The sequence below is a fragment of the Panicum virgatum genome, chromosome 3K (genome assembly GCF_016808335.1).
Source record: "Panicum virgatum strain AP13 chromosome 3K, P.virgatum_v5, whole genome shotgun sequence".
Taxonomy (NCBI): Eukaryota; Viridiplantae; Streptophyta; class Magnoliopsida; order Poales; family Poaceae; genus Panicum; species Panicum virgatum.
This window is the reverse complement of record NC_053138.1, coordinates 56,829,954-56,933,334: the sequence shown is the minus strand read 5'-3', so window position 1 is coordinate 56,933,334 and position 103,381 is coordinate 56,829,954. Positions and strand designations below refer to the sequence as shown.

The 103,381-nt window shown below is 45.1% G+C and overlaps 8 protein-coding genes, 1 long non-coding RNA gene and 1 pseudogene across 38 annotated transcripts; 3 read left to right on the top strand and 7 right to left on the bottom strand.

Moving 5' to 3' along the window:
* Positions 1-7,526: 7,526 nt before the first annotated feature.
* On the bottom strand, positions 7,527-15,929 carry LOC120699820. The gene is made up of 9 exons (XM_039983903.1): positions 15,637-15,929; positions 14,786-14,876; positions 13,534-14,654; positions 12,219-13,101; positions 11,228-11,728; positions 10,816-11,096; positions 10,318-10,413; positions 10,077-10,202; positions 7,527-9,690 (listed from the first exon to the last, which is right to left on the bottom strand). Exons 1-9 carry the CDS (start codon positions 15,793-15,795, stop codon positions 7,894-7,896), a joined length of 5,055 nt encoding a protein of 1,684 aa, XP_039839837.1. The 5' UTR covers positions 15,796-15,929; the 3' UTR covers positions 7,527-7,893.
* Positions 15,930-16,436: 507 nt separating this feature from the next.
* Positions 16,437-18,893, bottom strand: LOC120699819 (membrane magnesium transporter). Its single transcript, XM_039983902.1, has 4 exons — positions 18,686-18,893; positions 18,226-18,278; positions 17,603-17,703; positions 16,437-16,796 (listed from the first exon to the last, which is right to left on the bottom strand). The coding sequence occupies exons 1-4, from the start codon at positions 18,756-18,758 to the stop codon at positions 16,703-16,705; spliced, it is 321 nt and encodes a 106-aa protein (XP_039839836.1). The 5' UTR covers positions 18,759-18,893; the 3' UTR covers positions 16,437-16,702.
* A 10,562-nt stretch (positions 18,894-29,455) lies between these two features.
* On the bottom strand, positions 29,456-33,536 carry LOC120699818 (ATP-citrate synthase alpha chain protein 3). Its single transcript, XM_039983901.1, has 11 exons — positions 33,092-33,536; positions 31,698-31,874; positions 31,364-31,606; positions 31,165-31,216; positions 30,951-31,065; positions 30,732-30,813; positions 30,493-30,588; positions 30,216-30,317; positions 30,016-30,132; positions 29,785-29,901; positions 29,456-29,677 (listed from the first exon to the last, which is right to left on the bottom strand). The coding sequence occupies exons 1-11, from the start codon at positions 33,518-33,520 to the stop codon at positions 29,609-29,611; spliced, it is 1,599 nt and encodes a 532-aa protein (XP_039839835.1). The 5' UTR covers positions 33,521-33,536; the 3' UTR covers positions 29,456-29,608.
* A 3,205-nt stretch (positions 33,537-36,741) lies between these two features.
* On the bottom strand, positions 36,742-44,578 carry LOC120699817 (protein MODIFIER OF SNC1 1). The gene is made up of 9 exons (XM_039983900.1): positions 44,167-44,578; positions 42,855-42,929; positions 42,728-42,772; positions 42,142-42,505; positions 41,976-42,057; positions 41,644-41,724; positions 39,987-41,548; positions 37,111-39,511; positions 36,742-37,022 (listed from the first exon to the last, which is right to left on the bottom strand). The coding sequence occupies exons 1-8, from the start codon at positions 44,193-44,195 to the stop codon at positions 37,175-37,177; spliced, it is 4,575 nt and encodes a 1,524-aa protein (XP_039839834.1). The 5' UTR covers positions 44,196-44,578; the 3' UTR covers positions 36,742-37,022; positions 37,111-37,174.
* A 4,549-nt stretch (positions 44,579-49,127) lies between these two features.
* Positions 49,128-56,434, bottom strand: LOC120699815. 28 transcript variants are annotated; one of them, XR_005685622.1, is made up of 8 exons: positions 55,543-55,684; positions 53,763-53,859; positions 52,828-53,012; positions 52,644-52,748; positions 52,414-52,537; positions 50,428-50,996; positions 49,622-50,336; positions 49,128-49,496 (listed from the first exon to the last, which is right to left on the bottom strand). XR_005685622.1 is itself a non-coding variant. In XM_039983897.1 (3 exons), exons 1-3 carry the CDS (start codon positions 56,032-56,034, stop codon positions 49,475-49,477), a joined length of 615 nt encoding a protein of 204 aa, XP_039839831.1. In that variant the 5' UTR covers positions 56,035-56,434; the 3' UTR covers positions 49,204-49,474. The 28 variants fall into 28 exon arrangements, 2 of the variants coding, with proteins under 2 accessions (XP_039839831.1, XP_039839832.1); XR_005685623.1 differs by having other exon boundaries at positions 50,428-50,881; XR_005685620.1 differs by having other exon boundaries at positions 49,132-49,496; positions 51,072-52,573.
* LOC120699812 (ABC transporter G family member 31-like) lies at positions 49,653-55,324 on the top strand. The gene is made up of 9 exons (XM_039983893.1): positions 49,653-49,794; positions 50,177-50,660; positions 50,740-51,014; positions 51,116-51,348; positions 51,502-51,642; positions 51,737-51,991; positions 52,120-52,294; positions 52,420-53,068; positions 53,325-55,324. Exons 1-9 carry the CDS (start codon positions 49,773-49,775, stop codon positions 53,863-53,865), a joined length of 2,775 nt encoding a protein of 924 aa, XP_039839827.1. The 5' UTR covers positions 49,653-49,772; the 3' UTR covers positions 53,866-55,324.
* Positions 54,053-57,481, top strand: LOC120699814. 2 transcript variants are annotated; one of them, XM_039983896.1, is made up of 5 exons: positions 55,526-55,908; positions 56,397-56,476; positions 56,781-56,825; positions 56,924-57,021; positions 57,120-57,481. In XM_039983896.1, exons 2-5 carry the CDS (start codon positions 56,423-56,425, stop codon positions 57,190-57,192), a joined length of 270 nt encoding a protein of 89 aa, XP_039839830.1. In that variant the 5' UTR covers positions 55,526-55,908; positions 56,397-56,422; the 3' UTR covers positions 57,193-57,481. The 2 variants fall into 2 exon arrangements, 1 of the variants encoding a protein (XP_039839830.1); XR_005685598.1 differs by lacking the exons at positions 56,781-56,825; positions 56,924-57,021; positions 57,120-57,481 and having other exon boundaries at positions 54,053-55,908; positions 56,397-56,415.
* Positions 57,482-59,789: 2,308 nt separating this feature from the next.
* On the bottom strand, positions 59,790-64,156 carry LOC120699813 (probable boron transporter 2). The gene is made up of 12 exons (XM_039983895.1): positions 63,771-64,156; positions 63,489-63,571; positions 63,194-63,386; positions 62,965-63,103; positions 62,338-62,503; positions 62,051-62,217; positions 61,792-61,965; positions 61,607-61,702; positions 61,380-61,520; positions 60,961-61,280; positions 60,504-60,771; positions 59,790-60,386 (listed from the first exon to the last, which is right to left on the bottom strand). Exons 1-12 carry the CDS (start codon positions 63,872-63,874, stop codon positions 60,108-60,110), a joined length of 2,130 nt encoding a protein of 709 aa, XP_039839829.1. The 5' UTR covers positions 63,875-64,156; the 3' UTR covers positions 59,790-60,107.
* Positions 64,157-92,467: 28,311 nt separating this feature from the next.
* On the bottom strand, positions 92,468-93,495 carry LOC120701559. Of its 2 annotated transcripts, none has more exons than XR_005686156.1 (2): positions 93,006-93,495; positions 92,468-92,684 (listed from the first exon to the last, which is right to left on the bottom strand). It is a non-coding gene; the product is annotated as an uncharacterized LOC120701559 (long non-coding RNA). The 2 variants fall into 2 exon arrangements; XR_005686155.1 differs by having other exon boundaries at positions 92,468-92,678; positions 93,006-93,492.
* A 5,486-nt stretch (positions 93,496-98,981) lies between these two features.
* Positions 98,982-99,749, top strand: LOC120701558 (annotated as a pseudogene).
* Positions 99,750-103,381: the final 3,632 nt, after the last annotated feature.

The following is a 103,381-nucleotide window of genomic DNA, read 5'->3' as shown; positions in this document are numbered from 1 at the left end:
ATCAAACGGAGGTTCCTCGCCCCTTGCCATGCATTCTCTATATTCTTTTTCCAAATAACGGAGCGCTGCCCTATGAAAAGCACTAGGTTTTTTGGACCGACGACCTACTCGAGTTGTGCCCTTCTCTCCAGAAGGACAACGATCACCCCCACCGGCGCCACTCCCTCCAGCTGCTGAAGCCATATTTTACTGAAAAATACCTTTATTTTCCACAAAATTATAAATTCTTACCATTACAAAGCAAAAATTATTTACTATTACAATTACAATGATCAGATTAATAACTCTTGCAAATAACAATGAAATTATATAAAAAAAAGTCGAAATGTATCATTAATCCTCAAGAAATCTCTAATTAATTGAAAGAAATCTCTATAACTTCTAATTACTTTGACACCCTTCAGTTCCAGGAGTACACTCTTTTCAATATCCAGAAACCCTCTAGAAGAAAATTAAACCTTTATTTCTGAAAATGTATATGTCAGTAACCTCAACCCTGCGGTGATGACACTGCCTTTCGGGGGGACACGGTGCGGTACAAGGATGTCACCAATTCAGTTGGGTTGTGTAGCCCTCTGAATTAGCTTTCCATAGAGTCCAAGATCACCTAATTTCCGGAGAAAACCAAAAGACCTTTCTTGCTTCCCAAAGTTGATCAACATCAACTCCAACTCTTTCTCCTTTGCAAATGTGCCAACACCACCACGTGAACAACACCATGTGCATGTGTGTTAGCATTTCACAATCATTTTCAAAGGATTTTCACTTGATCTCACCACGCCACTCGATCCTAGCAACATCGCAATGTTAGATCGCTCAAGTGGCACTAGATGACCGATATGCAAACAAGTTTGCCCCTCTTGATAGTACGGCCATCTATCCTAAATCCGGTCATGCACTTCTCTACACAACCTTTGACCGGTGAAATGAAATGCCCTATAAGTCATACCTTTGCCTTGCGCATTCCATTTCATCTTCCCAAATGTTGATGCCACACAAGCACCAAACTCCATCAAGCCTTTTGATCATCATCATGAGTCAACACTTGGCTTGATCTTTCTTAAATGATATGATCCACTCCATATCATCACATGACCTCTTTGGTCCATCGATCTTGACCTTGCTCGCTCTTCACCGTTGCCTCGGTCCATCGGCGCCAAATCTTGCCCAAGCTTCACCGCCTCGCGGTCCCTCGCTTCAAAGCCTTGACTTGCCCTTCTCCATTGCAACCGGTCCATCAAGCCAAGCCTTGTCTTGATCTTCTCCACTTTGGTCACATAACTTCATGTCATGTCTCATATGCAATGAGCTCCTCGATCACACTATATGAGCATAGCATCAACCCTTAGTCATTTCTCCTCCATGGCATATGTCGCTCATACTAGTGTCTTTGTGTGGACTAATCTCCTGTGTATCTCAACATAAACACTTATTAGTCCACCTAAGTTGTCACTCAATTACCAAAACCAAACTAGGGCCTTTCAATCTCCCCCTTTTTGGTAATTGATGACAACTCTACAAAGATATGGAAATTAAGCAAATTCCAAGGTAGCACTTCACACATGTGTAAATAGCTAACTTGGTTTGGATTTTATGTTTCTTATCCACCAATAAGACCACTTGTGAAAGATTGGATAAGCACCATAAAAATCCGACTTGGTAGTGATAACTCCCCCTACATGTGTGCTCAAGAGATTTGGTTTTAAACTCACACACATGCATAAATATGAAATTTGTGGGATTGTTATCACTACTAAGTGATGCTAAGGTATATAGGATAAACCTTTGAAGCGTGATACCAATTTGAGTTGCTTCCTTGAAGTTCATTCCTTAGCATCAATGAGTAACTAGACATTCATCAAAAACTCAAGATACCTCATGAGATCAACAATATTAGCAAGGCTCTTGATTCACTTGTAAAAAAAATGTCTAGCTACAATCTATGCATGCTAGTTGTTAAATCATCAATCAAGTTCTATGACTAGCATATATCACACACAAGCAATGCATATATAAATTTTAAAACTTATGCAAATGCAAGCAAGCGCATGAATATGCACATATCAAATGCAAACAACCAAGTTCATGAGCTTGCTCCCCCTACTTGTGTGCTCCTCTTGTCCAAGAATATTGATCCTCCTCAATATTGCTCCTCTTGATCCTTGTCCATGATTGCACTCTCATCTCATCTCCCCCTTTGTCATCCAAGGATAATTTGGACATCGGAGCTAAGAGTTATGGCCGTTTTACCGAGGTACATTTCTGCTGGAAATAGACCTGCGGACGGTCCGCCCTAGACCTGCGGACGGTCCGCCGTTATCTCGGTTGAGCTCAAACAGAACCGTTTTTGGCTCTGTGGGTGGTCCAAAATGACCTGCGGACCGTCCGGTCCATGGGGGCGGACGGTCCGCCTTTAAAAGCTGAAACGGGCGCAGAAACTTGGTTGTTCTGTCTTGGGTGCCCAAAATGACCTGCGGACCGTCCGGTCCTTGGGGGCGGACGGTCCGCCTCCTACTGAAATTTCTGGGACAGAAACACTGCAGTTTCTGTGTGTGCTCACGTTTTGAACTGCGGACAGTCCGCCCCTGGGGAGCGGACAGTCCGCCGGTAACTTCCAGATTTAGTCAGAGACGTTTGCAAATCGGTTGGTTCGAAGTTTTGAACCGCGGACAGTCCGCCCCAGGGGCGCGGACAGTCCGCCCGGGGCTCTAACGGTCGACTCTGACACATAATCATTGCAGTTCTAGCCGTTGGTTTTAAATGGCGGACGGTCCGGTTTTTGTGAGGCGGACAGTCCGCGAAAACTCAGTTTTCACGGGATTTGAGTGTAACGGCTAGTTTGGGGCCTCCCTCTATAAATAGAGGGTGTGGCCGGCCATTTGAGTAGGATTAGCACCTTGGGGACTTAGTGTCCATGTGTGAGAGTGCTTGAGAGCCCTCTACTCACTCTAACTTGATAGTAATCATCCGATCGAGTGAGAGAGCGATTCTAGTGCGATTGCTTTGAGAGATTGCATCGAGTGGCACTAGGTGATCGTGTTGCAAGCCGGTGTGCTTGTTACTCTTGGAGGTTGCCACCTCCTAGACGGCTTGGTGGCAAGAGGCTCCGTTGAAGCCCGCAAGAAGATTGTGCGGTGCTCCGGAGAAGAGATTGTGAGGGGTATTGTGCTCACCCCGCGGGAGCCGCGAAGAGCAACTCTAGTTGAGCGAGACTTGAAGAGCAACAAGTGGTTCGGCCGGATCATGTGCTAGAGCTCGGTGTGAGCACTCCACGTGGGAGAGTGTGACTTGAGAGTCACCACTAGCAAGAGGATCGGCGGCAACCTTGGAGCTTGTCTCAACGGGGATTAGCTTGGTGGCAACCAAGTGAACCTCGGGATAAAAATCACCGTGTCAACTTTGTCTACTCTTCTCGGTGGTTTGCTTTCTCCAAATCACAAGCATTGTATTTACATTCTTCTATATCTTGTGCTTGTGTAGTTGCTCTCTAGTGATTAGTTAGCTTGTGTAGCTTGCTAATCAACTTCTTGCTTGTGTAGCTAGAAGTAGAGATCCTAGTGTAACTAGTTAGCTTGTGTAGCTTAATTAGTTGCTCTTGCTTAGATTGTGTAGCTAAGCAAGTTGAGCACTTGGATTTGGATTGTGTATCCTTGTCCTTGAGCATCTAGTGAGCTTAGGTTTGGCTTTGTGCTTTTGCTCATTAGATTTGTTTAGGAGCTCCCCCGGTTTGTGAAGTACTAGTGCTTAAGCTTGTGTGACTTGGCATTAGAATTGTTAGGAGAGCTCTTACTAGCTTGGCACTCCATTTGCTTTGTGTAGGATCCTTTTTGGAGGTGCCTTAGAGTCATAGTTAGAGGGGTGAAGTTTTGGCTAAGCGAATAGTTTCAATTCCGCATAAGTTTCGGTTAGCCGGCGTAATTAATTTTAGAAAGGACTATTCACCCCCCCTCTAGTCCGCCATCTCGACCCTACATGCGACCAACCGATTTGCGACGTCCTTATAGCGCATCGTGTATCCCTGAAAGGTAGTGCCATCACCGTTGGATGGAGATTAACGACGTATACTTGTTTCGAAATAAAGATTTTTTTAGCTTCTAGATGGTTTCAATGTGAGCCTGATTAAATACATCACTAGAGTGTCAAAATAATCCATTCATAATACAAAAAATTCTATAATATACTCATTTCATTAATTCATTCACGAATAAAAAAATCAACTATCCACAATATGGTCATATATACAAGTACATCACATGAAGTATCTACACTCATTCTAAAAATTTCTACTATCCATATACTCATCTAAATCTAAAAGAAAATTACACCTACATATGCAATCTAGCTAGCTAAATGTCCAAGAAATGAGCTAGCTACACATTTTCTCTATTTCTAAAGTATGAAATGAGCTATACAAGCCAAGGAAGAAGAGAAAAACAAGCCCCAAACCTTTAGAGCAGATGGATGGACGGGGAATCAAAGATCTTCACAAATGTGGTGAAGAAATGAGCAAGAACTCCTCTATCCCGAGCCAAGAACAGCAAGAAAACAAGTGAGCTGAATGGCTCGGGCGGGGGGAGAGGGAAGGGGATAAGGGGCGCAAGGCCTTTTGTCCCGGTTGGAGGCACGAACCGGGACAAAAGGGGGGACTTTTGTCCCGGTTGGTGGTTCCAACCGGGACAAAAGGCTACGCGCTAGCCTTTTGTCCCGGTTGGAACCACCAACCGGGACAAAAGGCTCCCATTTTGTCCCGGTTGGTGTCTCTAACCGGGACAAAAGGCCCCGTCCCCCCGCTGGCCCGGCTAGCCGTTGGACCCGGGACAAAAGCCACCTATTGTCCCGGGCCCAAAGGCTGCTGGGACAAATGGCCAGGAACAAAGGTCTGTTTTGTAGTAGTGATACGATGAAACCGGGCATGCGTGGCCGGATCAAACTTGATCGACCTAACATGCACGCACACAAGAACCGATCATATCACGATAAGGCTGTTAACGGGAGGCAATGAAGGGGACAAAAGAGATGACAGGTGGGACCGCGATGTTCTAGAGAGAAACGACAAGGGAGAGGAGCGATAGGCTGACTACTGTCCCATGGCAGGGAAGCGAGCCGCGCTTGGCTAGGCCGAGTAAGATTCGGGCCTATGGAAAGAATTCGAATCGTGGAGAAAAAGGTAAAAGGAGAGGTAAAAGGTTAGACAACTGAGAGAGATCGAGTTGCAACTAGTATTTCGGAGCGATGATAATGGTCGTCGGAACTCGATGGTGACGGTAAGGCAATATCGCCAAAAAACGCTGAAATCGAGAAGACTCATTTTCGAGCGTGATTCGATCGAGGCGAGAGATTAGAGAATCGGAAACTCGATGGGGCGAAACAAGTTGAATCCAATCCAGAAAGAAAAGGGAAAGGATTTTAATCACTAAGAATATATTTTCAGGATTAAAAATAAATCTAGAAAAAGTCTAGAAAAATCTTTTTAATCCACGACAAATATATTCCAAAAATACCAAGAAAAATCCTGGAGATAATTTGGGACACGAGGAGTCCAAATAAAATACTTAAATCTCGTGAAAAAAAATTTAGAACTTTCCATTAAATGGATTTAGCCCTAGGGAAAATAAGAATAATTTCTAAAAAATATAGAAAATTCTTAAATATTTAGAAAATGAATAATTATATTCGAAAAGATATTCACAACCCAAAATTGAAATTTTGGGGGTGTGACATGCAGCGTGAGGTTTTTGCTTGTTTGAGAGTGCCAAGCTTTGCTCTTCCATCATCTTAATGCGAGTGATCAAATATTTTTTTATATCAGAGAAAACATGCATTAGGTGGTACCGACTCCCATCTAGTGGGGGTGGTAAATGTCTTTAAATTTGGTCTAGATAATTTAAGAGCCGGATTCTAAAAGGAACGGGATCTAATCCTATATAATTTTGAGCTAAAAAATTTAAAGACCAAATTGAATTATAAAGAGATCATTAGGACTATAATCTATTACCAGTCCTGCTCCCATCAGAATCTTAAGGGATATTTGGGAGGACTCCACTCTATATTTTTAGCTCCACTCCAAAAACAAATATCCAAACAAATCTAATTGTCCCACTACACTCCACTAAAAACTAGCTCCACTACATCTTCTTTGTGGAGCTCCTCTTGCTCCACCAAAAACTGGAGTTGGTGGCTGGCATGCCACTGGTTATACATCTCCCGTACCCCTTCGCGAACGGGAAAAAAAAAGTCGTCGCTGTCTGCGGGCTGTCCTCTATGCTGCCGCGCAGCCGCACCTCCACGCTTGTCCGCCGGCCGCACCTCCGCTGTTGGTCCCGACCCCAGGAGCTCCCCGGTGCCGAGCAGATCCCGCCACCGCCGAGCTCCTCCGCAGCCGCCGCAGACCTCCGTCGCCTGCTCGCCGGGCTGCCGCCGCAGAGTGGTTACTGAGCATGGAGCCGCAGCAGGGAGGGCAGCAGCTCGCGTGGGGAGCGCTGGGGGCCGACGCGGCCTCCTGCCTTTGTCCCGCCGCCTGCTAAATGTTTGTTTTTTACCTTGTAGCAGGAGCCGCAGGCCTCGCCGTTCGTGAACAACGGCTGGTTGCCGCAGACGGATGTAAATGGTACGAATATTTTTCGATTGTATTCGAATTTGATCCGGTCTGAAAGAGTTTTATCTATTCGTATTCGATTTTGAGTATCCAATATCTATAACCGATCCGTATCCAAATGTTCAAAAGTTATATTTTTATGATGTCGATATCCATTACAATTTTATCCGACAAAAATTAATACTATTCATATCCGACTCTGTATTTGAAAACAAATATGAAAACAAATACGATATCAGTAATATCTGTTGTATCCGATCCGTTTTCATCCCTACGCAAACCCCATCCGCAGGAGAGCAAGTTTAGTAATAGACGTGGAACGGGCAAAATCTGACGTGTAGGAGAGGGAATAGAGGAGAGAGAGAGCGGGCGTCCGCCGACGCACCCGCTCTCCGCCGGCGTCACGCTCTCGTGCAGTAGCTATTGGCTGAGCACACTCTCACGCAACAACCATTGGGTAAAAGGCCAGCACAACATTCAATGCAGATGGGGTCCACTACGCTCTCACTGCATGCTGCGCCTGGTGGGGGTGAAATTGCTAGACTTGCTCTGAATGGGTATTGGTTGTTGTGCTTGAAGCCGCAAGCACCGCCTAGCAAGATTCGTGAGGGATTCGTGAGCCGCATTGCCCACATCGACGAACAAAGGCACAAAGGCACCAGGAGATCGCAGCCGCCTCCGCCGCGAGCTCGCGGCCACCTCGCGGCCGGCAGCCACCACCCTCCGGGGAGTTTAGATGGGCCGAGACATCTACTGGGCTGGCAGAGTGGAAGGAGTTGAACTGGCCTTCTAGAGTTGGAGTCACTAAATACATAAACAGAATGGACTTAGGTGGTAAAGTGAAGCGACTTTTTAGAGTGGAGTGCTCCCAAACAGGTATTAAGAAACTAACAGCACAATACTGGCGCAACTGTAAGAAACACTGCAAGTCTGCAAGGGCGAACAAAAAAAATTCCCATTTCATATCCATTGATCATGATGCCTAAAAATAGCAGTTATGCATCTAGTAATACATTGACACGGAAGTAAATACACTGAAAACAGATAAACATAACTGCCTCAACATCAATCTCCAGCCAGTCAAAAAGTCCACCACTGTACGGTATCCCCCCATATGCCAGTATCCTCCGCCCCTAGTTACTACTCACCAGCAACAACACATACTGTATGCTGGTCCAACCATCATCGCCACTGACTGACAGGTATATTATATCAAAACCATCTCCAGCTAGCACAACACTGACTACATCTCCACTCCACCTGTCGAACCACCACGCCTTTGGATCGAAGGGACAACACTACGTTGGTGCCAGATTCAGCTCGATGCCGCGTTGCCTCGCAGATTCCACGATGCCTTCTGCGTTGCCTCCATTGGCCTTGCAGGAGTTCAGGTGCGCATGCCACAACTTGAAGGAAAAGGGGTAGACCGATGTGGCCTGCTGGTAGAACCTCTTGACGATCTCTGTGGTATGCAGTTTCTCCAGGAGACTGGCACCTTCTAGCCATACTGATTCTGGTGCGACAGGTACTGCTCGGAAGATGGCATTGATCAGAACAGAGCTTGCCCAGAACCTGGTGCCCGTGGAGGTAGCGTCAGAACCCTTGTAGTGCTTAAGGGCGAACCAACCAACTGCCAGGGCTAGCCGATAGTTTGCGGGAAGAACCTCCATGACTGCTTCGACAAAATCTACCAAGTACTTCACATCACTAATTCTTCCGGGAAGAAGTGACGAGCCGAAGCACACTTCAAGGACAGAATTTACCAAGGTAGAATCTGCGGGAACAGGACCTAGAGTGTGATCTATTAACTGCCTAAGCCTATGCTTCTTAACATTCTGGCAAAACCTTCGTGACAGCAGCTCCCTTGTGGGCAAATTCCGATGATCTGCAAGATGGCCAATGATGAAACTGAATGTCGACCGAGTTTGAGCATCTAGAGAAGACGATGATTTCTCCAGTTCCAGCACGTGAATTGCAGCATGTTCTCTTAAACAATGCTCATAGCACTCCCCATTAGCCAATTTCAATGCTTTATCCACAGCAACTTGAGCATCCCCTAAGTTGTTCTCTAGTATCTTGTACAATGAGAGGTTTAATAACCAAAAGACATGATCTTCTGGTGCAGAAGGACCAGAACCAATTTCCTGGACTGAAACAAGCAATGGTGACCCAGGCTCTTCGTTGCTGAATTCTACTGCACCAGCAGCAGCATTACTTTGGATATCACAGCGTTTTCCATATTCTTCAAACCAGCAATTCAGTACCTTCTCAGATAATTTGGTATTAGTGGCTAGAGCATGCTCAAAATATTGATTCCATAGATATTGAACTCCTTGCACCTCCTTAGGCCAATTCAAGATCAGTTCATCAAACCCTTTCAGCCCAGGGCATGCACCATGCGATCTATCTAGCCGTGCTGAGATAAGGAGAATCTGTGGACACATTGGGTACTCCTCCATATACTTCACTAGCATATCAGCAGAAGATTTGAATCCTTCAACAGCTGCTAGACAACTAATGTGGTTAACAGCGAGGAATTGAGATAACATCAGGTAATTTGGATCCCCATTTTTAACACACTCACTAATATCTTCAGCCATCTTATTAGCAGCATAGTTCAGCAGCTCTATAATCTGGTTTCTGTTATCTGCGCTAGGATCAATAGGAGACCATACTAAGGCACAAGGCAAAGCTTTCTCGAACTCTAGCTGATCAATAATTTCATCCGGTAGCTTCCTGTAAATTGAGACATATAGGCACGAAATCCAAAAAACACATCTGTCGGGCATGGTCAAGCAAGAAATGACATCAGCAAGCAACTTGTCACCAGAATTGTCAGGAGTTGCAGTTGGAAGAATCCCGAAAATCCTAGATATCGCCTTCTCTACATTTCCAGACATGCACAGGAAGTAAATCATCTGTAAGAAGATGTCTAGTATGAAAGCACTTCTTTCTTTTAGATCCTTGTCGGTGTCAGCCGTCATTTGGCAGAGCATGCTCAAAGCATCATTATAAGCATCCAATCGGTCATCAAAGCGTAACCTACTATTAATATACATAAGCCATAATTCATAAGAATAAACGTTGTGTTGGACCTAGAAAGAAAACAAAGTATAAGGTTTATTGATAATTACATAATAGCATGTATCAAATGATAAAGCAAACATGCATAGATTGGATGCGCTATAAATATGAAATGCCCACAATCTCATCAAGCGGTTCCTCTTGTCCCAACAATAAAGTGATAAACTGGACAGACCAGACTGGGATTTAGGTACACTGGCATAAGAGGGTGCAATCTATGGTAATTGACTTGGGTTATATGGAGCACAGAAACTGTACCAATGAGTAAATGACACATAATTTAGAAGAAAGAAATGTAATAAAAAACAAAAAAGAAGCTGTAGCTCATGAATTTCAACAAAATAAATATTTTAGGGTCAGAACATAACATCAAGAGAATGTTCAGTAAACAGTGTACCGCATCAGAAAACATGTCATCTTTTCCAAGTCCTTCATCTTTTTGATAGTAAATGTGGAGATAAAACACCCAGAGGATAACTGTACTTGGATCAGCCTCAATAGACCGCGCCAGAAATAAAAGAGCCTACAGAACACATATTAATCAGAAATAAGGTCAGCAACAATATCTAACCTAAATTCAACTGTACCGCAGTAGCATATCATGAGAAATTTACACTATCCAAGACAGAAAAAATCACCTTGATCCTGTCAGGTTTGTTTACTCTTCCACAATATAAATCAAGTGCTCCTTCTAAGAAGAATTCAACATCTACAGATCCCTGTACAGTTTTATTCTACAGAACAAAAAGTTACACAGCAGTAATTAAAATATAAGGAGGTCAGAAATCAATTAACTAGATTATATGTTCATTCAAAGGAAGAATGTCAATTCATCATGTTTTAGCTACTATGACATGAATGAATGCCAATAAGTTTAAATTTAAACACCATATGTGGTGAAGTTGGTTCGCTGCAGAAGCAAATGTCAAATTCAATGCATTTTGCAAGGAAGCCACAAGAAAAGGGTGCAGACGTGCAGTATCATCTAATCAAAATATTGCATGTCATTGTGACATCATGAGCAGGGAGAACAGAAACAAAACAAAAAAAAAAAGGATAGGTGTGGAGAACCAGACTCCGATAGGCGATATGTATGCCACTTCCATCATGAGATGATAATTGTGATATCTACCCACCTTCCAGCTATCCAGAGTTCGAAAATTTAACAGCTGTCTGTTCCTATGAAAATCTGAAATTGAACCATCACCAGCCTGTAATAATGGTGCATCTGATGGAAGAACTCTCTGAACAGATAGAGGTAAAGGAAAGGAAGCACAAAACCCCCTTTGCCAGTATTGCCATAAACTGCTAGCCAACACTGACTGCGTCAAGTTCTGATCAGCTTTAATAAGATTCGAGCCAACACGATACACTGGTACAGGAAGCATATGCTGAGACAGACCATAAGGAATTTGGCCTGCATTGATTCATTTGTATGGATTAAATGTGGGACCTTCACCATGCACAATGCATATGAAAAGTCATATGAATACAAAAAGAAATCAAGTAATCAACAACGACAAGAGATTGATTGCATATGTAACAAACCTGAAACAGAGGTCATAGCATGTTTTGTATGCTTCGACTTTCTCCAAGCATGATGCTCAAAATGTTGCCATTGGCACTCTTCATCATTGCATTTTCCACGAAGCTCATACATGCAGAAGGGCCAGAAGGGATCAATCACACTGTGCGCCATATCATCATCCTTTCGGGTAGTTGGGAGAATCTTTATGTTCTCTCCAACAGAGTCCTGTATCATATCTTGTACACATTCTGTAACTTCAGATGCTGCCTCACTGGTCAGGCAGTCATTTCTGTAGTCTGAAGACTCCTTACAAAACCAAGGAAACACCTGCTTGATGTGCCTAGCGGCATTTTGTGGAGCTGAAGAAGGAAAAACCAAATTGTTTGTACCCAATTGCATGCATATTTCTTTGAGAGAGGAGATGTTGTCCTCAGGATCACAGTTGCCCATTGAAGGACCACTTGTAGAATTAGAGAGACCACCGGTCTTCTCAGCACCATCATTTCCCAGCTCCATTGTACCTGCACAGCACAATAAAGTATCATTACATACGTCCACATGCAGTGTAGAAAGTTCCATCATTTTTTTAAAAGGGGAATGCAGATAGACAATATTTTAATGACACTTGGATATAAAGAGTACTTGCCGAATAGTCAGTACCTTTCCGTTCCTATGCACATAAGAAACTGATGCCTCTAAATAGTAATGATTTCATCATACAGGACTTCAATTTTGAAAAGATTTCATGCAAGTTCAACATAATGATGGAACGAAGATAGCATTATTGCAATAAAATTATAGGACAAATTTAGTAATGTGGTAAATATTGTGTGTATAATTTGAAGAGCCTAGCCATAGCCATCACAGGAGATATTATATTAAGGATTATCTTATAGGATAAATGCTTGCACGGAAATCAGTATATCATCGCGACACCTCAACACATACGACATATGCACATCATTATGTAGAGAATTTAGAGATCTATAATAGAAATGAAAGTGATATGACCTTCAGGAGTTGTCATATCATTCTGCTCTGTTTCCTGTAGTTGAAGCACATGGTCAGACTGATTGCCATGTTCTGCATGTTCAGACTGATTGCCATGTTCCATGGCTACTTTTCTGACAGCAATTTCTTCTGTGCCTTCACCAGTGCTATTCAGACATGGTTTCTTCCCAAACCTTTCCACCAATTTAGACCTCAAGGAAGCTTCTAAAAGCTCATAATCTTGCACACTGTCACCAGAAGGTTGTCTGTTCTCTGCATATGCATGTATAGTTTCTTCCATTTGATTATCATCCAAAGCACATTCTGATCTTGCTTGCCTATCGGGCATGAGAAGGTCATCATCCATGTAATCTGAAGGCGTGTCATTATCATTGGCAGTACTCACAAAGTTTGGATCAGCTCTGCTGGCAGCAAGCCCATCATAGTGTGAACTGTGTGGCCGTGCCTCATGCTTATCAATGGGCTGCTGCGGAGGTTCTTCAGGGTGTAAACTGTGCCTACCACCTTGATTTTCAGGCATCTGACTGTTTGCATGAATCTGAGAATTGAGCAGGGATGTCATTGCAGGGCCATCTTCACTATTTCGAATACTCAAAGACTGCACCAAAGAAGAATTCTCTGCAATTAAACCATGAACTTGTGCAGAGCAAATCTCTCTTCTCCTACGAAGAATTGTACATCTTTCATTTGCCTCAAGTAAAGCTCTTTGTGCTTTGCGATAAGCTCTAAGAGCTTCCCTTTCTTCAAGTTCACATTTTCGTCTTAGTTCCTGAGCATCCTCCAATTCCTTCTCTTGAAGTTCCTCCATTTCAAGCAGAGATAACAATCTTGTGTTATGGCCTTCTGCGCCTATCTGACCGCTGCAGTTCATTTGATCGGCATTCTGCAAAAATAGAAAAGGATAATTGACCAACTCGACACACAGATTGGCATCATGATTCAGATTATGTTATTCAATTCAATATATATGTACTGTCAAAACTGAATACAACTAATACTCTACAATGCTGAAAAGATTCCTTACAGAAAAAGAAACTAAAACGTGTTTAACAATCAAATCAAAAGATGGAACTGCTGAAATACACACTCTCAGAAGAAACCCATCTCAGTTTGGTATTAAGCATAGTCAGCAGTAAACTTCAAAGTTCTAACCATTCCAAATTGCCAGTATTTGTGTCTCAATGAACTCAAATTCAAACAATGGACATTCAACCAGGTTCGCAAGAGAAATCACTGAGCATCAATGGCTAAACGTATTTCTAATGAACAAGAAAAACAAGTAGAGTGACACAAGAGTGAAGAGTGTTGAACTAACCTCCTCTCCAGGTTGCAATTGTGGCCTCCGGTCTAACACTGTTGAAGGACCAGCACATACTACCTGTGCTGAAGCAACAGGCAGCAAAGCACTAGTATCTTCGGAAATAATTTGCCTATTAGTGAATGGTGCTGCTGCAAGGCTGCCATGCAACTCAACCATAGCATGATTTCCAGCAACTTCTGTATCTTTGTGGTGAGGAATATTCTTAGTTGCACCACCATTGTGTATCTGACCTGAAAACTCTGTTGTTACTCTGTGCTCTGTTTCATCAACATTAGGGTTCATGGTAATTCCATTTTCAAAGTGATCCATCATTTCAGAAGATTGCACGGTGTTTTTCCTTGATGAACCACCACTAGGTGCAAGTGTTACCGAGTTACTATGACCTTGGTTGTAGGAATGCTGTTGATTGAGCTTCAACCTTTTAACTGGTCTTCCATCATGCTCAAACGGACTATTAGGGCGTGAACATTCACCATTGTTGGAAGGTTCAAACCCTACCTTTTCTGATGGCAGCCTCTCCTGGTTGGAAGACAAATCTGCACTCTTCATAGCAACGGTGTGCAAAGGTCTTTTTTGACCTTTTAGTTCATTTTCTTTGGCAGCAATTTTGTGGCGCAACCTTTCTAACCTATGGTCTGCAGAATGTACTCCAACACCATTTCCATCTTTCTGCTTATACTTTAGAGTATTAACTTGGCGCACAGGTGGCTCTTTCCTGAAAAAGGTAGTGCTTGATCCCCTACCAGCCCCTACATTTCTGAGTGTGAATGGAAAAGCGGGCAAGTGGGCAGGTCCTACCTTTGCACCAAGGATTTTCTGCTGAGATACTTCCTCTCTCATGATCCTAGTCTGCATACTATTCCCTGTTTTTTGTGTACCTTGAGAGGTGGCCTTCCTGCCTCTTACTGTATCTTGCTTTGCCTTCCCAGAGTCGATCCCACTATCATCATCAGAGAATGTTATGACAAGGTTGTCACTTGGCACAGGCTTCTGCCATGAAAGATTTCGGTTTGTGCCAGGTTTGAATTGCCCTTGATTCACCCTCATGATCTTCTTGTAACTTGGAGCAGCTGATTTGTGAGCCATAGCATTTGAGATACTCAAGGTATTACTGCCTGTTAAGTGAAAACATAAGAGGCAATGCAGCGGGTTCAGTGTGAGAAGCAGACATCCTTCCATGAAAGGGAAGCGAAATAAAGCATGAAACGCACATAAGTCGCAGTTTAACACCAATGTCGGAACTTACCTTTAGCAGGGAGAGTTACTGATGGCACTTGAGAAGCAGCCTCCGCAAAAATTCCAAGAATGGATGGAGCAGCTAACCGAGTTTGCAGAGCCTACTCAGGTCAATTTAATGAGCACAATAAGCGACAAACATTGCAAATATAAGAGCACGAATGGGCAATAAATGCATCAATACGTACATATACATAAACAACACGAGAGGGTGAAAATACGTGATGACGTACATCCTACACGAGTACTTAATAACAATACGAATGCAGTGTGTAAATACACCAATCGAAATTTCACAACACTTAAGGCACCATCCGTGTACTGTTTCCAAGCCTACAACACCGACCTGGCAACTAGCAACAGAAGGCGCACATCAACACACAGCTTGCTCCTACACCTTCAATTATAAGCAGCGCCACAACTCAAGCCAGCTCAGCCGTAACCGCAGAATCAGATTGCATTAAAAAACCGAGCATGTCCGAGTCCCTAGAACAAACCGAGCATGGCATGTCCGGGTCCCGAAACAAAGCGATGAGCTCATGAGCATGTTCCCCATCCCACAAACCATACCCCTTGCTAGATCTCAGCGCCACTACCAAAACAGTGCGTCCATCCCCTCCACAATCCGTCAAAGCTGCAAACAAAGCAGGCCGCGAAGCATCTAACCAGGCACCCAGCCGCGCCGATCCGAGCCTCCTGCACTAGCCGCGGGACGAGTCAAAGCGTCAACTGCAAGTAACTGCATCGCGGCAGCGGTAGCTTTCCCCCCACATTCAGGCAGCGCGGGAGCGGGAGGAGCGGGAGCAGCTAGATCCGAGACGAGCAGGAGAGCGTGCGGGCCGGGGTGGTGCGGGAGCTCACCTCGTCGTCGTCGGCGCCGGAGGAGAGCTCGCCCTCCTCGCGCGCCCTCGCCGCCGCCGCCGCTGGCGGCGGAGGCGGCGGAGGAGGAAGAGGGCGAGGCGGGGGCTGGGGCGCGCTAGGGTTCTGCGTGGCAGCGGGCGCGGGCCTCGGGCCCGACATGGGAGGAGGCGCGGCGAGGGTTTTTGCGTTTTGCGAGGCGGCCGGCCGCGTCGCTCTCGCGTGCCGTCGCGCTCGTCTCCGTCTCCTCTCCGAGGAGGGGAGGAGGGAATGGAAGGAAAGGCAAGCGAACGCGGCAGGAGCTCGGGGGGTGATTTTTTGGGGGGCGGGCCGCGGGCACCGCGCCGGGAGGCTGCCCGGTGGGGCCCGGCGGCGAGGGGCGAGGGGCGAGGGCGCCGTGCGCCAGTGCCGTGCCTCGGTGGCCTTGCTGGCCTAGTGGGGGGCTGGGAGAGCACGAGCGGAGATTCCAATTCCGACGTGGGGCGGGCGGGCGGCCCGCCGTTTCGCCGGAGGCTTTCCGCGTGCCCGCGGGGCATCCTCCCCAGCCATCGGATGCACGAAGAGGACACCCCGGACCGTCCAGCGGGAACCTTCTCCTCTTCAGATCAGATCACAGGCTGCCGATCCCAACCACAGAAAATTACCATCGGAATGGTGCAGCGGCACAGTGGGCGACTGAAGATATTTCTCATCCGTGGCAACACAAGGGCATCCGTTTAAGACGAGGCTTTCGATTGTAGGAAGACAAGTACAGTAGATGACCATAAGTAACAACACAAGGCTTTTGTTTAGGGTCAGGCACATTAACAAAGCAGCTGGCAACTGATTAGCTGATGAATGAAGTACAGAATCTGCTCGGGGCTGCAACAGAAGCTCGAATTACCACCATACAAGTTTGAGGAATCACAGTGCCACAAATTCTAGTGTTACATTCGTAAATAAGTTACTTATGGTCTTATGGTCTGGGAAGATTTTTTCCCCCCTAAACAAATAGAGACACAAAAACTGGAACCTCCTCCAGATCAAAATGGTTACAAGGCAACTAAAAACTAGGTCTGAAAAGATGTGTCTATTTCTTCAGCTTTAGGTCTGGGTCGGACGGCAGCGCTCTCCCCCGGTGGTTGAAGATCATGAAATCCAGGTTAGCCGGGAGGGAGACGATCCTGCAAGCATGGTCGCAAACGGATGAGTGGGCCACAACTGAACTTAATGTAAACATCAAATTAGATAGTCCAACAGAAAGCTTGGCGTAGGTTCAACACTTTGTGTAAAAAAAACTAGATATGAGTAAAACAGTGATACTTGTGTAAGCATATCTCACTCTGAAGACAAAGAATAGGAAGGATTATTATTCATGATACACCACCCACATAAGTCATAGTTCAGAACCACCTAGTGGCTTTCAGGTATCTAGCACTATGGGGCAATTTCAGCTATTTGTGGCCCAAAACAAACATCACAATGCCCAAAAGAAAAGGAGAGCAAGGGCCAGGGGGGAAACTAACAGGGGTTTTCGATAGTCATGGCTAAATAACACCACAAAAAATAGACATTCAAATATTTGGAATCTGTGCAAGCCAGAAGATTCATATAGCAAGGTAGTTAACAATGCAGGTTTACAAAATAGTAAGTTTAGCACTGTATAAGTTCTTATAGTGACAAAAATAACAAAGCTTCTCTACGCTTGTGCACTAAACTCATGTGTTAAGGACATGTACAGTGCACAGCTAGACAGGTTATTTTATCACAGTGACTAAAGCAATGGTATGAAGTCCCACTTTCTGTAAATGTGTTTTCTAGCTTCCTGTTCTAAGATTTCCTGATTACAATTTAGGAAAGAAACTAGTTTCAACTTTCTCATTCTGCAATATCTTCAAAGCCACTTCACAACTATCAGGCTATCAGCTACATTACCACCACATCACAAGCTCAGGACTCGAACACAGTACTGAGCACCAAATAGGCTCACCTATTCTCCTCAGAATGTGGGAGCACTGAGAGAAACTTCGCTGGAACAGCAAGACCTGCCCACATACACAAGGCCAACCCCAAGAGCAACTCCATCATCACCTGCACGGTCAGAGGCAAACTTTAAGCAAACATGCACTGATTTGGTTGGTAAAAATAAAATTAGGAGCTAGGGGGCAAAATGCTTGACATAACATTGGAGCCCAAGCACGTCTGAACACTTCTTCTCTCATAAGCCTGCTCAAATTTTCAGTACAGACAGACAACTTCTAGATGCCAAACTAATCTGAATCATATATACTGTGCATTTTCTTTGCTGGCATCTTTGCATAAAAGGTGAAAGCATTTTACGTATGTGCACTGAAGGTAGTGTGGCACTGTAAACGATCTAGTTGGTACAGACTATCACACTCACAGTAAAACACACGTGAGCCCCTCTGATTTGTACAATTCATTGACCATAGTCTACAGTTACATCACCAAACCCTACTGGGCAAACTTACCACCCGAAGTTAATCCAGGTAGCTAGAGAGCACAGGTCTAGCAACCAAATTCCACTGCCCGCGGAAACCAAAGGATGGGGAAAAAAGGAGGAAAGGATTCCCCAGTTCTGAGCGTACTTACATCCATGGGTGGCCGAGTGAACTCTTCCTCCGTGATCTTCAGCACCGCCCGATCTGCGACAACGGAGGAAACATCAATCCATGAAATCTAGTCAACAGGAGCATCCAATTCAAGCTAATTATTAATATACAGAAAAGCTCTTCGGGACTGGCACGCGGATAAAGCCAACAACTCGTCCTACTAGTCCCTACTATCATGGGAATCAACTGCGCAGCCTCCCAGCCGGATCACGAAAACTCATGAACCAATGAACTAGATCTAAACCCCGCCCAACCCCAACCCACCCAGACCTCGACGGCGGGCCCGATCCGAGCGCGCGGCGGGCGCCGGAGAACCGGGAACCCGCCACGGACCCGAAGCCCAGAACCAAACGCGAAATCAGAGGCAGCCGCCGGCGGAAACCGAAGATCCAGAGCAAATTCCGGTCGGAGCGCGGCCGAGGGGAGGGGGTGGAGCGTACACTGGATGGTGGCGTAGGCGGCGTGGGCGAGGATGGCGCCGCCGAGGACGCCCACCACGTAGCCGATCCCCATGGCGAGGCGCGGCTGGCTGTGTCTTCCCCTGCTCCTCCTGCTCGCCGCGCGGGGAACGGGGGAATCTCCTTCGGGTCCGCTGGCCGTGCCGGCTAACAGATGACCAGACTAGTAGAGTGTCAGGCCCGGGAGGCGCGTACGCCGTCGGATCTGCGGTCTCCTGGATTCAGCACCACACAAAATTGAATGCAGCCTTTTGTTTGAAAATGGAAAAGGTTAGATGTTATTTAAAAAAAAGGACAAATTGCAAAACTGCTCTTATTTTGAAACCAACTACACGTTTGCCCCTATTTTTTTAACTTTGCAACAGGGGCAAACATGCAAAGTTAAAAAAAATAAGAGCAAACGTCTGGTTAGACTTCAAAACAAGGACAATTTTGCAAATAGCCCTTAAGAAAAGATTATTGAGCATAAGACTATCTAATTTACATATCCTTAGCCCGTGTAATTATGGCCCTGTTTAGTTTTTTAAAAAAATCTATAGTACCCGTCACATTGAATGTTTGGACATATGTATGAAGCATTAAATGTAGTTGAAAAAATAACTAATTACACAGTCTAACTGATTAGCACGAGATGAATCTTTTAAGTCTAATTAGTCCATAATTAGACATTATTTGTCAAGTAATAACAAAATATGCTACAGTACCAAAACCAACAATTTTTCACCGGCTAAACAGGGCCTACGTTGCTCACGTTCTTGTCAGTTTCGATGTAAGCTTAGCGCTAGGTGTTGCAACTTCGGGCCTAACGGTGATGATGTAACCTTTTTTTATGGCGGCTGACCTAAGTCCATTGGAAACATTTTCCATGTAAAAAACATGGAGTGCCATGAATCTATTGTGAAGGAATAAAGATTTTTAAGAAGAAGAAAAAGGTGAGCAGATCATATGTATGGACCCCGGTTCTAAAATTATGAATGGTTCTATCTTCATCTTGCCTAGAAGGCGTCGTGGCAGATGGCAACACCCGAATTGGGAACGCCCGGCTCAGTTTAACGGGAACCTTTTCCGTCTCCAAAAAATACTTGTGGAGTACCATGAATTTAAGAAGAAAGAATCAACGGTCAGAATAGGAATAAATATATAAAGATTTAGGGCAAAATCGTAATAACTTGTGAAAAAAGGATAAAATTAAAAAAATAAAAAAATAAGAGCAAAGTTATAATTACAGTTGAAAGCAGAGACAAGAATACCAAAAAAAAAATATGTGCCCGGTTCAAAAAGCAAAAATTATCAATTGTTCCATCACCATCTTGGGCCACAGGCCCACAGCAGAATTGGGAACACAGACATGTACATTGTACTGGGAGGCTGGGGGAGACCGTGGCTTTTTTATTTTTATATTTTTTAAAAAACTTTTTTTTTACAAAAATATATTTTCGGTTTCACATTTTTACAGTTTTATACCCCTACCGCCCGGCAGGGGGCGGCAGGGACCTACATGTAAATAAACATAATTTTTTTGTGCGGAGGCCTCTGGCGGGAGCCTGCCGCCCCCCTGCCGCGCGGCAGTCACCTGCCGCCCGGTGGAGGGGCGGCAGGCAGCCCGCCCGCCCGACAGGGGGCGGCAGGCTCCCCCCCAAATATTTCTCAACTATTATAGACTTGTTTCTAAAATAATTATGAATTAGAATAGATTTAGTTTTTGGATAGTGAAATATAGAATAGTAAACTTAGAATGACAGTACCTTATTGCTATTGCAGTATAAGTCAATGGCTGCCTCCAATTCTGTTGAATTTTCATGGACCGAAAAAATCTAGTATAATTCTTGAGATCATGACACATCTTGTAATTAGTAAGAAATTGGATCCATTAGCGGATGGTACGATAGAGATGGTGTTGTCCAAATTAGTAGAGTTTAAAAATTTCACATTGTTTCGAGGTATTACAATGCAAGATGTAAAGGGACACCTGCTAGAACGTCGTAAGATGTATATGAGGGTATGTGAACTAGCTAATCATCCTAATGTTATTAGTTTCGTACAAAGTACTTCTACGATATGGATGCGGTCAGAGGTATATGAGATGCACAATAAGGTAACTATCATTCGGATCTAATATCTATAGTCATTTGTAATCCATATTCCGTAAATTTTAAAATTGTTGTGTGATTCTATGCAAGGATTACCCCGAGGACACAGAGGTGATTAACAAATCAATACCAAATTTTTGTAAATTGGTATGTATCTTCGGTGGACTCATGCCACAAACAAGACGAAGGAGGTGTGGAAGATCTTCGGGTGATAGTACTTGGCCTCCGCAATCACATAGAACCGGAGTTCGTCAAGTCAAACTGCACCACCTCCAGCACCAAGTTCTGTTAACTGGGATGGCGACCTAGATGACTTCATACCCCCCAAACAATGGCCTCCAAGACCTGATGTTCCTCTCCCTGTACATGAAAATAGAACCATAAAAGAGAGAAAGGGAAAGTCAAGAGGTTCATCAAGTCAAACTGCACCACCTCCAGCACCAAGTTCTGTTAATTGGGATGACGACCTAGATGACTTCATGCCCCCCCCGAATTATGACCTCCATGAAATGACATGATGTGTATCATATGGTGTTATGGTGTTGATCGGTCTAGATTGTGAAGTAAATTGTGACGGGACGGCATGCCTCCTCTACCTTTAATTGCAATACTTATATGTTTGTTGTGTTTGATTGCAATGATTATATTTTTTTGTAAGTGATGACATGGGAGCATGGTAAGTGATGCACCTTTGGCTTCTGGCATCGGCAGAACACCCTCCCGTCAATGGTTATCAAGACTTCTTGAATTACCCTTTGTCTGCAGACACCCTGTCCGGTCCTGTCCCTGCATAATACCTCAAATCTTTGCTCCTTTGTGCCCATCGATATGACTGAGTGAAATCGAGCCTTTTCAATTTTTTTCTCCATGTACTCATTGACCCTTCTGCAAAAACGTACTCCTGGATCATGAAGTAAGGAAGCGGCTGATGCGTACTGCTCCCTAAAATACCTTATACATCCATACATGATGAACTCAACAATTCCAACAAGAGGAAATCCACGAACACGACGCATTACCATATTGTAACACTCAGCATGGTTGGTCATCTCGATTCCATAACGCCTCCCATCTGTATCATACAGAAGTGACCACTTCTCTTTAGGCACACCATCAATCCACTGTGAAAATGGCTTAGCATGTCCAACTACTGAATCTGTAGAACGTCTCCTGCTGGATGATGAGGCATGGCTCTTAAGCAATTCGGCGCTCATATCATCAATTATACCCCCACAAAGCATCAAACTTTCTCTGCTGATTCTGAGCGCACAATCGCTTGAACAAATTCATCATATCCTTGTTCTTGAACCGCTCATAAAAATTAGCAGTCATATGCCTCACACACCACCTACTGACAACATCTAGTCATATAGGAGGTGAAAATGGACTACCTTCTTGTAACTGCCTTATAGCTGCAAGGAGACCTGCATGTCTATTACTGATAAGGCAAACATTAGGCCTTCCAACAACAACGTGATTCTTCATACGTTCAAGAAACCAGTACCAGCTTTCTGTATTCACATTCTCTACAAAGACAAAGGCGATGGGAACTATCTACTTGTTGCAATCAATTACGATTGCCGTCAATATTGTTCCCTTATATTTCCCTGTCAGGAAAGTGCCGTCAATACACAGAACAGGAAGGCAGTAAATGAATGCCCTCACACATGCTCCAATGCAGAAGAAAGCTCACAACAGAATGCTTGGCCCCCCTGACAAGCTCGGTACACTGTATGTATCAAAAGCACTTCCAGGATTTCTGTGCACAATTGCTTCAAGCAAACGAGGTAGGTTGTTATATGATGCTTCATAAGTGCCAAACCTCATCTCAAATACTTTTTGTTTAGCCCGCCAAGCCTTTGCATAGCTGATCACATACTGGAAATTCTGTCCAATGCCCCTAATTATCAATGCAGGCTCGTAATCCATTTTGTCAAGAATCACCCCATACATCTTCTTAGCCACGAAAGTTGATGTGATATTACAATGATGTCCCACAACACCTGTCAATCTATAAGTATGTAGTGTAACAATTGGACATTCACAGTGTGTCTTGAACTTTCTCTTGTAGGCATGCACTCGTCATGTACAGTCTCTATCTGCACACCTCACCTCGTATTCTTTGCTGTTAGACTTCAGTACTCTGAATTCCTTCCTCAGAGATACAGCCCAGAGCTTCACAGCTGTGAGGATCGATGGACCAAGAGGGGGTGAATTGGGCCTTTTTCAAATTTCTAAAACAAATTAAAGCAACATTAACCTATGCAATACTAGTAAGGCTCAAATCACCAACCGGCTAACTAAGCAAACTACACAAGCTAACAAAGATATGGAGCTAAGCAAGGTAGATCTAAGTTATGATCTCTAAGGTCAAGTACATAAATAATTGCATGAAAGTAAGTGCTTGAAAGTAAAGAGAGGGCAAGAGACAACCAGATTTTTTCCCGTGGTGTCGATGTGTTGGCACACACCCCTAATCCACGTTGTGACACTCACTAAGAGTCTTGTCACCTCCCATGTCACCGAGACGTGGGCGCTCACTAAGAGTCTCCGTTCACCATCCCGGCGTGGTGGAGGTCAAGCCACGTACAAACTTCTTCGGGCTCACACAATCCTTGGCAAGCTCTGGAAGAAACACCTTCAATCACCAAGATCGCCTAGGTACTGCCAATCACCAAGAGTAACAAGCTAGGGCCTTCAGTTGAGCAAGAACCGATCACCAAGAACGGATGCACACAAACTTCTCTCTACTCAAGTCCTTAGTCTTGCTTCTTGAATGATTGAATGAACAAATGTGTGGAAGATGAAGCTCAAGGTGGCTCTCAACAATAGTATGAGTGTATGAATGTTGTCTGGTGTCAAGAGAGAGCAAAATGACCCATTGGAGGGGTATATATAGGCAGCTCACACGAATAGAGCCGTTGGAGAAAAGCTGCCAGAAAAGTACGCAACGCCGGTTAATCCGACGATCCTCCAATTGTCAGCGTCAGTTTAACCGATGAATGCAAACTGCTCCTTTTGAAAACTAGCCGTTACAACTCGGGCAGATTAACCGACGTATCATCGGTTTAACCGGTGAGTGTAGTTGTCCACTAATCAACTGAAAAATCATCCCTCTGGACAACTACACCGACGTTAACTCAAATCCATCGTCGGTGTTGTAGCGAAAATGGCCTCTCATGCCATATTTCAATATAATGTTTTGGCGATTGATGACACACACAACACTTGGACTAATATGATTGTCAAGATAAACATTCACAGGCTTTTAGGTTCAAGTGATGACAAAGAGAAGATAGGCGCAGCTAGGCCCGAAGGGCTACCCCTACGGGGGTTCCGCTACGCGGGTCTCAGGGCAGCGCCCTGAAACCTCTTCGGTCCAAAGGACAAGAATCGAAGAGACTGTGAAGAAATTCAATACACCGGTTGAACCGATGTTAAGGAAAAGACACACGCCGGTGTAATTGTCCAGAAGCTGGAAACTGAAGATACACTCACCGGATTAACCAACGTTGAAGAAAATACATACGTCGGTGCATTGCCAAACGAAGACCGATGAAAATACATACACCGGTTGAACCGACGATGCATCGGTCAATTGCATCGGTTCAGTTGTCCAGAGAGGTGGTTTTTGGAGGAACGTGAAGAAGTTACAATCACCGGTTAAACCGACGCTAATTTTACATACACCGGTTGATTGCATCGGTTAAACCGGCGATACACCGGTTAATTGCTAACGGCTAGTTTTTCAAGTGGCAGTTTACATACACCGGTTGAACCGATGATGGCTTTTGGGGTACGTCGGATTAACCGGCGTTAAGCACATTTCTGGCAGCTTTTCTCCAACGGCTATATTTGCTTGTGCTGCCTATATATACCCCCAAGGCCGGGTCATTTGAGAGTGCTGGAGTTCAAGGAAGTATATAAGAGCTAAAGATCATCTCCAACCACCATAGAGCTTCATTGTACATCATATAGGCTTAAGCACATTTGTGAGAGTGCTTAGTGCTTGTTTAGGCTTAGTTCTTGAGAGAACTAGCTTGAGAGAAAGCCTTGCTGCGGCAAGCACCTTGTGTACTCGTCGTGTGACCCTCCGACTTGGTGTGGAGTGGCAACGACACTTTGTGCGGGGAAGGAGGCCCCTACTTGGTGTTAAAGCTCCAAGATAGTGAAGACGGTGCCGTGGTGACGCTTCGAGATAGACGGTGGCGGTGACCTCGTCTTTGTGACTTGGCGTCACTTAGCCTTTGCTTGTCGGGAGCCTTGGAGGCGTGGCAAGACGGTGATCAAGCGAAGAGACTCGGCATCATACTTGTTCTTTGTGAGCAAGTGGCCGTGGACGTAGGGAGGGACTTTGGTGTCCTAACCGAACCACGTTAAATCGTGTGTCTTGGTGTCTTCACGGGAGTTTGCATATCCTCTCTCTTATCGCATTACGTTTCCGCATTTACTCTTTCTTGCTTACCTTTACTTTTCTAGTTAGTTTGATTAGGATTGGCTATAGGTTGCAAGTCTTTTGGGGTAAGTAGAGAGTAGCATAGATAAACCTTAGTCATAACTAGCATGTGTAGGACGTGTTAGGTTTATCTTATGCAATTAGATTGAGCCCTAGATTAAAAAAGCGATTAGCGACCCTATTCACCCCCTCCCCCTCTAGGGTCGGACACCCCGGTGATCCTTACAGGTGTAACCGGTGAGTATAACTTCTGAAATCCCTGGAAAAACCAACTCACTGGACAAATGCACCGACGTTAATTTCAAATATCGTCGGTTTAACCGGTGTATATACTTGTCCAGACTCTGCTAACTTCGTTTAACCGACGTATAGAAAAATGGAGTCGTCGGTTAAACCGGTGTATAGACTTTTTCTGATTTTGTCTTTTCTGATTTGAGTCTTGAATGAAATCCAAATATTCTTGAGATATAAGTTGAAAACCACTTATTTGAACTTCTTAGAACCTGAGTGACCATAGTGTGCATCCATTTTTAATTGACCATGTCCATGCTCAAGTTACTTGGCCTTAACCCCTCTTAATAGTGCGATCACTACAAAACTATAAAACATATACCAACATAAGTGTCCTTCTCAATCTTACGACACTTAGGACTAGAAAGATGCTTAGTCTTGATATATAGAGTTGAAAACCGAGATCGCCTTTTTGAATAATAAAATTTAGGGGGCCTCTTTAACATATGACCAAATGAGCGATAATGTTTCATTAAGCTGCACAAACTCATTAGTCACAATAATGGTTGTCATTAATCACCGAAACATACCTAGAGGGCCTAGATGCTTACAACAGCATACTTCACATCCTCAATGGTACGATACTTTGCCCCTTGTACAACCTCATTCACTCTGTATTCAAACTCCAAACTCCTAATATCTTGTACCACTGTATTCTCAAAACCCTCTTCACGCCATTCACCTAGCACTGGGAAGCGCTCATCGTCCTCATCGTCCGATGAGTCCCCACATTGCTCCATTATTCGTGCATCCTGGTCTTCTTTCTCCATGTCCTCCACAATTCCAGGTATCCGCTCGCCTTCATCTGTTAAAACTTGTGGTTCTGGTTCTGGTTCTGGAGCTTGCACGTTCTCTTCTTCTTTATCCTCTTCCATCTCTTCATTCCAGTCAGATGTTATGTGTGTTGACCCTTCACCTAAATCACCGGCCTTCTGGTGAATCTGAATTACCATTGCGAGAGGCCACCCACTTTCAAGAGCTGCGTGCATGTAATGTTGCCATTCTTCCGTACTACTTATAGGCGTCAACTCCCAAAAATCCCCATTAGTTTCCCAGGAAGTCAAGGTATGAACCGTAAGCAAATGAGTCTTTGGATTCACATTGAACTTCCTGTGAAGACATTCCATATGGACTCAAAACTCCTCTCTAGGGGTTTATCTAGACTGCACTGTCTTCTTTCCAATGCTGATAGATTTACTCCATAGGAATCATGAGTAATTCTATAGAAGTCACCGTAATGAACTTGAAACGCCACCTTGCTCGACATATCTGGCCATCCAAAGACTTTATTTTAATTAATCCAATATCTAGAAACATGATATGTCTTCAATTATAACCACTAATCCGAACCCTAAGTGCTTGCAATAATAAAAAATAATAATCATAGAATTAAACATACAAAAAATTTCAATGAGAAAGTTGAGAAATATTGGTTACCTGCAGTTCGGATCCAAAATCCGGCAGGGCTTCGCCGGTGGAATTACCTCCCTCACCCCTCCTCTCTCTCCATCTCCCCTCTCTGGATCTCGTGGGTAGTAAAGAGTAAAATGCATTGGGGGTCCTTAAACTAGTTGACCTGTTCTGTTTAGGTCCATGAACTTCGAAAGTGCATTTTTAGGTCCATGATCTATTCAAGTGTGTCAATTGAGGTCCAAAACGCCTCTATCAGCGTTGACCGCCTAAGTGGACCGCCACGTCGGATCTAACGTGGACAACATATTTGCACATTGACCCTCCCGAGCCGAGCCTTCCTCAATTCTCCCTGTCCTTTCATCTCCTCCTCTGCTCCCGCACCGTGCGGCCGCCGTAGCCCTGTTGCTCGGCTCCTGCCTGGCCGCTGCTCGGCTCCCTTCCCGCGCCTTGGCCATGGGCGCTCCTGCTCCCTCCCTGCGTCGGCCATGGGCGCCCCCCTCCTCCCTCCCTCCTCCGGCCTCAGCTCCGCGCCGCCGCGGCCTCTCCCCTCCTCCCTCGCCGCGCCGCCCCGATCCTCCTCCTCCTCCCTCGCCGTGCCGCCCCGGTCCTCCTCCTCCTCCCTCGCCGCGGAGGCCCGTGGCGCGGAGGCGCACCGCCGCCGGCCGGATCCGCGCGTGGCGCGGCGTTGCCCCGCCCCCGGCAGCGCGGACCGAGCTCGGGCCGTCTATCTGGCCGCCGGCCATGGCGGGTCATGGCGCGGCCATGGCGACGGCGGCCCCTCCTCTCTCCCTCTCCCATCCTCCCTCCCTCTCCCTCCTGCTCGAGCTCACGAGGGGCAGAGCAGGGCACTGACGCGGCCCCTGCTTCGTGGCCAGCAGGGCCGGGCACGCGCGGCGGGCGAGCACCCTCCCTGCTCGCGCAGAGCAGTGAGCCGCGCCGCCCCTCCCCGGCTTGCTGCCCCTCCCCACCTCGAGCTGGCCCGCGCGCTGGCACCGGCGACGCGGAGGAGGTGCGGAGGGCGGCGGCGTCAAGGAGGCGGCGGCGGGCCTCCCTCTGCTCGCGGCGGCCACGGCCCCGCCCCTCCCCTGCACACGCGGCGCGGCGGAGTAGTGCGGACGGCCCGCGGGTGGCTGGCCCATGGCGCGGCGGAGGCAGGGCGGCCCGTGCCCCCTCTCCTATTCCATGGCAGGCCCGCTCGAGCTCGGCCGGAGCGGCGCGCAGGGCGTCCAGGCAGCGGTAGCACAGAGCAGCGGCTCCGGCTGCTCTTCCTCCCCTGCGCTCCCGCTCGCCCTCGCACGCGGTGAACCCCGCCATAGCCACGCTCGGCTCCGGCCGCCGCCGCCATGGCCCCGCGCGAGCTGCAGGGGGCGGCGACAGATGGAGCAGGGGATGGGACGGAGCCGGTGCAGGGGAGGAGATGAGGGAGGGGCCGCCGCAGCTCCATCTCCCCAGCACCGCAACTCCGTCCGCCCATGGAGCCACGGAGGGCTGCGCCAGGCTCCGTCCACCCATGGAGCTCCGCGGCGGGCCTCGCGGGGCTGCGCCGGGCCGGCGGGGGCCAGGCACGGCAGCCTCCTTCCCCCTCCCCTGCGCCGCCTCCCTCCAGAGCTCCGGCGGTGGCCCTCTGCTCCCCATCCTCCTCCGTGCGCGGGCGCGGGGCGGCGACCCTCCCCTGCTCCCTCGGCGGCGAGTGCGGACGGCGGAGCGCGGCGGGGAGGAGAGGGGGTGATTTGCATATATGCCCCGCTCTCGCAACAGGCCCAGTCAACGTTAGATCCGACGTGGCGGTCCACGTAGGCGGTCAACACTGGTCAAAGACGTTTTGGACCTCAATTGACACACTTAAATAGATTGTGGACCTAAAATACATTTTCGAAGTTCATGGACCTAAACAGAACAGGTCAACTAGTTTAAGGACCCTCAGTGCATTTTACTTGGTAGGAAATGAGGGTGCGAGGGAATGGGCTCAGCTTTTATATTTGGGGGGAGCCTGCCGCCCCCCTGCCGGGCAGGCGGGCTACCTGCCGCCCCTCCATCGGGCGGCAGGTGCCTGCCGCCCGCAGGGGGGCGGCAGGCTCCCGCTAAGGGCCTCCGCGCAAAAAAAATATATTTATTTACATGTAGATCCCTGCCGCCCCCTGCCGGGCGGTAGGGGTATAAAACTGTAAAATGTGAAACCGAAAATATATTTCGGTAAAAAACGTTTTTAAAAAATATAAAAATAAAAAAGCCGCCCGCGGGAGACCCAAACAAACAAACAGACACTGTGTAGCTTGGTTTATGCACTTCGCTCGCTCGCTTAACGGAACGCTGATGCACAGACGCAGATCTTCCCCTGGAATTCTGGAAACCACAGCGCCGCACCTGATTTCTGATGTAGCTGCAACCGTACAGTCTCAACTGTGAAATACAGCAGCACAGGTTCCAGAGTCCAGTCCACACAAAATGCGAAACACACGACAGAACCACAGACAGTATAGGATGCCAGCACGACCATACACATTCACATCCCAAGCCAAGATCTCGATTATTGAGCAATTGTGGTACAAAGGTAGAGTTTACACAACAATGATCATTCTCTGTTTCACTCGAACAATCGCTTGCATTCAAAGTACAAAACGGGTGCAACTGCAGAAGGTGCAACTATACGGTAGCCTACGCAGCCATGATGCATTCAATGGCTTGCTTGCAGATCCCAGTCATGGTCGCCTCTGGTCCGTACACCTGCAATGAGTTTGTTGAGCATCATCAGGTCACCTGCTATGGTGATGGAGGCATGGAGCTGGTCCTAGTGATTTCATTTTAGGAAATGGAATCATGAGCAATCATACCTCAATTGGAACACCAAGTTCTGCACCAAGAGTGCGCATTTTCGCGAGTCCGGTTTGGTAGTTTGGACCACCTCTCCGGACGTAAATGTTCATCCTTGCAGCCTTCAATTTGGATTCCTGGAACCAGATTTGGAAGGGGGAAAGGCAAATAGGATTCGAGAAGATTTTAAATGGAGAGGTGGAAAGTGGTTGGGGAATTGAACAGCAATTAAACTGTACGGTCCAGTTTACCTTCTCTCTTAAAGCCCGAATGATGCCACTAAATGTGGCAGCGACGTCGGTGAAGTTAGCGATGCCTCCTCCAATGAGAAGGGCTCTCTTGCGCCCGTCAGGATCAGCAGTAGCACACTACAAGGATTTCAACATTATTCATGACAGATAAAAGTGAACAGAATAGACAGACAACACAAAGGTTCTTCTACTGTTCTTACATCCAGAACCACTCTAGCATACTGCAGAACTTCCTCCTCGTTGGGAGCTCCACTGTACTCTGCATAATTTCCTAGCTCTGAAGCATATCCCAAATCTCCAACCTGGTATGCAAGAGGAACTATAAGGTCATTCCACCATGCACCACACAAATGGCATTATTCTTAAATATTACTTCAGTTTAGAAATCAATTTCACGACAAAAGCGAAATTAACAGGAGAAGGTATCAAAAGGTGCACAGTAACTTGAAGGAGGATCTGCAAGAAATTCAGGCATACCGTATCAGCATATATGACACTGGCACCACCACCTGCAACCATCGTCCAAATGCGTCCCTTTGGGTTCAATACTGTGAATTTCAGAGAAGCACTTGTCTGCAAGAAGTGGATCATTACTTAAATCTGATGAACCATACAGAACTTTCAACATAAAGTTAATCCATATACAACTGTAGATAGCACAGTTCAGGGGGAAGGGTTCAATGGAATATCAGGTGTCCAATTTTCCATGAATATACCTTCTCATCCAGTTCATGGATAAAGCTTTCAGAGGGACTGAGAACTCTCCCGAAAGGTAGAGGGAACTCAATGTTACCCCACCTGTACATGAAAACAATGGCATTATGATTGGAGATACAATAGAAAACCATCTACGTTTCACATTAAGAAAGGATGATATGGTTAGCATTAAGGACAAAATCAGAATCTGTGAGGTACATCAAAAGCCTGAATCTTACTTATTGAAGTTCTTGAAAGCGGCTGTGTCATCTAGTTCTCCTCTCATATCCAGAGGATACGGTTCACCATTTACCAAGGTGAATGGGTTCATCTCAAGAAATGAGAAATCCAAGTCTGCCAAAAGAATCAATGATCATCGGTAATTCACCGTTATTGACACCGAAAAAGCAACAATTACAAACTGTCTGCCTTTGGAAAGCAAGGGTTAGGTACCTTGGAAAACAGAAAATACACCTCTAATGAAATCACCTATTTTTGTGCGGACCTGAAATTCAAACACGAATCGTTAATGAGAATCAGAGCACTAATGGTTAATCAAGATAATGAGAATAACCAGCAGTAACAAGTTCAAATCTGTGGGGAATAAAATAAATGGTATAATAGATAAGGAAGTAACAGGGCAATAGCTGACCTCCAATGGCAGGGTAGCAATCAAAGGAGCACATGCATCAGGTGTCATTTGCTTCTCTGTGGGAAGAAAGATTGTCTTAACCTTGTCCCAGTTCTCCTCAATCTCAATACCTCCACACTCGGAGAAACTAATGGTGCAGCCAAGCCTGTCTGATACAATCGAAAGGTAGTACTCTTGATCATGGGGCACAAATGGCTCAACTATGAAGGCTGTAATTGGAGCTTTGCAGCCACCCATCTCAACCTAGATACATGAGCAAACTCATACGGATTAGAAATAGCTTTAGCAAACAAGCTTTCACTGGAAAATATGGGAAAATGTTGTTTTTCACTACCTCAACTCCCAACCGCTCCTTAACAAATTGGCGAACTTGGGCAAGGTCTAGGTTGAGGGCCACAAGTCCACTCTTCCCACGTTTACCAAACAGCATGTCTGGTTTCACAACCAACTTCATAGATGAGAGCCATGGCTCCTGGTTTGCAAGCTCAGTGAAATCCGTTGATTGTGTGACCTACAAATAAGCATGCTTGACAATCAATCAAATTGATCCTGAGGAATATATCAAAAACATGGATGCGCTTGAGAGAAAAGATAAACTACTATAGAGCACCAAATCTGAAACATTTGGTTCATGAAAAAAAATTGCACAATCAAACCCAAGCTGTGTTTCTACAACCAATAAACCCTTCCAAGAGAAAGTAAATAAACATCATGAATTCTCTGTTGCTATCTGGTGATTAAAACCCAATACGATGTTTTAGCGTTACCCAGATGAAGTACATTGTTTGACGCAGATCCACTTTATCAGAGCAAATTAGAGATACTATTACTTAAATTATCATAGATTCTAGTGAAGGTTGGCAAAGACTGCACCTTACAAATCCATACAGCAAAACAATTATTATGACTTCGACATTTCTTTTAAAAAAAGGAAGAGGAATTGAACATTCCCAAGCATTAGCCACTCCTAAGAATGAATTGATTATGGGTCAAACATACACATAATATAAAAAAGATGGATCTGAGTATTATAACACATCCAGTATTCATACATGATATATACTAACATCACAACGAATCAGGTCAGTGAGCACCATTCAACTTTTCCAAACCAAAACAGCATCAGGTCATCAAATCATTAAATGGAAACAGCAGTGGTGAAGTTACGCAGACAGGGCATTCTACCGAGTAGAACAGCAAACTAACAGGGCTATTGTTTGAAATCTAATTTCCGCATGATCCGTACAAAAAAGTACCATGTCAAAGACCCAAGCAAACAACAGAATTCCATTTCTCTATAAGTTTGAAACCAATTTTTGCACCAATTACCAACAATAACAATCACGACTCCAAAATCAAATGGCTGCGATCAGCTTCTCCCCAGCCGAGGTCTTCGTCCATTCCGGAATCTTAAAATACCAAAGACGACCGTAGCAGAGCAAATACTCCCAGCCTGGTAGAGTTGCAAGTCTGCAACAGCTTCGTACTACAATCATGAGGCGGAAATTAACCACCAGGAGCTGCTCGAGCTGAGCACTCCAGGAGCGTAAATCCACCCAACCCAACCCCACGCGCGCCCCACGAGAGCAGGATCCGCGACCGGCGCCGCTGAGATCCGGCGCCCCAGCCCTCCCAATCAAGCCCACCAGATCACGCGCCGATCCGACAAGCGGCGGGCAGCAGGCAGCAGCAGCGCGGCGGGAGAGGAAGCGGGAATGGAGAAATGACCTGCGCGGAGAGGATCTGGAGGTCGATGCCGGCGAGGCGCTTGAGGTGCTCCCGCAGGAGGCGCTTGGAGTCGTACTCCCGGATCTTCTTCCGCGCCATCGCCCGCCGCCGCGGTCGGACCTTCTGGGAGCGGGGCGGGCGGAGAGCCCGAGAGCTCTGCTCTGGCGGCGAGCGAGCGAGCGTGCGTGCGTGCGTGCGGACGCGGGCGAACGGCGACGACCCGTGCTCGTGGCTCGTGTGCGCGGCCGCGGCCGCGGCGGGCGGCTTATATAGCGAGGCCGGCCGGCGGGTACGAGACGGGAGGCGCCCGCCGGTGGGTTTCTCTCGGTCGCCGGGAGGTGGGGCCCCGCTGGGTTTGGTTTCGTTTCGTTTGGTTGTGGGTGGATGGGATCTGGTTGGGTTGGTGCGGTGAGGGGTGACGCCGGACATACTCACGGATTACACAGGGGTACCTGGTCTGGCACTATCAGGTGGCGTTTGGATCATTGGATGGGAAGGGGGAAGGAAAAGGGAGAATGACATGGGAAAAGAAAAGCAGGGTACACATAGGGTCCGTTTGGTTGTCTGCATAAGCTCTAGCCAGGCTCTAGTAATACAGGTATCTCATGTTTGGTTGTCTTACGGTTCTTAGCCAGGCTCTACTAATGCAAGGAGAGGTCCATAGCCATGCTTGCTGGAAACGCCTAGATCGAGCGTCTCCGCGGAGCCAGGCTTGGCTTAGCTGCGGCCTGATGTCTGCTTACCTCCTCGTTTGCCCACCAGTCTTTCTTGGCCGTTTGCTCACCGGAGATGCTCTTCCCCATAGCGGAGCTCCCCCGCCTGGACGGCAGTGAGGCCTCAATGCGAAGCTCCCCCACACGGCTGGTGGCGAGAAAGGAGAAGGAAGGGTCCTGCCGGCAGAGAAGGACGCTGGGGAGAATGATGGCAGCGACGAAGAAGGTGAGGAAGGAGAAGAAGAAGAAGGCTGACGGAGGGTGCTCACCGCACGCCGCGCTGTTTCGCCTCCGTGCGTTCCATCTCCATTGGAGCTCAAGGTCACGATGGTGATGGAAAGCGGCAGAGCTCGATTCGATTCGGTCGCCTGGGTTCTCGATCCGGCCATGCCGATCTTGATTCAGGCACCTAGGATCTTGATGCAGCCACGCCAATTAGGCAAGCACGATGGGCGGCGGCGGTAGCAGGTCCGCCGCGTGAGCCTGTGCCTGGTGGGCGGCTGAGCACAGGGCAGTTTGATCTTGGGTGGGGGAGTTCGATTCGGCTTGCTTTTGATCTTTGTTCTTCCGTTTCTTCTCCTTCAGAGAACACCAAAGTGCCCACCCGCATCAGGAATTTGGAATGGAATCAATCTTATTGTTCTTCTCCATTCTTTCTTTTTTGATTTTCTTCCGTGCAAACAATCTTCCATGTTCTTCTTTCTTTCTTTTTCTTTCCTTTTGCGCATCAGGAATTTGGTATGGAATCAATTTCCTGTTCTTCTCCTTTCTATTTTTTTCTTTTCTTTCATGCGAACAGTCTTTTTTTTTTCTTTCCTTTTGCCTCAACAGATAATTCCAACCCATATAACTGATGAGAAGGTGAGTGGTCATGTCTGCAAAGAAGCGGTGATGCTACCCAAGTAAACCAAGCAACTAAACATAGGCATACCTAAATCAGACTTATCTAGGTCAAGCAACCAAACATGATCTATTGTATCTGTGAAACCAGGCTTTGTCAAACCAGGTTTAGAATTCTAGCCAGGCTAGACTTGGTATGATAACCAAACAGACCCATAGGATATGCTTGATTTTTTTTAAAAAAAGAGAGAGATATGGATATGTGTTTCAGACCAATACCTATGTTTGTTATGATATAGGATAGGGAATGGAAATATAATTTTTAGAGATAGAATTTCTTGCACCTTCCTCCTTTGCACGAACCTCCTCCATTTCCATATATCCATACGCCACCCCAGTAGCAGTGCTTTTCTCTTATATCAAATCAGCACCAGCCACCCGCCAGCCTACAGTATTTTTCTCTCACAGCAAATCAGCACCAGCTATCAGACATAGCCAGCCGAACAGATCGAAGCTACTGTTAGGAAAAAAAATGGTCCAAATCACATCCGCAGCATGGCTGCACATCGAAGCGATGGAGGAAAATGGCCATCTAGTATATATACATTTTCTACAGGAGTTGTGTTGCACTCTCGCTACACCTTGTTCGAATGCTTCACATCCTTGATAATGTTATTTGTCACGCCTGTTGTTGCTGAAGAAAGGATAATGAACCGTTTATGTTACCGCTGAATAGTGGGTTATTATATTATTGCTGAAGAAATAAAAATAGATCATGGGCATGTTTGGATCCATGGGATTATTTCTAGTCCTCCTTTTTCTAACCCAAAATCTCTAAACATGAGGGCTAGTTTTTGACTGTTTGCAAATAGCTCATCTCAAAAAACTATCCCACCTAAGAGGTAATTATTTGGACTACTTCGGGTGGACCCCACTTATTCACTCACTCTCTCTTTCTTAAAAAAGTGGCACCCAAATAATTGGAAATGTACTTTATGAGCCAAATAGCTCTTGGATTCAAACATGTGAAGGGCTATTTTATTGGAGGGCTATTTGCTTGAACTAAATAGCTCTAGCCCAAATAGCTTTAGCGGTTGAATCCAAACACACCCCATATGTACCATATTATTGAACCGTTGATTGATACGTAATACGGATAGCTTACTCAAATTGAAACTGTGGGTTCTGTAAGCTCCTAGTTCATGACTAGTTTAGTTACGATTACGACCTGTCCATCGGTTTCGGGCTTTCGGCCATTGGAGCATGCAAACAAGTCAATGGTAAGCATGAGCTGCCTCGCCTTTTCTGGCTCTTGGCCAGCATTATTCATCGCCGGCCGCCTCACCTAGTCACCTGTTGGCGCGGTCTCGTACACGCGAGCGGATCGTCGCAGCATTTCTTTCGCGTGCACGGGTGGATGGACGATGGATGGATGGTCCGGTGATCGACGGGAGTTGGAACGATGCAAATGCGATGTCGATCGGGCGGAGGAATCATGGGAGGTTGGGTGGGTCCCCGTCGACCGCCGTTGCTTTTTCACCCGGTTCCGGCATGACCAAGCAAATACAGCTCCACTACTACCAAACTCTCGAGCCCTTTCTACCGCCCGGCCCGGTGCTCTCGTCGTCCTGACCGATTTGACATCTCGCTTTCCTCTGATTTGATCGCGGCATACTGTCACCTTCACGTGTAATTGTAGAGATGCAAGTTTTTGGCTGTTTTTGTGTTCCAAAAAGACAACTTTCTTGCAAAAAAAAAAGAAAGACAAGAACGGGTATTAGTCGGCAGTGGCATGGAACATGCCACACGTTAACAGTCCGCGACGTTCCCGTATTAAAATTGTGACCCCACTATATAGTCCTCGAACAGTTGAGCTAGCAAGTAAGCATGGAAGTGGACCAGTTTTTTTTTTTTTTTGAAGTTACGTAGACCAGATTATCACCATCCATTTCTCAAACAAAACGCAGCATCTGATAGATTCTATCAGAATTCCGTCGATCCAAACCAACTATTTGAGTTCTTGAATACCTTTGACACCACCACCAACCAACCAATAAAAGGGAGAAAAGAGCATGCTTCGGCCTTGCAGACAACAAATTAGCGAACACGCTTGGCCAACATGTTGAGCAAAAACGAGCACTTTCTGTTCCCATTAGCAGCACAAGCTAACAACAACATTTAAACCCAGTTCTCAAACACAACTCCGTTAGTACACATTCCAACATCTCATCTCACCAAAGGGGATGTCCTACTGAACAATTAACAATCACATGTGAAGGCCCAACGGCCCTGGGGAACAAAGACTATCATCACTACATGATCCTACTGCTCGCCACCGTAGATGACCGACATCTACCGCCAGCCCGAGCGCGTCCAACCTGCCAGCCCCAGAACATGTTAGCCATGACGGGATGGAGATCAGAGGACATGTTCCCTGTACAGAACACAGAATATATATTCACCTACCTGATTGTGAGATGTCAGACAAGACGACTTCCTGCAGCTCAGCTGCTGCGGGAGCGATGGAAGATTATTCGTCTTGGTATGAGTTAGCAGCTGGCGCTGGAGCTGGGTTTCGCCTGATGAAGTGGCCTGCTGGGCGTGGCCCCCTGTTGTGGCCCCGCTCCCTGAAAGCTGGTCCAGAATGGGGAGGCCCCTCAGTTCGATCTTCGACACTCTGGTTCTGCTGGAAGTCCGTGGCCTTATTGTGGGATCCGACTGGCTGGTATTCGAGATGACTGCCACCCCTCCGCCGTTCCGCGTTTGTGCCATGGCTTGGCCTCCCAGCATCATAACCACCCCTTCCCCTGTGTGCCCCACCACCTCTGTGGTACCTCGCATTGTGCTGGCCCTGACGACGCGGTGGATGATTGACCTGCTGCTGTTCAGACTCACTCTTATGGTTGCCATCTTCCAGTGTCAGGTTCTCCTGTCCGCTCTGTGCAACCTTCTCATCAATGCCATCACTCCTTTCCATAGGTTTTTTACAGATGCTGTCTTGATGGGTAGTACTATCAGATCCTTTGGAGCTGTTCATCTCAAGTCCACCTCCATGGGTATCTGCTTGCCCTTCAACAGCAATGTTGCCATCTGAACTGTTCTGAGGATGGGAGTTGGATTTAGGCTTCCAGTGTGTTCTAGAATGTGAAACTGCCCCGCTGCTTTTCACATCAGACCTTGACATGCTCTTGTGATCGGATGAGTTTGAATCCATGGCTGGGGTTGCTGATTGATAGACAAAGTCACTCCTGCCCTCTCTATCTTTGCTCTCATTTGAGTAGCTACTTGCTTCATTTCTTTGAGCCTTAACATGTTGTCGTCTTTGCCTGTTAGCTGCACCATGTTCTTTTGCAGAACTGATGGATAGTGGAACTGTTTGAGCTCGAGCTGAGCTGTTCTCAGCAGCAGCATCTGCCTTGGATTTTAACTGCTTATCTTCTTGCTTGCCAGGTTCAACTGGCTGATTCTGATTGTTGGACTTCTGGACTTCCTTGGATTCATGAGAGCTGTCTGCTTGCTCAATAGACTTTGGTACCACCAAAGATGATTCATCTGTATTCCTTCTGCGCCAAGAAGGATTAGACTTCGCATGTCCCTTGCTAGTTTTCCTGTCCTCCCATTTCTTGGGTTCGGGTGCCACATCTAATTTAGCAGCATTGGACGTATCCATTGCTTCCTTATCATGACTGGGATTCTGTTGTTGCAGCTCCTTGGACAGAGGCTTAGGAACATATCTCTCCATTTCCGCCCTCTTTGTTCTTGTAACATTTTCCCCATCATTGGAGGTCTTCCCAGCAGTGGGGTCAGCTACTACTACATTCCGCATGGCACCGTCAGACTGCTCATTCTGCACTGGTGGTTTAACTGGTGCCCACAAGACACCTTCATTCCCATGTGGCTTTTCAACAGCCCGAACAGCATGCTGATGTTTTCCAGATCTTTTTGCTTGCTGAGGTATTGGTCGGCTATTCTCCGTATTCTGTGTTCCATCTGGTGATCTGACACGCTCCTGATTCAAAGACGCAAGTGATATTCCACCCACAGTTATACTTCCCACAGTTACCATAGTACCTTCAGTGGGAACAATAGAGCTACTGATGATAACACCACCAGTATGTGTCTTTGGCTCAGTAGGAACTTTCACTGCATTCTGCTCACTACACACCACAGGTGGATGTTTAAAAGTAACTAGAGCATCTTCTACCTTCTTCTTACTTCTCAAGTGCCGGGCACCTTTCTTGTTCTGAGCTGGGGGATCATCATGTGGTGCAACAACAACCGTTGATGTGTCGATAGAAACCTCCGTATTTTTCTTAGCATTTCCAGTGCTTACTGAAACAATTGGTTTCTCACCAGAAATTTTCTCCTCTGAAACAACATGCCTTTTCCTGTAGCTCTGCTTGGGCTTTGGAACACTAATGTCACGCGACTGTGAGATACTCTTCTGCCCAACATGATCCACGTTGCTCTGTGTGTTCCTAACTGAGGATGAGGCAGCATGAGCAGCAGGGTCTTTGCCACCACCTGAAGCATGTGATAGTTCAGTAGTCTGGGGCTGTACATTTACCACAGCATGCTTGGGATCATTAGGAGGTGGAAGAACAGTCTCGTCAGCTGCAGTATCATCACAGGGCTCAGCAGTTGAAGTGGCAGGCTTAGCAGTCATATCAAGGAGAGCCTTTTGCTTATCATGCGCATCGTCAGCTTCTACTTTTGTATCGTTTGGTTTCTTCTGAAGTACTGAAGATCGTCTGTTCAGTTCTTCCAATTTCGCTTGAGCTTTTGCTTTTTGGTTCTTTATCCGTTCCTCCTCCTCAGCTTTCAACTTTTTTGCACGTTCTACAGCCAACTCCTTCATTTTGGCACGCTGGATTGGCAAAAACAACAAAAATACAAGACTGCTCAGCAATCATCATTCAAATTCTTATGCACCGTGTCAACCTCACTACTTGAAGTAATTCCACAGGAAATAAAAGCAGACAAATATGTCTTAAGTAATAGCTGGTCGTTATACTGATGATGATGGACCAACTGAACTGTGATATGAATTTGAACCGGAATCCAAGATTTTAAATAGACAAGGTAGGCGAATCTATTATAACTTCCAGGAAGGGCAATGCTGCAACAGAAAACACACTTTTCCAATTGAATGTTTTTATGGACTTGATAAGTGAGGTTTCATTGTATTAAAATTTTCAGACAGTGGTCAATTTTGCCCCCTAAAGATAATTGCGATAAGAAAACTTTCAGAACATTAGAATGGTAGCCATACAATTAATAAAAATACCACAAATCTAGAAATATATACCTGAGACTCATAACACAAATCTAGAAATATATACCTGAGACTCATAATCAAGTGAAGCTGCCAAATCATCTGGTACAGTCACAGGTTGCAGCTGTGAAGCACTCTCGGGGGGTTGGCCATGTTGAATGTTATTCCTCATATCAGCTGGTAATGAATCAGTTGAACTTTCTCCCTGTCCCTTTCCGAACTTATTAGCTGATCTGTCTTTAGGAGCATGGTGAGTGTTTCTTGAAGAATCACCTCTCCTATGCACATGATCATTAATTGAATCACCAAGCTTTCCAGCTTTGCTAAATTCAGTTAGCTGTGAGTGTGCAGGTCCAACAACTTTACCCTCACCAGGCATATTTGGTTGTCTCTTCGCCACAGGAGAGATATGAGAAACAGTTAAAGAATTCACCTGGTCAGAAGCACAACCCATACCAGTGATGACAGCAGTAGATGAAATATCAGAGCTTTTTTGCTGTTTCTTGAATTCCTTGGACAAAGCTGGTTCTGGAACATTACGTGCATCAACATTTCTGGCTTTGTTGTTCAAACTCTCAATTTTCTCTATTAAAGCTGGATTCTTCTTAATGACAGGTTGCTGATCAAGTGTAACTGAATTATCGTCCTTGAATTTCTTGCGCAGAATGCCATCACCAGTTTCCCTAGGATGGGAATGCACATTTTCAAAAACAGATGAATGGTCTGTTCCAGCTGGACCTCTCTGGTTAGGCACCAACTTTGTAAGTACCCTATTTCTTTCACTGATGGTATCCCTTGTATCTGTCCTCATGGTATCCCTTGTATCTGTCCTCATGTTCATATCAGTCCGGTTTCCATCAGGATGTGGAAGAAGTGGCGGTGCTGGCTGTGCATTCCTTTCAAATTCATGGGAACCTCCTAGGCGATCAGAGTTATCATGCAAACTCCCAGGTTGTCCTCGACGAAACACATGTACTTTATCAGGTTCCAGCTGCTCCCTCTCCCTCAGAACCGTTTCATGTTTTCCTGGTCTGATATGAGAATGTCCAGGGTGGAACTTGTCATTCTGATTTGGGAATTGATTTAATATTCCAGGTTGGCGAGGACCTCCAACAAAATGAGGATCCCTCGCATTGGCAGTATTGAAATTCGCTCGAGGGCCATAATATCCATCATAAGGCACTGGACCCTGATAAACTGGTCTGACTGGAATAACAGGCTGATTCATAATGTAGGAATTAGGAGGCATAGGATTATAGCCATCACCATTTTTAGGGTGATATCCACCATGTCCTGATCCCTGCCTTGCTGCTGCTTCCGAGTTGGGTGGGTACGGACCATAATAACCAAATGGTTCGCCAGGGAAACTACCAGGGGGGCCTACAGGTCTGTATGGCCCACCTGGTGCTGCTCCTCTATGCCACATTCCCTCAGGGGGGTGACCAGGAGGTACACGCCATGGATCGAACTGTGGAGGCATATGAAAATTTTGTGGGTGTGGCTGTGGTTGCAGGCCTTCATTTGGCAGATTTGTGGCCGGAACAGGGGCACCTCCAGCGTGTGCATGCTGCTCTGTCTTCAATATATCAACAGGATGATTATTGGATGATGAAATTACCTCGCCAGTTCCTAGCACATAAGACATTTCCCATTACAGGTTAAGGCAATTATATCCAACAGTGGATGTTATCAACCGATGATGTAATGGTGAAATTATTTTATACCAGCTGTTAGGGTCTTCACTTGTTCAGCTTGTGGTGCCTCTTTACCTGAACTAGATGTTGGGCGCCCTTTCGAGCTATGGCCTAGAATAAAAAAACGTGTAAGGAGGATTCTTTATAAACAAACAAAGTAGATGAAACTGGCAGTTATAGACAAGTCTGAACAAATGCAATTTTTGCCCAAATAGTTCACCAATGCCAGCATTTATCTCATATTTATATAAATGTTTAGAACAGCTAACAATTAGACATGCTAAATGCTAAATAACCTATAAAAATAATTTGGCAGGAGCAAGAAACTCAAAGTAAACACATCTTATGTTGCACATAGTTACCTCGTTGACTGTTTACTTCAGAGCCAAGGGTTGGGAAATCACCGGTACTTAGTGTGAACCCATGCCCATGTGATGAAAATCCCTACATAGTTAAAGAATTAAAAAAAATGGATTGAAGGATGTACTGAATCACAATATATATTGAGTTCAAGGTCTGCAGAATTACCGATCTATCAATAGTCCTTATAGATGCTTTCACATTATCTGAAGCATTATCTGCGAATCGAGAAAGCTGTGAACTTCCTGGCCTTGTCTCTGCACTTCGGGGACGATTTGTAGCCATTGATAGATGTGATGATGGAACTGTGCTTGATGCTGAAGATGGGCGAGAATTTGGACCCCAAGCATTGGGTGAACCAAGTGATTCGCTACCAGCTGTTGATGGCCTTGAGCCTCCCCCCGAGGAGGGCCGCCCATTGAAGTGGCTGGATGAACTGGAACTTCCATCATTCTTGGCAGACAGAATTGACGAGGAAGCCCAAGCATTTGGTTTTGTAGATGGTGCTTTGCCGCCCCATGTGAGGGTGCCCCTAACATTAAAATCAAAAATCTCATGGCAAAGTAATTATGCAAAAACATTGAGATCATCCTAAACATCAAAGCACTGAATTATATGAACTGCTGGCAAGCAAAGAAGAATATAAACAAAAATCTCATGACATAGTAATTATGGGAAACACTGAGATCATCCAGAACATAAAAAACACTCAATTATATGAACATTTGGAAAACAAAAAAGAATATATACTTACTTTGGAACAATTTCCAGGTTGGGATCAAGACCATTGTTTTCCAACCTTCACAAGCAATAACCAAATCAATCCACATGCAGAGAAGTTTACAGAATCAAGATTTTGCAACCAAATAAGAAACTGTTACCTCTGACTTGGTAAATTAATCGGTTTTGGAACTTTTCCAAGAACAGTCATACCAGATTTCCTTTGAGGTGCCCATCTGAACAAATCCATAAGGAATTAAATTAGCAGAGTTTGACTATGCTCCAAAAATAAAAATGGTTGCAATCAGCCAATCAGTACAATAGATAAGTATGCCCACACAAATTACAAATATGAAATATCCCACTATTATGTCACGAAACAAGGCAGTTCATAATATGGACAACATTTCTTTAATAGCACCTCAATGCATGATGCATTGTACATGCAAATAGCGCAACAAGCTTATTTCTGTTATTGTGAAATCATTAATTGGGAATTCTCAACCTTAATGCAGGTCTATTTAGGTTTGTCGTAATTCAACTTTCTTTAATTTTGATGATTAATATAAGCCCATTTAAGTTTATCCTAAGTCAATTTTCCTAACTTTGACTAGCAATAGCTATAACAATATATTATCTTAAATGAAAAAGAATTATATGCTATAAAAGTAGCTTCCATTCTATCAACGCCAATCTTTTGCTGCTAATCTATATAAAATTTTATATATTGATGGTCAAAGTTAAAAAAAAGTTTGACTTAGGACAAACCTAGATGGACTTATATTGTTGATAGGAGGAAGTACAAACTTGAGCACCTTAGCCTAATCGTTAATCCCTGTTCTTACCTTAAAACTTTAACAAGTCAACCCATACAATCACAAACCGGTAGTACAGAGAAGTTAAGCAAGGAAAAAAAGAGGCGATCCAAACATTGAAAGAGGTAATCAAGATACTGAGAGAGGCAGCTCAGCTGAACAAAATTGTATGCAGAACCCCATAATTTCCAAGACTGCAATTCTTTCTTCATTGACAAGACAGCACATATAATCACTGCATCATTTAACAGCCTGTGTTGTTTTCCACAGAAACTGGATTACCAGACCCGTCCAATGTCCATACCCGACAAAACCTCCATATAATTCTCACCAATAAAGCACTTGTAAGGTCTCACACGATGACACGAGTACCAGGTCCGCTCAACTTTGTGAGTCCATTGGCCCAATTGGACAACGGTGGCTCAATATCAAACTCGAGCATACAAAAGCTATCATCTCTCTGTACTCCCGAAATCAATTGGAATCAATTGCATATTGCCCCGACACCACAGCAAGCAGATGCTAGGCTATATTACTTTTTTAAAAAAACCGCAAGGAACAATGCACCACAGGCCCTACTCATGATACCAGAATTGCGAAAGGACAATTAGGGAAACAAAATTGCATCGCGCGGGAGCGTGGGGTGGAGATCGCGAACCTCCTGTCCGTGGTGAGCGTCGAGGCCATGGCCCCTCCTCCCCGCGAGCGAGCTCCCCCGGCGGGACACGCCTCTCTAATTCCCCGGGGCGAATCGAGCGGGAACCAGACCGGCGGGGCGTGACCGGGGCCCCGAGGCCGGGGAGATCGAGATCCCGGGGCCGCGAGGAGCGAGGGGGACCGCCGAAACCCTAGGAGGCGGTGGCGGAGGCGGATGGAGCGATCAGCGCGGGAAGTGGGCCGCGTCCCGGATCGGCTCCGCGCGGCCGCGGAGGCGGATGCCGGAGCTGGAGGGAGGTAACGGGGCCCTCGGCGCCCTGCCGTCCGGCGAGCGGCGGCGGCGGGGGAGGGGCGGGTGACAGGTGGGGCCCGCTCGTCAGGGGCGGAGGCGGGAGGGCGAGGCGGGGGGCCTGGGGGGAGGAGAGAAGGTTGTGGGAGCGTTCGTGAGAGCCATATAGGGCGGGGAGGAGGCACGCGTGGCGGTGCGGGACTGGACGCGGGAACAGGAGCCCGTCGCGCCCCGGGCCCAGATGTCAGGGAGGAGGGTGCCACGTGGAGGCGCGGGAGCGGAGGGGATCGGGGGGTCGGTGTGGCCGCGGGGCGCAGAGGATCCTGGGGCCGGCTTGAGGTGGTTTGGCGTAATTGCGTGCTTTGATTTGCCCTGCCACGTCGGAGGCCACGACTTGGACGTTTCGTGCGAGCCAAGGATAAACAATAGCCAAGCGGCGACGATTCTCACCTCGAGCTCCCTGCGAACGATGATGCCACAAATCATTTATCAACCGGTGTTGTTTCGAGCTTCCCTGCTTTTAGGGGGTGTTTAGTTGCGAACCGTAAATTTTTTTGAAAAGACATATTTCTATATTTGAAGTACTAAACATAGACTAATCACAAAAATAATTACAGAATTCGTCTGTAAATCGCGAGACGAATCTAATGAGCCTAATTAATCCGGCATTAGAGATTGTTTACTGTAGCAATACTGTAGCAATTTAGCGTCTGATTACAGTCTAATTAGGTTCATTAGATTCGTCTCGCCATTTACATACACCAGTCGCAATGCGTTTTTTATTTCGTATAGATTTAAGTCTCCATGCATGTGCCGGAATTTTTTTGGAATTTTGAATTTTGTAACTAAACACGAGCTTAGTAATATATATTATATAAACAAAATTGCATTCAAGAACAAGTGAAATAAAGAAACCCAAGTCTACAGCCAACCGAGGAAGAGAAACTAAAGCTAGTCCCAATATTTTCAGCGATAAGATACTTTGGAGATAAAACTGATGGTATATGGTGTAAGAATTATGATAAGAGTGTGACGAGTTTACTATTTTTTTATTTTGAACGAACAGCACTCGACGAGTGCGCTTCTATTGATATAGCAGAAAAATACAAGATTACGGGCCTAGGAGGCCATAGTCAGGAAACAAAAAGAAAAGAAAACAACAAACTCGCCCGGATGGATTGGGACGTCAACACGGGTTACCGCTCAACTATACTCACTGGCCGGTTGGGTTGGGACGTCAACACGGCCAAACTCTATTCACAACAATGACAGAGGAGAAAAGGCACAACCGTAGCTTCCACTCACAATCACACTCTTGCGGTTATCGAAACATCTGAAGATTCCAGCGTTGATAAAGGAGCAGAAGGGGCAGACACCACCACACCAGGAGGCCACTGCCGTGCAGAACCCAACGTCGCAGTGCTGCTACACCTAAACCGACCGCCCGACGGCATGAAAAACAAAGTCCGGAGCAACCCAACGCCGTGGCACGCTGCGAGGAGCCGCCCGCGGGGAGGCGACGCCGGGCCGAAAACTAGTGGCTTCACCTTATGGAAACTGGATATATCTAACAGTTGAAGTGTTTCCATGTCAGAATGGAGCAAATATAATGGCAGCGTGTATTGGACGTGCCGCGGTATTCATCAGTTTAGAAAAGGTACTTGTAGTTTTCAAAAGGAAAAAGAAAAGGTACTTGACTACTTGTAGATGATGGGGCACTCTTGACACAGCGAAAAAGAAAAGGAACTTCCCGTTATAATTGGCCCGTGCGAAACTCACATACTTCTTTTTTTTAAGAAACAAACTCACATAGAGCCCGTTTAGTTACCAAAAATTTTCGCCTAAAATTTTCAACTCCCCTTTAAACACATGTATGAAACACTAAATATAATTAAATAACAAAACTAATTATACAGTTTGGATGTACACGACGAGACGAATCTTTTGAGCCTAATTAGTGCATGATTAGCCATAAGTGCTACAGTAACCCACATGTGCTAATGATGCGGTCAAATGCCTCAAAAGATTCGTCTCGCGGTTTCCAAGTGAGTTCTGAAATTAGTTTTTTAATTAGTGTTCGAAAAACCCTCTCGACATCTGGTCAAACATTGACGTGACACCAAAAAAATTTTTGTTTGGGAACTAAACGCCCCCATACTAGCAAGGGTATTTGTGTTTTAAGTCGACGCGTCTGCGGTCTGCTTAAGAGAGGCGTGAGGTGACAGTGTAACGCTAGGGCTGCTCCATGATATCCATTTAGCTGCGCTTCTGCTCGTTATCATTACCTCGTGTCACGGCCTACGCTGCCACAAACCGTCGACCACTACGGCCTAGTGGGGGCAGAATGGTAAAGACGCATGTACGTACTTACTCCGTAGGAGCGCGTACGTGTCGTCGCTCCCGCAGGTCGCTCGCTTCCCTGTCACGTCTCCACTCACGAGGACCATCTGATTCTGGTCGTCGCTGCCAGCGGACCCGGGTCCCCACTGACGTTTTCTGATTTGTGGCTGGCACGTCCAAAAGGTCTGGCATGGAGTGGAGTCCTCTGGGCTGACGAAAGAAGCCCGACCTAGCCGAGCCATTTCGGCTAACAGAAGAAGCCCAGTGGCCCGTAGGCCCATCCACCAGCCCGGCCTCGTACCAGATGCTCTCCCCTCCAGTTTAAATGGCGCGCCCCCCAGCTCCCGGTTCCTCGTCCGCACCCGGCAAGCGAGGGAGCCAAGCCCCCAAGGGGAGATGTCGCGGTCGCAGCGAGCGCCGAGCTCGCCGTGCGACGCCACGTGGCGCGCCGCCACCGCCGGCCTCGCCCCCGCGCGGCACGCCCGGTCGCAGTCGCCGGTGCGCGGGCGGCCCGCCGCGCCCACCAGCAGCAGCAGCTGGCGGTGGCCGTCGTCGTCCTCGATGACGGACGCCGACTCGGTGGAGGCGATGGTGCCGGCGGGGGCCGCCGGGACGCCGGCCGCGCGCGCGCGGCTGTCGCGGTGCGCGTCCGCGGAGGCGCTTGCCAGGAGGATCGGCGCGGCGTCGCCGGGCACCGCGCGGCGCGTGGCGCTGCGGCTCTACGAGAGCCTCGGCCGCCACGGGCTCCGCCGGGAGGCCGATCGCGCGTTCCGGGACGCCGTCGCCGCCGGAGACGACGGCGAAGACGCGCCGGCGGACGGTGGGGGAGGAGGAGCAGCCGCCGTCGCAGGGGGGGAGCTGACGGGGATGGCGTGCCTGCTCAAGGACGGCTTCGTCGGCTACCTCAGGGAGCTCGCCAAGATCACGCCACCTGTTCCCAAGCAGGTGAGATACTGTAAATTTACCATCACATTTGGGTACCCGGGGATTCAAATTCAACAGTAAATTTATTTCCTAGCCCAGTGAATGAAAAGATTATATATCGCGCAACACGACATGCATGTTGACCTAAATTAAACTTCTCTTCGTTTTAGCCATCATTTTGTTCATAAAACATTATTTGTGGATCTGACAAGTTTATTTTCCTGTCACAACTCCCCATTTTTTCCACCAGTGTTTCGTAAAGTTGTTTGCCGGCGTGCTGGATAGTTTCTGCTTGTGAAAATTTTCCCACGCATTCAAGTAGAACACGGTCGAGTGGTTCTAAGTTCTAACCCAATTAAGACTGGGAGCTGCTCAAGCAGAATCATGCTTGCGTGCAGACTGCAGACCCTTGCAAACTCAAAAGAGTTCGGAAACAGAAACGTAGCTTCATTCCTTGTAAGTCGTAGCATCATATTTTCAACCATTATTGTTAAAAAGAATATCACTCACCCAAACTTAACTGGGAATTGCTCCAAACATCGAAACCTACTACAACTCGATTTTTTTCTTTTTTATGATAGGAAAGTCAAATAAATATATAATTTCTGTGCAGCCATATCTACCCATCATGCAATTAAATTTGATTTGTTTATGTCTGGGATGATAAGGAGACTTAAATAGGCAAGCTTGTACTAGGAACAAAATTAGTATCACTAGATACAGTGTTTAAAAGGTTCTTTCTTGTCTTCTTGTGTGTGACAGAGACCAAAAATACAAAAAAGACATCAGACTGCAAGTTGAGAAAAATTAGCCACAAAGCCTTAATTTTGACTCACCATATCTTACTATTATTAGAGCAAACATTAGGTCATTCGCTTCGAGGCCACAGGAATTATCACCACGTGGAACTAAAGGATTCAACGACTCTGTCAAATGTAGTTGAGAAAAACAATAATTTGCGCATTAAAGCAACAAGAAGTCTCCACATGACATGTGATCATCTGATTTGCTTAACTATGATGGCACATTCTAGAAAGTGGGTTAACAAATTGAACAGAATATATACATATATATGCCCTTCACGTCTGAGCTTATCAAACATGGGCATCTCATTCATGCTTTGATAATAGAAACATGGGCACACACACAACTACTACCTTATCACACAACTGTTTTGTAGGAGTAGACCGAAAGAGATCAATCACATTTATGACCTTGATTAAAGCTTGACTTAGCTTTTCTTTGACATCATCCTGATTAATAACTCCGGTGTTCTCGACTTGCTATTACTTTGGCAATTGCACTTACTACATCTTGATTCCAACAAGTCTCACAGCAATGGAAAGGATTTACAGCCAGACATGCATCAGTGAATACTACAGCATATATCGTATGATAACTAAAGCAACTTAGTTCGAGCATCTGAATGGCTGATTAGACAAGACATCGAAAACTGTAAAAGTTATTGAATACAACACCATCAGATGTAGTAAAACAGAAATTTATCATAAATTTAGCTATTAAGTTATACACAGTTATTCACATAATTTTAGTACTGCAGATCGTCAAATTCTGTGGGATAACATACTCTGCGAAGATTGAGACAGCTTCCTTCAGCTATGAGACCTTTGGTAACAAGCTGCTCGAATGCTTTATGCAACCAGTAAGAAGCCTGTCCCTAAGCAAACGATCAGCTGAGTTTCAAATCTTGAAAGGAATTGATGGCTATATCATGCCGGGTTCTATGACTCTAGTCCTAGGTCCACCTGGTAATCAACCTGGTTCAATTATTTAAATTTCAAATAAGTATTGTTATTTTGATCGCTAGAATTTGAAGATAAATGCAAAAATGTTCCTTATCATTGTAGAGGAGCAAAATATCCCCTAAATTAAAAAATTATACCCATCTCTGCCACATGCAGGCAGTGGAAAGAGCACCTTGCTGAAGATACTTGCTGGTCGAGCCGCGCCAGGTGAAGATTCTGGACTGTCAGGCATGGTCATCTACAATGAAAAGACAGCATCTGAAGTTCAAAATAGTCGCCTGATTGCCTATGTCTGTGGTCAGCTCAACAAGTAAGGCAACTAAGATTACATAGATTTCAAGGTTTAGCAAACCAGCCTTACCTAAATGATATTTAGCTCATGTTACAGCTAGAGCAAAGAATATGATTAATTGAAACCAAGCTGTCAAGTGACAAACTATTCTTTTCTTTGGGAAAAATGGAGAATGCATGAAAAAACAAAAACTTATAACAATATTTAATGATGAATGTACACAAAAAACTCTCTCTCCATATATCATATCACAGATTTGCTGGGAGAACAAAAAGGGACAAATGTTTAAGAGGTGTACAACTGCCACATATTCTTGCTTTCAGAATAACTTAATTATCCTTAACTCTCTGTCTATCTTTTTTTTTAAGAACAACACCATTAACTCTGATTTATCCCGTAGGCACATTCCCTTCCTCTCAGTCCGAGAAACTCGAGTTTGCAAGGGACTGCACGCAAGGTCTCCGGCCTGAGAATTTCACACCACAAATGCGAAAGTTCTTCGCCTATGCACTCGTGGAAGGACAGGATCCTTTCCTTGAATATGTCATGCAGATCCTTGACTTGAAGAAAATAGAGAATTTCCGTGTTAGTGGCATATCAGATACTGACAGGGACAAGCTGACGATAGCTGAGCTTGCAGTGGGGACGTACTCGGTCATGGTCTATGACCAGCCATTGACAGGCTCAGATCCAGCAATGACCTATGATTTGGTGAACACTATAAGGGCTGTCTGTAGAGTCCAACAATCATCTGCAGTCATGGCCCTGAATCACCTCTCTGAAGAAGCATTTGACCTCTTCGACAGGATAATCCTTCTCGGAGAAGGGCATCTGCTGTACCAAGGCCCAAGACAGGATGCAGTCACATACTTTGCTCAACTAGGGTAACTAACTGCATTTTTTTTTCCTTCAAATCTTCAGGTAAAACTATCGATGGTAAAAATTAGAAAATACTGATGTTAGGTATATGAAGCCTCCACATGTGGAGTCCTGGGAGTTTCTCCAAGATATCGCTGCAGAAAATGGCATGCAGTACCAATTGCCAAGGTCAAATATACAAGGCCTGGAGGAGCTTGTGGAATGCTACTACTCATCAGATCATTACCTGGATGTTATAAGAGTCATTGGCAAGAGCAAAGAGTTCATTACATATTGGGTTGAGAGCGAGCCAGGAATTGGCTTATCCTTGAAGGAATCAACCACATTCAACTCAAATAATGCTGAAAATCAAGAAATGGGTTAGTATATATTTTTTTTGAAGTTGACAGACAGTGAATTGAACTGTTTGTTCATACATTTAAGGCTAACACTGTGTTACTGCTCCCATGTTTCCATTCAGAAGTAGTTGTCACAAAACTTTTGAACAAATCAAGATATATTAGTGGGATCGAAAGTTCAGGAAACATCCAAGTTGGCGATGTTGTGACGGGAATTTCCATAAATGAAGAGCCGATGCAGTATCTGGCAACTGGGCCAATATTTGACCACAAGCAACGCCTAACTAAAGTTTTCTCAGCTCTACGTCACGCCCAAGGACATATCCGCCTTCAATTTGAACGATCTGACAATAAGGCAGGTTAATCTATTAACTGTTATTTTCAGACCTCAATTACCAGTAGCAAATCACAAGGTTTATGGTTTGCAAATTTATCATCATAAACTTGATGATCTATCCAAACAATTCAATACTGAAATTTTTTGCATTGGTAAATAAAAATACCATAGGGCAATGAGGATGAACCACGATGGGAGCAATTTCAGAGGCCATATGTGCAACCATGGTCGAAATCAACAAAAACCCTGATCCAGAGACAGCTTAGGATCTTGAAACAACTTCACGTGTTGAGCACACTTCGAGTCATACAGGTTTGCCAATAGTTAAAAACATGGTAGATGCAAAAGAATCGGCTACTTGGTCATGATATGGATAGGCCAGATTACTGAACTTTCTTTTTGCCAGGCATGCATTCTTGGTATATTTGCTGGGACACTGTTCTACAAGCTTGGAGGGCAGTATAATCTTCAACATATGAACTCTGTGAGAGCTCTTGGGTTTGTAAACACCATGAGCATTTTGCTCATAAACATGCCTCAGCTCCCTCTATACATGCTTCAGAGGCCCACATTCTATAAACATAGGGACCGAAGATTTTTCAGGACATCCTCTTATGTTGTTGCCCATTGTGTCACAAATCTGCCGCAGGCTTTTATTGAGGTAATGCCATCCTTTGATCTTTTCGGTCATCGATTATAACATATGCACATATATGCATTCCTTATGGTATTAGATCCTAAACATAAGCGCCATTGTTGTATAATGCAAACATGTCATGTGTAATGCAGGCACTCCTTTATTCAGTTTGTGTATACTTTCTAGCGGGGCTGGCAATGGGAAACAATGGACTAGTGTTCCTCGACTACTTATTTCAGATGTTTCTTGTGGCTTACTTTGGATCATCGATCTTCTTCTTTCTGAGTGCAGTGGCATCCATTCCTGAAATAGCAAATGCGTTGGCAGGTAACAATTTCTTCTATCTTCGTATTACAAAATTTGGTTAGCCTGATTTAATTCCAGTAAGTTATATCAAAACTAACACAAATAATCAATCTGACATACTGTACTGGACTGCCACCTACATGCAGGCCTTATAGTCTCCATTTTCCTTCTGTTCAGTGGGTTTGTGATCTACCCATCTAATATCCCTCAATACTGGAGGTGGCTAATGCAGATCAATCCAATTCGTTGGGCCAATATATCCTTCTGCGATCAACAGTTCTCATATGGTTACAAAGAATCCTGCATCAAATATCTGAACCAACTTACTTTCTGCAAGGCAAATCCGGAGATGGCTTCTGGCAAGGCTTACTTAATCTATGCTGAACTGGTAACAAGTGTTTCAGGAAAGCCTTATGTCCCTTATATGATTCTTATTGGATGGACGCTACTCGCTCTGCTAATGGCATTGATGTTCCTAAATAATATAGAGTTTTCACAAATCAGTCAATCTGTACCACAGATTAATGAAAGGAAATTTTCAAAGAACTACTTACACGATGTGGAAGTTTATTCAAGCTCACTTCATGGTTATATCGAAGATTCTATTGAATCAGGCAGATACAAATCTCTGGAGCCACCAAAGTTAGCATCTAGTTCCAAAATAGTACTTTCTGAGGGTGAGAATGGTAGTGTTGAGAGCTGGAGGGAAGAATTCAGAGTTGAAGTTGAATCAGAACACCTGACAATACCAGTCACACCAATCACTTTAACATTCTTGGATCTATCATTTGCTAGGTAATATTCCAATTCATTGCGCGAAAGTTCTGTGCTAGTGTATTATTTCATAACATGTGCACTTGAAAGTTAGCAAAATATCATTCAGAGTAGAACTTATTATCAAGCGATACACACAGAAACATTATGTTATGAAACAATACTTGAATTAATGCAACTTCATGAAGATAGATAGATATAGGTTCAATAAAGTTTTTAAAAATAAAATATACTTCAATTCCTTATCACATGAAGAATGACAGCTTTCCTGTGACAGGAGTGGAAAAGTAACAAAGGAAGAAGGTATAGATTTTGAGAATGTCAGTGGATATGCGAAACCAGGAACTATGCTAGCTCTTGTAGGTGGTGCTAATGGAAGTGCAGCTACACTTCTAAAGTGCCTTTCAGGCAGGATACCTCCAGGTGGCAGTTTTACTGGAGATATCCGAGTCAATAGCACCAAACCCTCCGCTGATTTCTCAAGAAGTGTGGGCTATGCTGAGCAGCTTGATGCTCATCAACCATACCTCACCATACGCGAGTCACTTCAATTCAGTGCTAGCCTTAGACTAACAAATGGCATTAGCAAAACAAGAAGGCACATACATGTTGAATTAGTTCTTGACCAGCTGGGCTTGCAGTACTATGCCAACCACTTGGTTGGTTCCTTGAGAGACGGCACTGGGAAAACATATGAAGTAGCAAAGAAACTGACAATTGCGGTTGAACTTGCAGCAAACCCAAGTATTCTGTTCCTTGAGGAGCCTATTTCAGGTCTTGATTCATCTGGAACCTCAGCAATCTTGAGCATCCTGTAACAGTTACCAGTTTCTGGTCAGTCAGTCATCGCAACAGTTAGTCATCCCAATACCCGCGCACTTTCATACTTCCATCAAGTCATCATCCTAACTCATGAAGGCTGTCAAGCTTACTTCGGTCCAGTAGGACTCAATTGCCATGAAATACTCGGATACTTTACTGCGATCCCAAGGGTGCCTTCTTACGTTCAGACACAAAATCCTATTAGTTTCGTTATGGGTGTAACTGGACATGGGATCCCAGGAAGAAGACTTGCCGTGACAGATTTTGCGGAAGAGTTTCAAAATAGTCATTTGCATGAGGTGGCCATGAAGGTCATTAACAACGCTACAGAGAACAACAAAATTGGGAAAGAAAAGGACAGTAACATGATATCCATTAGTTACAACTATCCAGCATCATTTATAAGGCAAATAGGGTTGGTTTTGTTGAGGACACAGAGGTTCTTATGGCGGAATGTGAACTACACTTACAGCAGGTTTACTGGTTGCGTAATGATTGGGTTACTGATGGGCTCACTCTATTTCAAGATTAAGTATGAAGACACATATGGGGTGACTTCTAGATCACTGTACATCTACATGCAAACTATACTCATCGGGGTTATATCTGCTAACAATGTGATTCCTCAAATTGGCACTGACAGGCTCGCCTACTTCAGAGAAATGAGGTCTAAGATGTACCTTCCGATATTCTACCCAGTGTCATGGGTGATCAGTGAAATCCCCTACTTCCTCATAGCAACGCTGGCATTCGTTGGCATTGGCAATGGCATGGCAAGGATAGCAACCGAGACAGCCACTGATTTCCTGGCCTATTGGTCAGTTCTGTTCATCTTCACTCTCTGCATGACCTACTTTGGCATGATGATCACATTCCTAGCTCCAAGCCCGATCTTCGCCGCGTTCCTTGTCTCCATAATCACGTCGCTGTGGGTCTCTGCCTCTGGCGTGGTGGTCCGCTTCTCAGACATCAGGTTCTACAAGTGGATGTACTGGACAAACCCGTTTCAATATGCGATGAGCACGCTCACGACAATAAGCTTCTACTGCGACACATCCTCGTGCCAGAGACAGTGCTCGTGCCCACGGCTCCCTGACGGCTCATACGTGTGGGACAGGATAGCAAGCATCAGGTCTTTGAGCCAAGAGAGGATCTACGCGGATGTGGTAACCCTAGCAGGGATGTGCACCACATTCGCGGTGCTTGCTCTCCTCTTCTTCATCATTCTGAAGCACAACTCACCGCACGCCCATTAAAAACGATTGATCCACACAAATCAGCATTGTGGTCCACTACTGCAAACGTGTTCTTGTTCGTCACATGGAGTTGGCTTTTGTGTTTTGCTGCTGCAAACATATTCCGTTTCACACATTGTGTAGAGTGCCCTAGTGTCGTCAAAATTCGAAATGTTCTGCTTTCCTTGTGTCACTATATGTATGATGAGATGTTACCACATCGTACAACTCACAAGAAATTACATGTAATGCAGAACATTACTCTCCCCTTCTTTCCAGCGCACTAGTCAGATTGCATTATCATGTAGATGTAGGAGGAGCTAGTGTCATGCGCCTCATGGTACTCTACACGTGCGCGTTCAAGAGGCTGAAACTGAAACCATGTATGCAGAGCGCTACGCAAGTAGTAACAAATCGGAAAGGCAGAGACGAACTTACAAGCTGCTCTTGTAGGCCGTGGCGTTCCCCGCCCTCGGCGACGCGGCGGGATGCCGCCGGCCGCCGGCGGTTGGCAATACAGCCGGTGGGCCGGCAGATTAGCGTGGCCGCGGCCAGCGGTGTCGGATCCGACGGCGGCCGCCGCCGGAGACGAGGAGGAGGACGGCGGCGGGGGCGAACGGCTCGTGGGCCGCCGGACACGTATCTGCTTGTTTTTTGGACACGGCCCAGCCCACATAGCACTACTGCCATCCCATGCCCGCCCTGCCCTAGCCCCCGCCCGCACGAGCGCCGCTGCTCGCCGTCGCCGTCGCCGGCGACGAGCCGCCGGCCGCCGGCGACGAGGAGCGCCGGCTGCAATCTCCGGTGAGTGCCCCGTCCTCGCCGTCCTCTGGATTGATCTCTTGCTCCCGTTTCTTTTCCCCTCTGATTTCCTCCTCCCCGATCCACGTTTCTGCCTTTCTCCCAACTCCCAACCATATCTCTCCCCATCGCCAAGCACCTGATAGACTGACCATCTTTGTTGTTTATTTCTACTGTATAAATATAAATTCCCAAAAACTAACCTGAGGACATTCTCCCAACAATACATCATGCCAGAATCTAATTCTCTTACCATTCCCCAGGACATACTTCACTTCATCCTCAAAGGCACTCATCTTGCATCCCCTGCAAACCATTCCAGAACTGACTGCCATTTCAATAAGTGCAGCTAACAGAACATCCTGCTTTTTGTAATTCTTGGAGGCCACAGACACCAGTGATAGTTTTTAGATTATTAAGAGGCACCTTTAATAATTTCTGAAAAATTGATGATTTCCCGGTGGTAATAGCAATTTCGTTTCCTTTTCCAGTGACTACCACAGCATAAAAGAAGAAGATGCCTTCACTTCAAAAAGCGTTGCCTCCAGAACTTGCTGATAATGTGCTCAGAGTAAGGCCCCTTTTGCACCTGTTGTTGTTTTCTCCTTGGTGCTGTGGCAGCAATCAATCTTCAAACCAACTTGTACTGTTGTAGTGGCAATGACTAGATGCTTGTGCGAGTTCATTCATTTGGAACAGCTAACCTATATTCTATCTTCAGCTTTTCTGAAAACACACGTCTCCTGTCCTGCTGCACAACTCTTTATTATTTTTATGAAATTTTGTCACAAATAAAGCAGGATCATAGCAGACACAAAAGAGAGACATGTCTTTTCCTGTTGACCATTATCTTTCTTTCTTTTTGTTATCTGTAGTTATATCGCGAATGCTTAAGGAGGGCAAAGTTTATTGGGCATCAGGTAGGCATATTTTATCTGAAATATTTACACATTCTCCCGTATTAAAGTATGAAAAGTGTATTTTTTGTAATACTGAATTGATGCCTTTCACATCCTAGAAACACAACACAGAGCTTTTAGTTACCATGGTGAGGCAACAGTTCAAGAAAAACATGCATGAAACTGATCCAGAGAAGATACAGAAAATGAAGGACGAGTAAGTTCTGTTTGGTGTAAACTTTCCTTTTAAATTTCCCATGTTATCTTTCAGTACTTTATTATGGTTATCTTCTGATAAAATTTCTTGCTTTGCAGTGCTGCAAGGGGCCTTATCAATCATATTCTGTATGAGTCCGAGAAGATAACTGGGCGCAAATTTTCAGGATAAGAAAGAAAGTTGAGACAAGACTTACGACATGCTCTACAGACAATAATAAACCAGTTGTTGTGTCTATTGAATTGTTACACCTCTCCAGTATAAGGACCTCCAAATGTTTCCCTTCAATTGTTATGTGCATGAGTTATTCCAGCAATGGGTTTTTATTAGCCATTGGTTTGACTATGTCTATTTGATTCTCTTTGCACCATAAATGCTGTGTTCAGGTTGTTTCAGATAAATCTACTGGCCAGGAGATGAAAATATTTGCTAATTGAGAATGCTCCAATCTTTTCTAAAACAGAGATATGACTGATCCTTTCATTCTGTGATATATTGGTATTAGACAGCTTGCATAGGATGATAGATAAAATTGTAAATACAGGGTATTTCATTACGCTTCTTGGTTCCATCTCTGTGACTGAATCACAGCCACGAATCTGCAGAAGTGCAAACTGCACGCATTTGTGGCTAGGGTATGTCTCCCTTTTCTTGTTAGAATGATAGAAAGCTAAGAACTTTCTGTCACCGAAAGGAATTTAGGTTTTGGGGATCCCACATGAAGGTCTGCAGTGACCAGTGAGGGAGCAGTTTTTGGAGCTATATTTTTGCAATTACGAAATACTGTCTCTTTGGCAGAAGAATGATTTGACATTATGATTGCTTGCATTGTGCTTCAGACTGAAGAGAGCAGCTGTCTTTATTCACACAATTGTCGCCAAGTTCTGCAGGCTTCAGAAGTGTTTCAGCCGTTCTTTTCCTCCGGAAAATCCGTTCAAGCTTCAGTGGAGTAACGCATTGCGTTCCATTTATTCATGGTCACATCTGCAGATGCTGGATGATGTATGTGACCCTTTAAGTTAACACCTAGTGTGCATGGATCTGATGTCACTACTTTTAACTGGTGCAATCTACATCCCTATGAAATTGTCGCATTGCTCTTTAGAATCCTGAAAAGCAAGGCCGAAACTAATGGCATCGCATCGAAGAGATGGTAGAGGGATCTATGAAAAAAAAAAAGGGAAAAAGTTCAAGAGGATGATGAACTCGGAGACCCTAGAGTAGAGTGGAGAGAATGAGATGTGGCCTGTGAACCGGGGCCATTTCAGGAATTGCGTGTCAGAGCTTGGCTCACTACTTGCTGTCTGCAGGTCAAATGATGTGGAAACAACCCCCCTCCTGGAGGCTGGAGGTGCACTCAATTCACTGAACTCTCTCATCCAGGCATCACCAATGGACCTGAAGATGATGGATCATCGCGCTTTTTCTCCGCGGCCGCGCCTTTTCTCTGCTGTGCCGATGAATTCCAGCCACCGCTTTCGCTTGAGCCCTCGCATCATACCGCGAATCCTTGTGGCTGAGATCCACCCCTTGTTCATCTTTCCAGCACAGTTTCGTCTCCTGTATCTGCCTCTCCATCACTAGTCCTAACCCACGGGCTGTCTAGGAAATCATCCATCGAGGAAAAGGATGATGAATCACCATGATTGCCGACAATGGATGTGTCGTCTAGTCTAGGAGCAGATGACAAAGGTAGCAGCTCCTATGAGGTGAGCCTGTGAACCTGCATTGCGTCCAGAGGAATTCTATGCTGGTTATGACATGTTGGTTTCATTCAGTAGGTCAATGCTTCAGGGCCAGTGGTTCGTTGGTGTTTTCTGAAGCCGAAATCATGGCTGCAGTTGAAAGGGGAATATGCCTGCGCTGTGCTGTGGTGCCACCCTTTTACACTTTCTACCTACTGCAGGCATGTGCTGCAGTTGTTCCAATTGTTCCTTCCATCAGATAAGAACTGCATTACAAAGAACCTTTCCCTCTATAGTAACATGAGCAAGTACAATTTAGAGGCTGTATTCGGTATCTGTACTTGAAACTATACCACTGAGAATATTGGGTCTGTAATCATACCATGTCATATAGCTTGTGATAGTGCCTAACAAATTGCTGCTGGAACCAGCATGGCATGCTCTACAAATAGAGCGGTAGGTTCAGGCTGTTGGTATCTCCCTATGCAATCATCTTTCTGTCCGAATCAGTCATTTCTGACCTTATCTTGTTTTTCGCATGCGTGTCTTTCGACCAAGTTCTCTATGATAAAAAGTTCTATGGACTTGGTGTACATTATATCATCTCTCGTGTAGTCCCCTTTCCTGAATCTCGTGTAGTCAGCTTGTGATAGTGCCTAACAAGATAAAAAGTTTTACTGAATTTCAAGCGATTCACATCAGCACAGGGACTACACGAGAACCTGGCATTCTGTATAAACCACTATGTTCAGTGTGTATTTTGAAAGCCAAAGTAATCTCAAAACCACATCATCATTGCATATTCAAGCCAAATTTGCTTCTACCAACTCGCTACAATGTAGCTTGAGCTATTGTAGCATAGTCTCGTATCATACTGTCAAATTTGGTGGTGGGGGTGGGTGGGTGGGTGAAGCAAGAAAACTTCTGCACAAAATATGTGCAAATTCAGAAGGGGTATAAAGTTCCATGCTCCAACTAATTATAAAACGCTCATGCTTCAGCGGCATCCTCTGTAAAGAGTATTATGAGTAGCGTTCCACATACATGGTTGAGTTCAATGAAAATGCAAGAAAAAAGGCATAATTTCACCAATTCCATATACATATTAATGAATATAAGCAATAAAGAATGATAATCTGCTAGTGGAACTCAGTATTTCCAAGTAGTTACTCTAATATTCCTCTAGTTCAGATATTACAGATATGGTACTCAAATCAGGAGAACATGAGAAAGAGAAGAGAGAAGCTAGAGATATTCATATCATACTTCATCAGAGGACATCTCATATAAGGATACTAACACTGAAAACACTCTTTCTTTTAACACCTAATACTGAAATCACTCATATAGCTGACTTCCAGTAGCTGCTTAGCTTATCTAAGCAATGCATCGTTGATTTATTCACTTCGGTGTTGAGCCTTCGCCCAACTTGGATGGCGTCCTAGGGCTGTTTCTCCCTCCCAGAGGGCTGCGCTCATGCCTGAGCTCAGTGAGCCGAGGGCTGTATGCCTTTTCAGAAATGGATGGGCTGCGGATGTTTTTCAGTTCTGCCACAGGTGTACCACCTGAGCTAGTGATCTTCGGGCTGTTCAGACGTTTGATCTCGCCCCGGCTTCTTGTGACCATGTCGTCTAGGATCTCTGCACTTTGGGCGCGTCCCAATGCAACATCGATATCTTGCTGTAATGCATGGCATTTGAGTATAAGGAAAATGCAACATAACTAAGTCCAAAAATACCATGTTGATGAGCAAGATTAAAGTATTCATAAGCACAGGTTAAATCTTTCTGAACTTACTGCAGCAAGGCTGAATGGTATAGCAGGTGATTCCTCATATTCTGCTGCATCCAGGTCAGTTAGATGTGCACCTTTGAAGAGCTTGGGGAGGATGTACTGCCTGACTGGAACCAGGAGCATGATCATGAGGGGGAAAAGAACACCGGCTATCGGGATCCATGTGATTCCAAAGCAGACCAGCAGGTATGTTGTCTGGAACAGTGTGAACATGGCTATCGTCTTGAATGGCACAGTCTCGACGAACGTGGTGTGGTACTCTTCTAGCACCCTGGTAAAGATTTATGGTATATGGTAAGATTTATCGTCTTCTACAGGAGCTACAATGCTACATTAAGACTATTTAGCATAATATATGCTTTATTGAGTCCATCAGATCATGTCTTACTTTACGTTTATGGACATGCATAAAGAAATTCAGATGTGCAAAACTGATACTTTCAGATGATCTAAAACTTACTTGTATCTTCTGCTGGGAGCAGTGAAGAGCAGCAAGATCCTCTCCCAGAACTGGTTACCAGGCAAGCTCTCAATGGCCATGAAGGCAAAATAGCCCCAGAGGACAGATGTTGGGATCTTCTTGAGTAGCGGCATTGCAGCGACACAAGCCCCCACCATGGCTGCCTGTAGCAAGTTGCTCAAGCGCTGCTCCTTGACTTCGATGGGCAACAAATCATCAATTTCTTTCTCTATGTCAAAAACTGTCTCATCAACTGGTGCGTCAATGTTACCCATGCTTGAAGCTAGCTGAACTGTTGAGTCCTTGAGCTCATTTAAGCCCTGTATTTATTGAAAAAAGTATAGAACAATGTTATATAAAAAATATACTGTCTAAATAAAGTGCAATGATGTACTAGTTCCATGTAATACAATGCGTACTCTTCTGACAGACGGTTGCTGATAAACAAGTGGTGTCTGCATCTGCTGATAAGCATCCTGCATGCTGCTATACAGTTGGCTCAAGCTAGCATTCTGACTCATGCTCTTCCGTGCAGTGGCTACTAGCCGGTTACGAAGCAGCTGCACAGTAATGTTTTGCCATGTGAGTGAGAAATCAGATATGCAGATAGTATTTTAAGGTACTATTCAACACTTCCATAGCTCACCTGATGCTTGAGAGTAGCCAAGCTCTTTGTATGCATGGGTGACTGTGGAATGACACCATTTGATGGAGGGATACCAATAAGGCCACACAGTAAGGTCTAGAATTTAAGAAATAACACTGATGTAAGTGAAACATATAGCAAAAACCAAACCTTAGTACTCAGAAATTATGCTCATCTGGGCATACCAGGAAGCCTAAGAGAAGCAAATCGTAGTGGAAGGATGGAGGCTTCCTCAAATTGAACTCTTTCTGCTGAGCGAGCTGAGATGCAACACTATGATCGAAGTAGTAGAGAACAGCAATCATTGTTGCTGGTATGAAGGCACCGATGATATAGAGGAGCGGAACATGTGCCATATCCTACTCATTTTATTGATATTGGAAAAAAATATTGATAAGCAACAAAGTTTCACATCACGAATCTTTTGGTAAAACGTTTGCTTACCTTGATAACAGTCCAATTGTCATAAGCACCAGGGGACCATGGATTAGGGCTGAAAAGGCGTCGTGGAATTCCTTTTGGCACACTTCCGTAAGGTATGTAAGAAACTCCAGTCCATACTAGCACCATCAGTGGAACACCATAGTCGGCAATGAAGCCACGCAGCCAACCTATGTGGAAGAAGTATAATCATCAGAATTTTGGACTTGGATTAAGAAACACAAAAAATGGAGATTAGAGACAAAGTTCTCATAGCATCTGCAGGACAAGAACGGTTCTTTCATGCATACCTGCTCCATAGCGCCATGATCGCGCCTTCCTGCTCCTCAGGGCAGTGAGCAAAAGGCCAAATGACAAGACGATTGCAAACATCCCATTTGCAAAGCGCCATGATGGAACAAACTCTAGTGCCTTTCGGTTTTCCCTTTCAGGAATGCGGAACTCATCTACAAGCCCCTGTGTTCCACACTTACATTTGTGAGCTTGCATGACTACTGTAAGTTCAATTTGGAAATTACTTCAGTACTCATGAATTTTTGGCAACACTGTTTTCTCAAAGGAAAAAACCCTCCTGATTTATCTACTGGTATTAAAATTTAGAACCAACAATTATTCAGTTCCAGTTATGACCAATCAGCACAACATAATCTGGAGACATTTCCATGTGCTTTTCACCTCCTGCACATGCCTTTGACCAACCTAGTAGATTCCTCCCACTAGTTGATCATTCGCTTATTCAACTTGACTCTAGTACTACACAACTTAAATGGGCAGTTGGTATTTGCCATAAAGTTCATTGGACATCCAAATGAAAGAAAGAGAACCCCATCACTAATAGCATGTCTTAAAAAAAATTGTATTAACTTCAAGCCTGGAAAGTAGTAATGGCACCAAAAAAAGGCTGCAGTTTGACGAACCTTGATAGCCTGCTGCATGAAGAGCATAGCAATCAGAAGCCCAAACAGCTCGCCTGCGATGCGGGTGAATCGGTTGATGATTGAGCATGCGCCTAGTATCGCCAGCAAGAACAGCAGAATGGCAGTCCATACGCAGACCCTACACAGATAACATCAAACAACTAAAACAATGCTCCAGTAGTACCAATCTGCAATAAAATTCTCTGTCAGCACAAAAAGGATGACCTACCAACCGGTCCAGGCAAGGAACAGATTTCGGCCGAGGTCAGGCCTGTCCTTGGCGAAGTTGAACATGAATGTGTACATGAGCACTGTCGGCTCGGCGACGCCAAGGATCAGCAGAGGTTGCCCTCCCACGATGGAGTGGATTATGCCACACAGGGCAGTGGATGCTAACGTCTGAACTGCTGTGAGAACTCCATCTGCACACAACAAATTTAGCCCCCAAATAAGCTTCTCTCCCCACCCACTGGTCAACTGTACTGAAACCAACAAAAATTACAAATTTTGACTGTCCCATTTACCAGTATTCCTCTCCAATTGCTCTCCAAACGATATCACCGGTATCGCGGACGCAAAGAATATGTAGGTGGTTGGCGCCAGGATCCTAAAGCACAGAAAAAATTACTCCTTTTCAAGATCTTAGACCCAAGAACAAAATTCAGAACAATTAAAAGAGTGTCACTAGAGTATCACTATCTCAATCACAGAACGTTTCAAGATTTAGACACTACGCCAAATTCGTAATCCTAAACAACACAATGCCAAGATTGAGAGCAAATATAAGGTTGTCTTTCAGTTCATACCTGATACCGGTGCGGAACCCTCCGGTCCAGTCCTGCTTGTAGCAGGCGAGCCTCCCATGGAGGTCGTTCTTGATGCCCCGCAGGGGCACGAAGCTCTCCTCCATTTCTCGGACCAAAAAGGGCGTTGCTTTTTCTCAAACAGAAGATCTGAATGGCCACTCGGTGTGTCAAGTGTGAGCCTGCTTACATCTTGCGGCAGATGGAACAGGAAGGAATGCTACAAGATTGCAGACTCGCAATGCATTTAGCGCGGATCCATGGAGGAAGACGAAGGGCCGAGGCTATGAAGGGAAGACGAGCATAGAGAGCATAGGAGGGAGCAGCGCTGAGTGAAATGGCAAGCCCGAGAGAGAGAGTTTCAGAGGTAGGAAAGGGAAGGGCGCCTCAGAGCAATGGAGCGGGATAGAGGGCAGATATATAGACAGTGGCAGAGCGGAACCGGTTCCCCAGGGACTCGGTGCCACTGACGTGCGGGCTCCATGATTCAGGGGCCATAGGTCAGTGGGAGTCTCCCTGCAGTACTGTAGAGGAGACTCATCCGTGGCAGAGTAGAGGGGTGTATCACTGTCAAATCCTAAAAGAAATATTGGTAGAAATAAGTTTAAAGCAAAAGAAATTCTAAAGTTTTAACTCAGTTTTAACGAGCCTAGCGATGTTTATGCTTTCTTTCTTTGAGGTCCCAAGGGGAGTCCTAGAGAAATTAGAGTATTACAGATTCCGTTTCTTTTGGCAAGTGATAACCACAAAAAGAAGTACAGACTAGCTAAATGGAGCATTCTGTGTCAACCAAAAGATCAAGGTGGCTAGGGCATAAAAAACTTAGACATTCAAAACTAGTGTTTACTAAGCAAGTGGTTGTTTAAACTGATCAATGAGGATGGCCTTTGGCAAAATCTACTAAAGAGAAAATACATAAAGGATAAACCAATTGCGCAGATCCAAAAAAGACCAGGTGACTCACAGTTTTGGTCGGGCTTAATGAAGGTTAAAGACAAGTTCCTGAACTTAGGTAGTTTCCAACTAAACAACGGTGAGAACATCAGGTTTTGGGAGGATAAATGGCTGGGCAATTTCACTCTTAGTCAACAGTATCCTTCCCTGCATAACATTGCAAGAAAGAAGCATATTCCCATTGCAACGGTTTTCAATTCCATTCCTTTAAATATCTCTTTCCGACGTGGTTTGGTAGGGAATAATTTGGTATTATGGTATAACCTAGTTGCAAGGATAGCTCAAGTGAGATTGAATGATAGGGAAGATGTCTTTAAATGGGGTTTACACCAAAGTGGAATTTTCTCTGTCCATTCAATGTATAGTGCTTTAATTTGCAATGGCCTTGTACGGCAGAATAGGACCTTGTGGAAGACAAGAATTCCCCTTACGATTAAGATTTTCATGTGGTACTTGCATAGAGGTGTTGTGCTAACTAAAGACAATCTAGCTAAGCGTAATTGGCATGGTAGCAAAAAATGTGTGTTTTGTTCACATGATGAAACTATCCAACACATTTTCTTTGATTGCCATTTTGCAAAATTCCTTTGGAGAGTGGTACAGTACACTTTTGGCTTGGTACCACCAACGAGTGTTGCTCAACTCTATAATGATTGGCTATTGCGCTTTGACTGTAAATCTAAAACACAATTAGTATGTGGAGTTTCTGCGCTTTGCTGGGCTCTATGGTTGAGCAGAAATGATATTGTTTTTGACAATTCTCCTATGAAAACTTATATGCAGGTATTGTTCAGGGCCACACATTGGTTTCGGATGTGGTCGCTGCTTCAAAAGTGTGATGATGACACCAACTTGTTGAAGGATGCATGCCGATCACTGGAGACAACGGCTATGCAAATTTTCGCCAACCATGGATGGAGATTTAGCAATAGGATTGCTGCTTAATAAATTCCCATGAGATCTTTGTTGGTGTCTCCTATTTACTTTTGTAAACTTTATGAGTGTGTTTGCAGACGGAGGAACTGCAGTTTGATGTAATAAGCGGGTTGTAGGCTGTAGCCTCTATGAGGTGGACGTTTTTCCCATCATCTAAAAAAAGAAATTCTAAAAAAATGAATAGCTCAAGAACTGACTAGGGAAGGCGGAAGGCTTTGCTGGGTTTCAGTGGGGATAACACACAGCAAGCAGGCCTGGTTTGACTAGTGGCCAAGAACCGCCAAAAAGGCAGCTGTGAGCCTGTAACTGCTGTAACAAGTGTCACAGAAAAATTTTATTTACAACTAATTGTTCAGTGATGATTGATGAACAATAGGAAAAATGCATTTTAAAAAAAAAATGGTTTGGCTGGCTGTGCTGCCTTGGGAGGGCATGCAATGCCAGTCCAGCTCGAGCTGTCTGCTGTCTGGGGAAAGGAAGGAGCCAACCAGCTCCCTCTAACCATTTTACGAGTCTCTTCATGTGCTTTCTCCTATGTGGCTACGTGTTTTGCTCTAAGAATTTAAAAGTATTCCTTCTAGGTTCATTGGAGGTGTTTCAGCCTTTCAGGTGGTGCTACCATTTTCTTTACATTGTAAAATTGCCTTTCTTTTTCCGATTTTAAGGTGGAAAGGCATCCACTTTTGAGTGAATGTTCATATTCCTTTTTCAAATCTTTGATCAACAAAATTGTTCTTAGATGGATGAGATGAACATGGGCATAACTGATTAACTGAACTTCTTGCTTAGTGGTGCGCGCGCACGTCTTTAATGTAACGTAGTTCTTTTTACCAAATTTTCCGGCGCCTTTCAGGAATTGGAAATGGCAACTGATGTGAACAAGGGCTTTTGATACCACTACACGATTCATCTTGTGTTTGAGTATCTCCAAAGAACCAACTCGCTCGGTTTGTTTCTGTTTCTGTTGCGTTGCATTTTGATGTTTAGTTCGCGAAAAAGTTTGGGTTTTGGTACTGTAGCACATTTCGTTGTTATTTGACAAATAATATCCAATCATGAATTAATTAGGCTTAAAAGATTCATCTCGTGCTAATCAGTTAGACTGTGTAATTAGTTATTTTTTCAACTGCATTTAATACTCCATGCATGTGTCCAAAAATTCGATGTGACGGGTACTGTAGGAAATTTTTTTGAGAACTAAACAGGGCGTCAAATCTGGCTGTTGACATTTCTAGGTTGACCATGTGGCTCATGTGTTCTCCTTCTCACAAACATTCTTTAGCATATCTACCAGCTATTATTGTAAACTGTGGTTGCAGATTTACAGTACTAACCCTTTGCTCTAGCATCTCTCTGCATCTAGGCTAGCAGCAGTTCTTAAACTGCAGTGCAGGCAACAGACAAGAAAAAAAGTTTTTTACCTGACACTATGAACACATGGTCCCAGTATCCAGATATCGACGAAATAAAAGTGGGAGCTAGTATACTAGCAAGATTCGAAACCTACCATCTGCTCTACATGATGGGTCACAAGTCACAGCCTCACAGGTTGCCATCAGTATGTGCACATGCATTCTTTTTTTTTCCTAATAGTTCAGTTACTTCAGTACATGTACAGCTCGTATAATAATGTGCACAAGGTGATCTAGTTCCTTGAGACCAGCATCCTGTCCATGTGTGCGTGGAATCTTCCAATAAGAAATCAGGGTTTTCAGGAACCCCAAAAACTGAAGTTTGCTTCAGGAGCACTGGGGGTCACAAAAGAGTTGACCTTACCTTTGTCCCAGCATGCATGATTGTCTTGGCAGAAGTGTTTAACTAGGATCTTACTGTTGCTTTGGTCTGGTGTCATCTCAAGAATGTTTGTTTAAGCATGTTACTTATGTCATCCCAAATTAAATGAAGCTTTGTTTTCCTTGTTGTCTTGATGATGACTTATTATCGTCAAGATAATATGGAAGCATGAGTACCTTCTCCTGCTTAAAAAAGTTCATCACAAGTTTGGTTTGATGTGGTCACATTTTTTCCCCCCGAAACATGGTACACATTGATGCTCATATACACACACAAGCTGACAAGCACACTCACCCTTTATAAATGAATACTCGTACACCCTACGCTAATCGGCACATCGAAGACACTGGCTTGGCATATCATGAGATTGGCAAACTCATCCTATGTGAAAATAGGTTGCAAGAATTTTTTGGGGGCATGACGAGTGTGGTACTGTGGTGACAGGTAGTGCCATAGTGAGGCTCTTGCACCTGCATTTTCAGTGTGAGCTAACTACTCCAGAAAACTGTCATGGTTGCGTTTATTTTTTCTGTTCACCTTCCTAACAGCTAGCAGTACGTGGCCGGTAACTAAAATATAACCAGGAACCAGGGGGCGCAGATCTTCGAAGTAATAAAAGTACAAAAGGTCCAAACCGTCCACACTTTTTTCTACAAGATCATCCAACTGCCTACACTACAATCTACCTATTTTATTTTTAGGTATCTACAATAGAAGTCTACCTATATGAGGGCAAGAGAAGAGAAAGAGATGGGATGATGCAAACTTTAAATTCTTTGTTACAAGTTTTTTTCTGGGGAATGTGACGGTGCATAGGTGTCGAAACCCTCTTGGATGGTTCATCTGCTGATGATTCAACAATTGGGCCCATTAGGGCACTAGGCACACATAAGCACTAACAGCAACTGGAAGTATATATAGATGATTCAAACTAGATATTTCAGAAAAGCCAAAGTAATAAAATTATATGCTACCTTTTCTCTATTTTTTTTCCTGTAATGGTTCTTTTTATGGGCTATGCCCCCGTGCACGTGCAATGTTCTTTTTATGGGCTATATTTTATTTCACAGTTCTTTTAGCTAAGCTATTAGTTTAATGGTCCTTTATGAAAGGCTGGGTGCAAAAGTAAGGGAACTGTTGTTTCCAATAAAATGAAATTAACTCCCATTGCTAATTAGTTCGAGAAGGCATGGCTAAATTGTATGTGATAAACCTTTTTTAATTTCTTTGCAAAAGCTAGTAGTGATGGCATAATGGCATCTTTTTGTAAAGCAATTGCTCCGATGGAGTCGGTTCAAAAAAATTACTCCGATGGAGATGTAGGCATTTAGTGAAGGGCTAAATACTAAGAAATAATGGCTCATAACCAGGAGATAGTACTCTAAAAAAATACACCACCCTAAGTTCTTATTTGAGAAATTTACAATGATTGAAAAAAATAGGAGCCGTCCATCTGATAAAATCCTACAGTTGCACCATTGTGAAAAAGAATTGTCTCATTTTTCAGGTTTGCATCAATGTCATTGCCTAACGCGCAATAAGGAAAAAGATATCATTGCCCTGGAAATGGGATGCTAAAAATGCCACAGCCTAGTGGATAAAAGCTTCCATTGTTGTGTCACATACTCTGTTTGGCAATGGTTATCACTATGAGCTGGCACTCACTTCCATGTTGAACATAAGCTTCTCATTATCACAGTGTTATCCTTATGGATCTTATCTGAAGAGCTAGGGTTCCAAATTCTTCTGACAGATCGAAACCTAGTTTCATGATTCATACGTATGTCCATTATATATCTTTCCATTTTCGGTTGCCTCATTAAGATACACATGTGTCGCAGTAGTCATGAAGATTTGCAGTGTGTAGAGCTTTCACATGGGCAGAAAGTGTCACACCCTAAAATTTTTGGATTTTAGGATGTGATTAAAATTAAAAGCAAACAATAATTTTCTCATAATTTTTAAAATTTCTCAACATTTATTTTTCTTCATAGGGAATTTAGTATAAAAGAAAATATATAATGGTTGCTTTTCAAAATTAAATAAGGTTGTTCTTTTGTGTTGCATTCATGCCGCATTGCATGGTTTTACTGTTTGTTGTTCAGCTTGAATTTGAATTCTTTAAATTTCAAATTTAAATTAAATGTGTTTGAATCATTTTAAAAAATAGAAAATCTTTTCTTTTCCCTCTCTTTTTTTCCAGCCCAGCCGGCCCATCTCCCTTCCTCCCTCTCCCTCTCCCTCTTTTACTCTATTTTGGCCCAAACCCTTCATCCCCCCCCCCCCCCGCGCTCGGCCCAATCTAGTCGGCCCACTTTCCTCTCCCGCGAAGCCCAGCCCGACGCCCCCTCCCTATCCCCTCTCCGCCGCCGACAGGCGGGCCCCACCTGTCGGGGTCGTCTCCTTCCCGTGGACGACCCGGACTCAAGGTGAGGCCGCCTGGCGCTCGCGTTCTCGCGTCGCGGCCTTTCTTGGCCCGCACACCGAGGCCGTCCACTTGTCCCTATTTAAGGCGCCGCGGACCCCGCCCTGAGTCCCCTTCGAGCCGCAGCCACCGCTCCTCCCGCAAACCCTAGCCGCCGCCATTGGAGCTCTCGCGGAGCTCGGAGCCGCTGCTGTTTCGCCGCTCCACCGATCCCTCTTCGAGTTCGAACCACCGCCGGAGCTTCTCGTGGTGGTGAGGATCCTCTCCAGCCCCTTTTCTCTCTCTCTCTCTCTCGCATCCTCTCACAGCCGCAGTCGCTCGCCGGAGCGAGATGGCCGCGCGCCGCCGCGGTACGCCTTGTCTCGCTCGCCAAGGCCCCACTCAGAGCCCGTGGTCGCGTTCGTCGTCGCCCCCGCATCCTTCCCAACCCAAACCCGAGCCAAATCCAAGCCCGGATGGCCGATTCGGCCAACGCCGGCGAGCTGCCGCCGCGCACGCCTCGCCGCCGGCCGCCGCAGTGCCACCGCTTCACCCCGATCCGTTCTGGGCCGCTCGATCACGTCGAACGGTCCGGTTTAGATCTGACCGGAGTCAACTAAACCTATACCGGTCAACCCTCTAGAATTTTTCAAAAGAGCCCGTCTGTTTTAGGGAAATCAACCCGCAGTCCATGCCAGCTCAAAAATATTTACAAACAAGTCCTGTTTCTTTTGTTTTAACCCCTGTGCTTTTCTAAAATAGAACCCGCTATCCTTAACCTGTAGTTTTTCAAGCTAGCCCCTAAAGTTTAGGTTTAATCTTGTTTTAGCCCTTGGTTTCTTCACTTAGAGCCCATGTTCTTTTCAAATCTCTTACAAATAAGCCCCTAGAACCCCGTTTTTAGCCATGACTTCTTCGTTTTAGCTCCGTTTTCATCAATTCTTGCGCTCACGTGATCCTCGCAACGTGTGTAGTAGCCTTACCACTTTGTTATCCTTTGTGACCACACTTTGTTGTGTTTTACAAATCTTTTATGTTAGTCCTTAACCCTTTGGTTAATCGTTATTAAATCCTTAACTCACTGTTTATCCCATGGTTTCCACGTCCTAGCTCCATTTTTCGCGTTTCTTGCGCTCTCGTAACCGTAGCAGCGAGCTCTATCCTTTAGTACTCTCTTTTTGTCGGGTACCCTAACTTTGGGTACCCTAACTCTGGACTAAAACTCCCCCAAAAAAGGCACAAAACACAGCCCAACATAAGGCCCAAATGCTCTTTGGGCACGAAAAACCCAAGTACGCACTCGACCCACAGCCCATCACCACGGCACGGCCCCGCCGAGGCCGCACCAATCGTGGTGCTGTCTCCGCCTCGCTCGAGCCCCCTTTAGCCGAGCCCCCCGGGGGCCTCGGCTCGAGGGGGAAACTCCGCCTCGCTCGAGACCACCCTCGGCAGACTGAGGCGGCGGCCCAACCACTCGACGGGACGGGACACATTAATTCGCCAACCACCCCGCGGCATGGGGCGGAAGTCAGATGGAGTCAGACGGCGTTAGCTGGCGTCGACCACCACGCCGCACAGCGGATGTGACCGGCGTCCCGTCAGCCTGCGCCCACCACTGTGCCGCTATTCCCGGCGCGGCGCGGTGCAGGTCCGCGGCGCCCTGTACGGATCGGTCCGACACCACCCCGCCACTATGCCGCCTACCCTTGTACTTTTCTCCTTTGTAGGACCCTCAGCGGGCATGGGCAACGACCCTCGGACACAGTACGACCCTTGACCGGGGCAAGACCGGAGTCTCCCGCACCCTCGACGCCCTACCTCATCCGACGCAAGGCTCTACGCGCTCCGCAGCCACCGCCACGCCGTCGACTGGCGCCACAGGACACGGACACGCCCCGGGAGCAGTCAAAGAACTCGCGAGGACGACGACTGAGCCCGACGTCATGCTCCGCAGCACTCGACAACAGGAACGACCACTGTTCTCCCCCGGATCGGGCGGGGCAAAGGTGGCCCCGTAGATATCTTACACGTGTAACTCTCCCCTCCTTGGTCTATAAAAGAAGGAGGCAGACACCTAGGAACACACGAACACCCGAACACTCACCACTCTTGATATTGGCACTCGCCTCAATCAAATCCTAGCACACCCAGGGACTTGGGAGTTTCCCTCCCTCTCTCGCTCAAGCTTGTACCCCCTACTACGAGCACCTCAGTGCAAGTAACACAGTACATCCTCCTCTGCTGGACGTACGGCCCCCTCGGCCAGAACCAGGATAACCCCGGTGTCATTGTGTTTCTCTTGCATCAACCATCTGGAGATAGGGGCACGCAGCACATTTACTAGTTGGCACCGGACGGCGAGGTTCGGACACCGACACTTTTAAAGTCTTTCTTTTGTTTTGGTGTACTGTTCTTAGATCTACTTTGTTTGTTTTGTATGGTTGCTTGTTGTTTGCTTCGAGTAGAAGGATCGTTGTTTGAAGTTTGAAGATCAAAGTTTACCAAGAGTGCAAGAACTGAAGAGCAGTAGGAGTAACTTTTCGTTGGTAAAAGGCAAATGACCCTAACCATCCTTCTATCTATGCTTATTTATGAGAATACTTGATTTAATTAAAACATGGAGAACCACCCAAGAAAACCGTACAACCACAATACCATATGGCTCTGGTCTTGGCTAAGTAATTAGATAATCTATATGTCGTGCTTGGGGCGTTTGATTGGTGGATTTTTGGGTTATCGAGCTTTGAGGAGCGGGTGAAGGAAGCTTCGTCTTCTGAGGTACCGCAGAAAGCAAGGGACCAATGCGTACATATAGTGATTCTTTGGAAAACCCTCGTAGCGTCCCTATGCAGTCATACCTAAGGAAGTGTGATATGGTGCTTGGCCTGCACTAGCATGGTTGGGTTTAAAGTTCTTTGAACTTTTACGCGAATTGTGGTGAAAGTGTACAACCTCTGCAGAGTGTAAAACTGATATATCAGCCGTGCTCACGGTCAAGAGCGACTTGGACCCTCACATGATTAATTTAATTGAAGATGGATTTAAATTATTTTCTGGTTATTTCTTGTGGCTTTGCTGAGTACCAACCATAAGTGTACCCACTCCTTGTTTACTGCTGCTCAGAAGGAAAAAAGTGTATCAAGTTTCCTAAAAATGTTGCTGAGTTCTAGGCGTACGCAACCCCCAGTCAATTGTCTGTAAAGTTTGAAGCCTTCGTTTCCAGGATAAGCTGTATATCTCTGATAGTCTTTTATTTGTTTTAATTTTTTTCGTGATACTGTTACTGATTATTCACTTATAATGTCTCTATATGTATGAAACTCGATCCAGGCATACATATAGTTATGCATTCGGTTTTGTCCTTAAAACCAGGTGTGACAGAAAGCTTGCCAGCGTAAGTTATTTTTTTGCTGAAAAACTCCAAAGTGATTTCCTTGACAATATTTTGATAAAAGAAACTAAGCTGCCCTACATGATTATGTGTTTGTCGGTTTGATGATGACAGCCTTTAATGAGACACTACATAATCATGTCATGATGTTGTGTTTGTTGATTAGATACTTAGGCAAATCTTAAATCCCAGCTTGGTTGGCAATAATTTAAAGTGTCCACCAAAATATTATGATGTTTGAAATTCGTCCGATAAACTAAGATGATGACACCGCAACATCAGGTACATATCATTTCAAATTTTTAGTAAAACAACGAAAAGGACATGAGAAAAAAAAATCGTCGAGGATCCTACTCATGATTCCACGAACTGAAAGATTGTTAGCATTTTGAGGCCACTTTTTTCTTTGTTTCGGTCAGATAAGGCCACGGCACTCGGCTGAGGTAATTGATGAGCTTTTAGCGAAACTAGAAGATGGCAGTGTGCAGAAATATCTCTGATCTTGACTCTTGAGCACTAATGGTAAACCGGGGTCTTCAAATAAGCTGAAGAACCGCACAGCTACTGTTCTTGCTGGCCACCAAAAGACAAAAAGATATCTTTTTCTCATTTGCTAGTTGCTACCTCTACAAGATGAAGACTTTTTTTTTCACTTGGATTGAGGCTACTTTGAATGATCTGTTTCCTGTGTGTGGCTAATGATCTTTTCGGAGTTCAGGCAGATAAAGCAAAACACTTCACAAGTATGCCATAACTAACGCCATCATGTGTCATGTAACCAAACGAAGTCTGCATAAATAATTAGCTTTCCTTGTTTTTCCTTACTTGGTGCTGCAAAACTTATGAATTTTTAAAAATTGTTTCCGGCATCTTACATGAAGAAAGAAAAGCGTCATAGCCTGCAGTACAAAAATGTCAGTTAACAAGTGTCAGTAATTGATCTAAGTTTGCAAGTGGTCTGTCTGTCAGCAGCCACCAACAGGTGTTCCTTTCATTCATCCTCATCACCTACTGAAAAAAAGAGAGAGAATATTCTACGCATAGTATGCGATCTTAATAAACCAATTTATTGTGGTTTGTATGTTATCTCACTTTGGAAAGATGGCCAAACTTAATATCTTTTTGTAGGATAACCCAACTTGATATCTAACATGCAATGTGTCCTGAAAAGGCGAGCAAACAAAAGATCAAGCAAGTAGCAGCCGAACCCGGATTGATCATTGATGTGACGCAAAGCATGCATATAGAGATTTATTTACCTAACTGTGGCGGTTTGATCGCAACCTATCTTGTTATATAATGCAAAAGAAGTTCAGTTACTGGTTGCATCCTATAGCCATTGCCCATTGAATCTACAGCATAGCGGTTTCGTTATCAGTATATGATGTGTTAAGTTCCTAAAAGTTGAATAATACAATGATAACTCAAATCAAAGAACTTAATGAGATCACCTGCGCCTCCGATCCGCTTCAATCCAATGAACAAGATAACATATATTAAACGTGGTAGAAAAATTTTAAGTACCATTTCACTATATTTCTTTATTTGCTGAGGTTTAACCAATAATGAAGCTCAAGTTGAGCACGGATTGTGACACACACATCACTGCTTCAGTTAGCCGACAAGCTATAACTATTGAATCATCTAAGTTTCTACAAGGATAGGTTATGATAGCTGCAGCCTGCAGGGTCAACTTTGAATGATATCTTCATATATAGGACGGTGAAGGAGAGAGAGAGAGAGAGAGAGAGAGAGAGAGAGAGAGAGAGAGAGATTAATCTAAAAAAAGGAGAGAGAGAAATTATACATATCTTGTGCCAGTGCTGCATTTTTTTCCTCATGGTCATTGTAATGTACGAGGTATTGAGATTGTTTTATTTTCAGTAGTAGGCATTGAGATTGTTCAGAGACGTGTAACACTACAATCTGCAGAAGTATGCCTGCAGTTTAGAAGTGCCGGGGAAAAAAAAGATGAATTATTGCCTTGCAAAAACTAGGAGCATTTTTGCAAAGTTATGCAATCCTTGGGTTCTATTATTGTTTAACCAAATCCAATGCCCATACTGCCAGACATTAGAGGTACAACTCTATTTATTAATTACACGATTGTAGAGTAAACAAACTCTTATCAGGAATCTGGCATATGAGTATATGACGTGAGACTTTGCACAATTCCTCCAAAGAACTTTGGTATCCATCATATCAAGCAGTATAGTACACAAGAAAAATGGATGCGACAACTTGCATAGTGCACTAGTAGAACCTGTGAGTAGGTTTCAACCAAAGTTGCGCAACTGTTTGTCAAACCATGGATGGGTACAATGTTCTTCATCTTCGCTGACATTTGATCAAATTATTGTACCGTTTGCGGCTACTCCAGTTGGTTGGTTGAAATGAGTAGTACAGTCTATCACTCTATCGGTACAACTTTTGGATTGTATGGGTTAGGGTTACCAATTGGGTTTCCCAGTATAGTAATGGATGATCTTGCCTGAAGTCTCATGAAATGCCTTTCACTTCATTTTTCTTCAGACATCAGTGACAATAATGCTGAACGGATAGACAATTCAGAAACAATCAATTTGACACTTCGGAAACAAGCTTTCCTGCGGATGTGCTCTCCACCCATTATTGAAGCTCCCCTCTCTCAGTTGTTGAGAAGTCAGGACTCTGAACAGGAGCGAATTAGTCAGTTAGCGATGACGTGATACTCTCACGCGAGAAACAACTTGATGGCCTTTTCATCTCAATCCTATAAAGCCTAAATTCCACAGTTCAAAAGAACAAAGCCTAATTTCTTGGTAGCTTTTAGCAGTTGTTGTGGACGACAGAAAATCAGAAATCTGAATGATACCAGTACTTGACATTGAAAGAAAGTTCAGACCTGAGCATTTCTTTTCTGAAAGCGAGTAAAGTAACACCCTCCTAGGATACTTATTATCCTTTAACTTTTGGACTCCTTTTCGCTTTTCCTGATCGTCAGATACTAAAGATCATAGCATTGTCATCTGAAGTAATTGCCGTTTGCCAGATATTCATTCTAGTTCCAAGACAAATGATCTGTTTCCTCTTATTCTGAGGTGATCAGGATTTTGATTTTGAACAATGCTGCTAGCTCCTACAAGAAAAAACGAACACTAATGAAACAGTCTGATGAGGGTTAACGAGCTCCAAGAAGCCAAACCTGAACATTCAAATCACCTAATCACCCATACATGAAGTTCCAAGACTACAGAGGAACAAAAATTCAGAGGAATCCCATCCTTACCTAACAGTGCCTGTCTCATACATGGATTATTTTGATAAGACTGATGCGGAGATGAAACGCAGATGGAACACAGCAGCTGGTGAGCAGTCAGGCACATGCACAACACAAGGCCAGGCACATCCTCATATCATCTGAGCCAATCTTGTCTAGTTCTTCTCTTTTTCTAAGGTGCAACTAGGCTTTTGGGTTCATCATGCACCTGAACTACGGAGCTACACATCTATGCAATGTGTCGCATTACACTTACTGAAAATGTTTATATCAAGGCATGCTAATGCCAATGGGGGAAAGGACTTTCATCAATCAGGTGCTTGACAAGAACTCTGAATTTCAGAGTGCTCATGATATACTTCGGATCTAACAGGCCTTCAGAAGGTTGTGGCAGGTTGTGCTACACTGACAGTAGCTTTAGTCTGCATTTTGATCGATTGCTAATATATTCAGATTAGCGAGATTTTCATGATGCAGAGAAGATTCAGCTGAACAAGGTAGATGCAAGGTAAACACGAGGTTGGCACCACTATTGAAGTTGCTTACCACTACATACATACAGGATAGCAGAACCAGCCACTCATGCTAAGTTACCCTGAAGAAACTTCAGTTGCATGGCCCAAATTCCAGGCACCACTATTGAAGTTGCTTACCACTACATACATACAGGATAGCAGAACCAGCCACTCATGCTAAGTTACCCTGAAGAAACTTCAGTTGCATGGCCCAAATTCCAGCTCTCTCTGATCGTTCAGAAATCTAAGCAGAGAGAAGCCCTTTAAAGTTCCCAAATCAACCAGGCTTATCAGGTCTAATTACAGAACAACATATGCAATTACGATTTGATTTAAGAAGACAAGAAATAGAATGCAAGCGATGCTCTAATATTTAAGGCGAAAGAAATATGTTTTGTTCAAGCTTTCAGAAAAAAAAATGTTTGGTTCAATCCACCCTCTCCAAGAATAGCAAATGATCAATGTTACATTCGGTTATGATTTGAGTTCAGAGGGTTAATTTTGTGGACAACGAATGCAAGCTTTGGGAAAAAAGATCGAATATACTATTTCAAGAAATCACATATAAAATGTTGAACACGTCTTTCCAAGTTTTTGATCCATGTTTCATAGACTGTCAAGTCCAAGAAGTCTTTCAAATTGATGAGTGCATTCAAAAGGCACAAATCAGTAAACATATGTAATTCAATTACAAGGATTGCAAGAGAAAACTGGGAAGGAGAAAAAGGTTGGAAAAAAAATTAATCCTATCTTTTTGAACTACACCAGCTGATAGATCCATTTCATTCAGCTGTATCATCAATTCTAGCGAATCAGATATCATAATAGTTACATGCTCTTTCACAAGAAACTGTCAGTGTCCCATCCGACTCCAAGTTGAATTACGTCAAGAAAAGATCAAAGGTGGACACGCGCTTGTTGTGATCAGGCCTGTCCAGCACAGATTGGTTCGCTCCAGTATTTCATCAGCACGAGTCCCATTGAATAAAGTGGCCATTTTCCTCCTCTTTTCTTTTTTTGACAGATGAATGAATGATCTTTCCGGTCAACATGTGCAATCCTGGTGGCAGCAAGTGCAGGATAAGATGCAGACATGTATAGTCTTCATGATCCAACTAACTGTAAACACTCCAAGCAGCTTCACAAGCAATGCATACATGGACGCATGCGTTGCCAATGAATGGTAGCATCACTTTTTTTTTTGATAAGTAGCATCACTAGGTTTGCTTGGCAGTTGGCAATGATGAGCGAATGAGATGATGATGATGATGATCGCGAAGGCGAAATGAAGATTGATTCTTCCAATTATTGTTTGTTCGGGTTTTATGAACGCACGTAAGGTCTTTTCTCCCCACGTGCATATTTTAAACAATGATAATTTTTTACAATGATTGAAAAAAAATAAAAGCCATCATAGAATCGTACGGTGGTCAATGTAGAAGTACCTAGAAGTATCTAGACTAAAGTATCTGGTAGTACAAAAATATGGGATCAAATACCAAAAAGAGTGTGATCAAATACTAATTTAACTAGGTGGGCTACCCGTGCATTTGCGCGGCTAGATATTATATAATACCAAAAAGTGTTGTGGAACTCTGACGGTGAGTCCTACAGATTGCTTTTATGAAGTCAACCTGTTCTCCTCGTATGGGTTCTGTTTAGATTTTTTTAAAAAGGTAAATTTGTCTCATTTATGAAAACGTGACGATGACGTCAACCTGTTTTCCTCGTATAGATTTTGTTTAGATTTGTGATTAACGTATTCATGTGCCGCACGTTACGTACATTGGTTGTGGTGAGCCTGGCTAATAAGATAAGGGATATTTTTTACTAACTTTATTATAATGACAGTGGTGGGTAATTTAAATTTCTCTTCTTTTCTTGATAAGGAGTATTTTTGACTAATTTTATTATAATGGCAGTGGTAGGTAATTTTTTTATTTTCTCCGCTTAACAGCCTGGCTAATAAAATAAGGGGTATTTTTGACTAATTTTATTATAATGGCAGTGGTGGGTAATTTAAACTTATCTTATTTTTCGATAAGGGGTATTTTTGACTAATTTTATTATAATAGCAGTGGTGGATAATTTAAATTTCTTTTATTTTTTCAATTAACGTGGGAATTTCTAGGCCTTGAGAGCGAATCCGATTAACGTGGGAATTTCTAGGCCTTGAGAGCGAACGTGGAGACTCCATTTGTTGGCTAAATAATAAGATAATAGATTTAATTTTCTATAGATCAATGGCCAGAAAAAATTCAAGGGAAAAATTACTTGAAAGTACCCTCTGATACTTAACAATCATTGTAACAGAGCTCTTAAAAAATATAAGATTAGAAATGAGAGTGGGTGCCCTTGGTTCTTGTCGTAAAGAAAATCAGAGAGATCCCAGCGCTAAGGTGCCAACTCCAGAAACACAACGCAAGTTTACCAGTTTCTTACAAACCAGCCCAGTACAACATAACTGTGGCCCAACTCATAGCCCAAATGGTCCTTCCAGTGGCCTATGTGTACAGAGTATATATTTTTACATTCTCCAATTTTGGTTCCTAAACTTCCATTGTGAATTATAATGGGTGTGTGGGTGTTGTAATTCTCTTCTGCTATTAAAGCAATGGTATGCAGCTTTCTTTCTCCTTGAAAAAAAATACTGGAAATAGGAAAAAGCGAAAAAAAAACATTGTCACATTCTGCAGCCAATGCCTGTAGTATCTTTTTTCTTTGGCGAAGGGGAGGATATATTAAATTGATGAACAGTACAACCCCAGTTTTACAAACAGGACCCTGAAGAAAAGAAAAATTACAAAGGAGTCCAACGAACTCCTGTTCATCTTCCCGAGCTCAGTCATCCCGTTCGATCGCCTAGGCCTCGATCTGCCGGAGCCAAAGCCCAAATCGAAGCCAGCACTTCCAAATCCTCCACCGGCAGCCTCCGCAACATGGAAAAGCCGCAAGATCCACCACCCCAGACCTCCGGTCGAGGTGGATTTGAGACACCGAAAGACCATCGGCGAGCACACCGATGGGGGAAGAGGAAGAACGAATCCGCAGCCCGCGACAAAGCCTCCGACTAGGAAGGAGAAGCCCACCAGGGAGCACAGAGGATCCATCCCCAACGCGAAGAGGAGGACCAAAGCAAACCTCATACCGATGTTCCTGGAGCTGACGCCGCAAGCAACACCGACGCCAGGAAATCGAAGTGGAGATCTTATTCTCCATGGGCCACCGCCAGCTTCATGTACACCGGCACCAGCACTGGCCCAGAGGAACAAAAGAGGCCGCCATGAAGTTACCCGCGTCGCCGTCGCCGACGAGCCGAACCGACCACAGAGCTCTTCACCGGCAAACCCTAGCCTACTAGCAGCCTACCTAAACTAAAAGCTACTCTACGCCGGACGCCGATCCAACCAATTCCCTCCTCGCTCCGCCGCCGGGGAGGCAGCCGGAGGAGGGAATCGGCGGGATCGACGCCGGAAATGGCGTCGCCTTTCTTTTCGCCTTGCTTTACTGTAGAAGGGGAAAGGAGAAGACTGTAGTATCTCAATCTGCATAGAGAAATGGTCAATAATTCATTAATAAGTACGTTTAAAAGCACTTGATCAATAGTTGTAACTTGTAACACGAGAGTGTACAAGTGAGTTGCATGTAATTATAATTCTAGGTGTAATTTCTGTTCCCGCTCAAAATAGACCTTGTATTCCCATTCAAATTCATGATACATGCTGCAAGCACCTCGGACCAAGGAAACATGCAAAACCTATTTGGATAGTGTCCACGACTGTACACATCACAAATTAGACACACTACAGTTTAGTGTTTGCTCCTCTGGAACAACTGTGCCGCCTTGCCTCACTTCTCTAGTTTTATGTCCCAAATGTATTAGACCCATACCTCTCTCCAAAGCTTTGTCAGAGGTCTAGTAAGCCGATTGTTGCCACATCTTGGGCATGGGCTATACCAAGTATTTGTGGCTATATATATGTACATAATCTGTTGGAGTAATGGGCTTGGCCCATTACTTCTAAAGCATTAAAAGAATTTAAAGCCCACTATTAATGCTAGGGAATCAATGCTTAATTCCGTACCGGGAATTGAGGAGGATCTCAACCGACTTAAAAGGTGGACTTCGTGTACACCACTTGTGAAGCCGGTAAGAGGAGGACGGTGAACCACGCGCGCGCTCGCTCGCCTCGCCGGGCCGGGCCGAGGCCGAGGCCGGCCGGCCGGTGCGCGTGCGCGGCCGGACGTGACGTGCAGGTGCCGGTGCGGTGCGGTGCGGTGCGGTGCGACGTGAAGGCTCTTTACGACGTCCAGGTTCGTTGAACCTGAGGCACATTAACTGCCGCTCATCAAAGCCATTCATGACGTCCAGGTTCGTTGAACCTGAGGCATATCGTGCCTATATAAACCAGCACCCTCTCCTCTCATCCTCACTCATCTCAAGCACTCATCCAGGTACTCCTCTTCAGGAGACCTCTCCCTTCTCCCTCAGCTGCTTTCTGCCTTCCCCACCGCTAGCACTGCGCGCACAGGTCTAGCGAGAGCAGGGCCTCCGGAACCTCTGCTCGCTGAAGGTCCTGCACGGGACGCGGGCACGAACGACTACTTCGTCTACTTCCCGGCATAACCGTTCGTGGGACTGCACTGCGAACATCTTCCTGCATCGACATAGTTCGGCTACTTCGAGCAAGACCAGTCGAATAGCATGTCTATTCCAGCTGGTAACGGCGCAACCGGTGCCTCCGGCACTGGTCCCGCCTTGGGGTACTTACTAAACCTACTCTGGTTTAATTCTTTGTTCATGCTTATTAGTGAGAATAACATGAACACATGCACATATCTTGTACACACATTATCACTCATCTATATCATGAAATTGATATTAATATTTGGAATTAAAATATACCGAAAATTGCCTAGATATCTAACAATCCAAAAACCTAATTATGTTAATAGGCTTTCGGTATCTAGCTTTGCTGCATCAATCAAACCACCACCTTTTGATGGTTCAAATTACAAACGTTGGCAAGAGCGGCTTATACTGTGGTTAACACTATCGAGAGTGATCCATGTGAAAGAGGGTAAGCCTGAACAATTCTCTCCAGAGGAAGGGAGTGCGTTCGATGAGGCTGATATCCTCTTTCGAGGCTTGATCATTAGTGTTCTCGGTGATAACCTGGTGGATTCTTATATTCGGCTGCCAACTGGCAAAGCATTGTGGGATGCTCTTGAGGCTCAATATGGAGTATCTGACGCCGGGAGTGAGTTGTATATCATGGAGCAGTTCCTTGAGTACAGGATGGTCGAAGACCGTTCTGTAGTGGAACAGGCTCATGAAATACATACTCTGGCAAAAGATCTCAAAAATTGCAGCAAAGAGTCCCCATGTGTGTTACCCAATAAGTTTGTGGCCGGAGGTATAATCTCTAAGCTGCCACCTTCTTGGAGGGACTTTGCTACTTCTCTAAAACACAAGAGACAGGAGTTCACAATAGATGGACTCATAGGGACTCTTGATGTTGAGGAGAAGGCGAGAGCAAAGGACATACGTGGGAAAGGAGTTGTTGGTGCTTCAAGTGCCAATCTTGTTCAGAAGAACAACTCCCACAAGAACAAGAAAAAGCCACCGCAGAACCAACCAAAGACTAAGAAGACAACCACTTTTAAGAAGAAGAAGAAGACGGGAGCTTGCTATGTGTGCGCTAGTACGGATCACTTTGCTGCAAAGTGTCCGAACCGCAAAGGCAACGACTCCGCCAACATGGTTATTAGCGAGCCTGGAGGAACTTCGGGGTACGGTAATTTATTACCTACTGTTCTTTCAGTCTTTGGCTCACCGGAGTGGTGGGTTGACACTGGTGCTAATATTCATGTTTGTGCTGATGCTTCTTTGTTCTCTTCTTACCAGACCGGCGGGACTTCCTCCTTGCTGATGGGGAACGGATCACATGCGCGTGTTCTTGGTGTTGGTACGGTAAATCTGAAGTTTACTTCGGGGAAGACCGTGCAGCTGAAGAACGTGCAGCATGTCCCCACCATCAAGAAGAATTTAGTCAGCGGCTCTCTACTGTGTAGAGATGGTTTCAAATTAGTCTTTGAGTCCAATAAATGTATCTTGTCTAAGTTTGGTACTTTTGTTGGAAAAGGTTATGAAAGCGGAGGCTTGTTCCGTCTTTCTTTGTCAGATGTTTGTAATAAAATTGCATACAATGTTATTAATGTTGATGAAACAAATGTTTGGCATTCGAGGCTTTGTCACGTTAATTTTGATTGTATGATGCGCTTAGCTAATTTGAGCTTAATTCCAAAGTTCACTTTTGTCAAAAATTCTAAGTGTCATGTATGTGTTGAATCAAAACAAACTCGTAAGCCTCATAAGACCGCGGAGGCAAGGAGCTTGGCACCCTTAGAATTAATTCATTCCGATTTGTGCGAAATGAATGGAGTGTTGACAAAAGGTGGTAAAAATATTTCATGACTTTTATTGATGATAGTACTAGATTTTGTTACATCTATTTGTTGAAGTCAAAAGATGAAGCTTTACACTACTTTAAAATCTATAAAGCTGAAGTAGAAAACCAACTTGAGAGAAAGATCAAAAGAGTTAGGTCAGATCGTGGTGACGAGTATTTCCCAAATTTATTTACTTTATTCTGCGAGAAATATGTTATTATTCATGAAAGGATGTCTCCCTATTCACCTCAGTCAAATGGGGTTGCCGAAAGAAAGAACCGCACTCTAACGGATTTGGTTAACGCCATGTTAGATACAGCGAGACTTTCCAAGGAATGGTGGGGTGAGGCTATATTGACTGCATGTCATGTCCTAAACCGTGTTCCTACAAAGAATAAAGAGATAACTCCATTCGAGGAATGGGAGAAGAAAAGGCCAACACTGTCATACTTATGTACATGGGGTTGTTTGGCAAAAGTGAGTGTGCCAATAACCAAGAAACGTAAGCTTGGTCCTAAAACTGTGGATTGTATCTTTCTAGGTTATGCTATTCACAGCGTTGGATATAGATTTTTAATAGTGAAATCTGGAGTACCTGACATGCATGTTGGTACTATAATGGAGTCCAGAGATGCTACATTTTTTGAAAACATTTTTCCAATGAGAGATGAAACAAGTTCATCTAGGCAAGAGTTCATCGAGGATGATGGCTCTGCTGAGCCGATAGAACACAATGAACATACACTTGTAGAAAATCTTGAGGAGGATAACAATGATGCTCCGAGAAAGAGCAAGAGACAAAGGACTGTAAAGTCTTTTGGTGATGATTTCATTATATACCTCATAGATGATACACCCAGAACCATAGAAGAGACATATTCATCTCCTGATGCTGACTATTGGAAGGAAGCAGTAAGGAGTGAGATGGATTCTATTATGTCTAATGGAACCTGGGAGGTCGTTGAACGTCCTTATGGATGTAAACCGTTTGGATGCAAGTGGGTGTTCAAGAAAAAGCTTAGGCCAGATGGTACTATTAAAAAGTACAAGGCTAGGCTTGTGGCCAAGGGTTATACCCAAAAAGAAGGAGAAGATTTCTTTGACACTTATTCACCAGTTGCCCGATTGACCACAATTCGAGTGTTACTTTCCCTGGCAGCCTCTTATGGTCTTCTCGTTCATCAGATGGACGTTAAGACGGCTTTCCTCAATGGAGAGTTAGAAGAGGAGATTTATATGGATCAGCCGGATGGGTTTGTATCAAAGGGTCAAGAAGGAATGGCTTGTAAGTTGTTAAAATCTTTATATGGTCTCAAGCAAGCGCCTAAGCAGTGGCATGAAAAGTTTGATAGAACTTTGACCTCTGCCGGCTTTGTTGTGAACGAAGCTGACAGATGTGTGTACTATCGCAATGGTGGGGCTGAAGGAGTGATTTTGTGCTTGTATGTGGATGACATACTGATCTTTGGCACTAGCCTTAATGTGATTAAGGAAGCCAAAGAGTTTTTATCTCAAAATTTTGAGATGAAGGATCTGGGAGAAGCTGATGTTATCTTTAATATAAAACTGGTAAAAGAGATCAATGGTGGGGTGATTCTTACACAGTCTCACTATGTGGAGAAGGTGTTAAGTCGCTTTGGTTATAGCGACTATAAACCTGTCTCAACACCATATGATGCCAGTTTAATTCTTAGAAAGAACAAAAGGATAATGCGAGATCAGCTGAGATATTCTCAGATCATTGGTTCATTAATGTATTTAACGAGCGCTACAAGACCTGACATCTCGTTTGCTGTAAGCAAACTGAGCCGGTTTGTTTCAAACCCGGGAGATGATCATTGGAAGGCTCTTGAAAGAGTAATGCGCTATCTGAAGGGGACAATGAACTATGGAATTCACTACACCGGGTACCCAAGGGTACTAGAAGGGTATAGTGATTCAAATTGGATTTCTGATGCTGATGAGATAAAGGCCACAAGTAGATATGTGTTTACACTTGGTGGTGGAGCTGTTTCCTGGAAGTCTTGCAAGCAGACCATCTGTTGAGGCTGAGTGGCTTCGTGAGCTCCTTATGGACTTGCCGATAGTTGAAAAACCGTTACCGGCAATCCTAATGAACTGTGACAATCAAACGGTAATTGTCAAGGTGAATAGTTCAAAGGATAACATGAAGTCATCTAGACATGTGAAAAGGTGGTTGAAATCTGTCAGAAAATTGAGAAACTCTGGAGTTATAGCCCTGGACTATGTTCAGACGGCTAAAAATCTGGCAGATCAGTTTACAAAGGGTCTTTCACGAAATGTGATAGACAATGCATCTATGGAATTGGGCTTGAGACCCACGTGAGTCATTCTATAGTGGAAACCTGTCCTATGTGATCGGAGATCCCGTGAATTAGGATGGTGAAACAAACTAAAGTCTGACTGTGAGAAGAGAACCTTTGTGAAAAGGGCTCATTCCGTGTATAAGGTGCATTTCTCTTCTAATCTGTATGGCAGGTTGGTCTATACCTTAATGTGTGCCAGGTGGTTTCTTTTAAACAAATGAGTTGTTTTCTTGAAACAAAGATGTTGTCCTACAGAACATCTGAAAGGAACACACCTATATGAGTTTGACCACTGGTCATGGTCTATGAGAATTGGGTATTCTCTAGAAACTCATGAAGGGCCTGGAGTATGACTTATAAGCTCCAAACCGCGGGGATGCTTTTGCAGCCTAGTACCAGTGTAGGGCTCTGGTCAAACTTGTTTGCACAAAACTGGCAATTCAAGGCATAGTCCATTGCACAGTTGTGAATAAGTGTAGCCTTTGTCCTAGATGGAAGTTCAACTTAACAGTCTCTGTCGAATACTGGTATATCAATGAGGGAATGAGGGTATTTCTAGTGTGGCTTGAATTTTTTGGTGGGGATTGTTGGAGTAATGGGCTTGGCCCATTACTTCTAAAGCATTAAAAGAATTTAAAGCCCACTATTAATGCTAGGGAATCAATGCTAAATTCCGTACCGGGAATTGAGGAGGATCTCAACCGACTTAAAAGGTGGACTTCGTGTACACCACTTGTGAAGCCGGTAAGAGGAGGACGGTGAACCACACGCGCGCGCGCGCTCGCTCGCCTCGCCGAGCCGGGCCGGGCCGGGCCGTGGCCGTGGCCGTGGCCGAGACGAGGCGCGGCGCGGCGCGGCCGGCCGGCCGGACGGGCGGTGCGGTGCGCGTGCGCGGCCGGACGTGACGTGCAGGTGCCGGTGCGGTGCGGTGCGACGGGATGTGCTGAGATGAGAAGGATGTTTTGCAGTAAAGGGTATTAAAACAGAGGGTTAATGTCGTCACTAATGACCGGACATTGAAGGCTCTTTACGACGTCCAGGTTCGTTGAACCTGAGGCACATTAACTGCCGCTCATCAAAGCCATTCATGACGTCCAGGTTCGTTGAACCTGAGGCATATCGTGCCTATATAAACCAGCACCCTCTCCTCTCATCCTCACTCATCTCAAGCACTCATCCAGGTACTCCTCTTCAGGAGACCTCTCCCTTCTCCCTCAGCTGCTTTCTGCCTTCCCCACCGCTAGCACTGCGCGCACAGGTCTAGCGAGAGCAGGGCCTCCGGAACCTCTGCTCGCTGAAGGTCCTGCACGGGACGCGGGCAATTAGGTTTTTGGGGAGCGTCTTGACGCGACTGCTCGCTCCCTGAACGACTCCTTCGTCTACTTCCCGGCGTAACCGCTCGTGCGAACGATTACTTCGTCTACTTCCCGACGTAACCGTTCGTGGGACTGCACTGCGAACATCTTCCTGCATCGACATAGTTCGGCTACTTCGAGCAAGACCAGTCGAATAGCATGTCTATTCCAGCTGGTAACGGCGCAACCGGTGCCTCCGGCACTGGTCCCGCCTTGGGGTACTTACTAAACCTACTCTGGTTTAATTCTTTGTTCATGCTTATTAGTGAGAATAACATGAACACATGCACATATCTGGTACACACATTATCACTCATCTATATCATGAAATTGATATTAATATTTAGAATTAAAATATACCGAAAATTGCCTAGATATCTAGCATAATCAAAGCATGCACAAGTTCTCATTTAATTTGGAAGAAACTGCCCTAGCTCATGCCCTCGCCAAATTTTGATTGCAGTTGGTAGGTTCTTCAGAAGCACGTATTCATTGGGATATGATGATTGTGCGTACAACTTACCTATAATACAAACACTGACTGTAATGACCCGGCCCAGGATAACGACTAAGATCTACTCTACACGTTGAGTAGACCACACCTGCTAAATAACTCTCTTGCGCTTTCGTCCTTACTTCGCGCAAAAGGTTCAAACCGGAGTTATTAGCTTCCCAGAGATCGGCTATTCAAGTCAGTCCAAATCTCTTTCCATTTCCAGCCTGACACTAAAGAAATACTGTGCCGCGTGCTACAGTAGCCGTGCGCTACAGTAACCGCGCGGTCCAGTCGGCCCGTGGGCCGCGACACTGACCATAGGACTGATGTGATCATGGCCATTTTGGCTCACTCCAATACCTCGCCACAGCAATGTTCAATGTTCAGTTGTGAGAGTGGTTTCGCTGAACATGTGTATAGGATGAATTCTTTGGCAGAAGCGAAATGCACGGCGGTAGGAGTAACATGAATCCTATAGATTTATATATAGTGTGCAGACGCTAGCAGGTAGCTGTGCTAGCATGCGTTTGCAATCACCGGAATGCTCTGTTCGGCACCGATCGGATGAGGAGGGATGCCTCACAAATCACAAGGGGCCACGATGGGGTGTGGACGGTAACAAGTGCGATCGAGCCGGGCCTGCGCTGGTGCAATCACGTGGTCTCAGCTCGCAGGCTCGTGTCCCGGCAATAAAAAAAGGAAAAAAATCTATTTTTCCTCCATCAACTATTGCAGAAATTTGATTTTTCTCCCTCAACTGCAAAATACAGCCCCCGCACAAAGTTCAAATTTTGTCAAAGATGATTTAAAATTCAATGAAATTTGAATTCTTTCTTTCTTTCTTTCTTTAAAAATTCAAATTTCAATTTTATTTGAGTTTCAACTTCAAAAAATTGTAAACTTGGGTTCTCTATTTTCTCCTCAACCACTATGCTACCTCAATTGAGTGAAAAAAAAATGAAGAAAAATATATGAAAAAAATGTAAAAACTGCTGAGGGAGGTAGAATAGACAGTTTTGATAGTTGGGAAAGGCTGTATACCTGGTTTTGTAGACTTTTGCAATAGTTGAGAGAGGAAAAATAGATTATTTTTATAAAAGTATGCACCAGTAAATACTACTGTACTGATTGCCGCGGCCCGTATGGGTACTAGCCTCTGACCTTATGGCCCACGCCCTTGGGATGAGGTTGCAGCCTTGCAGGTAGCCTCGATCGAGCAGCGGTAGCGAATTGCCTGCAGCTGCATGCGCAGAATTGAGTAAACATGAATACTTTTTTGTTCGAGGAGCTGCTTCGCTCTCGTGTAGCCAAATCAAAAACTTGTGATCGCAAAGCACAAAATTTACCAATCTTTCTATCTTTCTAATAGAAAAACGATATTTGACTTCTGATATCAATGTTTCTGAAATGGTTAGGGGTGGTGAAAGGCCCAAAATTTTCAATGAGATTTCTGCGCTTGCAGGTAGCACTGCTGAAAGCATGTGTTTGCAATGACCGGGACAGCTCTGTTCAGCACCGATCGGATTTTTTTTTCGGAAAAGAGAACTTCTATTGATCTTAAACAATTATATCAAGATGATACAATTATATAAGATCCATCCGACCTCTGCATAACTAAAATGCACACAGCCTATGAAAAAAGGAACAAAAAAAGAAAATGCCATGACTTAAAGATCATGCCGCAGCAAACTACCACAAGCGACTTCACCTTCATCCGCTTCGCAAACCAAAGTAGCTCTTGGACTATGAAGTAGACTCCCGAGACAACACCTCCAACGAGGAAACGGCACACGCACGTGCCGATATTGCAGTGACCCAACCAATTAAGGTCAGATCAAATGTTTTCACCTGAGGGAGTAATTCATCTTAATCCAAACAATGACTGCAATAAGGTCACTGCCAGGTTCAACCAATTAAGATCAGATCTAGGAATTTCTTATCGGAACCGGTGAATTAGTAACAAGTACCACCACGACAAAGTCACACCGTGTTGCTTCCCCCTTCTTACCAGGCCAATGCTTCCATATAGACCAGACCTGACCCACTTTAAACGGCCACGAACTCCAAATCCGGTAGACCATCTGAAGGCGCATATGTAGGAGAGGAGTCACCACTGGAGGCCAAGCCGACGTCAGATCTGCATCCGGGAGCCCCGAAGCCACCCATCGCGAACCACACGGAACTGCCAAAGCGGCCGGGCGCTGGGAAGAACGAGACCTCCATGCTGCGTCGGAAACGCCGGTGAGATAACCCAAGAGGTCACCTCCAACTCCGTGAAGCCAGCGCCACCACGCCTCAATGCATGCCTTCCGTGCAAGCCCCCCACCGAGGGCACCGTCCCCTGCCCCGGGGCTGCCGGATCCGGATGCGAACCCGACGCTGCCCGGGCCACCGCACCAACGGCAGCCGGCCGTGGCTGCAGTGAAGACCCGCTCCGACGGGATCCCACGAAGACGGGGCCGAAGAGCCGGCGGAGCCAGATCCGGATCCAGCCGCGCCGCAGATCCGCTGGAGTCGCACGCCCGCCGCCGGCCGCGGGACTCCCATGCGGGAAGACCCCGAGGGGCTCGACCGCTGTAGCCTGTGGCCGCCGCCGCCGCCGTCCTCGGTCGTGCGCGGGCGGCCCAGTGACGTGGCGACGCCGCCTTGCCCGCCGCGAGTGCCGAACGAGGGACCTCCGACTCTGTGGCCACCGGATCCGGCAGACCCACCTGAAGCCGACAGCCATCGCGGGCCACTGGCGAGACCTCCCAGATCCTCGCGAGCCACGTCCATACGCGAGGAAAGGACCCCGCCGCTGCCGTCCTAGGAGGGACGCGGACTTCCGGACCCCTGCTCAGGCAGCGGCGAGGTGTGGACGAGGTTGGGAAGAGGTGGGGGCGGTGTTGGCCTGGGTGCCGCCCGTGTCGCCCCTCGGAGGAGGGCGACGCGAGGGCCTAGGAGGGTCGAAGAGGCAGATACAAATACTACGGGATACTCACCGATCGGTCGAGGGTCAGGCAGCTCTCGGCGCATACTCACGAAGACAGATGAGAGGTCGTCGGTGATGAAGCCCTCCCAGGGTTTACCTTACTACCGGTAAACCGGCGGTTACCGCCAAAATTTACCGATACCGCTACTATACGGTAACCCATACCGACGATAAATTTCAAAAAATTTCGTCAAAATTTAAAATTTTCAAAAAAATTTAAAATAAAAAAAGACGGTTACCGCCGGTGACTGCTAAAATTTTCCGATACCGCTAAACGGCAGGAAATTGGTTACCGGCGGTAAAGTAAACACTGAGCCCTCCTTGAGAAAAAGCGCAACTACTACTGGACTGATTGCCGCGGCCCATGTCGTTCTTGTAACCTCTGGATTCAATGAGGCCCCTGCTCCTCGCATGACATGTCAGCGAGGCAGGGAGGTGACATGTAGCCATGCCGGAAGGTGGCATGCATGATCAGAGCATGGCTAGTAGTTTCGTCGGTCACGGACGAAATAGGATGCCAGGTCACTTCGAGCCTTCTAAAAAATCGGTGTATATAATGGAGCTGGCGTAGACATTGGCTAGGAGAATAAATGCACGCATGTCCAGTGAGCCAATGGGAGAGGAGGGACGTCCTGGTCGTCACATGCAATGGGGGTGAGAGTGAGTTTTGTCTCGGTTCTGATGCTTGCGGCGAGCGAGTAGCGAGTCGCCCGCTTGCGTCTCTCTCCTATTTTCTCTCTTGTCCACATGCGATTCTGCTCATGTGTTGATTTAGGGCGCGTTTAGTTCCCCGTTTAAAAATTTTTGGATGTCAAATCAGCACTTTGACCGGATGTCGGGAGGATTTTTCGGACACTAATTAAAAAACTAATTTCAGAACTCACTTGGAAACCACGTGACGAATCTTTTGAGTCATTTGACCGCGTCATTAGCACATGTGGGTTACTGTAGCACTTATGGCTAATCATACACTAATTAGGCTTAAAAGATTCGTCTCGTCATGTACATCCAAACTGTGTAATTAGTTTTGTTATTTAATTATATTTAGTGCTTCATACATATGTTTAAAGGGGAGGTGAAAATTTTTAGGAACTAAACGCGCCCTTATTTCGCCTGCTGACTGGGACTTAGTATACTTGCTCTGATGCATCGCAGTCGCAGGCTAGGCTTCCAGTTGCAGTGCAGCCTTGCAGGTAGCCTCGAGCAGCGGTAGCGACTAGCGAGCTGCCTGCACGGCGCAGGAATCCAGTGAACAGGAATACACTTTTTGTTGGAGGAGCTGCTAAAATTTGGTCATGGGTCATGGCAAAGCACAAAATTTGCCGATCTTTCTTTCTTAGAAAAAATGATGTTGACTTTTTTTTGCGAGAAAAAAAAACGATGTTTGACTTATGATATCAATAAGGTCAAGCTTCCCTCATATCAGGGGCAGAGCTAGAAATTCCCACACCAGCCCAGGCTAAACAATGGACAAGTTAAACATTGACTAAAATTATACCTAATACTACTACTTTGTCCCTAAATGTTAGAGTAGATTCACATGGGATGAACATGCCGGATCCGAGCTGCAGCACAGGCCCGGGCTCCGTCCCTGCCTCATCTGGTTCTAAGTCCACTGTGTTTGGTTGCTGGACTGAGCCTAGTCTGGTTAGTATTCTAAGCCTGGGTAGCCCAAGCCTGGGTTAGATCATGCAAGTAGTATATGTTTGGTTGCATGAATAGGCTAAGCCTGGCTAATGCACGACTTTGTTTGGTTTGTAGGCCTGCATTGAGATATGCAATGTTGGCATGTTTGGTAGGTTGGTTTAGACCAGTTCAATTCACCAGCCTGCAGAATAGGTGAAGTTACCGCAGCGAACAACCCTAGCATCAGTGATCAATTTGCACTCATTTGACAATTACAATTTATTGTAAACTATGCGCAAAAAACTAGTGATCACATCTTTATAACAAGAAAATGTTAAATAAGAAAAAGAATAAGAAAAAAATGACATAAAATGTGAGCTGCCGAATCCTTCCAAGATTGAACTCCACCATCAGTCAAGACTCAAGACACCTGCCACTAATAAGAAAAAAAATAATGTTAAATAGAAATTCCAGTCCATGACATAAAACAAGTGTTGCCGTGTCGCAGTAACAAGAAAATGTGAAAAAAGATGTCTCAACTAAGTAATGCAAGGGGCTAAGAAAATGCTTTGATGCAAAAAATTCCATTTCATCAGATTTGTAATAGATGTGACATTTATAATTGAATTGCAACAAGCGACATCAATTAGATCTGACCCGGAGAGAATCCTAGCAAACTAACAGTACAATCTATTTTGGCTATTTTTCCCCAAAACTAATCCAAAAGATGGACCTACCAAGAGAAGAGGAATCAAACCTGTCAGATGAACGCCTGCCCAATCGCAAGATCCTCAGCAATTGGCTCTGTCACAGCAGCTGCGACCCTTCTCCGCCATTGAAGGTTTCCTCTCGAGCACGGATTCTCCGAGGATGATGGCCGCCCAACCCGTTGGGATTGCAGACGCTGCCCGCCGCCGAGGTACCCCGTACCCGCCGCTGGCGATTTCGGCAAGGATAGATTGCCAGCAGCCAAGGTCAACAGCCGCACCACAGACTATCCGCAGTCAATGCCTTTCTGCCTTGCACAGATCTGGGGAACACCGGCAGCCATGGAGCACTGGATCTACTCGGGCGTAGCAAGGTGAGGGAAGATGCAACGAAGAAAGGAACGGAGAGAGGGGCAAATGACGCAAGGGAGGTGAGGGGGAACGAATACCCTTCCACACGCGTGGGCAGCGCCTGCATACGCGGATGCATCGGCGGGTCCAGGCTGGGGCCTCCATTTTGCATTGCTGAGGTCTGGCTTAGGCCGTACTAGAAACCTGGCGCAGCTTTGCCGCGCCCTCCAGCGAGTTGAACAGAGAGTTATACACATTTAACATATTAGTGGTAAATTATATTTATATGATTGATGGATTCTTAGGCCATCTCCAATGGTGTAGACGAAATCGCCAATCGAGCAGGAGCCGTTAAACAATAAAAAACTAAAAAGACGTCCTTCTCAGTCCTCGTTTTGTGTTTCTACTCTCACATACCTTTGGCAAACATGCTATAAGCTAGCGGTGAGATAAGAGCTGATGCAACAATTTTTATGATTCATCTCTCCTCAAGCTCAGCTCAAGCCAGCGATATCTCCGCTTGTTGGAGGAGGCCTTAGTGTGTGCAAATAGTACATGATACCTTGATGATGTTACATATTTAGTAGAAAATTGTGGTTCATGTAAATTGAATCTTCAAAGGTTATTATTTGTGCTCATAAAAGAGGAAGCAAAGTATATTAGAGGTAGTGAGTAAGGTAGCAACGAAATCCCATGACCAATCTGTTGTCATATTCATCCACGGATGTTGGTTGAAGATCATGACTCTGGCTTTAAACTGTTGAAGAAAGTGAATTGCACCTTGTGTTGCTGTAGGTTTGAGCCGTCCACCATAATCCATAGTTATTTTTTCTTAAAGGATCAGCTAGCGAGCACTAATGGCGCCGGTTCCTGCGTTAAGCGTCACGGTGCTTCTGGTGGTTTGCGTCGCCGGTGTAGACGCGCAGGGCGGCAGCGGCAACAGCGCCACTTGCAGCACTGACCTCTTCCGCCTCCTCCCATGCCTGCCCTACGTCGAGGGCTTTGTGCGTGATGCGCGTCCGATGCGCCAACTTGGGTAGCATGGTGCATTTTGGTAAGGAATGAGTCTTTATGGAATCGAGTTTTTATGTGACGAAGCTTGGGGTCACCAGAAGTCTAGACATTAATGTGGCGAAGCTTCAGGACCGTGTAGGAAAAGAAAAAAATTCTCTGACCGATGGAAGATCTTTAGACCGGGGCTGCTATTTGGCGATCGCGCGCCACAACAATCATGCAGCGAACGAGCGCTACATATAGGAAGCAGGGCACGTGCAATGGCAGCAGTAATAACGAACAAGCATTTGACTTCTCCAGTAACAAGTACACCCTGACATCTCTAGTTGCGTGCTCTACTCTACCTTCTATTTTATTTTTTTTTCATTTTTGGGACAGCGGGTGAGTGGGTGAGTGAATGGGCGGGGATTTCACATACAGATGCATGTAGAAGTAGTAAAAAAAGAATAAAAAATAGAAACAAAAAAATCACAAGATTTGATAAAGAAAAGATGTAGAGTAATTCTCCAATATCTCATGTTTAGGCGTATAAAGGATAAATAAAAAGAAACTGATTGGTTGTCATTCTCCAATATAGAATAAACAACGTGTCCATATTCTTCATCAAATATCATTTTTATTAGTAGAAGTGACATGATGGTCCCAAACTCTTTAAACTTTGTGCTAGAGATCTAAAAAATTTGAGGTCAAGTTATTGGCAGAAATTTTATCATTAAATTTTTGCAAACACATTTCAAACTTTGTACTCCTAGATCCAAAACTTTGCAATCTATATTAGGAACTTTATGATTCATATTACTTTGCACTCCTGGATATAAACTTTAGACTATACCTATGTAAACTTATAAACTTTAGACTATAACAATGTAAACTTTGTACACTCAACTCTAAAACTTTAGAATTCCAAGAAGTTTACATTCTAAAATTTAGGAACTTCATACCAGCACATTCTGTTTATCACACCAATTTGGTTGTAGATCTTATTAATGCTATTCTCAATATTCACAAATTTTTGTGAAGTACCTCCTTATTATCAGTACTACAAACTAGAAGAAAAAATATAAGTAATCAGCAACACAGTAAACTCTAAAACTCCTGTAAATAAAAAAAATTATATATGGATATTTAAAACTTTTTACAAGCAGATTTTAAAAACTATACATGAAAACTTTCTAGACAAATAAAAAAATCTTTGAACTCTAAAGTCAATAAGTTTGCACTTCGAATTCAGGGTATTTGAAGACAAGTCACTAGTTAAAAACTATTTACTAAAACAAACTCCAAACTTTGCCCTCTGAATTAAGAAAATTTCAGTTAGCATGTTGTAAAAGTTTATCTTCTCAGATCCTAAATTTTGTATTTTGAAACTTTACAATCTAAATAGTTGGAACTTTCTAGTGGTTCATTTCAAACTGTGTACTCTCGGACTAATACTTTGTGCCCATAGATTCAATAATTTAGACTATTAGATCTCAATACTTGAAAGGTTTGTTCATTTCTATATTTCTTATTGTAAAGGGCATTTAACCCAGAAAATTTCTAGAAGGGCATTTAAAATGTTGAACTTCTGGATCCAAACCTATTTTAAAACTTTGCATTCTAAAACTATAGCAACCTAATGAGTACATGGCTCTAGAGTACAACTTTATGGACCCATTCATGATAAGAAAGTTGTTCCTATGCAAAACAAAAAAGGTATGAGCCATAAAATTGAATCTAGAAACTTTCTACTAGTATATTTAAAAAATTATACTCCTAGAGCCAAAACTTTACACTCCAAACTTAGGAACTTACTGCTTACAAATTTCAGGAACTTTAAAAAATTTACATATTTAAAAATTTCATATAGATACTTTTAAGGCTTGTGAGCCACATGTTTAAAACTTCACATATGTAGGTCAATTAATTTCAACTGCATGATTTAAAAATTTACACATCCTTAGATTTCAAGTTCTATACATAACAGTTTGTAAAAAAAAATATAAAAAAACTTGAAGACCACATATTAACAAAAACAATTCTAGAATCCCTACTTTTAAATGCACATATTCAAAATTTTATAGAATTCCTAATTTTCTAACAAATATAGTTAAACTAAAAATTTCACATTAGTATTTTTAAAAACTTATTAACTAGGTGTACAAAACTTTACATTTGTAGTTTAAATAAATTCTAAAAACATAACTGAAAACTCTAGTATCCTTGACTTTCAATTTGTACGCACAACTCTTTGCAATAGAATATAACCAAACTTTTGACTACTATATGCAAAACTTTTTAGAATACCTACTCTTGACATATAATTGCAAAACAGTTCCAAAATTTGGGACATATAGGATGTTGGTGTTGTGGTGCTACGTAGGAGGAAGATGCCATGGTCTTCGGGGGCAGGCAAGATGGGGCGATGCAACTAGATGCAGTTACCTAAATTGAAGGTTCAACAATGGTAGTCGTGATTGATGTTGACAAGAGTAGGATCAATTCTCCAGCAGTTCACTGCCAAAAAGCAATGGTGAAGACAAGTGCGATCCACTTCCACCTTGTCGTCGGTCCCCTTCGATCCATCTCAATGCCGGTGAAGCTATGGAGCCGCGACCTCGGCGCAGCTGCCTCCTCATCTGTGGCGAACTTCTCCACGATGCAGGCGAAACGAATGGCGCAGCGAACTCGGCGCGCATTCCCTTCTCTTCTCTGGCGTACTACGCGTCGATGCAGTCGAAACGACGAGGCAGCGAGCTTGGGAGCGGCAGCCCTCCTCGTCTCTGACATACTGCCCCTCAGCGCAGATGAATCGCACGGCAACTGCGGGCATGACGACGAGATCGACGCGGCTGCCCTCCTTGTCTCCGGTGATTCGCTGCCCCATCTCCCTAGAATCTGGAGAATCTGGTGATTGGATCTCCTTCCGCTTGCATCTTGAGGTTGAAGGCACGGGAAAGGGGAATAAAAAATGCGTTGGAGTTTTTAAAAATGAGATGGAATCCGAATCGGTATCTATAATACTAAAGAATACGAAGTGGAATAGGAAAGTGAGTGCCGTTCGCTGCGATCCCTGGTGGCGCACGCGCGCTCTATAAGAATTTCGATGTTCCGGCTGGTCGATGTGGCTCATCCTGCACTCGCTGCCACGCCGGATCTAATTCTCTATCGCTAATCACGGAAACAAAGAAGAACGATCAAAATAGAAAGGATTATCTTGTTGATTCGTCTGATTTCTAGTTAGTCGATAGTGTGCTGCAAGGAGCCAAAGAGTTGGGAATAAAGGGCAGAGAAGATGAAGCGTGCTGCTAGTGGAGAATTTATTCGTTATTTTGTCGCGGGAGTCAAAGCGGCGCGAGGTTCTCGATGACTCTGGTATTTTCGTCGGTATGCGACTGATAGTTACTACTGATAAACGCTACACATTTCATAAATTCGAGCCATCCAAATCAGATCGGCTATTAATTTACATGCGATGTGGCCCTATGAGAGGCATGATCTAGGGTGGGCTATTAATTTACATAGGCACGGCATTGCCGCGCCCACCCAAGCTATCTCATGATCCAGTTAGCCAGCTTGTCATCAACATTGACAATGTGTTGGTTAAATTACATTTCATTTTGTGGTTATAGTTTAAGTAGATAGAAGCATTACATTTTTAACAGCAAACTGCAATTGAGAAATCCTATGTGGATCTGTTACAATATTATGTATTCCGATGATATATGAATGTTGTGTTTCCTACCAGCTCTTTCTCTAAAGTTCGGTTCATAGCACTGTGTCATCTGCTACGAAGAGAAGAAAAACAAGAGCAACACAATGCTTATCTTCTTTTAAGAACAATTTTCGAACGAGCTGTTGAAACGTCTTTTAAGAACAATTATCGAACGGGCAGTTGAAAATTATTTACGTCGTTGAATGGGGCTCTAAAGCATAGCTCTAAATATCATCCCTTCTTCTCTAAATTTTTTTAGCCTAAGTCCTGGAACGCGTGTTGGGGAGCTGGCCGCTGGGAGCTGCGATGTGGCCTCAGTCCTGGAATGTGACACTGAATGTCAAAAGAATTTGGTCGATTATCTTTCAGGTGACACTGAACGTCAAAAGAATTTGGTCGTTTATCTTTCAGGTGGTACGTGTAGCCGTTGCTGAAATTTCGCTGTTGTTTCTGAAGCTTTATTCTCTATTAGCCATATATTACTAGCTGGACTATTTTGGTTATTGCTTTTAGCCCTGCCATCTTTTTCGGTAAACTCTGTTCCAGCCATTGAACGGAACGGATGCCTGTTCCGTAGCCAAAAGTGGTGTGCGGCTGTGCGCATAGCAGCAATGAGTGTTTACAGCAGCCAGCGAAAGAGGAAAATGCAGGTGCGGAAAGCACATCCTGAGGCCGTCCACAACGGGCCGAGCAAACTCAGGAGCATCTCCTCCTCGATTTCCACGCCCCCTCTGTCTACAGTGCCAAACAATACATCTACAGTGCCAAACAGTACATTTGCTCCTTCATTTGCTCTTCTCGCTGTGGACAGTCTGACCTCAGCACGCAAAGGAAACAGGTGGGGCGCCATGGACTCAACGATGATTCCAGATATCGGCGGCCAAAGTAAACAGCACAAGCTGCAGAGAGAGCGCACTCTCCTTGCTCGCCTAATCTAAAGCTGCGCTCACTCCAGTTCCACGTCCCCATGGGATCCTAACACTACGGCTCCACCTCCCAATTAGTCTTCGCCGTCGTCGAGTCCAACCCCAAGCTGGAACACAAACCTGCCGTGCCCAAGGCCACCGAACAAATCCCCATCACGTCCCTACCGGAGGGGGCTCAAGAGGAGGCGCCGCCGCCGCCAAGATACAGGCGGCCTTCCGCGGGCACCAGGTCCGACGGCACGGCACGTCACGGCCGTGCACGCAGCTGACGCCGAGGCGACGCGGCTGAAGCGGCTGCTCCAGCAGCAGGGGACTGTGGATGCCGTCCATGGCGATGAGCGTGAGCAGGCCCGGTTCTCGGAGGTGTTCATAGCCGTGTTGCTGCGGCTTGACACCGTGCCGGGGCACTACCCGGCCGTGCGGGACGCGCCGGCCCGTCATCGGCCGCAGGAGCTGTTCGACTTCGACGCCGTGGTCGTGGCGCCCGAGGTGCCGCGCCTTATGACCCCAACCCCAATGTTGGTTTGAGACTACCAGGATGAGTTTGGTTGCATGCATCATGTGTGGATGATCTTGGATGGTGCGGTCCAACCAAAGATACAGTAAGTTTGTTGAACTCTTGTTCAACTGAAGATCCTATTCGTGGTATTATATTATTCATCATGGCTAAACCTATATATGGCAGTTGGGTTGGCAAAGAAAAACTTGGAAACAACTTCCAGAAAAACATCCCAAAGATAGCAGTGGTATCTATCACGTAATTCCTGAAACCAATGAACACATGCTCTGGTGGAATAGCAAATGCTGAATTATTTGTGTTGGATATTAAGAAGATGTGCACGTCTGACAAGCAGTGATAGTGATATAGAGGAGTATGTGGGGCAGTATGTGGGGCTAGCTGCTCTCCATGGCCATTTCCTAGGAAACACCAGATTCAGAAGGACATACACCAGCTGAAGCAGGAGCACAGGGCCATATCCTCAGCGTGCTGCAATAACATAGGCAGTTGCATTTCTTGCATTGCCTGCGTACTCTGAACTTCTGAACGTCATCCTCCAGCACCATTAATAGGAGAGCTCAGCTAGACGGAACAACAGTGGAGGTAGGCACGAAGAGCACGTGCGGGAGGCCGAGCGCATGCTGTGTAGGCGCCAGAAACTGTGAGCAGGCATCTCTCTAGAAGTAGAGGTAGAGGAGCTCTGCGCCTGAACGGGCTTCTGGGCCTTACGGGTTTACAAGATTATTTTGTAAGGTAGCTTGGAACATCAATGCTTTGAACGCCTTATGGTGCTTAGATAGTAAAAACTTTTGCCTGCTGAATGATGTCTTAATGGTGCTGCTACAAATTAAAAGAAGAACCCGCAGTTCATCAAAGATTACATGCCAATAAGCTTGATTCATAGCATGTTAATGTAACTTTTTTGGGCAACTTCCGCAGCGATTCATTGTGCATTAAGAAACATCTTTTGCTCTTTTAACATACTACCATCAACGAGGTATAGAACTCCAACTCTTGCATCCCATAATAAGAGGTCCAATAGGTACTTTCTGCTCAGGAGGGAAGATTTGCACAATAAACTGAAAAATGGCGCAAATGAGGATAATGATCCTAAACTCCAAAAATGGTTGCAAAAAGTAGACTTTTGTGGACATCATTTGCAGAACAGATATATAAGAAGACAGATGCTAGAATCTCATGGTAGTGGTATCAATAGTGATGAATAATGTGGTAGCCTTAAATTGAAGTTGTTATACTGCAGCTTCTTATTTTATCAAATGCAGCGTTAGTGATACGTATCTGTATTTCTAGGTAAGGAAAGCGTACAAGTACACATACAAATACAGAGACATACGGGGAGGATACAGGAACAGCTGCCCCAGCTGAACTGCGCTAAGGACCCGACAGAAAATAAAAATTACACTGAAGTCCGTGGATCCAGAGCAAGCCGAAGGCACTCGTCGTCCTCGTCGCCGGCCGCCGCCACCGAAGAAGACGCCGGGCAACACCTTGAGCAGGAAAAGTCCCATCGCCCACAGGCTTTGAAAGGAGTCGAAGAAGACACCCGTCGCGAACGGCGGGATGAAGCCATCGGCAGTCGCCCATCGACCGAGGCTGCACCTCGACCCATCCTACTCCTGGATATGAGCTCGCCATCGACGGACCCTGCCGCCGAGGGAAGACCGAGGCAGATCCAGCCAGCCACCTTCCACAGCACCTCCCGCATCCTTGAAGCAAAAGGACAGGAGCAACATCACCTGAAGGGCAACGAAGATCCAAGCCTGGACTCCTGTACAACAGCTCCCAAACTCGCCGGTGGCACCGGAGTAGAGCACCAATGGATAAGAATGCATGTGCTAAGAATTGGTAAGCTTTCAGTCATGTAAACCAATCTGAACGCTAATTTTGGTGTCATAGAATAGGACTACGCCATACGGGAAGCTTCACGCACATTTTGTCGAACACCTTGCAGACAGTGGAGGTAATGGCTTGACCAGCACGAATGCTGGAAGCCATGGCTGAAGCTGCTGGTCACGCTGGCATTGCGTCAACGTACAGCTAGGGGGAGCTGTTAATCGCAGCACCGTGGCATCGTTTTGCAGCTCGCGCGAGCTGTAGATGGACGACGGCTCCGTGGCAACGGTGGAGGGGCAGAGGAGCTTCGGGACGGGCGGTGGCGCGAATATGCCATTCGTGGGCCTCGCAGCTCCAACGCCTGGACTGCTATGTCCTGGGCTCCTGGCACTACCCACGTCAAAGTAGAGGGGGATGTCCGGGAGAGGAGAGAAGAGGCAGGTGACTTGCGAGGATAGCCCCGGCGCCGCCAAATTGGAGGTGGCGTGAGATGGGGGGCGACGTGGCGGCTGTGGCAAGGCCGCTAGGGGAAGGGGAGTCGGGGCTGGGAGGACGACATCGGTGGGTTGCCCGTCAGGCGGACAACGGCGGGATCCCTGATCGCTACTTGTTCCCGGCCGGCGGGCAGACAGAGCAGCCTCGCCCCTCTTGGAGCTCGCGAACGCATCCGTTTGCACAACCTCTGGGAGCAATGGTGGGTAGCGCGCCGGTAGGAGGAGAAGATCCCATTTGCGCATCCTCTAAGAGCAGCAGTGGTTACTGGGTAGCGCGCCGCCGGCCGCCAGGAGGATAGTGGCGGCGCCGGAGCAACGGCGTGGGGATCATGCGGGCTCGAGACACTTCGCGATAGCCCATTCTAACCGCCAGATTAGAATCGAATGGTGGAGAAATAAGAGCGACATGGCATTGCGAACTGTCGATTTTGGCCTGATTGTAGGGTCGGCTTTCGTCTTATACAGATTCAGGCAACCAAACTGACCAAAGTTGTATTCCTCAAGCCTGTCTAGCCCTTTAGCCACCCATCCAAACACACCGAGCCCACTCGGTTACTTTCTGATACTACTTGTGATGGATGAGACAAAGACAAAACTTTTAGTGAGAAATACACCAGCAAACAAACAGATAATAACCGTCCTTCTCCAGTTAATCCCCTTCCTCGAGAGGATCGAGGAAGCTTCAAGGGAATTGATAGAGATTTGGATTTGCAGGAGTTCTAACCTCCTCTAACGCGTGGAGATTTTAAGCATTGATACTCCACTCATCACGTGGTTTACGAGGATAACCTAGACGTCCGTTCGATCGACCCATCTTTTCACTCACTCCAGTCGCCTTCCACTTTTCCTCCTGCTCCAGCTCCACCATGAAGTGGAGCCCATGCCATGTCCATCCAAGCGAGGTTGCCCTCCTGACCTTTCTGAATTCTGAGACATGGAGATCCCTGTGACTGCAAAAGGTTCATACATGGGGTGGGTCATACATGGGGTGGGGCCCACCACCCTGCCCCCTTGGGCCCAGTAAAAGCGCGATGACCGTTTGGGCGTCTTTTTTATTTTTGTATTTTTCAAAAAAAAAATTACAGAAATATATTTTGTGTTTTAGATTTTACAATTCTATACCCCTACCGTCCGGCGGCGGTAGGGATCTATATGTAAATAAAAATAAATATTTTTTGCGCAGAGGTCTTTGGAGGGAGCCTGCCGCCCCCCTGCCGCCCCACCAGTTGGCGGCAGGGGGCCTGCCGCCCGGTAGGGGAGCGGCAGGCTCCCGCCACAAATATAAAACTCCGCCATTTCCATCTGCGCCCTCATTTTCTGCCCACGAGATCCAGAGAGGGGAGAGGGAGGGTGAGGGAGGTAATTCCACCGGCGAAGCCCTGCCGGATTTTGGATCCAAACCGCATGTAACCAATATTTCTCAACTTTGTCATTCAGATTTTTTGTATGTTTAATTTTATGATTAATATTTTTTATTATTGTAAGCACTTAGGGTTCGGATTAGTGGTTATAATTGAAGCCATAGTATATTTGTAGATATTAGATTAATTAAAATGAAGTCTTTGCATGGCCAGATATGTCGAACAAAGTTTGA

What these genes read in the sequence shown, in the direction of transcription:
- LOC120699813 (XM_039983895.1), bottom strand. Translation starts at nt 63,874, where the DNA reads ATGGAGGAGAGCTTCGTGCCCCTGCGGGGCATCAAGAACGACCTCCAT. An exon ending in TTCCTTGCCTGGACCGGTTG is followed by an intron (nt 63,104 to 63,193) that starts GTAGGTCATCCT and finishes TTATCTGTGTAG; the next exon opens with GGTCTGCGTATGGACTGCCA. An exon ending in GCTCCCAGCAGAAGATACAA is followed by an intron (nt 60,772 to 60,960) that starts GTAAGTTTTAGA and finishes AATCTTTACCAG; the next exon opens with GGTGCTAGAAGAGTACCACA.
- LOC120699820 (XM_039983903.1), bottom strand. Translation starts at nt 15,795, where the DNA reads ATGTCGGGCCCGAGGCCCGCGCCCGCTGCCACGCAGAACCCTAGCGCG. An exon ending in TGATATGACAACTCCTGAAG is followed by an intron (nt 11,729 to 12,218) that starts GTCATATCACTT and finishes TGTGCTGTGCAG; the next exon opens with GTACAATGGAGCTGGGAAAT. An exon ending in TGCTATGACCTCTGTTTCAG is followed by an intron (nt 11,097 to 11,227) that starts GTTTGTTACATA and finishes GAATCAATGCAG; the next exon opens with GCCAAATTCCTTATGGTCTG.
- LOC120699817 (XM_039983900.1), bottom strand. Translation starts at nt 44,195, where the DNA reads ATGGCCTCGACGCTCACCACGGACAGGAG. An exon ending in AACCTGGAAATTGTTCCAAA is followed by an intron (nt 42,506 to 42,727) that starts GTAAGTATATAT and finishes TTTTAATGTTAG; the next exon opens with GGGCACCCTCACATGGGGCG. An exon ending in TGAAGTAAACAGTCAACGAG is followed by an intron (nt 41,725 to 41,975) that starts GTAACTATGTGC and finishes TTTTTATTCTAG; the next exon opens with GCCATAGCTCGAAAGGGCGC.
- LOC120699818 (XM_039983901.1), bottom strand. Translation starts at nt 33,520, where the DNA reads ATGTCCGGCGTCACCCCTCACCGCACCAACCCAACCAGATCCCATCCA. An exon ending in GCTTTCAAGAACTTCAATAA is followed by an intron (nt 30,814 to 30,950) that starts GTAAGATTCAGG and finishes TTTCATGTACAG; the next exon opens with GTGGGGTAACATTGAGTTCC. An exon ending in ATGCTAGAGTGGTTCTGGAT is followed by an intron (nt 30,133 to 30,215) that starts GTAAGAACAGTA and finishes AAATCCTTGTAG; the next exon opens with TGTGCTACTGCTGATCCTGA.
- LOC120699812 (XM_039983893.1), top strand. Translation starts at nt 49,773, where the DNA reads ATGTCTGTGGTCAGCTCAACAA. An exon ending in TGCTGAAAATCAAGAAATGG is followed by an intron (nt 51,015 to 51,115) that starts GTTAGTATATAT and finishes GTTTCCATTCAG; the next exon opens with AAGTAGTTGTCACAAAACTT. An exon ending in TTGGATCTATCATTTGCTAG is followed by an intron (nt 53,069 to 53,324) that starts GTAATATTCCAA and finishes TTCCTGTGACAG; the next exon opens with GAGTGGAAAAGTAACAAAGG.
- LOC120699819 (XM_039983902.1), bottom strand. Translation starts at nt 18,758, where the DNA reads ATGGGGATCGGCTACGTGGTGGGCGTCCTCGGCGGCGCCATCCTCGCC. An exon ending in CGCCTACGCCACCATCCAGT is followed by an intron (nt 18,279 to 18,685) that starts GTACGCTCCACC and finishes CCGTTGTCGCAG; the next exon opens with ATCGGGCGGTGCTGAAGATC. An exon ending in TCACTCGGCCACCCATGGAT is followed by an intron (nt 17,704 to 18,225) that starts GTAAGTACGCTC and finishes CTGACCGTGCAG; the next exon opens with GTGATGATGGAGTTGCTCTT.
- LOC120699815 (XM_039983897.1), bottom strand. Translation starts at nt 56,034, where the DNA reads ATGGGGAGAGATATGGTTGGGAGTTGGGAGAAAGGCAGAAACGTGGAT. An exon ending in ACGGCCTACAAGAGCAGCTT is followed by an intron (nt 49,723 to 55,542) that starts GTAAGTTCGTCT and finishes TTTTCATTGTAG; the next exon opens with ATGACCATGCCTGACAGTCC. An exon ending in CCTGCATGTGGCAGAGATGG is followed by an intron (nt 49,497 to 49,621) that starts GTATAATTTTTT and finishes TAATTGAACCAG; the next exon opens with GTTGATTACCAGGTGGACCT.
- LOC120699814 (XM_039983896.1), top strand. Translation starts at nt 56,423, where the DNA reads ATGCCTTCACTTCAAAAAGCGTTGCCTCCAGAACTTGCTGATAATGTG. An exon ending in CAAAGTTTATTGGGCATCAG is followed by an intron (nt 56,826 to 56,923) that starts GTAGGCATATTT and finishes TTCACATCCTAG; the next exon opens with AAACACAACACAGAGCTTTT. An exon ending in ATACAGAAAATGAAGGACGA is followed by an intron (nt 57,022 to 57,119) that starts GTAAGTTCTGTT and finishes CTTGCTTTGCAG; the next exon opens with TGCTGCAAGGGGCCTTATCA.